The 108,470-nt window shown below is 48.0% G+C and overlaps 1 protein-coding gene and 1 non-coding gene across 2 annotated transcripts; one reads left to right on the plus strand and one right to left on the minus strand.

The window, feature by feature from the left end:
• Nucleotides 1–35,474: 35,474 nt before the first annotated feature.
• Nucleotides 35,475–95,826, plus strand: LOC144160044 (calcium-activated chloride channel regulator 3A-1-like). The gene is made up of 14 exons (XM_077691664.1): nt 35,475–35,628; nt 46,250–46,463; nt 49,500–49,793; nt 54,451–54,567; nt 56,487–56,654; nt 59,597–59,724; nt 65,373–65,487; nt 65,894–66,121; nt 68,029–68,328; nt 68,879–69,091; nt 76,383–76,656; nt 77,883–78,056; nt 87,482–87,784; nt 93,475–95,826. The coding sequence occupies exons 1-14, from the start codon at nt 35,519–35,521 to the stop codon at nt 94,545–94,547; spliced, it is 3,711 nt and encodes a 1,236-aa protein (XP_077547790.1). The 5' UTR covers nt 35,475–35,518; the 3' UTR covers nt 94,548–95,826.
• Trnat-agu (transfer RNA threonine (anticodon AGU)) lies at nt 88,271–88,351 on the minus strand. Its single transcript has one exon. It is a non-coding gene; the product is annotated as a tRNA-Thr (tRNA).
• Nucleotides 95,827–108,470: the final 12,644 nt, after the last annotated feature.

Genomic DNA, 108,470 nt, shown 5'->3' on the forward strand with positions numbered 1-108,470 from the left:
AACGCAGGCGATGAGGCGCGCCGTAGTGGAGTGCTCCGGATTAATTTTGACCACCTGGAGATCTTTATCGTGCGCCGAAATCTCGTACACACGGGCGTTTTTGCTTTTCGCCTCCATCAGAAAAGCGGCCGCCGCGGCCGAGAATCGAACCCGCGACCTCGTGCTCAACAACGAATCGTAATGACTGAGAACAACTTTTACTTTGCTCCTGGTGAGCGAAGTGATCAGTGATTTCTGCGAGTGATTTTTTTGGCAGCAGTGCACGCCAGGAGAGTAATTTTTGTTGGAATTGCGGTCCTCATTAAAGGAGCCATGAAGAGAAAACACAAGTTTGGTTCATTCAAAAGATTGCCTGGTTAGAATCATACTGGCACCACTTTTAAAGTAAACTTCGCCCAAATAAGCTACATAATTAGGAAAAAAGGGAATGGCCATGCGACCCACCAGCTCATTTCCCGCAACAGAACCTATGATGTCATTCGAGCCAGCTCTGCGATTGGCGGAGGCCGGCAGAAGCAGACGCAAATTAGGTAGAGCTTACAAACTAGCCGAACGAGAGAGTTGCGCTTAAATTTAGGGCACATTCTTTACAAAGCAATAAGAATGATGGGACAAACAGTGGAAGTTACGAAAGCACATGTAAACATAGAAGTACTGATGCGTACTGCTGTTCGTACTGCGCACAGCATGCTTGGTTTAGCTGCACAGCACTACGGGGCTTGGGGTTGTCGCAGACGACACTGGCCGATTGACGCAAGCAACTGTGTCTTACGTGACCACATTTGTCGAGCGAGCACTGTTTCAGGGAACGAATATTTCCTCCGAGAACAAAAACAAGCCAGGTTTACATACGGGCAAAGACAAACCAAACGCTTGCCACGGTATGGTGGCGCCATCTAGGTTCGGGTAACGTAAAGAAACAAACGCGGGATTAAACCAACACCGCTGTACAGGTCGGAGACAACCTTTGAACGGTCTTGTTCCGCCGCAATTGGGCCAACGTTCTCAACGCGTTGTTCTTTTCGTTTCCCACGAGACCTAGCAACGCGAAACAGACAATATGATTCAAACTGCTTCAGTAAACCGCGTTACGGCGATAATTTTAGCGCGGTTTTTACACAATGACATGCTTCGGCGGCGAGCGAGCGACCCAAAATGGCGGCGCCAGCGTATACGTGTCTCTACCCTGTACAGCGGATGCGTGAATGAAGGTATTCTAGGCTGCAGAGCGGTCGGTTCCTGTGATGTCATTGCAGACCCCGAAAACAAACGATTTAGCGGGAAAATCAAAATTTTAACTTGAATTGTTTAATTTCTCAGTGAATAAAGCATCGTTTGTATCCGGACAAGCGCTGGGGGCCCTATATTTCACGAAATCTTTCGAATAAAACCCACTTGCATTTTTCTTCATGGCTCCTTTAATCACATTGACGTTGTTGATCAGCTTATTGGAGCGACACCTCAAAGTCAAGTCACGGTACGTCGTTTTATTAAATGCAGAGCATCTCAGTAACTCACGATGTCACCCGCGTTGACGTCCGTAGTCGTAGTCCGCACCCCTCCCCCTACACTATATAAAAAAAATACTATCCGGCGCCTGGTTTCGATCCCTCGACCCTGCGGGCGGAACGAAATGTACATGGTGCTCTACCCACTGCGCCACAAAGCCGACACGGAATGGGAGGCTACGGACGCGCCTTATATCCTTGACTCATTCAAATTACTGCTGACGAACGCACTCTCGTCAACAGTTGCCACAAGTGCAACAACATTAACGTAACGCAAACTACTTAACGTCGTGCGCCCCCGGAAATGCTCTGCATTTGATCGTGCCCCTCGCGAGGGGGATGTTTCTTTAGTTTTATTTTGTTGTTGTTTGCTCGGACTGCCGTTTTTTTCAAACAAATTTTCTTGGGGGTTCCCCACGTTAAAAGTGGTCATAGAGCACTTAAAAGTGCCTGGGGGCCCGTACAGGCGGCAAGACATCTCAAATTACAGAGATGTCTTACAAATTACAGTGACATAAAAGGAATGTCGATCAATTTGCAGAAAAGATCTAGCGATGCTCATGTATAGGTGAAAACATTTACATATATAGTAACACATTCTCGGTAAGTTTCTCTGGAACAATAAAACATTGCCTGTCATACACTTCTGCAAGTTACAGCCACTTCTGCTATAGGAAATGCACAAGTTAGATAGTACTGCAACGGGAAATTGGCAGAGAACAGGAAATCTTCTTCACACTTGCATCGATGGCGTGTCATGCGTCGACAACAAAAAGATACCAGTATCAACAAAGGGTGCACTATGCAGCAAAATTTGTAACAGATACTACGAGTTGTCAATGTAATAATCGCGCAATTGTCTTATAAAAAGCGAGTTAGCGCGAATGCCTCTCTCTTCCAAGCTATTCAAAATGAAAAGCAATCGGTGTGTCAAAGATTGTACAAGATAATTCATGCACCGGCGTAGAACAACCCACATGTCAGGAGTGCGGGTGCACAGATCACTCTTTTTAACTCAGATTAGTCAGAGGTCTTAAGAAACCTCACAAATTTTTATTTGAAAAATGTAAATATGAAGTAATATGAAATCAAAAACATATTTTGCACTTATAATCTGATATTTCGGAAAGAGTTGAGCGGTTGTGTGTGAGTACGCAACGTTTGCTATGGAACGCAGTGCTTTTTTCTGTAGCGAATTAGTAGGTTAAGTTTGCAATAGTTGGGGGTTGCTTCAAACAAGGACCCGCCGTGGTAGCTCACTGGCTAAGGCGTTGCATTGCTGAGCACGAGGTCGCAGGTTCGTTTCCCGGCCGCGGCGGCCGTTTTTCTGATGGAGGCGAAAAGCAAAAAACGCCCGTGTGTGCGAGATTTCGGCGCACGTTAAATATCCCCAGGTGGTCAAAATTAATCCGGAGCCCTCCACTACGGCGTGCCTCATCGCCTGCGTTGCGTCGGCGCGTTAAACCCTACAATCAATCAATCAATGCTTCAAACAAGGGTGCAGTAGTTTAAGTTGGATGCAAATAAAGCATGGTAGATTTGTGGTTTAACTTTTATCGGGAAGAAATTTCGACAGCGCGATAATACATCTACCGCCGCTTGCAATGACTTGCTGAGAGATTCAACATGGCAAGACCAGGACAAGGTAGCAGAAAAAGTCACCCCAAAAAGTTTATGCCAGTGGACAACTTCGATGGGCAAGTTGCCTATTTTAAGGTCAGTATGGATGTGCGCATTCTTATTTTTAGCTTGAAACAAAATGGCCTTCTACTTACTCGCATTAATTTTTAAAGCGTAACCATCGGACCACTTGGCAAGCTCCTTAAGAACGTCTTCTAATTTCAGGGTTACGTCATGAGTCTAAGGGAAGGAAAAAAGCATCGTTATGTCATCGGCTTAGAGGAGAAAGTTTGCATTTTTGTCTCTTTCAATAATTGAAAAGAAACGGTCCTATTACGCTTCCTTGAGGTACACCGGTGCAGTTAAACAGAAACGAGGAAACACTGTCCCCTAAAGCGACACACTGTTTTCTATCGCTTAGTAGGACTGAAGTTGCGAGAAGGCTACTCTACGAAAACCGTAGGAATGAAGTTTTTCAAGCAACATGTCGCGGCTAAGGTAGTCGAATGTCTTGCAGAAATCTATAAGTATAGCCAGTGTGAGCTCATTGGATTCGAAATTTTGAATCATCGCCGTTGGTACAAGCTAGCGATACAGGTAGCGGCATCTGGCGGCGGACGTGGGAAGTTCACGGATGTGAGCACCCCGGGCCACTGCCAGTTGGCGCCACCGGCTGCGTTTTCTACAGAGGTTGCATTTTTCATTTTCTATGGCAAAAATCAAGCATCTATGTATTATTTGACAGGGGAACACTGAAAATATCCCATTTGTATTGATGTGTTGCCTTTTGCTCAACAATGTTGACAAGTTGAACATTGCCACGGGTACAGAAATGACTTCGGGTATATAAACGTAGCGCTCAATATTTCTGCTAACTTTGGCCGTACGCCTGAATTTGAGGGACGGACAGACCAACATTTTCGCATTGAATTAGCCCAAGAAAGGCTAACGTTTTTAAAATAACAGCATGCCTTAAGAGGCAGTGGCTTCCAGGTCACTGCGGAGTCATCGGCAACGTACGGGCGGACGAAGCTATCCGTTCCGGCCACAAGAGCGAGCGCACAAGTCTGCTTCCGCACTCAAGAACCGACACCGCGAGGGTGCTTTGTTCCTTTGGACGTAGGATTGCCCGCTCTTAGCCGATTGGACAACGGACCATTTACAGTAGAGACTATCTTAGGTCATCCGTGCCTACTATTGACTTCGCAGAAGGCGACAAAAGCCCTTCTACGTTTAATGAGCGACATGAGTTTACACGAACGACTTTGTGCCTAAAACAGGACTAGAGTGGACCTTGTACCTCCTATCTCTTACTTTTCCTCTGCCGTGTCTTTTGTCCCCTGAATTCAATATTAACGTGCTCTACATATTTAGATGACGGACAGGGATAGGGAAGAAAAAAACCAAACTGTGCTGTGCAATCTTTGTCTTTTTATCTTTTTCACTGTCCATGTCGCTCCTCCAAATATGCAGCGCACGTTAATATTGATTTCTAGATTATACCAAATAACCTCTAAACAAGCCTTTGTTAACTTCATTTTATTCCCTGAAACCCAAGACCCCAGTTCAGGTTAGCGGACCGGACTTGACACCTGGTCAACCTCTCGGCGTTTCCGTCTATTTTCTGCTCCTCCTTAACTGTGTATTCGCTTGAAAATTTTTCATTTCTTTCTATATCGAGCACAAACATTTGAGGGCTTATATTGTCGTGTTCTTTCATGCGTTTTTTGTGTTTGTTGTGTCCCTATATGAGCGTGCAGGAGAGTAGTTTTTGCAGTTCCTTCCAGGGCCGTTGCGGTTATGTTAAGGTGACACCAACGGCAGTTATTCGTGAAGTCTTCTTGCTCATTTTCCCCTCGTATGCGCTCCGAAGTAAGGAAGGAGGCAGTGTATGCAAAATGGCTGCCATTGGTATACCTCTGTATGGCTTGTGCGGGTCCTCGTTATTTTTGCCGTATTTAGGTGCGAGTGTTTTCGACTGAATAGACACTTGAGAGTTGGCGCTTGTCCCTTGTGTTTTGTAAGTCTTCATCCAACTTTAGGGCTGTTATGTGTTCTGTAGCTGAGTCCAACATCATATTCATCATCAGCCTACTCAGGTCCACTACAGGAAGAGGGCATCTCCCATTGACCTCCAGCCACTCCTGCCCTGCGCTGCTCCAGTCCACAGTTTACCCCGAATTTCCTTGTTTCATCCCTCCAACACATTTCTCGCCTTTCTTTTCTAAACCCATCTCTTGGTATCATACTGTGCCTTCGACCGAGAACCGGTCGAAGGCACAGCATGATTGACCAAGTGCCGTCCAAGCAAGGGACCGAACTCCACGCGCGTCCCTCTCAGCGTCTTCTTACTCTGCATTTTACTAGCGAAAAATAGACACGGACGAAGAAGTACAGGACACTAGCGAGTGTCCTGTGTACTTCTTCTTCGTCCGTGTCTATTTTTCGCTAGTAAAATGCAGTCAGATAACCAACTAGCCCAACCTTATGCCTTATCTGTCTGCTTCCTCTGTTGATGAGGATGTCTCGTAACAATATAAAAAATCGTGCCATTAAAGATGTCATGCTCGTTTTGGTCAGTCTTGACCCCGAGCCCTGCTGCCGAGCTTTTCGTGCCCTGACAACCCCGGTCCCCCCTACCTTGTTTCTTATTCAGAGTTTTGAAGAAGTTTCTTTGAGGACCGTTGTTTTCATATTGCGAAGAAATCAAGACAGTCCGGGAACCCAGATCAAACTAGAGGTTTCTTCATTCTGGGTAAACTCAGCGGCGAAAAAGCGAATGTAGCGCATTGGGTTAATGGTAGACTGCACTGAGAATTAAGCAGTTTTGTTTCTGGATCTGTTCGCTTTTTGTCCATTTAGATGGATTACTGGACGTCTGTCTTTGTTTGTTGGATCCTATAATAATAAGAATGTGTAAAACAATATTCATGTTTTTTTTTGCAAATTTCCTCTTCAATTAGAAGAAAGGATTACACCAAATAAGTTTACAAACTTGTTAAAGGTGCTATCGAAAAGAACCCCCCCTTCCCCCTTCATCAATTTCGTTTAGACGGAAGGCCGGAACCGAGCCGGGGAATTTTAGGGAAAATAAGACTCTCCAGACCGGAAATATTCCCATTGATTACAAACACCGGGAAGTACTTCGCCGGTTACGGAGCAATTGTCATGCAATTTTGGAAAAACGTTTGGGGAAATAATTACGCCTTGTGACTGTATTGTCTTGGGAATTTAATTTTTTTAGCGCCAAAACTTAAATCAGTAGGTTAAGCAGGCTCTCGCCTTCATAATTGAAGGCTCTCCCACGTGCGAACTGTTGAATGATAGCTTATTAAGCTGTACTTCTATAAACAGTACCCCCTTAAAGTTAGTTTCACTTCTGAATATGAGCGCATTGCTTGGAAGAGATGTTTTAGAGTCAATAGACGTGCCTTGTGCAATTATACTAAAACCTAAAGCTAAGGCGTTGGGCTGCTGACCACGAGGTCGCGGTTTCGATTGATTTGATTGCAGGGATTAACGCGCCAACGCAACGCAGGCGATGAGGCGCGCCGTAGTGGGGGGCTCCGGATTAATTTTGACCACCTGGGGATCTTAAACGTGCGCCGAAATCTCGTGCACACGAGCGTTTTTGCTTTTCGCCTCCATCAGAAAAGCGGCCGCCGCGGCCGCGAATCGAACCCATGACCTCGTGCTCAGCATCGCGGTTCCGATTCCCGGCCGCGGCGGCCGCTTTTCTGATGGAGGCGGAAAGCAAAAACGCCCGTGTGTACGAGATTTCGGCGCACGTAATGATCCTCAGATGTCGAAATTAATCCGGAGCTCTCTACTACGGCGCGCCTCATCACAAGCGCTGCTTCGGCGCATTATACCCTACAATCAATCAATCTAAATACCTAAAAAAACGCCGTGTATCCCTAAGGAGCGCTGTACACCGAGTGCCTTTAACTCCAGGTTCACCGCTGCACAAGAAAGCATGCCTATGAAGACATTTTTACGTACAATAGCAGAAGTTATATGCGAAAGTATGATGGCCCCAGGGCCTCATATCAAAAACCTTCCCAAGACTCCATGTATCATTACGGAGGGCTATCCAGTCTTTCAAATGACTACAGTCAAACCCGACTATAACAAACTCAGATAGGGCGAATTATGCTATATATCGAACAAAAATAAATCAGTTACGGAAATACACGCGAAACGTATTCTTTATAACGAAGTTCACATCCGATATATCGAACTCGGCGTGCCTAGAATGGTCGCCAAAATGCATGGTCTGGGAGCGGCGATTGAGATGTCGATTGGCCGCGACCACTGAGCAAGGGCCGCGACTGAGACATCGCGTCTCGTATGGAGGGACATGACGCCCGACACTTCCCGTAACTGTTTCCGGCGCGCGGAACTCACGACGGAATCCGCCCAGTTAGTGAGGCCGGACCAAGACAGCTCGCCAACCTTCCCGATGCTGTGCCGAAAGGAGTGTCGTTCGAAGATTTAATGAGTGTTGACGACGACGTTGCCGTCACTTTTAGCCCATCGGACGCGGACACCGTCAGCAGCACTCTCGTAATGCTTCGTTTCGTCGTTTCGGTGAGATGGGGCCCATCCCAGAGCGCCCTTCTGCAGTTATACCGTACTCTTTTTTGGGTTACCTTCGTTATAGCCTGCTAGTCATCCCCAGCTTTCCTCCTTCATCCCTAAGCACATTAGAAGGCAAGCAAGCACAATCCCTATGGGTCTTCTTGAGTCTACCGCGATGTACTACTCTGAGTACTATTGCCGAGGCACGTGTCTATCCGATGGATGCGCTCCTTTCGTGCGAACCCCTCCGCGTCTACCTCCGATGTCTGACGAGGCATCAACGCCACCCATTGTCGGTTCTTCCCGCCCAGTGCTACAGAAGCAGTTTTGCGGCAGCAGTTTCGCGTCACCAACGCATAATTCCCTCTGGTTACGCCCCAATGGTGGTTTCACAGAATCCTCTGTGGGTGCTATCAAGACCGTCAATCCGCCTTTCCATCCCGAGACTTTTCAAGAAGTCTTGTTTGCCCTCAGTGGCTCTCAAACAGTTGACTTTAGCGTTGTTGAAAAGCACATATGCCAGAACTATACATGCCTACACCGATGGTTCTGTGACTGAGTCCAAATAACCGCGGCTGGGGTGATTCCAAGCCTGGGTGTAACCCAACGTTCCACACTGCACCACAAGACAACCACTACTGCTATAGAATTTCTAGCCATCCGGGAGGCGATTCGATTAGTTTCTTGTGAACCACCTCAAGACTGGACCCTGTTCTGTGACTCCAAGCCAGAGTTCCAGGTCCTGAATGGTGTTATGAGGCAAGGATCGTATTATGCACTTGCTGTAGCAGTGGGAGAGCTATGCTGTTTTGCAGTGCAGCAAGGCCATGTTTTGACGATTCAGTGGGTTCCAGGCAACTCTGGGTTGGCGGGCAATGAATTCGCTGACGCGGAGGCGAAAAAGGCTTCAGCAGGCGCAGTAGTCGTGCGCCTTCCCTTCGCAAGACCAGACGTGAACGCTCTTCTCACCGCTGTTCTCCGCGACGCCACGATGAATTACTGGGGCAACCCTGACCACCGGCACAGAAGGCTCGATCGACTGGATCCTAATTGCAGGTTTCGGATGCCCCCAGGGACTCGGCGAAGCTACTCGTCGCTGTTCCATCGACTGCGGCTCGGCGTAGCTTTCACTGATCGCTACCCACACCTCATCGGTGGTTCGAGTGACCCTGACTGTGAATCATGTCACATAGCGAAGACTACTGAACATGGGCTGTGCAACTGTCCCTGCTACGCGCATTACCGTGGAAAGTTAGCCACGTCGTTGGCCCGGTTAGACATTATCTGAGGACGTCCTGCTGGGACCCTAGCCAGACCCGCAGTATTCAAACAAAGCCTTCAAAGCAGTGCCGGCATTCTTGAAAAGCAGCGGTTTGGCAGCTAGATTGAAGCTCCATCCCGTTGTGGTAAACTATTGAACATGTACTGTACATAGCATAGATATTTAGTATATACTTATACTATCACGTCTATGTCCGTCATCATACCTGTCACCCTCTCTATTTACGCTCTTTCCCCCCTCCACGACCACCCCACAGAGTAGAGGTCCGAGGCTACACGACCCGGCCAACCTCTCAGTGTTTTCCTCTTATTCAATAAATTACTCTCTTTTTCTACTCTGCTCCATGCGAATAAGGGCGTGCGGGTGCATCTGCGTCCTTGAAAAAGGCGTTTACCGTATCTGAAACTTCATACAGTTGAATCTCCTTATAACGAACACTGGTATAGCGAATTATCGGCCATAGCGAGCTGAATAACTTTGGTTGGTCACGGTTCATTTCAATAATACTTATTCTTTTATAACGAAAGGGAAACTGTGCGAGCCGCGCGCACTATCGGATAAAAGGAAAAAATACTTCGCCAGTAGGCTGAGGAGCTACTAGGAAAAACTTCCGGCGTCCGAAGTAGAAAAGGCCGCTTCATTCGTGGACACTTGAAAAATTCATCGTGCTCAGTGCTGTGGGTAGCCATTAGAGAAAGATCACTTCTTTCATCCCAAAAATATGAATGCAGGCCTGTATAATGAAACTAACTTTGTTCTGTTGTAATTTTTCTTTTCATGCTCGGGTTCATTGAGTTTGAAATGCTTCAAGGCGAAAGATAAGGGATATTATGTTTTAGTATATGTTCGAAGATTACGATAATGCGTTTTTGTATCAAAGATTGTTAGGGAGCCAGATTACCGATTTGTTTCAACTGATTTTTAGCGCTACTGTTACAACGAATATCGGATATAACGAACTAAATTATTGCCCAGTACTACTTTGTTATAACAATGCTCGACTGTATATGCCGGGTAGCAAAAACGGCTTCTGCCAGGAAGGAAAAACCAGACCAGGGGAATTCAGAAATTGTCGTGTTTGGCAAGGGGTTGAAGAAACAGTACGGCACTACTCTATTGAATGGAAGTGCCATGGCCACCTTGAATTGATTGATTGTAGGGTTTCACCCGCCGACGCAACGTAGGCGATGAGGCGCGCCGTAGTAAAGGGCTCCGGATTAATTTTGACCGCCTGAGGGTCTTTCACGAGCGCCGATATCTCGTGCACACGGCCGTTTTTTCTTTTCGCCTCCATCAGAAAAGCGGCCACCGCAGCCGGGAATCGAACCCGCGACCTCCTGCACAGCAGCGCAACGCCTTAGCCACTGAGCCACCGTGGCGGGTACCTTCAATTTTCTACCTCACAACCCTTACCAATAAGTCTCCCCATTGACATGTCGCATTGTTCTTCCTGACATCTTATTTTTCGTAAGTGTTTTCCTAGAACTCAGAACCAGGTAGCTGTATCAGACAAGGGACTGATACAGCTACCGATAAGCAATGATGTCCTCGTCAGAATGTCGAGTGTGAGTGCCGCCTGATGCCAGTTGACCCACGTTGGATAAAAGCAACGCCATTGTTTCGCTACCGTCTGGATTTTACAAATCTATCATTTTTACAGCCGGCTTCCGTTCTATTCAATTTGTTGCGGGGTTGAACACACAGTTCAACATCCATGAAGACGTGATTGATTGTCGGGTTTAATGCGCCGACGCAACGCAGGCGATGAGGCGCGCCTTAGTGGAGGGCTCCGGATTAATTTTAACCACCTGGGGAGCTTTAACGGCGCCGAAAACATCCATGAACACATCACATTACCAGGTTTTCTGGGTGGGCATCATCATCAGCGTTTGTGCTGCTAACGTGAACCTTATTGCGAAGAAAAGGAAATTAAAAAAGGGAACATATTACCAAAAAAAAAATACCAGAAGTACACAAGCCTGAATAAACTGATTAAAAATAAAATTCAAAACTAGGAGGACGGAATACAATTCGAGCCCTTAGTTCGGGCTGTGGGGCCCGTTGAGAGTGACCCTTACTTTACTGGGGCCTATATGACGTCCAGTCCGTGTGCCTTATAGATTAAAGGAAGCTGCATCGTCAGCGTGGAGGAAAGAAAAATTATAGGAGGGAGCGTGACGTCAGCCAACCTCCTTTGATGCCGCATTCTCTTCTCCTCGGGATCCTCCGGCGCATTGCATCCTGGGAATTTCTACATCCGCGCAGGATCGTGCTGGAATTTAGTGGTCTGGCTGCCTGCCGGTGAAGAAAGAGCGGATGCGCCGAAGTCGCCGTACGAGATTTTTCGCAAGCGTTGCGCTCTTAGTCTCGGGTCATGGAAGTGCGGCCGCTGTCGCTGTTGATAGAGAGGCGAGATGTAGATCGCATGAGCAGGAAGCCCCCTCACGAGCTGCCAGCCGAGTTTTACTTCTGAAGTTGGATCGCTCGAACCCCGACCGGCTTTGCTCGAACGCGCGGCCGTGAACATTGACAAGCACGGAGCGGCCTACGGCTGCGTGGTGTTTGCCACGTTTTCTCCGACGATTTCGTTGGGCATTTTGCTTGGTGTTATCGCGCCGCCTTCCTTTTACATCATAGCGGTGTAACGAGGGTCCTATCAGCTGAGAGGCGGTGCGGAAAGCTTTGGTTTTGCTCACGTGCGTATTTGCATACGTTCGCCTTATCTGTGCTCCGGCGTGGTGGCACGTTGTTTGTGCCACATTGTCGTGAAGATGTTTGCGGGACGTTTTTGTGTCCTTCAGTGCATTGGAGCAGAAAGGTGCAGGGCCAGTGATTTTAGCTGCGGGCGCGGGAAGAAGGGATAGTTCTGTGCTTCACGTAGCAGGTGGTACGCGGAATGGTTGTCCGAGGACTTCTCGATCTGTTGTATAGGTATATATGTGAAAAGTGAAGGCGAGAGTAGGCCTGGGAGGGACCGTGGTTAGTTCTCGACTGACTGCAGCCTTTACCATAAACGGTTGATTGCCTATAATAGGGCCTGAGCGGCAATTTGAAAAGAGATAATTTGTGAAATAAAATGAATAGCGCGGATGTCGTACTCTGTCATCTGACTTTTACACGGCGGCACACAGCACTTCGGTACGGGCGCAGCGCGATAAACGTCGGCTGCTCCGTCCGATTACATAGACCTCTCGATCGGCCAGCGGCGCGCGTCGGGGGTTGCGATTCGATGCAGCGTGACGCCTGATAGGCCGGGAACCGAACAGACGAACGCACGCAGCGGGGGCAGGCGACCATGTGAGACACCGTACATACTCGGGAACAGGTTAAGAACGGCAATAGCTCATGTACGGTATTACTCCGCCTAAGCGACGGTCCCGGATGTCAACACGCGCGCGTTTTGAAAGGACATTGCAATGAATGCGTGATATCGTCTGCCTTTTCTCACGTAGTTAGTTTGTCGTTGCTGCAGTAGTTTATAAGCATATTAAGTGCAAAAAATCCCGGAGACGGCTCATTCCATGTTCAAATATTTCCAGTAACGCACTACTTGCGGCGCGCGGAGTACCAGCCGGCTGCGGTGATAAGGCACAGAGGCAAATACTTTAAGAACTCACGTGGAGCAACTTAAGGGTAAGGGAAATCGAAACGCAGTTATAACGAAGCATATAGTTCTTGGGGGGTATAACAAACATTAAGTAGTGAGAGGAATGTGGCAAGGAGCAATGGTTCCGGGTCTCACATTTGCAAATGCATTGCTGTGCTTAAGACCAGACGTTCTGGCAGGCCTTGAAGTGAACCAGAGAACGGTAGGCCGTTTGGCATTAGGAGCGCATGGAAAAACAACTAAAGAAGCAGTGCAGAGATATATGGGCTGGGCGTCGTTTGAAGTTCGAGAAGTGCAGAGTAAAATATGTTTTGAGAGGAGGCTGAGAGCAATGGATCAACGTAGGTGGACAGCCAAGGTTTTTAGGAACCTATACTTGAAAAGCGTGAACACGCAGTGGTTAAGAAAGACTAGAAGGCTAATGACGAAATACGGAAAGAACAGTGGAGAATCTAAAACAGCCAAGAAATTAAAAAAAGAGGGAAGGCCGATAGAAACGAATAAATGGAGAGAAAGAATGGAAGCTAAAACGTCGTTAGAGATGTACACGGCTGAGAAATCGGACATCAGAAAGGAAAATGTCTACGATAATTCCCAAGGCCGTGCTTTGCTTTTTGAGGCTCAAGCAGGTTGCCTACGAGCTAAGAGCATTTGGGGAAGTAGTCACAAAATGATGGGGTATGCGCGGTCTGCGAAAAAGAAACAGAAACAATACGGCACATAGTGTTAGTATGCGAGGGTATACATCCAAATTTACACGAGGGAAATATTAGGCTCTCAGAAGCCGAGGAATTTAAGGGTAGCAGAGAGGGAGTAAACTTCAAGGCTGTCGACACGAAGAAAAAAAGATTCGAATGCCGGTGTACGAAAAGCAGAGAAAAAAAGGTGTTTTGTGCGTAATAAGTTCTTTTGTGCCTGCCCTGGGAATAGCGCTAGTAATAAACGAAAAGTATAAGGCATACGTATATTAGTTTTTTTTTTGGTAAGATGACACGTCATCACCCCGCTACAAAGGGGATACCCATAGAAATCGTCAGCAATCATCATCGTTGCCGTTCTTAAGTTGTACACGAGTATAAGAGCCACCGTTTGCTGGTGTTTACCTTGAGTTTTTTTTTATTTCTTATGACTAGGCTCACCATTGTCCCGGGACGCTCCCTCCGAAAATTTTTTTCGTCAATGATCGTCACCGAGGGGCTTGGTGTCAAGGTCTTCCCTTAAGAACGGTGGGGGAGAGGAGAGGGGTGGACAGGCTGGGTTGAAATCCCGCCTCCCCATTACGGGGCGTAGGGATCTTGGTTTTTCTCCGAGTTTGCCTCCAGCAATTTGCTGCTTCCCGAGCATGTGTAGACCGCGCGGTTGGTGGAAATAACGTAATTCAATGTAGCAAGGAGCTGTCGGTCGGTCCGTGAAAGGTCGTGATTGACGTGACGGCAGCGCCGGTTTTTGGAGTCGATAGTGCTGGTATTTTGCGCTGAAAAAGGACCAGGATGGTGAATTTTCAGTTCGTTTATCTGCTTTAGGCAAGTGTGGTTTGTATTTTACAGCAAGGAGTGTGCGTCTTTCTGTTGCCGAAATTTTCATTAATGGTGGAATTTAACGCGCCGAAGGTACACCTGGGCTATTAGGCGCGCTGTAGCGGAGAGCTGGCCTCCTGGGGGGATCTTCAACGTACGCCGAAATCTCGACACACGGGCGTTTTCGCTTTTCGCCTCCATTGGAAAAGCAGCCACCTAAGCCGGAATTGAAGGCGCGCTCTGGGGCTCAGCAGCACAACGCCTTGGCCACTAAGCCACCACGGCGGGTGTTGCCGTAGTCAAATCTATTTATGTTGCACCGTATGGCATGAATGGGGCAACTGGAATTGTCAGTTGTAACTTAAAAGCAAAGACGGCAAACAATACAGTAACTACAGAGCCAACCACTGTAATTACAAAAAAGTGTCCGGTGTTGACAATGGCATTTAAATTGATTAAAAATGCCATTAGCTGTATTGACATGCAGTGCACGTGGTGTCGACGTGGACTCCATAGACTCCATAAGCGGCTACTGAACCGAGGAAAGTGAAATGACCAACGGGCTCATCAATAATCCTTACGATGGCAAATATAAAGCATATTTTACACGCGGGCCCAAAATGATTGTAGCAAGTTCACATTATCTCCAAATGTATTTATCACGGAGCATATGCTATGTACTTTTGGCTAGATAAAATTTCTACATAATCAGAGGTGCAATATATGCAACGGAAATGTGCTTAAATAGTACCCAAAATATGTTACATTACTTATTATGTCCGCTCGTTCGGTTAGAGGGTGTCGCTGATGCTTTAATATTTAGCGGGATTTGTTCCAAGTTTCGTTCCAAACTTCCAATCGGTAGCGAAGGTATTTTTCAAACGCAACCGGAGTGCTAATAGCACTGATGGAACAAACTTTTATTACGACAGGCACACGCAATTCAATTGGGTAAGGTAATCTTTCGCGGCGGGGAATCGAACTCGCGACCTCGTGCTGAGCAGCCCAACGCCTTAGCCACTGAGCACACTCCTGTAATAGCTGGTCGAATATTTAATTCACGCTTTTTTTAGAAACCTCTGCGGCCGAAGCGATTACGAAGGGTAGCTTTAGGAAACTGTAGCGCCTAAAGGGCGTGCCAATTATGAACACCTTTGAAGTAGCTTGATACAGGAGAATTTGATGAAAGGCCGAGTATGCTTCGGGGCGAGAAAAAAACTTCGCACCGGCAAACTCAGCCTCAATTTCTTCGCTTTTTGGTATTTTATGCTGTTCGCTTTTAAAACACTCGTTAATGCGCCTGCGGTCAATGAAGACCCGTAGTTTGCCATCCTATCCTTTGTCCTCGTTGCGACATTAGGGCTCACCCAATCTCTCGGTTCGCTGAATTTTGCCAGGATGCCTCCACGTTACCTGCGGTCCAGTCCCTCTCGCAAGGGCTGGAGCAGTGCCATGGGCACCTGTGGTACTGGCTAGACCACCGGTATGGCCATGCAGTACCATGCAGTACCGACGGGATGGGGAGCCGATGCCTTGAAGCCCCTCGGGAAACTCTGCCGTCACTTAAACAGCCGGTCTAGTGCTTACAACGTCCACAGGACGCGAGACGTTTCTTAAAGCTCCCCTTGCACACGTTCGAAGGATGGCCTGGTTTTTCTTCTTAAAGACCAAAGTCGAAAAAGCGGCTCTGCTTCTTCGCGAACACTTGTAGCGTAGTCCCGCGAGTGTGGTTGATGGCGTCGTCATTGTATGCGCTCAGAACAGAGGGGTTCTCTCTTAATTCTGACTTCGCTTTCAACTTGTGGTGCGAAACGTAAGGCAACATTTGGCCAGCGAGCCTGTGTCTACGCTTAGGAACACTTGCTGGGAAGCCACTCGTGCACTGATCAGCGAATCAGCTTTGCCATGAACACTGACCTCGAGGACGTCAACATCGTCCTGCTCGCAGCGTACTGCTCCTACTTAAGGCTCTTTTTTTGCAGTAAACAGAAAAGTGGTTACCGCCACGGCACAAGAAACAAGTTTGTCGAATCCTGGACATCTACTACGTTCATGTCAAGGATTGCACCTGGGTAAGTTGAATGGTCTGCGTGCGTTAACGTGCCAACTTCAGCCTTGGATTCCTCAGCGCATTCGGCACATTGTTCACACGCTGCCCATTTTGTTTGCCTGTGCATTTTGATATGTGCTACCTGCTCAGTTGTATGCAGCAATAATTTACTCAGCCAATACTTCTTCCACCTCCTTGCAGATATCTTGTGCAAATATCTTCCGAAGTACTCAGATGAAGACTGGTCCTCCAGTCGAAACGTCAGTAAACCACTGTTTTTGTTTTTAATCTTCAGTCAACCACTTTATCGATATTTATTCTGGCTCCTCTAGAAGTTTCTTCTACCGCTTATATATATATATATATATATATATATATATATATATATATATATATATATATATATATATATATGGTGGGATGGTGGGGCTGCCTTCTGTAATTGCGCAGCGCTCCCTTCGAACTGTCGTCGTCATAAACAAACTCGACGAGAGACGTCCATAAAAAGACTGGGTGGTGATATCCCGCGTGAAAGGAAGTACCCAGTCGAAGTACGTCGTTCGACGGATGTGTTCGGGGAGCTTGTGGACGGTGCGATCTCGGAAAATGGCGTAAGAATCGCAGTCCCAAAACAAATATGCCGCAGTTGCAGGCACAGAACAGGGAGGATTGTAGAGAAGCAAAGGTCTAGCTTTGTCTTCGGTACCGAAAAATCCAACCGACAGTGTCGCGAAGTACCGATAAAAACGTTTAAGGGCGCTGTAAACCGTGTTTGTGAAGGTGGCGGAAGCTTTTTTTTGCAGTGCGCATTAGAGCTCTTTTTCAATACGGCAGAACCTTTCAACGTTGGCTGGACGGGCTGGGGTGCCCGCTGGTTATGCTGATAACCTTACGGGAAGGATGCTACTGCAGCCCTATCTAGTCGCGTTAGAAGCATACAGTACCAGGAGACATCGACGCCTCGACTGGTATTGAGGTCGTTTCAATCGTTACGCTCCTTATACTGCAGTGGTTGCGATGCTTCGGAGCATATAGTCGAAAAAGGGAACCGCCATCCTTGACGGGTCTTGTCGCAGGCACACCGCAGGCGAAGTTCTTGTGCCGGGTAATCTCTATAGTATTTGTGGCGTACCGGCCGAAGGCAACAAAAAGCAACAAGAAGAGCGTTTATTCGAGATAGCGTGCATATATTGTAGCCTGAGGCGGCTGTATTATCACGGCCATACGGCACGGGAACGGCGATAACAAAGGACCGATAAAAAGGGCGCATGCGCAATTCACACGATACGCAGAATAAAACCTGTTTTGAAGGCGCTTGTGAGAAAGAAAGCCAAGGTTATTTCCGCGTTTGACAGTTTTATCAAGCGTTTTCGTGACACTTGGAAATACCTTTTGATTAAGGGCGCTCGAACGACAGATATTACGCACTGATACGTAGCTGTGGCCGTACAACACACTCAGGCAGAGAACGGCAGTGGTCACGAGACAATTGTTCCCTTGATAGGGCTCGAATGTATTGTGATCACTCTACTCACGTACACTGTTCCGGACTATCACGGAGGGAGTCAAAATCGGCGCCAAGACCGAGGACAATACGCACTACGGGATACGTTCAAGGTGAAACCTGTTTGCCTAAGATCGTTGCCTAAGAGTTGCCTAAGAATGTCACACTCATCACCAGTATTTCTTGTGGGCTATGCGTGATTATATATCTATGCGTGAAGTCTTTTTAATAGACCGAAGTTGTACAGATCAAAGGTCAGAAATAAGCGCCATAAGAGAAGTAGGGTGGACTACAGAGGGAAAAGGGGAGAGGCAAAAAAAAGTGAACATAAAGCTTTGTGTAGATGACTTAAAGGGACACCAAAGTGATTTGTAAACATGGCGGGATTACTAGCGCAAATTGTAGTCTGGAGTCCCTAGGCCATGTTTCGGCGACTCTCGCTGCGTTTACGCGACTTTATTAAGTAGCGAAATAAATTTTAAAATACTGTCCTCCTCTCTGCATCCACCTTGCCCATTTCGTATGGCGTTTTGAATGACGTCAAAACGAGATGGCTTGGCTATACTACGCTACCGCATGGCTCGCCCACCCTTGGACAGAATCAGTCGGCCCAGCGTTTACTCTGCCGGCGGCCGGCGGGTCGTCGCTGTTCGTTCGCTCAGTTCAAACTAAGCCAGGGTACGTGTGTGCCGGAAAGAATGTGCGTTTAATTTGTTAGTTTGTAGACTGTATCAATCTCGAAGTCCAAGTCGCTCCCCACAAACGCACATGCGACGCTTCGCTGACTGGTACGCTAGTAGAAAAACCTAAGGCGAATTGAAGGTGAGAAGAGAGAGAGAGAGAAAACATCTTTATTTGTCCTGCAAACGCAACGCGGCCTCACGTCGTGTCAGCCGGCCACTCGGCTTCCGTCACCTACTCATGCCTACCCCCCGGGTGAGGGTGACACTTTCGGGCGTTGAAGCTCGAGGGCGTCGGACACTTGCTGGACGGCCATGTGTTGTATGACGTAGTCTTTGCACGCCGCCGCACTGACAAGGTACGGCGGGAACGTCTCTGCTGCACTGGCCTCGCTCGGGTGTCTTCTGCAGTCCCACAGGATGTGGGCCGCCGTGGCCCTGTCCTTCTTGCACATCACACACACATCACTGGGGTACACCTCCGGGCATATGTGTTTAGCTATTACTGGAGTCATCAGCGCACGTGTCTGCAGCTGCCTATACACCACTGCTTCGCGTCGCGTCAGCTTAGGGTGGGGGGGGGGTAGCGTCCGGCGGTTAGTCCGGTACCACTCCAGGGTGTCCTTGTAGGTGGTGAGTGGCACCACCTCGTCGTCTTCCTCCGCCGCAAGTTGGGGGCTCGGGCTCGCGCCGCGGCTGGTGAACGCCCGTGCCGCCCGGTCCGCCTCCTGGTTGCGGTTCTCGCCCGTGCTCAACGGGCCGGCGTGCGCCGGGAACCACTTAATAGTTACCGATGATCGTCTGGGGAGTAGGGCCCCGCACACCGTCACAACACTGAGGGAGACACTATTCGTAGCGTAGTGCGAGATCGCCTGTCTAGCGTCACTGATGACTGTGTTGCAAGTTAATATTGGTACTAAGGAATTAAAATCAACTGAAATGTTTATTGTGCAGCATAACAGCAGGGTGCGGGAGGCACGTTTTCAGCTGGGTGAACTAGCACAGTGGTCAGCATCATGACCCCACTTCTGCGGACGCTTTCTAGTCTGAGGAAGGCAGTCGCTAGATATGGTATATTGTAGGAATGTGGGGGACACTTACTGCAACAGCGCTATGCAAGGAATAGTAATCTAACCTGCTTGAATGCTAAAACTAAATAAAAATGTCAACACGGCTGTATTTTATATACTATGTATTTCCGCCACCGGCGTCGCTGGCTTATGGCCGAGCAGCCTTGAGCACTAGGTATATTGTTTTGCAAGTCGTAACTTGGAATCCTGGATAGTGCATGTTGATGTATTTTTGGCGGGAAGTGTTTTTTATACTGAATTCACATTTTTTTGCGCTGTAACGTTCATTGCTCCACGATCGAGTTCGCAGAACGCGTGCGAACTGACATTGAGGCGCTGGCGAGTTCTCGTTGGCGTGGTGTTGCAATAGGCACCGACTACTTGCGGGACCAGTCTCCAATCAGCCGACCCTTGGCCTGGTGCGAACACGCCTCTGAAAATACAAGCACGAGCCAGGCAAGCTGCAAAGGTGTAGGAAAAGCACATCGCATTTGAGCGCCTGCGGTGACGCGGAGGGCGTTCATCCACTGCGTGCGGCTCGGCTAGTTAATGTTACGCTACCAAGCAGTGCTGGTAGGGGTATCTGACACATTTTACAGCCGACAACATGGCAGAAGCGTGGTATGCCGATTACTGAGATATGCCCATCCAAAGATAACGTCGTACGCAAAACATGTTGTTCCACAAAACCGAAACCGAAGATGGTTTGAATTCCAATCGTGGACATCGTCCAAATACATACCACCTAGTTAGTCAGTGCGGCCGCCGTAATATACGGCCGTAATATACGGCCGCCGTGATTACTTTTTCTTCTTTCATGTTTTGTAATATAAATACCGCCTTATCGCCCGGATGAACGATGAAAAGTGCGTTTATTTGAGGTAGTCTATGCAGTGCAAGCAAAAAGTGGGGCTTGACAAATTCTCTTCAGTGTCCCTTTACAGTCTAGATGTCTCTGCTTTTACCTAATAAAGATCTCTGTCTCTCTTGCTCTCTCTCTCTCGGTCTCTCACACACACAGGTCCGACTTCAGCATAGCAAGGTTCTAACTTTACTTTGCTGTTTGCTCAGTAGAGTTTTGACGCTTTCCGTCAGGACGTTTTTGTTGATGTTGATGAATAGATTACTCTTTGTATTGGGGTTGTGTTGTACAGCATCTTTTCTAATGGCGCCACTCAACCTCACGTATCCTTTTCTTCAAACAGTTGCGTATACATTCTCGTAAGTCTAGTCTCAAGCGATCTTGGATTTAAGTTTTCCTCCTAATTTCATCTCTGATTTTTTCTCTGTAGCAATGTACGAGCATTCTTTTACAAAATTTGGTGGCTTTTGAGTCGAATTCTTTACTAACTTGAACCCTAGAGCTTTTGCCTAAGCTAGACGTGTTCCTCATTCAGGTCAGGCTTGATAATTCTGCATTCATATACAGTACGTCGCGTGGTTTCAGGTTCTATTCTGCAACCTACGCAGAATTTTTCTTGCTATATGTGCGTGATAGCGATCAGAGCGCTTGTTATCAGGGCGCCTGAAATAGCCTCAAAAACAGTGCCATCTTTTTAGAACTGCGATAGACAGTTTTCCCAGTAATCCCTCCCTTCCAGATTACGTAGACATTGGAGCGCACGTAGAAAAAGAACATTAGGTATATTTGACGTAAGACATCAACACGTAGGTGGCAATTAAAATAATATTCTAATTAAGAATACACGGCTGCTTTCTTTTTCCGACAGGAGAAAGAAAAATACACCTCGAAGTTTTTTTACCTCAAAATACAAAAAGCGCTTACGGTGACCACTAATGCCACTAGCGCCTCCTAGAGGCTTTGAAAAAAAAATACTTTTTGACATGCCGCCGGCAGGAATTACCACCGCAGCAAAATAAGACCCGGCACCAGCGGGGCCACATCTGATACGGCGCTTTTTGGATAAACAGTGCGCGGTGCATCAATGGAGAGAGTCGCGGCCGGCCGCCTTCTCTCCACGGCCGCGGCGGGGAGATACGAAACTGAAACTAAAGCGTGGCAAACTGTTCGCATGGCGACGCAGTGAAACATCCCCCTCGCGAGGGGCACGATCAAATTCAGAGCATTTCCGGGGGCGCACGACGTTAAGTAGTTTGCGTTACGTTAATGTTGTTGCACTTGTGGCAACTGCTGACGAGAGAGAGCTCGTCAGCAGTAAAGTCAAGGATATAAGGCGCGTTCGTAGCCTCCCATTCTGTGTCGGCTTTGTGGCGCAGTGGGTAGAACACCATGAACATTGCCTTCCGTTATCCGCTTACTGCTACTACCCATCACGCTTTTCGCCTCCCTGTCTCACTTCCCTCTTGATGAATTGAACGGAGGTTTGTCCAAAGCAGTTCAAATTTCCCGCTTTCGCAGTGCTAGCGCGCCCCCTGCCTGGAACAAACAGCGCGAGTGGTTCTCGCACGTGCCGACACCTTACTGCGCAGTCCAGAACGCGTTGTTTTTGGCGGTTCCATCTTCCCGCGAGGGGGGCTCGAGTAAATGCGTCGCATAGGGGGTGGGTATATTGCGTTAACGTTTAGTGTTTGGGGAGTTGGTGGTAGTGAATGCGTTGTATCAGCAGCTTCTTGACGTAGTTTGAATGAGTCAAGGATATAAGGCGCGTTCGTAGCCTCCCATTCTGTGTCGGCTCTGTGGCGCAGTGGGTAGAGCACCATGTACATTGCGTTTCGCCCGCAGGGTCGAGGGATCGAAACCATGCGCCGGATAGTATTTTTTTTATATAGTGTAGGGGGAGGGGTGCGGACAACGACGGTGCGGACTACGACGGACGTCAACGCGGGTGACATCGTGATTTACTGAAATGCTCTGCATTTAAAAACTTTCACAGTGACTTCATTATGACCCCTTCGGGCTCTTATTGGCTACGGCTGCACGATGGTCGCAACGACCGTACTATTGCATCTTGCCTGGCCAGTCGCACGTCGTGAGCCTCCTCTGAAAAGCGTACGACGCCAAAACAGGTTTTAACAATCAGTGGTAACGATCAGTCGCATGCCAATCGCATGCTCTAGTCGTGCATGTGTCTCGTGTTTAACATGAGCGTTCGCGGCGTTGAGTCAGTGAAGCTGGGCGATTATTTTTGCTGCGTATCTTGACGTAAATTACTCTGACAGGCAGACTGGCCGCCCTTAAAGCCTGTCCTCCGCGTGAACACGTTTTACTCATGTGCAGCCACGTGCACCTGTCACGGGGTACGCGTCAGGGTAATTGTTTCTTTAATCCTGTAAAGTTGGCGGACTAGTACTGCGGTTAGCGCACTTGGTTGGCGCTCGGGCGACCCTGATTGTAATCCCACACGAGCCGAATTCATTTTCGCCGCCCGGGCTGATAGACACCGGGCGCCACTTTCTGGGTTATCAGCCCGTCCTTGCATTAGCCCAACCCGAGAAATAATCCCCAGAAGGTACAGTGACATCCTGTTCCACTATTGCTTGCGACGAAGAGCCTTTCCGCCTGCACATCTCAACAAGTCTAGCGATGACAGGGTCATGTACAGACAGCTCCAGACAAACTTATTTCCACATGGTACATTACTACACTCGATACATCCGACATTGTACACATGCACTTGTAAATTGTGCATAGAGCTACGCACTCTTTGTGCTGCCACACGCCTCTCCTTGCCCCAAATCCAAATCCCTCATTTGAGCAGTGGGAGGGTCGGGTGACCGGCTCCAACCCGGATCACCGACAACATCTGGAAGACCGGGCGAGACACGGCGGCATGACCCAGGGCTTAAGGAGGTCCCCCACCTGGCGGTCAACTCAACAACATTGACTGCTCAAATAAATGTTTATTCCTCCTCTCCTATAGGTCGCATATCTCCCGCAGCCCTAAAAATTCGGCAAAGTGTGCGCCAGCTCCTGGAAATGCATATAATTTGGACCTCCCGACACTTGTCCTTCGAGGCAAACGAGGCGGCACACGCCGCTGCCTGCCTATATACCCACGGGGCCGTTTCTCAAGAAGGAGAAGACACGCAGCCCCTTCCCTCTCCCAAGCTTATTCATGCTTCATCGAGCGCAGAAATCCTAGTGCAGTACTATCACGAACGCCTGTAGTTCCCCGCACCCCATCTCCATTTACTCAGAGCCGAGGCGACCGTTTTTCGCTTACTTCATGCGAACTCCTATCCCCACGGCCCTCTCCTCCGTGCCATGTACACTATCATTTACTACGCTACCTGTAATTTCTGTCCCCATCCTGGTACCTTATACCACATAGTATGGGAGTGTCAGAAAACCCCATCCCTTGCCCCCATTCCTCACCCAACGTACGAGCAGTGGGCGGGCCTGCTGGCCAGCACTGACCTCTGAATCCAGCGTAGCCTGATGGAAAGGACGAGGGCAGCCAGCGCAGACCACGGGTTCACAGACAAAGGAGGCCCCCCACCGGGCGGGCGCCCAACCGTCAGCGCTTGAAGCTCGTCTCATTAAGGTTTTAACTCACTCAATCTTCACGGTGACGGCCATATTGGTACCATTCGTACTGACGACGATTACGACTGCGGCCACTTTTCGTATTTGATGAGACATGGGACGGTTCCTCTTTAAAAGCAAACCAAAAGGCCAGGAGGTTAGCCAGGTGTAGTTTTTTTTATGCTGGGGAATCGACTTCCTCCTTTTTTGAGATCAGACGAATGGCAGTGTGCCCTGCGGCTAAGAATGAAAATGCAACGTGCGCGTCGGCCGTCCTTGCAGGGGCGGGGGGCTTTCTTCCGTTCCTTTGCTGCGATGGGAACGTGGATCCACATCTGGGCCCTCGGGTGGGTCCAGCAACCGAGGTTCCGGAGACACAGAGTTTTGTCGCTGTCTCTCGCAATGATTCGCTCGTGCCGTACTTTTTCGCTGTACTTTTTGGAGGGAAAACTAAAACTGACTGATTGATTGATTGATCGTGCCGCATCAGCGAGATCGATCCACGAAGACTCACCTGCAGCCCTATACGAGGACGTGCCGGCTCATTGTTTGGACGCTGCAGAAGTTTGAGCTAACGCCGATATGCCACCTATGCCAACCGACTAATGAAAGGGCATTTGGTGCGCCGGTCTTAAAAATGCCATTGTTCAGAATCCTCCCCATAGCGAAAGAAAGTGCCAGAAAGAATGCCAAGCCAGCAAGAGCTCGTCTCCGTTGATAGGCAATGCTGAATCAGCGAATGCCGGGAGATCAAGAAAGAGGAGACAGAGTATTCTTTGCGAGGCAACGGCTTTGTGCTCTGCCGCTTGCTTGGCTTTTTCGGCGCTCTGCTGTGGGACGCCTGTGACAGCTGCGAAAGTCGCGTTCGTCTGCTGCTTGTTAAAGTGGCCCTGAAGACAAAACACAAGTTTCGTTGATTAAAAAGGCTGCCTGGGCCCGAAGACAGTGATACCACTTTTGTCCCAAACTTCAAACAAATAATATAGATATTAAGGGCAAACCGCTGACGCAGTAGCGACTCCCCCGACACTTTCAGGAGATCTCTCTATGACGTCACAAAACCTCGTTCGTGTGATTTGCGGACGACGACCAAAGCCACGCCAAGAAACACGGCTGTACGATTGCAGCGGGGCCTTTAGTTCCGTTTGATCGTATCACTTCAATGCTAACGTGCGTTCGCTTCTCCTGCCCGTACTGCAGAACGCAGCACAAAATTTGCAAGTTTTTCATGACACAGTGGCGCACTGCGCCCATATTCTAAAGCAAAGCTTTACTACTTTAGTCCATCGGTTTCGCTGCGAATACACGATTTCACCTTTTGACCGGAAACACACCCCTCCAATCACATCGCGTGAATCGCCGGGCCCACTTTCGGTACAGCGCTTAGGGGCCCGTTTTCAGCCGTTCTGCTCAGCACCAGCGCGGTTGCGGCTGATCAGCTAATTGGCAGCCAATTCCCCCCCCCCCCCCCCCGCATCCTCTCATGCAAGCGGCGCTAGGTCGTCTCAGGATACGCGACTCCTCTCGCGCCCGGCGAAGGAGAACGGCGCGTTCACCGTGAATGAACGCCGTGTTCGCCATGAATGAACGCCGCGTTCGCCGGGCCTCCTTCTGTGAGCGTTGCACGGAGCCGAACGGCTTTGAGCCGTGGTCGGGAATACAGCTACATCAAAGGTTAACCAACCAGACTCAACCAGACTTAGCCAAGGTTTTGTTTGACCCGCCGCGGTGGCTCAGTGGCTAAGGCGTTGCGCTGCTGAGCACGAGGTCGCGGGTTCAATTCCCGGGTGCGGCGGCCGCTTTTCTGATGGAGGCGAAAAGCAAAAACGTCCGTGTGCACGAGATTTCGGCGCACGTTAAAGATCCCCAGGTGGTCAAAATTAAACCGGAGCCCTCCACTACTGCGCGCCTCATCGCCTGCGTTGCGTCGGCGCGTTAAACCCTACAATCAATCAATCAATCAAGGTTTTGTTTGCATATCCAAGGTTAGCTGAGCTAAGCCGCATCCATTTTGTTGCTGTTCTCGTTGTCTTCCGTGGCTAGAAAAACGTTTAATGAGTTACCAAAGGTTAGTTCATTCAAACTGAATAAAGTTTCATTTTTATGGCAAGTCCATGTCGGCTGTTGGGTCACAAGCCGCGGCAACGTCTGCGTTCCTATGGTTATTTTCAGCAGGCGTTTATAAGGTTCGTGCTAGACGCTGTAAACTCAGTTGCATCCATGGGCTGGCCCGGTCCATCAAAATGTGATCCTGCGGTAGAAAGCCGCGCTAGAACAGCAGCCCAGCATCGTAAATGGTGGCAGAAACAACGTGAATCCATCGATTCCACCGTTGTAACAACGCAGAAGTGGATGCTTGTTTACACTTGCGAAACGCGCCCATAATCTTGCTTAGCCTTGCAATAGCCTTGCCCAACCACACTAAACCGGTGGCAACCAGGAGAATATTCACAGCTCCTTCGCTACGATAGCACTCCTCGTTGAAAGTGCGCTCAAATTTTATCTTATCTCAAATTTAATCTCGGTCGCTTTGATATCGCTGCCGTTATGGGCCGGGGCACACATATTTTGAACCCTGACTACGCAACGTCGCTATGCGAACGCAATAGGGTTGACTGTCAAGAAAAGAACGCCAAAACTAAATGCGAAAAACAATTATGTAGTAATTTCACTCCGTGAAGGGGAACGACCAGCAAAGCCTGAATCCGGACAATTCCTGACGTTGCCGTTGCAACGACAGAAGCGAAATTCAAAACGTAGAACAGCAAGTTGTCTTGGCGACGGAATGACCACGCTGAGGAGCCGGATAAAACTCGGCAGGCAAGCGTTTGGAACGGCGACAACCAGAGGGCAGTGCGAACGTGGATATGGCGAGGCGGGGCAACAGCGGCACATATTAGGGAAACCTTTACTATCTGAGAGGCTAGCGATCTTATAAAATGATATCAATTGATAAAGATTCGACTGAAGATGTGTGCCCAAATGCAAAGACGTGTAAGCTCTTGTACAAAGGGAACGATGTTGCATTGAATTATGGACCTGAGTTTTCGTACACGCGCAAAAAAGTTCTCGAAAGTCCAGCCACAATGAGCTTCGCTGCAAAAATTACGCGAAACAGAAAACAAGTACATCAGGAAAAAACCGGAATAGAAACATCGTTAGGCAAATATACCGACAGAGAAGTGCGATATCAGAAAAAAATGTCTATCGGGGTGTGTTTCGGAGTCAGAACACCCCCTAAATGTTCTGAGACCTGCATTCTCTGCCTCTTTTCAGGGTTTTTTCTCGAATGCTACGTACAGACCGAATTGATAAATTAACGTGTAAAAAATGGCTAACGATGACTATACTCCTAATTGGAAATTTGTGCGCAGCGCGAACTGCCTTCTTCTCGGCCATGGCGCATAGGTGCTGCGTCTCAGGAAATGATCGCGTGATGAGCGAACGCATGGCGGCGCGCGCTACTCTGACATTATGTCCCAGCGCGTCGCTGCCACCGAGCATGTTGTTGTAAATTGTGTTTGAACCTCCCGAGCAAACGTCAGCGATGGTAAGCCTCTGCGAGGGCGGCGCGAACTGCGTCTCAGGGAGTGATCGCAATTTGCGTCTCAGGAAGTGAACGTACGATTGTCGACCGCACGACGGCACGCGCTGCTATGGCGTTGACTCGTGTCCCGTCGCCACCGCCCAGCTTGCCTCGGGCGGGCTTGGCATACCGCCCTCTCCCTCACACTTTCGGCGAATTTCCTCCTCCGTTTTCCTTCTGTCTTCGGTGTTTCCTTCGTTCGCTTGGTTGCGAGTCCGGGAAGGATGCCAAACCACAGTAGTGGACGCTTAAGGGATGCGAACTAAAATTAAATAATAGCAGCGTTGGTTTCTTAACAAAAATTGTTTGCCAGAATTCTGTGAGTGAGGGAGACACTTTAATTAAGGAGAGGCCATGAGGCCCTGGGGTGAGCAACGATAAGGGGAAAAGGGGAAGGTCACAGCTCGCACAATACTCACAGTTGAAGTCTTGGGGTGATAATCACAAAAATAACACATAATTGTCAGTCAATGGAACCAAAAAGCACAGTTCACACTTAAATGTACAGTTCACACTTTAGACAAATTGGTGCACACTTAAAGTGCACGCTGCAGACAGTCCACATTGCAGACAATGGGGAAGTCGACCAGGCCGTTACACCTATTCGTAGAGACCGTTCTCAAGGGCGTACTCTGTGATTGCTTCTAGTGTGGTGGGATTCTCACGAACCGGAGTAACATGTTCCTGTTCAGCCGCAGGGGTGGGACCTTGAGTTAAAAGGTGGTGGCGATTACGGTCGAATAATGGACAGCGCCTAATTGAGCGGTAAAGATTTGGTGTGCCTTGACGACTACAGTGGGGACATCGACACTTTTCGGATCCTGCTGGAGCTGTTCATTTTTAAATAATCTGCGTACGTTTGAATTTTAGTAGACGTTACAATGAGCAAGACAGCTCACCATTACCTTTAATAAAGCATAAAAATGGTACCCACCGCGGTGGCTCAGTGGCTAAGGCGTTGCGCTGCTGAGCACGAGGTCGCGGGTTCGATTCCCGGCCGCGGCGGCCGCTTTTCTGATGGAGGCGAAAAGCAAAAACGCCCGTGTGTACGAGATTTCGGCGCACGTTAAAGATCCCCAGGTGGTCATAATTAATCCGGAGCCCTCCACTACGGCGCACCTCATCGCCTGCGTTGCGTCGGCGCGTTAAACCCTACAATCGATCGATCGATAAAAATGGTCACGATATTGTTTGGGTGAAGGATTTTTCTTTATTTTTACCGGTGGCGCATAACACCTTCCGACAAGGGAGTGCACTAAAAATGATTGGTCGTTTGCGGTCGGTACACAGAAAACGACAAAGCAACGGAGGCCACTTAAAGAATATTGGAATGTTGGTGTAGGAAAGAAGATAGGAAATAGAGGGAAGCAGAAACTGCTGGTTACAAATAAAGTCTCGCTCTTTATAGCAGCTGGATATTAATGCAGATACAACAGATATTTTGGTGAGACGTCACATCTTGTCACCCAGAAACAACGGGGCTGTTAAAAAGGATCAATAACCCAAAACATGATGCACACCAGCCAGATTATCAGCGTGACTCAGAAGGGAAGCCTCTAGACGTCGTTATCGCGAACAACTTCCCTGCAAACACGCAGCGGGAAATGCAATCGCGGAGCAAGCATCTGCCTATCGCATCCCGGCTGATATTGAATGGAAATTGTAGACGGGAAGTACACATTGACGCAGGAATGAAGGAACGTCACCCAGGTCATTTAACTGTTCCTTTAGCCACTTTTGCTGACTCTACGTTCCAACCCTAAGGTCCTCCACTCAACTCTCTCTCCTTTCTCTCTCTCACTTCCCCTTGCTTTTTTTTTTGCCGTAAGGTGGCAAACCTTAACCGCTATATTTTGTGACCGTCGTGGCAAAAAAACAAAGCAAAACAAGTGTGGTTTGCAGGGAAGCTGCCTCTCTCCTGCTGGAGCGAGTACAAGCATCTCTTTCACTCTCCCTGTTCTGTCGTAAGGGTTTCATTCTAAATTATGACATCAGTCATGAAAGCGAACAATTTTAACGCTGGAGCACCCCTCAACCATTACATGGCTTGTTTGGGGAGATCTGCGTAGCTTCAGTTCCTCGGCATAATTCTTCGTCGCCCCACGTAATAAAAAAAAATAGCGTAGCTGGAACTAGTGGTGTAAGTTTGGGGAAACGGCAGAGCTGGCGGCCCCTCTCCCTTTGTCGGAGACCCGGCTGTTGCACCTCCCATGGATTTACGAACTTGCCGCTGAAAGTTCTCCATGATTGGCAGGCCCGGATCGTTTTGTTGGCAGCCTTTCACATCTGTCCCAAGTGGACCGCGTGAGCGCGGGCTAGAACCCACGGCAACCGGCTTCGCGGTGCTTCCTACCGCTGCTTCCCACTGGTTGAGGGAGGTGATGAGAGGGAAGAGGCCAGATTTAAAGGACCACATGTGATGATGTAATGCGGCCCGTTCTGCGCAGTGCTGGAAGGGTGTTGTGGTATACAGTGAGGGGTGACTGTGATAAGGTATGGCTACACAGCGGAGGGACTTCGTTTGAAGGTTCCTCTTCCACTGATGATGGTTCGGCAGGAGGAAAGTTGCGGCGGGAGAGGCGGTAATAATCCGTGACATCTCTGTGCGTCAGTAAACTATCAAGGGGTGATCTGGCTCTATGGGAGGCAGTGCTGGCATCGCAGGCCCGGGAGACGACAGCTGGGGTTTGCGGATTGTGCAACTTCATTTCCTCCAATACCCGTGGAAGCTGGAAGCCAGTTCAGTTATACAGGATCAGTAGATGGTTTTTGGCTAAGAATTTCATGGGCGTGAGGAGAGATCTCGCCTCAGCTTAGAATGGCTGTTTTCGAGTCTGAGAATATGAATCGGTGGGTTGGCCTGTGTGTCGGTGCAAGTGCTATCGCCGCCGCTTCCGCCACGTGAGGGTGACGGGTTCGGATGGTGAGGGCTGTGAGTGGGTTAGGGCACGGGGGAAAATATTTGAGGAGAGGAATCAGCTGGGCTGAAACAGCGCGGGCGGGCGGCGCGCTCATGTCATTGTCTGGCGAGGAGGAAATACAGCTTGCGGAGCAGCACAACCGATAACGCGTCAAGCGAGTTGCCATAGTTTCTATGTTCTTCTAGAAGGCGACGCAGAAAATTCGTAATATCATCGAATATATTGTACACGTTGCAAGATTTAATTCTGTAAAATAAGTAAACGGAACTGCTGGACATGTTAGCAGCATTTATAAATAAGTACTACCCTAGTTAAATGCCCTACCTTCCTTGAAAAGAAGCATTAGCAGTTTGAGAAGGAATACATGAGCAGACGACGTCTGCCTACGCCGCCTCCTCGCCACGACTGATTCACTCTCGCCGCTCTCGCCGGCTTCTCAGATTTGCGCTTTTTTTCATTGCCCGAAGGCTAGTCTTTTCCATCCGTGCTTCCTGAGGATGGGGCGGAATAGTGTCGCGCCGAACTGCAACAATGGCTACGCATCCTGCGAAGAAAAGGCAATTACCTTCAACCCCTCCAGTGACCCGGTAGGGTTGGAAGTGTGGGTTCGTGCTATTCCCCAAAAATAGGGATCTTACGTATCTTGACTACGTTTGCTTAAAGCACTTCTCGAAGAGGGACTTAGAGAGGCGGCGGTATTACGGCGAGGTTCGAGGCGAAGTCGTTCTAGACACACATAAACGGCCTGTCGTGTTACTAGACGCCGTGCCGCCAGTATTTCCGAGCTGTTCTAGCTGCTTGCCTTCTGTTCACAAAAAGGAGAAAGCCGGCAGAGCCGGCAGCCTCCTATGCACTGACTGACCTTGAACCGGCGAGCGTTTTGGGAAATCGCGCCGCGCGAGTTTCCCCCTTGGCGCCTCGCGACAGAGGGCGCGTCGGTGCCGTGCTCGGCGCCGTGACTTAATCGCGCTGCCGGAGCAAGCTCTGTTGCGGGGCCTCAATAATTCTTGCTCCGTGGGTTAGGGTGAGTGAATGACTGCCAAGGCAAAAGCGTCTATGTGACGATACTCGACTGCGTCAATATACAGCGTGCCTGAGTCAATTTGTATGTTGCTGTTAATTAGCGAGCTCGTTGCGCCTTTCTTTGGGAATGATATTGCGGGCGCATATTTTCAGGAAGGGCCAAATAATGATGTTCACTCTCACCACAGTTTCGGGGAGTAATTTTGGTTCGGGCTCTTGTAGGTAGCCAATGCGTAGGTTGTGTAGGAGGGCTCTGGCGACTGCACTGCGCCTCAGTCGGCCAAGCTGCTCCGTGCGATATTCATCGATAAGCTTTGCTGCGGCCGTATTGTACACACCTGTGCTCTCTAGTCTGGCAGTGGAAACTTCATGGGGTCTTTTGAGAGCGGCTCGAGATAAGCCTTCTGAATTAGGCAATCCACAGTCCGAGTTTCCGTTTCCGCAAGGTTAAGATATCAAAGGGAGGGAGGACTCGGGTACGCAATAGCCTGCCGTTCTGCCTGGTGTTATGCTTTGAGGCGAAACGTCGCCAACATTTAAGCGCAACTTCACGTGTAACTTTTGTCACGTTGCCTCGTGCGTGTTTAGGCTTCTAAACTCTAAAACTGAATATAGGCCTAACAATGACGATTGGCAAGGGTTCTTGTTAATGGGGACAAGACGAAAAAACGCGAAGAACGAGGTGTGCAGGGAAAAGGGGATGGTAAAAAGGTGTAAATCTGGTGGATTTTTCGTGTGGCGCGTTGTGCCACGCCATGCACTCAGTAACACTGAACTCAGCTGTACGAAAAACCATGACAGTAGACAGGTATAGCAGAGCGAAATACTGATCCCGGCACGTCACCTGGTAGGCGACCGGTGCCACTGCGCATAACCAGGGGCGACGAAACTCATTGTGCGCTAGCGCAGGTCACTCACACTGAACTCGGCGGCATACCGGGACCGGTTTCGGTCTTTGCAATCTCATCTACGTAAATCGCAGGCGTACGTAAGCGAAACGTAATGCTCACGCATTCTCACACCACAAGAGCAAGCTTGATCTCCCAGTAATTTTTATTGGCATTTGTTTGCAATATATATTGGCATATATTCCGGAGTGTGCAGTAGAAATCGGGGGCACGATGGCTAGACAGGACAATGGTAAACTTTCCCAGAAGACGAAAGATTTAATAAGGAAACGGCAAAGCATGACAATCTCCACCCCCGCTGACAGAGTAGAACTAGCGGAGCTTTCGAAGTTAATTAGTAAGCGTAAGACAGCTGATATAACGAAGTTTGATATGCAGAGGATCGAGCATGCTCGAAAGAACAGAGGTAGCCTGAAAGCATTGAAGAGACGTCTAGCAATGGAGATAAATCAGATGTATGCACCTAATGACAATGTAGGCAATGTCACCTCATCACAAATAGGGATAAAGTAGTTACAGCAGCCGAGGAATTCTATAGAGACCTGTACAGTAGCCGGGACATCCAGGATTATACCGAAAGAGAAAGTAGTTCAGAGGCGATAGACATCCCACAAGTAACGACCGAAGAAGTAAGGAAGGCTTTGAAAGAAATGCAAGAGGGCAAAGCACCTGGTGAAGATCAGATAACAGCAGACCTTTTACAGGATGGCGGAAAAATTGTACTATCAAAACTGGCAAACCTGTATACGCTAAGCATAATCACCGCTGGTGTACTGGAATCTTGGAAGAAGGCGAACGTTATCCTAGTCCATTAGAAAGGTGATTCGAAAGACTTGAAAAATTACAGGTCCACCAGCTTACTGTCAGTCGTGCACAAGTATTTACCAAGGTATTAGCTAGCAGACTTTCTGCCGCGTTAGATTTCAGTCTGCCTAAATAACAAGCAGGGTTTCGTAAATGCTATTCAACAATGAACCATATGCACACCATCATTCAGGTGATAGAGAAGTGCGCGGAGTATACTCAACCCCTGTATATAGCCTGCATAGAATATGAGAAAACATTTGACTCGGTCGAGACCTGAGTAGTCATTGACGCATTACAGAACCAGTGTGTAGACGAGCGTTATGTAAGAATACTAGAGGATATCTACAATGGATCCACAGCTACCATCGTCCTTCATAAGGAGAGCCGTAAAATACATATTAGGAAGGGCGTCAGACAAGGAGACAGAATCTCTCCAATATTATTCACAGCCTGTTTACAAGAAGTATTCAGAACACTAGATTTAAAACAGGTGGGAGTAAGGGTTAATGACGAATACCTCAGTAACCTCAGATTTGCTGATGACGTTGCTTTGGTAAGTAACTCCAGGGACTAATTGGAAAACATGCTTATCGCACTGGACAAACACAGTAGAACTGTGTGCCTGAAAATTAATATGCAGAAAACTAAAATAATGATCAATTACCCCGGGAGAGGACAGCGGTTTGAGATCGGTGGCGAGGCAGTGGCCAAGTTGTAACCCCCCGATCCCAACCATGAGGCAGAGGTAGCTAGAAGGATAAGAATGGGGTGGATTGCATTCGGCAGACATTCTCAGGTAATGAATGGTAGTCTACCATTGTCCCTGAAGAAGAAAGTGTATGATTGCTGCATCTTACCGGTACTTACCTACGGGGCAGAAACTTGGAGGTTCACTAAGGGGGTTCAACTAAAATTAAGGACGACTCAGCGAGCAATGAAAAGGAAGATGATAGGTGTAACATTAAGGGACAAGAAAAGGGCGGAGTGGGTGAGGGAACGAACACGTGTTGAGGTCATATTAGTAGAAATTAAGAAGAAGAAATGGACGCGGCCAGGGCATGTAATGCGAAGGCAAGATAACCGTTGACAAGTCACTAAACTGGGCACTCATAATAGAAGTACTTAACAAAAAGTTGCCGTTTGGTTGCTGCACATTAATTCAAGCACGGAAACACTTTGACAGTAAAACACTACCATTACTTTACTACGGTATTTTCCACTCTCGCCTTGCGTGCTGTATAGTGTCTTGAGGATTCACATATACGTCATATAGTGACAGTATTGCGAAACTCCAAAAAAGAGCGATTAGAATATTGACATACGTACCCACCACTGCGCCATCATCCCCGATTTTTTTTTTTTAGATCTTAAAATTATGCCATTTATTGTATCAAAAATTAAGGGCCATCAAGACAACATTACTAGCCCAAAAATTGCTAAAACACCTAACCGATCATTCAATTTATTACAACCTAAATTAGATACCAGACACGCCCATCAATGGAACTTAAATTTACCAAAAACACACAATGTATATTGTCGCCGCACTATTTCCTGCTTGGGAGCCAAACTAATAAATCGTACCACTCGAATTAAAACGAAGCAGACATATCACATATTCGGTAAAAAAGCTTTATGCTTCAGCTTTACGCTTAACCGTGTTAAATTTGCAGAATAGATTTTTCTCGTGCACATTGTATTTTATCTTTGTATTATTGTGTTGGACTGTTTTTTGTGAATATTATGTTATGGATCCATCACTAGCCATGTTGGCTATGGGACCAGATGACTTTTCATTTATATTTGTATCTGATTATCTTCATGAAATAAAGATTTCTGATTCTGACTCTGAACCGTTGGTCATTAATGGTAACTCAGTCGATCCCTGCATAAGGCGAGCAGGGCAGGGGGCGGCAGAATGTTAGATGGGCCGATGAGATCAAGAAGTTTGCGGGGATGGTCGCAGTGAGCCTAGGGCCGGGATAATTAGAGATTAATGGGAGAGGCCTTTGCGCTGCAGTGGGCGTAGATAGGCTGGGTATGATGATGATGATGATATTTCTAAACACGGCGGCATTGGGAAAGTTACGACGCTGCAACAATTGCTGGCGAAGGCCAAGGCTTGAGATAAAACAACGCCGTTAACTTACCTCCGATCCCGACGAAGGGGAAGGAGATAGATACAAAATACGGGAGAATACAACACTTGGGTCGCTGCCCGTTTGTTCTCTGATAGCGGGGTGGAATGAAATACCTTCGGGGCCGGCAGCGCAATCATGTGGAGCCTGTCGGACGCCACAAATGTGTTCCGCAATCACAAAACTTCCGCGTCGCTGCCATTGATAAGGCATAAAAGGCTTAAAATGACGAAGCGGCGTCAGTGGCCCCTAAAGTGGCCTGCTTGCTCATGGCGGGGCACCTGTCGAGTGCCGAGCTCATAACTTTCCCGTCCGTCACTGACAAGCAGCACGTAAAACACGAGCTTCACGCCGCAGAGTCGGTGCACCGGACAAACCGGTAAGTGATTTGTTCGCATTCCCTTGCAAAGAGTGAAACTTACGATATAAATGGCTTAATTTTTTGCTGCGACGAGCCTAGGCATTGGAATATTGCTTGCGATTGCTCGCCTCCTCCTTTAAAACCGAATGTATACGTAGCATGCTTCGTCCTTGCAAAACGGGACAGTCTTTTTCAGGTCGTTCCGTTGCATCTGCCCTGTGTTGACTGTAATAAAATAAACAAAACCCTGGTTTGATTTGGTCATATGTCAAATTAATCTCAGCATAGTTGTAGATAACGTTTAGATTAGCTATGGCTAGGTTATATAGGTTAGGGTACGTTAAAACTGCCTTCTGAGGTGTGTGATTAGACGGAGTGGCATGCAAACGGACTCTTCGTTGCAAAGCTACATCAAAATCAGGATATTACCAGGCCTACTTGAGTGGATACATCGTTATATCAGCGCATTTGTCCAAAGCAGGACGTAGGCCTATGCAGTAGACTTTCATCCACGCCTATCCTGCGATGTTCGAATCCATTATTGGCCCGAAATTCTCCCATTTCTTTCCTCCGCCGAGTAATTCGTCTTTCCCTGCGTCTACTCTTGGCTATTGGTGGCTACTACACTCTAAGGAAGTGCCGCAGCTGGGCGTCCGAACAAAGCCCCAAAGCGACCGAATCAGTGTGGCTACATGTGTGAATTTGGCGAAGGACGAGGCCAAGCTCGCGATTAGAGCAAGAAATAGAATCTGTGCTGGGACAAACGCGCACGTGCACGCCTTGCGCTGTTGTCTCATTCCAGATTCTATTTTAACAGCGGAACGGTTCTAGCGCTGGTCCCGACGGCAGTATTTGCTGGTATCATGCCACGCTCTCTGCGGAGCAAGGTTCTCCGCCGTTAAAAATCCGTTTCGCCGTGTAGACCTTGGTTGTTCTCTATCTCTCTCACCATGTGGGAAAAAAAGTCATCAAAACAAAAAAGGTCCGAAGCCGGGCAGATTTGGATACAAGTTTGCGTATATTGCACCTGAAAAACTGTCTTCACACCACGTATTTGTAGTTAGAGGTGGAGCTAGAAAGTATTCGACCTCAGTTCCCTCCATAGTCCAAGGCGCACGTTTCCTATTTCTAAAGGTTACTCCTACCACGCGCTTTCGATGGCTGATAGGGGGGTCTGTTGTCCGTAATTCGTAACCGGGAATTTGCGTTGTTGCTGTACCATTCTTTGAAAGGCCAAAGGTGATCCCCTGTTGGTCAGGTTAAAGTGTTTGCCGAATGTCTTGTAAATAATAGCACTGAAGTTGGCCTCAAAGTGAAACGTTCGGGTGGACCGCCTGGTATTAAGTGCGAATAGTAGTGCCACATTGATCGATTAACGTGGCTATTAATCGATTAATGGTTTCTTCAAGATTCTATTTTTACACCGCTTAATCGGTTCAAGTCGTATGAGCAAAATTAAAAAAGGGCGCTCGCGCGTGTAGAAGAGAACATGCGTTTCAAGTAACCACCCAAGACCGACGGAAAAATGGCAACTCTCGATGCAAATGTACACGACGCACACAAACTAATAACGACGGGCACTAACGACGTTTTGCAGCTGTATTAACTAACTATGGCATAAGTAAACGACGATTAATCAGCGCTCCCTGCAATTACGGTGAGTGAATCTGCTCCTGATTCTAAAAATAGTGCGCGTGACGAATTCGGTGATACCTGCGCCGCCCGCATCAGTGAAATGAGGATGATCTGCTTACTTCATCTGGAATGACCTCCCTACCTTAATCCATCGCCTGCCACAGGCCTATCCGTTCCATAAAGGCAAGTGCGCGACGAACACAAGGCCGAGGAGCATATTGTTATTACTTTTTAGTATATTAATATTATAATTAGCATTTACGTATTTTATAATATGTCTGCCTAAACCAACGCAATCGATTATTCAATCAATGCACCGATGATAGCCTGCCGATTAATCGGAGAGAGAGAGAGAGAGAGAGAGAGAGAGAGAGAGAGAGAGAGAGAGAGAGAGAGAGAGAGAGAGAGAGAGAGAGAGAGAGAGAGAGAGAGAGAAAACGTTTATTGAAAAGCAGGGACGGGGTAGGGGAGAAAAAGAGTTAGTTAAAATTTTTACCCGATGCCCAGCCGTAGTAAATAATGATGCAAAATGATTCTGGCTTCCGAAGTACAGTTCACTTAAAGAGCAGCAATAAAAACACCACGATAAAAAATAGGATGCAAATGAATTATTTGATCCTTATTTGATTGTAAGGTTTAACGCGCCGACGCAACGCAGGCGATGAGGGGCGACACAGTGGAGGACTCCGGATTAATTTTGACCACCTGGGGATCTTTAACGTGCACCGAAATCCTGTACGCAGGGGCGTTTTTGCTATTATTCAATGCTAATAGTTGGAGCTCTCAATTGACTTGAAAGCCATTCTCATCGAGGTCGCAGCCGCTAGGTTAGCTTACTTCTTGTTGCAATTATTGGTGCATCGTTTATTAAGCAAATGAACCCTACTTAACTACCAGATCGGGTGGTCCATTCCACTTTCTCTTCAAGCTTGGGGACTGCCTGCTCATGCCCGTATCCCATAAAAGAAGTTCCCCTGATGACCATATTACATTGTGCGGTTACCTGTATTACCTCTAATCTCTGCTGTGCAACTATCAAAGTGTCCATCGATAGCTTTGTCAAACATGTCGCTAGGTAGTGCACTGAAAAGGGTCGATTGGCCCCGTTCCTCTGAATGCCACGCAATGTTTGTCTCAGTTATACAGATAAGTTCTGCAAAAAGGGGTGTTCAGGTGTTTGCGCAGTATGCTTTTTCTGGGCTGAAGTGCCGGGTCTTATTGGAGCAGGTTCCTGAGGGTATCCTATCCACGAGCGTGCTATTTCGCGCCGTTGGTGTAGGCAGCTTCTAACCTGAAGTTTCAAGTTTCATTATTCAAGTTTTAATATTTCCAAAAAGAAGTAGCTAAAAAATCCAGCGTATACAGACGAGGGTCCCAGAGCCAATGACTTTATGGGACATGCCACGCAATGTTTGTCTCAGTTATACAGATAAGTTCTGCGAAAAAAGATGTATAGGTGTTTGCGCAGTACGCTTTTCCTGGGCTGTAGTGCAGGGTGTTTTTAGAGCAGGTTGCTGCGGGTATCCTATCCATGAGCGTGCTATTTCGTGTCGTTGGTGTACGCAGCTTCTAACCTCAAGTTTCAAGCTTCAAGATTCAAGTTTTATTATTTTCAAAAAGAAGTAGGTACAAAATCCAGGGTATACAGTGCGAGGGTCACAGAGCCAAAGACTTTATGGGACCCTCGGTTCGTAGATACAATTTGACGGTAAAATTTATGCACAGCAACTGAAACATTATTCCTAACATTACTCCGGAACATTAATCCTAAAAAATCCAACAGTTCACCAACCCACAAAGTGGGACACTTAACGCTGATGTGAATCTGTCGAAGATGTGAATGTGAATCTGAACGTGAATGTGAACGCTGATGTGAATCTGTCTGGGACAACGAAGAGAAAATACAACTTTGGCGCCTTAATAAGACCACTTTTTTCGGTAGCAATGATGCCAATTTTATTGCAAACATCGAACAACTAATCGAGATATTAAAGAAATCAGATGAAGAAGTGGCGATTCACCAGTTTTCGGTGAACCAGCAAGAAACATCTCCGGGCGGTTGTTGTGGGCCTCCATTTCCGTTCAGTCGTATTGCTGTAAAGCGAGAATTCAGTTAAAACACTGATAAACATGATTTAAAACCGTTTCTTGGGATACCTAGACGCGAAAATTTTGGCTTGTCTGTTGTATGTATGTATTTATGTATGTATGTATGTATGTATGTATGTATGTATGTATGTATGTATGTATGTATGTATGTATGTATGTATGTATGTATGTATGTATGTATGCATGCATGTATGTATGTATGCATGTATGTATGTATGTATGTATGTATGTATGTATGTATGTATGTATGTATGTATGTATGTATGTATGTATGTATGTATGCATGCATGTATGTATGTATGTATGTATGTATGCATGTTGGTGCGTATGTTGTTCGGTATAGCCGTCCGGACAAAAGTTAAATTTTTGAATAAGACTTTCATATGGGAAAACTTTTTTAATCAAGAAGTCTAGAAAGATACTCGATATTTATCATTGTTAAGAAAAACAGACAATAGTAGGCTTATTTGGGGAAGAACGTCAATACTTAACTGTTTGTTGTAGTGTTTTTTTAAATAAAAGTGGGTGTATGCTACATTTTTACAAAAACCGAATTTAAAACCACTCTGAAAACGATGTTTTAACCACACACTATACACAATTATGGCTTCCGCCCCAGCCTCGCGTTCGTGGCTCGAGCGACAAGTCCCAACAGTCCCGACACGCAGCGTAACAGTGCGAACGCAGCGAAATTGAACTTCGCCAACCATCATGGGGTGGACCAAGACAGGAAGGGAACTGCGTGAGACGTGGTCAAGTGAGACAGAAGATTAAGTTACGTGGCAGAGGCCGCAAAAGTCTATAGTCGTTCGACGACATTTGCCGCCACGCAAGCAAATTCGGGGCCATTTCCTTGATGGTGGCCCATATTGCGTCACTCCCGTCCTTCTTGTGTCACACCTGCCCAAAAAGTTGGGTTTTAAGGGCGAAGCCCTTTAGGACCTCGCAATGTCTGTGCCGATGTCTGGAGTTGTCCGTCCACAAGGGGCTTAGCGTGCGCACACCATTTTACGCCATCTATCGAGAGCGGCGCACACTGTAGTACCATCCGAGCGCCATCTGGGGAGAGCACCGGTAACTGCAGGAGCAAAGAGCGCGAATTTGAAAGGGTACAAAACGCAAAAATAAGGCAAAAACCCCAAACTATCTAACGATAATTCGCGGAAAAAGACGCCGTAAACGATGCCGAGGGTGCGAAGTACTGGGACGAGGATTGTCTTTCGTGTGACGCTTGTCATTTTCAGTGCATTTACTGCATCTCGAAATCATTTAAACCTCAGAGTGCATCAGCACGCACGGACGATGACACTCATCACACAGGCAATACACAACTTGCGTCCCAGTTCTTCGCACCCTCGGCATCGTTCACGGCGTGGAGATGTGTGATTTTGTAATATTGATATCTGTTGGGTTTTTTCTTTAAAAAAAGCGTCGCTCGATCATGCCTGCATTTCAGCTTTGCAAGTTACCAAAGCTTAGTTCTTTCCAATTGACCAAACTGTATTTTGTCTTCATGGCGCCTTTGACTCATTTAACACTTTATTTTAACCTTTAGTGGAGGCCCAGCGCTAAGTGCGGGCGCCTCACGTCATTAATGAAAACTGCCCAGCAACTTGATATCATTTGCCGGTTTTGCCGTGCTTACCGCATTGTGTTTGTTTTCACGCCGGCCGGGCTGACGTAGGCACGAGGGGGCGAAGAAATTCCGCGAAAGCCTCTTTTCGTTCGCCACGACTTCGTATTCGCTGGACGAGCAGGCTCGGCGAAAGCAAATACAAATGCGCCTGTCACCCCAAGGTCTTCAGAACCGATATTAGCTTCCGAAGAAGGCTTCCCATTGCCCGTTTTGTGAAACCGGCGGAGTGCGACCGTTGATTCTTTAACAACCGTGATTACCGCCATTTGGATGCCGCGGCGGACGGAAGCTGCGAGGTCATTGAAGGGTTAAAAGGTATGAAGGGGATGCTATAGCTCATCCCAAAAGCTACGTGCAGCACTGCGGAGGCTACATTGTTGCCAACAGTCCGCCCACTGAGGGCGCATAACTCACCGTGAGTGATGCGACAAAAGGCGCTTGAGCCTTGCGGTTCCACCTGTCCAGTGGCGACAAGGAAATGCCCTTTCAAGGCTCCTTTCACGGCGACTTAGGTGCCCTCGGTGGGCAGACTGTTGGCAACAATGTAGCCTCCGCAGTGCTGCACGTAGCTTTTGGAATGAGCTATAGACGTTCTGTCTATAGACACCGTGGTTATACTGCTCAAAGCTACTGGGCGAAGTTCCCATTCCTCCCGTGTCTGATCTTCGCGACTGAGTCGCCTGGATACCTCAGTGGGTAGGCGACGAGGCTTTCTAATGCACTCGACGTGATGACAAAGCAAGAAATGTTTGGCAATGCGGAGCGAAGTCTTTAGTGTGTGCACGGTATGGACACTACTTTAAAACTGGCCGTGCTAGAGCGGCGTCGAGAGCGACTGCGGGCATTCGAGCTGTTTTTTTATGTGTGTTATATTGGCGTTTTGCGGAACACCTTAGTTTTTCCGTGTGAGATTCAGAGGCAGGTCACGTGACCATTTTGTACCCACCTAGGTTGGTTTGTCACTGTGGCCAATGAGTGACCTAGTGCTTGTTAATCGATAGGCCATCCTCATTCTCAAATTTCGACGTACCCTTAGTGGGACTGGTTTGGTAGTAAAACCGAGAAGTTTGATGTTTTAAGCAGAGGGGGGAACTTTGCTCGATGCGGTTCTTGCCGGACCTGTTTTCTATGATATTGGGTATGAAAAAGACGTTGTAAATGCTAAGTGTAAATATAGTGCACACATTTATGCATCTTGCTTATTGGAGTCGCCCTTCGTTTGCTTCGTGCCGTTGACCACGCGCCACAGCCATCTCTTGTATCATCGATCATCGGCGAAGAATTCCTTATCGGGTCACATCGAATTTAACTCCTACGGTATCAGGTTCTCTATAGTAAGCAGCGGAGCAGAAAACACGGAGTGTAGTTGGCGTTCCGTCGGCCAACTTCCGAAATGACGTCACTCTTGTTAGCAATGTGTCTGCGTCCAATCGTCCGATCTCGTAGCTGGAAACTTCATTACTGTGTCATGGTTATCAGTGAAATGTTTTTGTTCACTTACACCTTGTGAAGGTTAAAGTGCAAGCAACACGCTAATTTTAGCTCAGCGGACTCACCAGCCATATTTTTAAACGCTTTGTTGCCCCGACGTTTATTACAATAGAGCTATACATACCAATATAGCGAGCACCCAAATGAACTTAACTGCTAATTGCCGAAGCTGGGTCACGGTATCCCATTCTTCGCTTAGGGTTCGAAAACCTGATAAGGATGTTGGGAGGCGACGTTTTGTTCCACAAGTCGAACACTTCCGGGGTGACATGAAACGTTGACTAAACATATCGATATGCCTCACCCCCCCTCCGAAGCTGCTCCGAAAATACTAAACTCCACTTATTTACAAAAGGTGCGCGCAGAAAGGAGCTTAAATAACATTTTAAAATAAAAAATCACGCGCTTAGGTAAAAAAAATGCGCTTTACTGGGGCTCGAACCAGAGGTGTACGGTCCAACATCCACAATGATACCCCAACGCTACTGAGGCTTTTTAATGAAGAACACTAGGGACTTTTTGGCAGTTGCATTAAAATATACAAGGGGTGTTTCAAGATTGATTGATCGATTGATTGATTGTAGGGTTTAACGCGCCGACGCAACGCAGGCGATCAGGCGCGCCGTAGTGGAGGGCTCCGGATTAATTTTGCCATTTGGAGATCTTGACGTGCGCCGAAATCTTTTTGCTTTTCGCCACCATCAGACAAACGGCCGCCGCGGCCGGGAATCGAACCCGCGTCCTCGTTCTCAGCAGCACAACGCCTTAGCCACTGAGCCACCGGGGTTTTTTTTTTTTTTTTATTACCGCTGAGCCACCGGGGCGGGTAGGGGTGTTCCCAGAGAAACTGTAGTTGGCATGGGTGTGCAGAGGAAACGCCGGGCTTGTACCCACAAGTGAACAAAATCTAGCTGTAGCGAGATGTGCCGACTTGATATCGATCAGCACAGCGGCTGCATGCTGTGAATTCTGCTGGATATTTAGTAAATGCTATGAAATATACAATGTCTGAGCCTGGATTTCCGATTCTGCGCATTCCTAACAGAAATCTTTACCTGCGCTTTCACATTCTCTGCCACAGTGAAAGAAAGTGTGGCCATAGTGCACCATTTACTGTTCGTCTGGAAGTTCTCATGAAATCGTCGGGAGGGAAACAACACGATGATTTTACAACTTCATCGAAGAACACGGGGTCTAACCAGAGCCGTGACTCCCGTAGTTGTGTCCGAGAGTAACTGTGGAAATGAACAAGCATGAAACTGTTCCGTATACCTGTTAGAGGGACGGACAACCAATTTTTGCATAATAGATATCCTATAGCTCATATGAAAGCCGGCGTTTTATTTACTATAGTAACCCCAAGGAACTTCTAAATACACAGGCGCAAATAATTTTAATTTGGCACTAAAAAGTCTGGAGTCGGAATCGTGGCGCCATGTGGTGCCTGAATGTGACACTACCGTACATGTCCAAACAACTCCATCAGTTTCAACGCGTGATTCAGGAAGTACATAAAGGGAATAGGAAAGTTTGCTCATTGTTTTTGTTTTAGGTGGGAATAACTTTTAAAATACCTCATTTAATCTCACGTCTAGCCAACATTCTTTTTGGCGGGCCACATATGGCTGGTTGATCTAAAAACTCCGATTTCAGAAGTTCTAGGGCGCTATAAAAAATCAGTTTCAGGTTAAGATGGTGGAAGTGACACCATTTCATTTAAGATACGAAAAATATACTCGAAAAAAAATGGTTGTCGGTTTCCCTTTATTAAGAAGCGACAGCTAGTCTTAATAAGGGAGAACCACTTTCCCCCCTAATCCACAAATGACGCAGATATATACAGGTTTTTTGAGCGAATTAATACTCTGTGGGGGTTTTGAAGCTAACGTTTCAGTTTGGTCTAGTTGGTTCATCATAAAACGGTAAAAAGCCGTTAATTGAAGACAGTAAAAGAACTGCACAGACACGCGTGCTGGCTATCAACTCAGCACTCTTTATTTCTCCCCGCAATATAAAGGGGCAAATATAATGACGTCACACGTCGCCCGTAAAGAAGGGTTCCAGGGGGTTTCTAGGTTATACATAATTAAAAACAGACAAGAAATATGCTGCACAACCACACATATTACTCCTGAAATCTTGCGCGAGTATTCCTTTAGTTTCTTGTTTAAAGTATGTTCGTTACTGTAGCGCAAAAAGTATTTTATTTAAATCAGCTGTAACCAAGAAACGTTGGCGTGGTGTCACGGCTTTTAACAAAAGCAGTCAGTTTATTCCACTCACTGCATTCACAAATACTTTCCGGTCGATCTGTTAAACGTCTCATTGACACTCATTTGCAGAGCATGTAATTTCTGAGCATCCTTGTTCTGGTTGGTTGTTATGGTTGATGTTTCAATTAGTTTCGCGCAACTCTCTTTTGATAGTTTTCCGTAACTTTCACCACATTTCTGCTGTACAAATCGCAGATTTTCGAAGATTTATTTCTTCACTTGCATTCAGCTTAGCAGTGGTCCAAGTATGACAGGAGAAAAGTAAAGTGTGCGAAGAAACGTTGCGTTTCAAGCTGTGAATTCACTGAGGAAGCACTCATGCAGGAGTGACAAGAAATACTTTCTTCCAGATTTGTACCAACGTGCTGGATTACCTGTAATCAATTACACTTTGCTACAATTTTGTAGCGCTTCAATTATCGACCATTCAACTTCAACAAATGTTTTTCGTAATGTATTACAAAGTTGCCCATTCCAATATTCGTCCACTAGTTTTACACGAGTGAGGTTATGTGTGCTGGAGTCACTCAGCTTTGGGCAAAAACTTTCAATGCTTTTATTTTTTAAACCCCTAAACCAATTTGAAGCCGAAGTTTCCGACTCAATTTACCGACGACCTAAATGTCTACCTATGTGTATGCTACCGCAAAAAAAGTTTTACAAAAGCTATGGTGATCAGTAATCGATTTTCGCTCCTCGATTACTTTTCGAGGCTGCAGTTTAATAAAATGTGGTTACTTTTTACAGGAGAGCAATTTAATTGCAACGGGTTAGTTCGTAAAGCGAAATCCTTAATTACCTCGGTCTACGAAGCGTCGTTGTTGATTTTGTGTTTGTAGTTGTATGGTAAAGGAAATATCCACCACTGTCAATAAAAAGAACTTGTTTCATTCGATCGGATTTGAAGCCGGGTTTCCGCAGTAGCAGTCCAGTGCTCTACCAACTGTGCTATCAAAGTTCGAAACCTCCGTTTTTTGGTAAAAAAAAAGACTGTTATTTCGGCACGTTGCAAGCGTTCAACAAAAGGTTGCCGTTGGTGTTGTTATTATCTTTATGTCACATATTCACTTGGGGATTTACCAGGATTGGGGAGCTTTGAGGGGCTCTGGGCCCGCTTCACAAAGCTATCAATCAAAACACGTCAAAGCAGTGGAATACTTCGTGCCGCCTAATACTTGAACGTGACGAGAGGTTATTGGAAAAGGTGCGCACGAGCAGCGCCGAAAACCTGATTTCAGGGAAGCTGTGGCGAACAAACGAAACCGAAGACATGCAAATACCGTGTAGGAGTAAACAGGTTGTTAAATATCGCTAGGCTTTCGCCCTGAAAGCACTAAGCAGACTTAGGTGTTCTAAGACTGTTTTTCAGTAACGTGTGCAGGTCTGCTTTCACAGTAACTCATTAAATCAGCAAACCAATAGAAAGATTGACTCAAGTCAAGTGTGAAAGGAGAAACGATGTTTTTTTTTTCATGTGCGTTTTTTGCAATTGCAGTTCTTCACGCCACTGCAGCGCACCAACTGAGAGATTCCGGTCCGCCTCCTGCGACACGGCAGTAGGCGAAATGCTGCGTTTCGCCGTCGCAGCACTTTGTCTAAGCGCTGCCGCATCCATTCGAATCGACACCGCCGACGGAGGCTACGAAGATATCAAGGTGTCCATCAGCAAGGATGTGCCCTACAATGAGTCCATTGTCGATAACGTGAAGGTAATCGGAACTATCTCACCGACAGGCGCTCCCTCCAGTCCGATCTATACAATCGAGCGAGAACAAGAAATTTCAAGTGCATTGCTTTTGTGGAAGCACAAAAGTGTAAGCGAAGTGCGCCTTGTGAAATTGCGCTAGGAGTATTGGATAAAAAAAACGCACTTGCAGTTATCTTTGCAGCGCACGTGATCCCAGGTTTAACGGGTACGTGCTTCAGCGCCACCACGGTAATGGTGGATGGATGAATTGACGGAAGAAAGAATAAAAAAACCAAGAAAAGAAGGAAAGAAAAAAAATAAATAAAGAAGGAAAAAAAGAAAGATAAAGTAGGAACATCGACATCGTAGTTTGTAATCGGCAGTGCATTTTGTCATATACAGATTGGCGTTATAAATGCAGCCATGGGGGCTAGTTTGCACTGCTAGGCAGAGGGTAGTACGCCTAATTTTTGCGTGTAGACGCGGACATAAAGAATAAAAATGCACGTAAAGAGCGCACTATCTCTCGCATTGCATTGTCAAGCAAAGTTTAAGCGTCATGTAGCCCGTACAATGTACGCAGTTTTTGTAAACAAGAAATATGTTTAACCGACCATTCCGTATTCTCACTTGATGTCCTTGGCAGTGGGATGGTGTGATTCCACACTAAAAATATTTAAATATAATGAAATCTCACTGCTGCACTTTACAAACAACAACTACGGTGAGTATAGGGGCAGCCCTATAAGATTTGTAAAGAGCCGTTATGCTTTGTGTTTTTGTTTCAGCAGTAATGTTGTCAACGCCTACATCGGGGCGCGTTTATAAGTGTCGGTTTATGCACATTGTTTTCTCGTTGGGTTTGCCGAGAGTCAGCATCCTAATTGGCATTTATTTTTAGAATTTAGAGGCAAGGGGGAGCTTGGGGCTCCCGTGTAAGCGATGAGTCTGATGGCTAACTAAATGTATAACCTAAAGAGTCATAAACACTTCTTCGACGAAGACTAGGTCAATTAAACAGGTATGAAAGAGGCAGGATTGCTAACCAGGCTGTATTCAAGCTTGCTATCCTGAACTTGGAGAAGGAAAGGAGAAAAGTCAGGGGGGGGGGGGGGGAAGAAAGGGGAAGACAAAAGCTTAAAGTAGCCATGAGGACAAAATACAAGTTTCTTTTATTCAAAAAAAGTTTGTGTTTTATAGCGTCCGCAGCGCTCTTCCGGATGCAAACGACGTTTTATTCACTGAGAAATTTTTCAATTTAGGTTAAATTTGAATTTTCCCTCTAAAGCGTATGTTTTCGTGGTCTGCAATGACATCGTGGGGACCGACCGCTCTGCAGTCGATTGGAAAGCCTGGTTTCCCGTATTGAACCTAGATGGCGCCACAATACCGTGGCAAGCCTCTGGTTTACTTTTGACCGTAATTCTATCTGGCTTGTTTTTGGTCAGGGAGAAAATACTCCTTTCGTGAAGCATAGTGCTCACTCGACAAATATGGTCAGGTAAGACACCGTTGCTTGTGTAAATAGACCAGTGCCGTCTGAGACTACCCCAAATCTCCGCAGTCCTGTGACGCTAAACCAAGCATAGTGCGCGCAGTACCAACAGCAGTATGTATCGGTACTTCTATGCTTACGTGTGCTTTCGTAACTTCCACTGTTTGTCCCACCATTCTTATTGCTTTAAAAAGAATGTGCCCTAAATTTAAGCGCTAACAGCTCGTTCGGTAAGGTTATAAGCTCTGCCTAATTTGCGTTTGCTTTTGCTGCCAATTGCAAAGCGGGCTGGTATGACATCATAGGTTCTGTTGCGGGAAATGGGCGAGTTGGTCGCATGGCGATTCCTTTTTTCCCTAGTTATATTTCTTATTTCAGCGAAGTTTACGTTAAGAGTGGTGTCTGTATGATTATAAAGGGGAAATTATTTGAATGAATCAAACTTGTGTTTTGATTTCATGGCTCCTTTAAAATATAAAGAAAAGAAATGGGCGTAGTACCAAGATATGAGGCATTCAAATGAGGTGATCATGTAACACTTCGCGCAGGTTTATCGAGGAAGGGAAGCGTGTCAGCGCCTATGTCGCTTAGCGCGCCGATGACAGCGAAGGCCAATGACCGATGGTATGGTTCCGACAGAACAGCCGCAGATAGTACGAGTGGCTGGCATTTGACGAGAAATGCTTGTTTTGCCGTGTTTCACGGAAATGCAGGCATCTCTCGTCAGATGACCGCAAATGTCAAATGTCACGAGGGAGCCTACTCAAATTCCGACCTGCGGAGATGACATAGCGTGGTCGTTTGTATCACGTCGCGGGATACCGGTTGTAAGGGAACGCTACACGTGTAGGACGGGGCTGATTCGAGCTCGTGTAAATTCCTGTGTACTTTGCCTATGCAGCGAATAATTTATAAAGACCTTAGACATCTCGTGTATACCCGCCGCGGTGGCTCAGTGGCTAAGACGTTGCGCTGCTGAGCACGAGGTCGCGGGTTCGATTCCCGGCCGCGGCGGCCGCTTTTCTGATGGCCTGCGTTGCGTCGGCGCGTTAAACCCTACAATTAATTAATTAGATATCTATTGTAACACTTCTTTGGAACTACATGCATTGAAATATTTTTGTACCACGTTTACCGTTAAACAGTCCATGAGCGTGCTAAATAAAAGCGCAGAAAAACGCGAAACAAAGAGAAGAACTACACAGGACGAGCGCTTACTAAAAAACTTACGAGCTATACTCAGTTGTTAGGAAGCGCTCGTCCTGTGTAGTTCTTCTCTTTGTCCCGCGTTTTTCTGCGCTTTTATTTAGCATGTCTCCACACCAACTTGCCCACTTGTCGGTGCTCCTAAAAGTCCGTGAGCGATCAAAGTTCCTTTCCTCCCCAACAGAGCACATTCTACGCACTTTTGTATCGTTTGGTGGGCCCGAACTGGTCAACGCAAGTTAAGACCATCGGGACATATGTAAACTGGCTACATACGAACCCAGGAAAGCACGTGCAAATTTCATCACCTCTTAAACAGAGCTCTGCGCAGTTCTTTATTATCTCTGACTCACACAGGCACTGTTCCAGTCTTCCTCCAAATTTTTACACCGGGCAACAAATGGCCGTGTTTTCTTGAAACACGTGACCATTGAACTTCCAATCACGTGGCCCAAGAGGGACGGCGCCCGGGCCCTGTCGTCCAGCTTGTTCGAACGGAGTGATGTGCGCATTGGACTACCCACGAAGACTTATGGCGACGCACCATTCACGCAGCAGCTAAGGCCTTGCGGCACATCCGGCGACTTCATTCAACTCACGCCCGGATTCCTCGCGAAAACCCAAAACGCGACGAAGCAAGGCAAGTCGATTTACACCTCGATTTGAAGGGGCGATGAAAGCCGAGTTCATTAAGACGACTTGTTTGTACTCATAATAATGGCACCAGCTTCATCGCAAGCTTCATACAAATGACCTAGATCACTATACCGAAAGAGATGAAGCAGTAACAGCCCCCCGGCCACTTTCTGGCGAGGTCTCTGCAACGTCACAAAATCCTCTTTGTGCAATCAAAGGCAGCCAAACAAAGCCATCGCGGAGAAACATGACTTGGGTATTGTGTTGGGTCCCCAGTTTTGTTTGACCATACCACCTCAATGTTACTGTGTAGTTAATCCCATACTGATAGCTATATTTTTCGTGTTCCGTCTAAGGTGTCATTGTTGACGTCATTTACGCGAGATTAGAAATGTTTTTGATGTTATGGCATTTTTCAGGTAAAAAAAAACGCTTTGTGGCTGGAATAGTGCTAGTATGTTAGCAAAAACTGGCCCTTTAAAATTAAGCAAATTTGTCTTTTGTCTTTATGGTCCCTTTTTTAGGCAGAGCGGTTTCTCAGCCTAACGGGACTGAATTCACACGGAAGAAAGCCAGCGCAGCGCCACTTTGTTGAGAACGCACCAGATGCGCTGCTTTAATCCCATTCTACAGTGTGAAAGTAGACGCTTACACTTTTTCTGCTGAGGTGGTTGAAAATAAGGGCTGGCGTTAAATGATAAAGTCTTCGCAACCAGAGACTGGAGCCTAATTGAACACCACCCAAAACAAATGATTTTAAGAGCCTGAGTACGGACATTGTGTTCGATTTGCGCGGGAGGCGTCATGTCGCAGTAACACCCTTACTTCATCGGAAAGTGCAAAGAGGCCAATGTCTCAATAGTTTATATAGTGAAATTTATGGAGGGCAGCCGAAATTAGTGTTGTTTTTTTGATATGACAAGAATTTTAAAGACGATAGTTTTTCTTGGGCTACTTAACCCGAAAAAGTTAGCATGTCTGTCTCTCTGACCCTCAGTTCTGGCGTCCGGCAAAACGTTAAAGGAATTCTTGATCCAGACATTTATATAGACAAAGCATTTCAAGACTACTAAATCTGTTGGCAGTGTTCATACTTGACAACTTTGTTTAGCAAAAGAAAGCATTGGGCACAGTTGAGGAGAAAAATATACACCACAACTGAGTTCACAGTGTTTTAAAAGTAAATACTTTTAAAATCCAGTTTAAAGAAACCAGAATTAACGAATGTCCCAATTTAACGCCGATATCCAATCCCCTCTTAGAATCCGATAAAGCCCAATGCTTTGACTTATTCGAAATAAAGGAACCAATATCACGATCTGTCCCTGTTTAACGAACCTCTTCACCGAAAATACAGCTCTAAAAGTGTTAATGTTTGGTTCGTTTTGAAGAGAACGCCTCAAAACCGAGTTAGGGCGCGCCAACGATAACATCGCGGAGCACCTTTGTTCCGCTTTTGCGAAAGCGCTCGGCGCTAAACCACAGTTGTAATTTTCAGTTGAATTCACCAGATGGCGGCAGCGGTGAAAAAAAAAAAGTTTCGTTCCCCCGTCATAGATTGCACTGGCGCTGTTCCAATTCGGTACCGACTTCGGCAGTGGGATTTTTCATTTGTGTCGTTCGTTCGCCATCGTTGTGAGAGTAGTTACCGTGCTTTCGCGCTTCTTTTACATCGTTCTCTGTTAGAACTCATGTTGTTTTAACGGCGAAGCTGTGTGGAAAATCTTAATTTTTCGTGTCCGCAGTTAAAAATACCAGGAAATCGCCGAACGCGCGCACGTCAGCTCGCGCAGGTGAGCACGGGGTTCGCGGCGATTGCCCGCCAGTTAACAAAACCAAGAAAATGCCCAGCGCTCGTGTGTACGTGCCTCGCGACGACCACCCAGCGTTCCCTGTGCACCCTTGTCAAGCCAAGTATGCCCACGTAGGGAGATTGACCAAGATTGGCCAAAAATAACTCCAGTGTTCGCAGTAATCGTGGCAACACTTGTTCGCAACGAGAAAGACTCCAGCGTTCGCTATATCGAGGGAACCCTCGCTCGGAACGAGAAAGACTCCAGCGTTCGCCGTAATCATGGCAACACTTGCTCGGAACGAGAAAGACACGTCATAGCGTACGCCCCTCCAAGGTTATGTCCCATCCTTATCACTTCCAAAAAAATTAGGGAAGCTCACACTTATTGCAACAATGATGGAGTGAAGGTCGTTGCGGCGGCGAAGAAGCAAATGGGATGCAATCGTGGACTTAAACCTTGGCGATGGTTGTGAAGATTCCGTTCAGCTCCGCTGCCTTTAAGTCTTAGGCGTTCATGTGGGCTTCCTTCATGTTTCTTTTTGTGAAGTTGAAGTTGTTTAGCCTACAGTCCTTATAGCATTGGCGCGGATGTGGTGTGTGGAAGCAAACGCACCGCTAAACCTTGTGACGAGCGTGTCTGACGTGGAGCCCGCCAAGAAAAAAAAAAAAAACGGAAGCGTCTTAGCTCCGCTAACCTTGAATATGCAAACCAAAAGCTTGGATTAGTCTGGTAAGGTCTTGGTTTCGCTTGGTTAACCTTTGGTGTAGGTATATTTCCGACCACGGCTCAAAGCCGTTTGGTCCCGTGCAACGTCACAGAAGGAGGCCCGGCCTCACTTTCATTCTCGGCAAACGCGGCGTTTCTCTTTCACGGCGAACACGGCGCAAGATGAGTCACATCGCCCGAGACGCTCCAACGGCGCATGCGTCGGAGGCTTCGGATTTGATCGGCTGTCGATCAGCTGAGTGGCCGCTCCGTGGCCACCGCGACGGGATCGGCCGTGACTTGAGCATAACGACTTAAATTGTGGCCCTGTGCGCAGCGCCGGCAGTGGGCCCTCGGGTCAAAAGGTTAACTTGCCCATTCTCCGCGAAACCGGTGGACGGAAGTAGTAAAGCTTTGCTTTAAAAGGCCAACTTTAGACGAGAAAGCTGACATACTTTGTGCAGTATGGACAAAAGAAATGTGTCGTGGCTGCAGCACATGTCATTCCAGCAGGTACCCTTTCTACGCACTACAAACACCGAAATCCGTGCGGCCGTTGTTTACACAGCGCACGCAAACAATGATCCCCGACTTCCTTGGTGAGAAATAAATTTGTAGTCCCCCGAAGTGCCGCTCCTGCTCAGGTAACTATTTTCGTGGTCTCTTTTCATTAGCGCAGTCTGCAATTTTATTTTTGGACCGTTTACGTTTCGAAAATACCATGCCGGATATATAGCTGGCTGGATGCCGCTGCAGTATATAATAGAATGTACGAAACTAAGTGACGAAGAAATGCCTAACCCCATTTGCGAATTTCTCGATTTAACGAAAGAACTCGGGCCTCCCCTCAACTTCGTTAAATCGAGTATTGACTGTAAAAAGTACGCGTTGAAAACTAATATTTTGACACAAAAATACAAGATCTCGCGCGAGCCTGGAGCTTGCGGCAGTGTTGCGAGTTCAACCGTAACAAAATGTTTCAGTAGATGGCGCCAAGAGATGGAACGCGGGAAAATTGAATGAACTTTAGCAAACCTCCTCCATGTTTATTGTGGGAGGAACGAAAGGGAGGGAAGGAGCATGAGAGGTTGGCCGGGAAGAGAAGAGAGGCGCCAGAGGCAGAAGACTATCGTCTTTTGACGACGTTTGCAGCGCAGCTAGCACATACGCGAACAATTCTTTTTGCCAGCAGTGTTCTTTGTGTGTCTTGAATGTGATAGCAGAGCTTCCATTCGTTAGAGCGGCAAATAACCCCTTTTAACACATTTTAAGGGCGAAGCCCTTTAGGACCGCGCAATGTCCGTGCCGATGTCTGGAGTTGTTCGTGCGCAAGGGGCTTTACGTGCGCAGAGCATTGTACGCCATCTATCGAGAGCGGCGCATACTGTAGTACCATCTGAGCGCCATCTGGGGAGAGCGCCGGTAACTGCAGTGCGAATTTCAAAGGCTACAAAACGCAAAAATAAAGCAAAAAATTCCCCCGCATTTCCCCGAGGGGGAGAATGTGAAAGTGCGAAAGCACGGTTGTCGGCCCGCTTGCGGCGCTTGCGCTCGGCCCCCGCAGCCCACCGCCTCGCCGCCTTCTCTTCCATCTCTTCCATCGGGTTTGTAGTATCACGTGTACACCACGCAGTTATCAAGCCGCTATAACGGCGCTGAGTCGCCAACGCACGCCGCTGACAACGTAGTTTGAATGCGTTAAAGATATAAGGCGCGTCACTAACACTGATATCAGCGTCGCCTCCGTGGCTTGGTCGGTAGAGCGTCGCGCTGCGGCCGCAAAGTCCTCGGATCGAAACCTGGCGCCGGATGCTGTTTCTTTTTTAAATATAGAGGAGCACTGCGGACGCCGACGCCGCCGCCGCCGCCGCCGCCGGCGGTGGATGGTTTGGGGTCGCTTATAAAGTGCATTCGCACTCAAAACTCCAAACTATCTAACGATAGTTCGCGGAAAAAGACGCCGTGAACGATTCCGAGAGTGCGAAGTACAGGGACGCGAACTGTCTTTCGTGTGGCGCTTGTCATTTACAGTGAATAGTGCATCAGCACGCACGGACGATGACGCTCATCACACGGGCAATACACAACTTGCGTCCTAGTGCTGCGCACCCTCGGCATCGTTCACGGCGTGGAGATGTGTGATTGTTTTTTGACACTGTGGGTGCCTGTATATTCCAGCGTACACGTTTGTGCACGAGTGGGCCCACTTCAGATACGGCGTGTTCGACGAATACGGAACCCCTGGTGACGCAAAGTACCCGCTTCTTTACTGTACGCAAAAAGGCAATGTAAGTATCGGGACAGTCAAACGGAGTGCAAAAAACCAATTTTACGTTGCTGATTTCCTCCCTTGCACGGCTGATGTGCACGAATGCTAACTGCCTCTCGCTCGACCTTTTTGGAGTTCCCCAAGACGTAGAACACAGCTCAGGCGTCTAGAATACCTAACTAGAAGCCTGATAAGAAAGCATAGCGCTCAGTTGTTCTATACGCAGGTATTTGGGATGGATTCAAGCAATTGTACTACTTTAGAATAGTCTCAAATCGGGAACTAGTCCAACCGCTAACAAGAAAACAGCTGTATTGAAATCGAACTAGGTACCGGTTTACAAATTGTTGAGCTAATGCTGAGCATTCAAATCGGTATATGTGTTCCTGTAACAAACCTAAAAAAAAAACATGCCATTTCATCTAATAGTACATATTCTGATAACCATCATACAGCTTTTTGTGTATGTGTAGAAACGTAGTAAACCGCAAATTAACCTTGGATTGGTAAGGTTGTACAAAATAAGGCGACCACGTCATTTGCTTCATAACAACAGCATTGTGCTTGTTGACTAGGAATGACGTTTCGTTAAGGCCCGGAAGGCCCGGTAGTTTCGGCCTTCAGGTAATATGTTTAAATATACAGTAGAATCTCGCTAAACGGAACTTGCTTAAACGGAACTGACACTTAAATTGAACACTAGCCCGTAAGGTGGTTGGTTTTGTATTCAGATAACGTAAAAACACTTTCGGTAATCCAAACTAAAGTTTCCGCGTCACCCTTTAAACAGAACTTGAAATGAAACTTCTTGTCAGACCGATTGCCATGACCAACAGTTTATCCAGTTCCGTCTGTTTCGTTTTTGTTTTTTGTCGTTTTTGTCGTTGGCCTCGTAAGCGTCGTCTCGTTCGTAGTGAGCCGTTTTAGCGCTACGAATGGGATATCGCAGTTGTTGTGCCAATCGTTCTTTCTCGATTCAAGACTCCGAGGTTTCAGGGCTCAGTTCTTGCCACCTCCTTCGTCCCCATAGTAATAATATGCGGGCTTCATTACCGCGTTGCCGTCTTCTAAATACCATAGTCGCAACAAATGTGATAACCGCTAATGATACACTATTTGCCGGGACGATGTCCACACGTCACCGCTATCCCCAAGTTCTCACAGGCCCGCGCAGTCGATAAATAAAGTTACGTTATAAATAAAACCCAAATAAATAAAACGTCGCCGATATATAGAACCACGTTAGTTGCTTAAATTGATGGAATGGCTTTCTCATGCTTACCAACCGTGATTTCGGGAACCTTATGTTGCCCTTATATTGTCTCCCACCAAAGAATTTGTGTGTAGCAGTGAAATATAAACCTGACTTTAAAGGAGATTGGTATTAGTGTTCTTAGGGGTACATGGGGTATAATGCAGATATTTCATAATGGTACTCACTCACTCACTCACTCACTCACTCACTCACTCACTCACTCACTCACTCACTCACTCACTCACTCACTCACTCACTCACTCACTCACTCACTCACTCACTCACTCACTCAAAGACAAACAGGAAATGTGGAAGTCGACCTTGAAACTAAGTATATTTTTTTTGAGACTTGTGTTTCTCTAGTGCGATTAGCATTGTTACTGATCATACCTGCCATGTTCATGCTAGTGAGCGTTAAATGTCGTGTTCTCCGAATCAGCGAAAGTGTTATGATTTGTATCAGAAAGTACAAGTTGCTTGTTTTCGAAGTTACATTTTGTGTCTAACCTATTTCACGACGTTGAAAGCCCACGTGCCTGCTGCTTGTTTCAACCAATGTTGCCTGATACTAGACGCCATGCCCAATGCACAAAATTTCTGGTCCCGAGTGATTTGAAATGAAAGTAAATGCTGCATTGCTGCATTCACGTCTTCTTTTTCCCCGTTTAAATATTTTCCCCTAGCTGGTGCTGAACGCCTGCTCGAGACGTATCACCGTTAAAGTCAGTCTTCCGGACAAAAAATATTGTCCTATCGAGAACTGTAAGGTTCCCGACAACTGCACAGTCACAATACCAAAGCAGAAAGCGTCTGTCGATTCATCTATCATGTTCATGCCCTACATGGAAAACGTAAGTGGCCTCTCTATCCATTCATTAAAACAAGACTATGTGTGTAAGTCAGCTTCTAAAGCAACCCGCCGCGGTGGCTCAGTGGCTAAGGGGTTACGCTACTGAGCACGAGGTCGCGGGTTCGATTCCCGGCCGTGGCGGCCGCTTTTCTGATGGAGGCGAAAAGCAAAAACGCCCGTGTGTACGAGATTTCGGCGCACGATAAAGAACCCCAGGTGGTCAAAATTAATCCGGAGCCCTCCACTACGGCGCGCCTCATCGTCTGCGTTGCGTCGGCGCGTTAAACCCTGCAATCAATCAATCAGCTTCTAAAGCACGTAAGACCTTTTGCACGTACTTCCAGAAATACTTGGTGAAAGCGCTTCTCGATTCACGCGTCCGCCGTACAAAGTGGAGACCCGTAACGCTGGCGCCGCCATTTTGGGTCCCTGCCTCGCCGCCGAAGCAAGTCATTGTATCAAAACTGCGCTGAAATTATCGCCGCAACGCGGTTTACTGGTGAAGTTTGAATAATCTTATCTGCTTCGCGTTGCTGGGTCTAGTGGGAAACGAAAAGAACAACGCGTGAGCACGTTGACCGAATTGCGGTGGCACGGAACCGTTCAAAGGGTGTCTCCACCCTGTACGGCGCCCCTGGCATGGACGCACCCTAGGCACGGAAAAAACCTTTCCGGAACCTTCTAAAAACCAGAGTCATCCTGCAGGGAGGCCAATCGGAAGAAGACTGGTCACGTGCTCCTCCATCAAGGAAAGAGAAAGCAGGCTTCTGTAAAGAAGTCACATATGGCGGCCCATATCCGACACGGTTAGAATTCCTGTATATCGCTCCCCGGGGGGAGCAGAGTTGCGCGTCCATCTGCCATCTAGAGTTCCAGGTCGTGTGGGAAAGCCACCCGTCTCGCATGTCGTTTCGCGCGCAATTCTATTGAGCTTCTGATAAAGGGAAACCACCGTTCGCCCTCTCTGGCATCGAGGTGGCATTCTGGATACTTACTATACGAGCTGCCGCCGGGCCGCCGCGATAGCGGAAGCGGCGAGGAGGAGTGGCGAGGAGAGGCGCGGACAAAAGCTGGCGCACGATTGTCGGCTGCTTATCAGATTAGCGGCCGCCGCTGCCGCAACCGCCGATGCTCAGTGGAGTAGAACTGACTGAATACGGGATCTTGTGCGCAGCGCTGTAAGCGGGCTTTTCTGTCTAACTGGAACCCGCGGCATGTGGCAACCAGACGCGCAACGCTTGCGCTACGCGATATCAAAGTCTTTCAATGCATTTATTGAAGGACTTCGGCGATATACAGGAACTCTTGGCACGGTTATTTCGCTCTTCGCCAACGGCTACGAGGCTCCACAAAGGAGAGACGCGGCGAGGCGATCACGAAGAGAAACAAGAACGCCAGTTTGCTAGAGAAACGAAAGCGTAATCACGCTGAATAAATCAAAGAGCGGCTCAAGAAGATCGAAGAACAAAAGGGCGTAAAAATTTAGTGTTATATGTGGATTCAACATCTTAAATAACGGAAGTTCTTCAAAGGGTTCTCTTTCGGTAGGTTTATCTAGAAAAAAGGCAAAAGAATTTTCATTTGGACAAAAATGAATGTCGCGCGTGACCAGATTATATGTTGTATTTTGGAGACTCCTGAGAAGGTTTCCTTGCTTAGTGTACTACGCGTACAGTGAAGAATATGCTGCTTACCCGCCGTGAGTGCCAACAAACAAAAACCTGTTTACTTTGGTATTTTCCGGTTAAAAATATTCTGTTTGCTAAACTTTTCTATTGATGTCGCGGTCTGTACCTTCTCGGAAGTATATATCTGTTATCATTACTCTGCTTTGTTGTGCTTTGTCATTGTTTTATACAACCAACAACTGCGTTGACATATTTTGCCTAAGTTGCCATTTGTTTTGTTTCATGTTTGTAATTTAATTCAATGGTTCTTGACTGTCCTTTGCTGGTGCTTCTGCCGCTGTGCTGCATCAGAGACGGGGCCTGGTGAGGCTGCTCGATCGGGCTCGCTCAATCGGGCTCAAACGCGTTTGCCCTGTTTACGTCGACAGAAGATCGAAACCTGAAATGTTCTGAGCGATGTACTTGTACTCCGCATCAATCAATCAATCAATCAATCAATCAATCAATCAATCAATCAATCAATCAATCAATCAATCAATCAATCAATCAATCAATCAATCAATCAATCAATCAATCAATCAATCAATCAATCAATAAAAAAATAAACCCTTACGTGCTTAACACGGTTTTCCCCTATGCCCGAGGAAGACATAATCAGAGATTGCGACATTTTCGTGCAGACACTGCTTCTAAAAAGACCGATTATCTTGCTTCTTGGAGTTTTCAACAGGATCTACGCTCTCAGACGACGTTTGGGCCGGATAGCGTCCTGCTTTGATAACGCTGTACAAATCTCTGTTGAGCTTCCCCACCAAAACAAATTTACTTGTTGTAAAGTTTGTGTGCACTCCACACCTTTTGTATATATAGCGTACAACGCTGCAGGTCGTACTTGCTGAAGCGAAGAAGCCAAATACAGCTCGTACGTCTAAATTCTGCTGGGGGCTCAGTGCGAAAACACCATGACTTACTATGCACGTACACTGGTGTGCAAAGCCCGCATGTTCTGTGTCGCTGCGTAAGATTGTATTTTCGATCTCATAATCCCCCCTTCCCCCGAAAACTTTCTAGGCACTTTGTACATATCGTGTTAATTTGTTTGCTTGGAAGGTAGGGCCCTTGTTCTAGGGCTCTAGCGCACTTTTTCGCAGCCATTGAAGGTAACTGGTCTTCAGAAGAGCGACGCTTATAGAGTAAAGAAGAATGCGTATTTTTGCACCGGTGTAACTCGTCGCGACAGAAATTGCCCTTCATATGTGTTTCGTGGCTCGCAGCTGAACATAGTTTCCCCCTACTTTCCGCATAAACTCGGCAGGTGAACCAGTTCTGTGATGACCAAAAGGGATCCCGTCAACACAACCCAGACGCCCCCAATAAGCAAAATATACTCTGCAAACAAAGATCGACTTGGGAAGTAATCAGCCGACACGCCGACTTCCAGAAGTGAGTGTTCTGTTATGTGCCGATCGTGTCGCCATTAGTGTTTCTGTTTATCTCGTGGCAGGACGATTTTAACCGGCACGCTAATCATCACAGTCGGTAAGTAGTAGGAGAATAATTGATTAAATATAACGACGCGAGGTATGTTGGGAAAGAAGAGGTTGGAAGGGGTCAAGTGTAGCTATTGAACGCCTTTTTACGACTTGAGTAAAGAATAACAATATTACCAGAAAAATTAATCGATGGAGTAGTAGTATCACTGTGGTGGTTTAAGTGGCCTGGCCGTAAGAAACAAATCTTGCCCCCCTCCGTCTAACGACGACGATGGTTGAAGGCGAGGCTTTCCCGTGATGGATTCTTCGGTTGGCCAATCCCACACTGCCAGTGTGTGCTACTCTGGAGGTACGCTCCTCTTTCCTGCAATACCCACAGCCACTGTCGCGTGCGCACTCCGTAGGCCTAACGTTTGGGTTTGGGGTGTACACAGCGCGAATCGGTACCTGCTGCTTGGCGTTCGCTTCCACAATGTCGAAATAGAGCAATCAGATAGACGCCGGCGTTGATTGTTTCGTTTTTTCTTGCACTTCACCCACGATCATTCATCATCATCGTCAGGGAATACTGGCTGCCTTGCAGAGCGTATTGGCGTACAACAGCATGAGTGAGGACACGAAAGCTTCACTTTAAAATTATTCGGGACGTTGTGATACAGTTATGTGGCCCTCTCCTTCTTAAAGCTAAATTCTGGGCCCACTTGTTCGAAGCACAATAAGGCGAGCTTATTTGGAGTCTAATCTTCTTTGGAGACTAATTCGGGGTCTAATCATCCCTGGGCTACTGGACGCTTTCCGGAAACTTTTAAGGCAGCGATTGGGACTCTAAATAAATTGCGATAAGACTTCGAACTAGGCCCCTCCAAGCAGTCTAGTTCACACACTTATGCTGAATTGGTCGGCCATTTTATCGAAAAGGCCGACTTCCATGCAGTGGAAAACCAGCGAAGAAGCGGCCATGAAGTGGCCAACGACGGCCAATGGCGGCCGCTTGGCCAGTGGCTTCGAACAAACGAATGCTCAGCGGTGATCTGCTCGCTTGGGAGGCTGGGGGGAGAGAAAGTATAGATGGAGCGAAAAGGCCACCATGGAAGCCGCCAGGCATACCTACGTTGAGGCTGGAGCCCATGACTTGAAACACGATTTTTATAGACCGTTTTCAGCGAGCAGTTAGCATAGCAAGATGGAGCTAACGCCACACTCGCCCCTACTGCCCTTTTCCAGTTTCGGTTTCACCGTGACTGCAATTGTCGCTTTGAAGTGCGTCGTTAGCAAAACGGGTTAGGCACAAAGAAAAAACTCCCACCTCTCCTCGCGGGAACCCCTGTGTAGATGCGTCGCATAGGGGGTTCACGGCAAGTTTCCATTGAAGGCAGCGTAGGACAGCGGAGGAATGGCGCTGGAACGATGGAGCGGAGCGGCGCAGGCACCGCGTTTTATAGCGCGCATAACGGTGAGGGGACGCGCCGGCGCCAGTGCGTCTGCCGCGGCTATGACGCAACACAATCCAACACAATCCACTTTAATCCAATCCAATCCAATCCAGGCCAAGCCAAACCAAGCCAATCCAATCCAATCCAATCCAATACCCCTCGTAAAAATTGATCGCTATCGGAGAGGAGAGGGGGTGAGCGGCGGAGAGCGAACCTGGCGCGGCGAGGAGAATGGGGGAGGGGTGGACGCCGACAACGACGACGACGCCGACGCCGGATGCAGGGTCAAGGCGGGTGAATGAGATGCCTTCGCATCTAAAAGTCTAATTAAATATTGCGGACGCAGTTGGACCTGATGTTGGTCGTCCCAAAATGGGAGAGAAGGTTCGCGGAAGCGCTCCAACGTACGAAAACATGTGAAGCCTCCGGCGTGCCACCAACAAGCGTGATTCTGTCATTCGCTTCCTACAGTTCAGGCTCCCTCCATACGCCCGATGTGTCGCGTCTATTAAGACAGGTGGATAAAACCAAGTGTGGAAAAGCAGGGAAAGACGTTTGCATTAATCATTTACGACTGTGGCTGTGAACGTATTCTCAGTTTGCACTATGGTTTGCGCCCTCAGTGACTATCACGTGTTTGGCGCACTCGCAAGGACACCAGCATCTGTGAAATGTGGAGCGATGCATTTTGTGTCGCAAGTCTTGTTAACGTTGCATCCGATTATTCTAACAGTACCTTTACCACGTTTTCCAATGCAGAGCCACAACTGTAAGTTCGCCACTTCAACTCTCAGTAATTAAACCCTATATATACGGTTCAAATCGCCGGAATGCGTGGTTACGGCCGTTTACGCCAGCAATAAATAATGCTTTCTGCAAAAAATGTCAAAAATAATACAGGAATAGATAATGAAAAGTAAACATAAGGAAACCCAAAACATTGTCATGTCGTTTACGCTGCCAAACCAATTCTGTAATGCAGGAAATAAAAATGCAAAACATTTTCACGCCAACCGCGTTATGTGCCAGCATGGGAAAAAATTTCATGTTCCGTCAAAGCTTAATCCATGAATTTCAGCGCTTAGAAAGCTCAGTGTACGCGCTAAATATTATTTCGGGACTTGTCCACGAGCGCGCTTCACATTATTTGCCACACCTGTGATTTTTTTCGTCCACTGTATTAGCCGCATGGCAGTTGCAACATGTGCATTTAAGGGGGCACTGACACAAAAATGTTGCATCTTGTTTTTCTTTAGCTAATGATCCACTTATCACGTATGCGAACCTCATTTGCTTAAGCGCACGGCGGTTGTTTAATTAGAGACGTTTTTAATGCGGCCAGTAGCAGTTTCGGTTTCAGCGGGTGCCGCCAAACGTGGGATTTTGTATAAACAAAGCTGCCCACGTGACCGTCGGACGGATATCACAGAGCAGAGCTCCCCTAGCACTCTCCATTCCGCGTCGCCGGCAGTTTCTGGAAGTGTCCCTACGTACTGACGTCGTCAGCCTCTTAATTACAAGCGACCGTGGACGTGGCCCACGCAGGCGCTGCTAGTGCAAATCGATGCCGCAGCTAGCGAACGACGCGCTACGCTCGAGACAGTGGGTGGGGACACGCGCGGTGGGAGCAGCCGGCCGATCGGCCTACAGGTCCGCCTACAGATGCGCAATAGTCTTGACACTGCGGCGGATTTTCGATTGCCGCTCTCGTAAGCGGTGCAGATGGCGATTTTTGATGCAATCCGCAATCGCATCATTAACTCCTTTCTCGTATAGGCAGCCTGGTTTGAAACTTGAGTCCCATTGTGTGCAGCGGCAACAACTTTTCGCTCGAGCTACCTGCGCCAATTCGCGGCCGTGGCCGCCGCCAGCGCAGTGACGGCCATGCGGCTCGCTCAGTGCACTTTTCGTGTCCCCGGCGCGTTTTCGTGTCCAGTGTAATAAAAAGCAACAAAAATAAAGTCCCTGGAAGCGCTCTAGGACTTAGGTTGCAGCCAGATTCCCGATGAGCCAACGAAATCCCGGCGTGACCGCCGGCAACGATCGGATCGTTCGTTGCTCTAGAGCGGAAGTTCAAGCCGGCGAGAAACGTCGGCAGTGCGGAAGCGGCAAGCACAAACTCGTGACGTGTTTGGATGTTGTTTATTTACTCAACATCCATGGAATGTCGATTGCGCGAGGTCCTCCGCTGGCTGCTCGGGTTCGTTTCGTACACTTTAAATTTGATTTTAAATATGTTCTAGGCTGTATTTGCCGCTGATATTTTGCAGATGATCTATGTGTGTTTACACCAGTCTGTCTCCGAAGTTATCTCGCCTTTAAAATTTTGTGTCAGTACCCCTTTCATAGCAGAGGGTTAGCACACACCAAAAAAAGCAACAACTGATAGCGCGCGCTGAGACAACACAGCGCTGCAACTTTTATACTGCACATCGAACCATGAAGAAGTGTTCAACGAAAAACTAAGTTCCACACCTATTCAAGGTTATTTCATTCGCTCATATTCATAAGAATCATGCATCAACAGCCAATCATTTTAGCGTACGCTGGAAAGGAACGCTTCCGAAAAAATGCTTTAGATACATAGATACATACGCCATTGTATCATAGAATTCCATGCATTGCCTCTGTAACAGAGTACCGAGAAAAAGACAACAAAAGCTAAAGCCATGGGACAGCTTCATGTTGGACGAAACGCGGGAACAGAAAACTAGGTCAATCAAAACAGCGCTCAAATAACGTTTGTGTGGGTTTCCACACGGCATGAAGAAAAAGCTACCTTTCTTGTGTTGATTTTGCTTTCGAGACAAAAGAGAAGCCTAATGGCTAGCTAAGCCAGGTAGGCCAGGAATGTCACTCGGGCCCGTGATTGCCACGCCATGTTTCCCTGTGTATATTACCCTATGCCCGATGCTGCTGCCGCCTAGCAGGGCGTACCCATGGGTTTTAGCTTACACCAGATAACACTGGCATCCGCGTATCGCACCACGCCGGTCTGGTAAGCGACAGGCGAAGTCGAAGCCCGGCCGAAGCCCTATTCATGCGTGTATGAAATTATCTGAGCTTACAGTTGGTGCCATGTGAACTGTGCGTTGGCCAACAGCAAGGGCGCATTTTCTGCGCAATGTATGCCTGTTTGAAAACGTGAGGCAAGGCAATAACCGCGTGGCGATCATGAAAGACGACGAACATTGTGAGCACTATGTCCAGAACAAACAAGTGGAACAACTCATGAAGATTAAGCGGCTAAGGCACGCGCGCCATTTAGGGGCCACCGGGAACATCGTCAAGGTGTCGGTCGAGGTCCTAGTCCTAGTCATAGTCATAGTCATAGTCATAGTTTTATTTGCACAGAAGAGCGCGCCTACCCGGTGTTGTGGACGTCTACACAGAAACGTGGCTACCCTCATGTTAGTGCGACTGCTAACCCGCCACTGAATAGGCGGAGGAAGCGTGGCCACCCCCTAAATTAACTACAGGTGTGGAAAAAAGAAACCGACCAACAAGTTGGGACACTTCCGCGGGACCTTTTCGGGGACGAGAAAATTACGTCCACCGTAAAGACATGCAAGTGATGGTGTCAGTGCGCAAGCACAAGTGTGAACTCCGCTTAACGTCGATTGCTACCAGTGCGTGGATACACCAATATTTTCATTTAATGGCGATTCGCGCTTTCCATTTATCGTTCCTAGGTCGCTAATTATTCCGATGAGGCAGCAGTACCCAATCACCGAATGAGTTGAATGACTGGAGGGGGCTTTTTTTACAGGAAAGAATAGTCAAATTTACGAACAGCAAAGAGTTGCAATGTAGGGAAGTTACAGCTGCGTCCTCTTCGTTTTTTCATTTATGCGCATGTTTTCTAAAAGAAATTAGCTCGTTAAGCCTGAGATTCCAATCTACCTGGGCTAAGCCCAAGCCGTCACTGCAATGTTCACTCGCACGTATTTGCTGGCCAAGCCGTTTCAGCACACACAGGTATGTTATGTAGTTGAATGCGACAAATTGTGATTGATAGGAGAACAAACAGGCCTCCGGGAACTCATTTAAAAGACAAGCAAAGACTTAGAAACGATATTTTGGCGTATTTGGCGAGTCACTGCTTCCGCCACATGGTAATTTTGCTGCAGTAAACATTCAGACCCATTCATTTTCGCCAATCCAGTCTTCCAATGCCGGATCCGTCAAAGACCATTCAAGTTACCTTCGAAGAGGTGCAGCAGAAAGACGACCTCGCCCAGCGCGTGGTTCTTGTCCTGGATGTTTCGACTAGCATGAATGTGAGTATTTCGTCAGTACTGCAACATGTGTAGACATCATTTTGATATCGAACGTGTTTGGCATGTTATATTTCCGCCAGCAGAACGGTTAGCCAGTCATCGGTGCGAATCCCTACACTGGGAGGACTTTGTAGAAGATTTGTTATTATCGGTTTGTCGGCAGCCTCATAAAACTGTGCAGAGATAACGTTTAATTTTCAGATCACAGGCCAGCAACTGTACTGTTTCTTGCTTCTCCATTCACTCACTCACTCACTCACTCACTCACTCACTCACTCACTCACTCACTCACTCACTCACTCACTCACTCACTCACTCACTCACTCACTCACTCACTCACTCACTCACTCACTCACTCACTCACTCACTCACTCACTCACTCACTCACTCACTCATTTTGTTACAGATAAACAACCGGTTGGAATTCCTGAAAGAGGCTGCAACGCGCTACGTCCAGGGCATAGAAGATAACTCCAGGCGGCTTGCTATCGTGGCCTTCAGCACGAACTCAACTGTTGTGCATCCACTGATGCTGGTGAATAATAGCACGCGGCGGGGATACCTGGACGAAATTGAGAAACTGAAATGGGACGGATTCACCTGCATTGGATGTGGCCTCAAAAGTGCCCTTGAGGTAAGCACAAGTCTTGCTGCCTACATGCTTCTGGTAATAGAAGACGCGGTGGGCAAGGAGCCTGAGACATTGTATTTAAGCGTGCTGAACTTTTGAAATCAAATGCTTTAAACATATTTTCACCGCATGAGTGCTGGAGCTATTCCTCACGAATGAGAATAAGTGTGGGTTAGGTAACATAAGTGTTTTGTTTAGTATGCAGCAATGTGATTTATGTTGTAAAGATAACTATTTCCCTTGTTCAGCTGCCGTTGTAGTAAAGCCTTTTTTGCCCCGGAAAGCTGTGGTGGTTCCACTGCGCAGTAATAACTGTGCGCAGTCAATAGACTGCGCACTCCTCACGTTTTGGGGCTCAGTGTCTTCAACCCAACGGGATAGGAGCTCATCCACAAGGGGAGCTGGGCAGGATATGTTAGGCTCATATTATGGGACCATGACAGCGTATGAAAAATGGGGTGAGTGTTGGTACGACATGTATGGCTGCCTGTGCATGACCAAGAGATGTGGTGAATTGAGAACTCTTCAATCGAGCAGAAGGGGCAAGAGTCCCTTATCCCTCAAGGTGTATGATGGTCATGATGAGACGGCTAGCGGGAGATAAGAGCGTTCACACCTGCATGAGTTGAACTGAATCCCTGCTGCTAAACAGTTGATGGGGTGGTGGACGGTAGGAAGTAGCCATACACGGAAGGCAGGGAGGTGGGGATACGGGAAATGTAATTGAAAGAAATGCCCGTGGCACATATTAAAAGAGAAAAGAAAATGTAGAAAAGTAGAAAAACTCAAGATGTGGCCTTGAAGAGTACAACGGCACCATGAAGCACGCACACAAAACAGGCAAACGCACTAAATTAAGCGCTACACTGATAAAATAGAGGAACTAATGGTGCTGCACTGTATTAATGTCCCTACAACCGTTCAGATATGCCCGTGGACTTGAAAAATCGAAGTAAGGTATTTGTTCCCTTTTCGGCCTGTGACGGACAACGCCTATGACACAAAGTTGCCTGTGCTGTAAAAGGGTGGTCGTCGATCGAGTCGGCGTAGTGTGGCGGATAGCTGTTGCTACGGCGTTGTGCATCGGTCGCAATGGCACAGAAGGTGTTCAATCGAGTTTTCGGCGGCGCACACATCACAAGAAGGGCTGTTGGCCTTCCCAGATGGTGAAGCAGTAAGCACTGGTGAAGACAACTACCCACAGGCGAGAAAGTAAGGTGATTTCCGATCGTGGCACGTTAGTGGGTAGGTGGCGCTGCAAATGAAGGTCGAGCGAGTAAAGTCGAGCCTTACAATCCTGGCAGGAATGGTCCAGGTTATTCGCCGAAAACGGGGAGACGCCCTTACAAAAAAAAAGTTTGTGGGTTTCTCTGAGGGTTCCCATAAGGTTTTCGGCCCACCTATTTCGAGCACTCTAGGGCCTTCTCGTTTTTGATTACGCCAGACCGAGAAAGTAACTGGCATAAATTATTTTCAACCAGCGTCCCTCCATAGTACGGCGCACACCCACTGGCGATTCCGAGGAATCCCTTTTTTAAGCACTTTTGGTTGTGCATTCGTCTGCAAACATTTGTGTATTTACAAAACATTCGCTTTTTTGTTACGTTGCTCTGCCGTAAAACGTTTAGTTTGAAGATACATCACTGCCCTACTGTACATAAACAGCGAACCTCATCGGTTCGTTGTACCAACATGTGACCAACTGGTGTAGTAAAGGCTCCTCTTCCCTCGGAAGTCGTATTAGCACTACTGTATTTGCTACCACGGGTTATGTTGGAACACGAATGACCGTTGAGTTTATGTCTCACGTGAAGGGGTAAAAAGCAGTGACCAAGCGTAAGCCGGGACAGTGCGCGAAGTGCTAGATAGAGTCACTACCAATGGCTTAACCATCATTTTTGCGTTTCAAGCAACTCACTTCCTCGAACGAGACGGCAGAAGGTGGCTTGGTCGTGCTCATGAGCGATGGTGAAGAAAATAAGGACCCCAGAATCAAGACCATGCTCCCTAAGGTGGCTGAAGCGAAAGTTGTGGTCAGCACAGTGGCATTGGGATCGACGGCGGACAAGAAGCTCGAGGAGCTGGCATTACTGGCTGGTGGCAAGGCGTTCAGCTTCCAAGACCTTCAAGGGAACCTGGGTCTCGATATGGAGGCAGCCTTTGTGGAGGCTACAACGACACAGGGCGGCAGCATTCATCAGTCACAAACGGTAAGCCTTTCAGTGGTGGTAGACGTCACTTTATCGTTGGAATTTTTGTTCAAGAGCACTGCTATTGGACAAATGCAGATGGGAATATATAATTACTCATAAAAGTATGTGTCGAACTAAAATCATCCCTTCTTTAGTTTGAACAGAGTTGAAACCACAGAACATCACCTGAATAGAAGGAAGACAGGTCTTATAAGATCTTTCTTTATTCTCTGTGCACTGTTCTTAACACTACCACGAATAGCTATTTCCTTTTGGCTTTCTTTCAGCGTGTCAAAAGTATTTTTTTTTGCGACATGTGGCAGCGGGTAGGGTTTATTCGCGTGAAGTGTTCGAAAGGGAACTGCTAAAAGACTGCAAAAGATTTTGTCAAATGCATAGTTTATACACACACATGTATATATATATATATATATATATATATATATATATATATAATTATTCACTTACATAAAGCATATGCTGACTGGCAAGCTTCAGTTATTTAACCAACAATGCACCGCAAGTATTCTGCCACTTGTGTTTTCGTCTGGTTTTGTTCCCACAACAGTTGATGAAGAGTGAGGATATTTTCACCAAAACGTTTGAGAAGACGTTCTACATCGACAGTGAGGTCGGCAACAACACAGAGGTGTATGTGAACAAGAACCATTCTGGTGCCATTGAGGCCTGGCTTGTCGGCCCCAGCGGTCACCGCTGCAACGACTGCGACATGACCCAAGGTGAAAACTACGTACGCATCCTCATACCCACGACAGCGGAGGTAAGAAGACCTTCTCTGTCGTTTTGCTGCTCATCCGCTGTGATGATGCCTGTGCAGAAAACAGTCGGTGTGTAGTGGCTATGAACCTTAAAGCGGTAGTTCAGACAAAACACGTTGGTTTTATTCCAAAACAATTAGTGTTTTATAGTGCCCTCAGCGCTTGTCCTCAGGAAACGATGCTGTATTCACTCAGAAATTGAACATTTTAGGCCCAAATTTAAATTTTCCCGCTAAATCGCGTTTTCGTGACGTCGACAATGACGTATTTAGACCAGGCCCTTAAAACTAAAGATAGCTTGCTGACCAGGGCTGCTACCATCTCACAAACGGCTGTTTAGTTGTATTGTATATCGCCCACTTTCATAGATGGCGCTGCAATACCGCTGAAGTGCCAGTGTTAGCACTTTGCTTCTGGCCGTACTTCTATACCTGCCGTAATTTTATCAGGGTTCATAGTAGTGGTTTCCTAAAACGTAAGGTATAACTCGACAAACATGTTCATGTAAGTGACCGCGCCGCTTATGTCAGTCGATCAGTGTTTTGTCAGAAAAGTCCAAGGCGTCCCAGAGCTGTATTAGGCAGTGACAGCCGGCAGAGTTCCGCCCTGTCTGCTTCGGTGTTTATATGTTCGTTCGTAACTTTAATGGTTCGCCCAAGAATTCTTACTATTATAAAAAGAATATGCCCTAAATTTAAGAGCCAATAGCTTGTCCGGCAAGCTTATAAGCCCTGCGTAATTTGGGTTTTCTTTTGCCGGCTTCAGTCAATGGCACATTTGGCATATGACATCATAGGTTCCACTGCAAGAAATGGGCTAGTGGGCCGCACGGCAATTTCCTGTTTTTTTTCTAATGATAAAGCTTATGTGAGAGAATGACGTTATAAGTGGTGTCAGTACGATTCTAACGAAGCAATCTTTCCAATGAACCAAACCCTTCTTTTGTCTGCGTGACCCCTTTAAAGAATACTATGGCTGTAATACGTGCCTACCCCGACAGCCTGAAAAACGGGAGGATGTAGTGTGGCAGTTTAGGGAATGTTGAGGGAATTTGAAGCTTTTTAAGCAGCTGTAAGTGTTCCGTTAATTTACGCTTCACGAAGCCGAAAGGTATGCAAAACGCATGCCATAAAATGTTCAAAAGAAAATGGCAGCATCTCCACTCTGTGGATGATGGCGTGGGTACGGAGTACGGGGACTCGAAATGACATCCAAGTTGCGCCCCGACCGTCATTCTATTTGAGCCGTAAGTTGCACCTTGATTCCATAAATGAAACTGTAACTCACGGCTCAAATTGAATTTCTCTTGATTTTCGCTCGATGGTGGTGTGCGCACGGATGAACGCGGACGGACATTGAGAGGTCCTAAGGTACTCCGCGAAAAATGCAGGAAAATATGCCAGAAAACTCTGAACACGACCTCCGCATACGAATCTTTGATGTCGTAAGGCAATGAGGCAATATTAAGAGCTCCATTTAGTGTCCTGGTAAAAAAAGCATTTTCCCATTTGAAATCAACTGGCAGCCATGTCGATGTGCTACGACTTTCGGCGTTCCCAAAATTTTCACAGATAAATTCGTGCCTTTACACGCCAGTTGAACCTGTGGACGCCGAGTAGGGTGAATCATAGACCGGGGTAATCACAAGTCCTTTTGTGTGTCCATCCATGGCCCTGTGTTCATCGGGGCGATCGTGGCGATTAAGACTATCTTATCAGGTCGTGAATGGGGTTACTATGGTGGAGTTCTCGCTATCCCATAGCCAGTGCATCGCCTCTTTTAAAAAGGTGCCTGTCACACCAGCGGCCACCGTCCTGCCAAATCATCTCCCGTTTCTCTCTCTTTTTTGGCGAAAACTCCCGCCACAGGCGCTGACGTTTGACACTGTCTACCACGCCAGCCCACGCCCGGTCTTAGCGGCCGCGTTGCTGTCTGTCACTTAAAAAGTTCTCCTTCTGTCTTGTTTGAGCTAGTTTTAGCTACGTTGTTCATCTTACGGTGGTAGCTACTGGTATGTGTAAGGTGTCCAGCCATGTGGTACTCTTGTGTGCCAGTTCGCACGCAAAGCTTAAAAAAGGAGCCAGGTGTCTTCTTTCACAAGATACCCGCCGACATTGACGCACGCGAACGATGGTTGAAGGCAATTTCCAGGGAGGATTGGACGCCCAACTGCACTTCGAACTACTTCGTTGTGAGCAGATTGCACTTTCAAGTATCTGATTTCAAAGAAAATTGCAAGAACCAACAGCTGGAGCCCGGTGCTGTGCATATATTATCCTTGCCGGCTACCCATCGTACATGACAAAGACCCCGGCCATCACGTGAAATGAATACAGCCTACGAAAACGTAAGCGCGAACCCTCATCCATGGCCTCAGCAGACGCTGTTTCGCTAAGCGGATGCACACTGGACAACGGGGAGGCCGTCACGCCAAGCAAATGTGCGAGAGAACCTGATACTGCCGATGCATACTGCAAAGGAGGCGATAATACTGACAAGGGGGCGATGGTCAGGGGTGATACTTAGTGAAGGGTCACCTCTAATATAGCTTTTATTTCTCTCCCATCGATCCGTCAGACGTGCGTCCACCGTGGTCAGTTTTGTATACTCAAGACGGCCTTCGTGAGAGCGCGCAGATATACAGTAAGCCCTCGTTAACTCGAACTCGGATGAGACATCGGGTAAGTCGAAACTATTTTCCGCCGGGGGGCGTGTACCTCGCATAGGCGCCATATATTTGCCCACATTTATCTCGAAACATTTTTTTCGGAGGACCACGGATATCTCGAAATGTTGAGAGAAAGGACACAAGGCCAACTCCGCGACAAACAGATGACAAGGTCTCCGTTCTAACGCTTAGCTACTACTGCGCGCCGAACGTGGTCGTGAACGGTAAATACACGCTTTATGAGGCCGATGTTCCCGTTACCGGAATTCTGTACGACGATTACGTCGTTGAGACAGTTGTGGACGATGCAGCTGACTATGAAGACGAAGTGGAGCCTCGAGAAGTGTCTACAGCGACAGAAACAACAAAGATGCTGCGCCTTCGTCCCAACAAGGTTGAATGTAGCGGTGGCGACCAACAATTGATGCGATGCACTGAACATCTTGAGAACGTTTTTGTGGGACCGGATGCTAACGCGAAACAGGCGAGCCTCACGCAGTTCTTTCATCCGCAACAATAAAAAGAATGGGCCCATCTGCCCGCGAGGGGGACTCGAGTAAATGCGTCGCATAGGGGGTGGGTGTATTGCGTTAACGTTTAGTGTTTGGGGGGTTGGTGCTATCACGTGTACACCACGCCGCTAGCACGCCGCTGAGTCGCCAACGCACGCCGCTGACGACGTAGTTTGAATGGGTCAAGGATATAAGGCGCGTTCGTAGCCTTTGATTCTGTGTCGGTTTTGTGGCGCCGTGGGAAGAGCACCATGTACCTCGCGTTCCGCGCACAGGTAGTGAATGCGTTGCATCAGCAGCTTTTTGACGTATTTTGAATGAGTTAAGGATATAAGGCGCGTTCGTAGCCTTTGATTCTGTGTCGCTTTTGTGGCGCAGTGGGTAGAGCACCATGTACCTTGCGCTCCGCCCGCAGGGTCGTGGGATCGAAACCAGGCGCCGGTAACTGTTATTTCCTTTTATAGTGTAGGGGGAGGCTGGCTGCTGCGGGCGCCGACGCACGGGTGACATCGTGAGTTATACAAATGCTCTGCATTTAAAAATGTCTGCGACTTAGCTCATGTAACCATGAATATGCAAGCAAAAGCTTGGCTTAGCCTAGTTGAGTCTTGATTTCATTGGTTTACCTTTGATGTAGCCGTGTTGCCGACCACGGCGCAAAGCCGTTCGGTCCCATGCAACGCCCATAGGAGGAGGCCCGGCCTCGCCTTCATTCGCGGTGAACGCAGCCCGACACGCAACCACCGCCGGTCACTTGAGCAGAACTGACTTACAACGGTGGCTTATGCGCAGCACTAAAAGGGGCTTCGCTGTCGTAAGGTGGAACTGCGGCATGCGGCAATCAGACGCGCAACTCTTGGGATACGCGATATACAGGAACTCTAGCTGCCGACTAGCTGAGCGCCCGCAACCGCGGCGGCCGCCGCTGCAAGTTGAGCAGAACGACTGAAAACGGGGTCTTGCAAGCAGTGCCGAAAGCGGGCCCGGCGAATCACGAGATGCTCTCCGAGGGGTGGGTGTGTCTGCAGTCAACATGTGAACTTGCGCATCCGCGGCGAAACTGCTGGACGAAAGTAGTGCAGCTTTGCTTTAAAATTCGTTTCCCTGCCAAGTTTGCTTTATTGCAAAAGCTCCCCGGTGCAGAGGAGCTTTTGTCACCAGCATAGCTGTTATTTCCGTGACCTGGCAACATATTTTCGGCTTTCGCTTAACTCAAAACCCTGCTTTTCTCGAAATTTTCAGCGCATTTTACAACTTCGAGTTAACGAGAGATTACTGTATGTTCACGTCGGCACCTTATAGCAGATCCTCGAATGTTATGCGCCTGTTATACCGATTACTTAGTTTATGTTCACGTTTGTTTCACCTATTAAAATAAATCGATTGGTGTGAAAAAAAGGGTACTATGCAGTTCGTAAGGGAGTCGAACCCCTGTCTACACATTAAGAGCCTATGAGTGTTACCACATAGAAAACAAGCGCAGTATTAAACAGAGAACGAGGCGTGGACAGGACAAGCGCTAATTTTCAACAAATCAGGCGACTGCTAGGGATCAATGCGTCAGCATGCGTCAGCAGTCCGTCTGTGGCCGCATTGAAACATCTTGTCATAGGCGGCGCGTCAGTGTTTTTCTTCTTTCACCCATCGTTTTGGTGTTTTCCTTTCCTTCCTCCTCTCTTCATGCTTTACAAGGTGTGCCGGTAAGGCAATAAATAAATTGTTTAAAGTTAGCGCGTGTCTGGTCCACGCCTCTTTCTTTGTTTATTACTGCGCTTCTTTTCTGTGTGGCTATGAAACAGCTCTCCCAAACCTTTTCCCTTCTGAAGGGTGTTACCACTACTCGACATCACAACAGTGGCAGCGTGGAGTGCGTCTAGTGCGGTTGCGCAGATCTCATGGTGAGACACCTGAACGTGACTGCACGTGAGTAGAAAAGGGGAACATCCGCCACGGAGAAATTCAGTTCTGGGAAAGCTGGGGCGTGAAGTGTCGCCAGCCTGCGTGTCGATGTAATTCGCGTTAAAAAAACGAAGAAACGAAATCGCAGAAAGAGATGCCTATGCGAAGTTTTATCACCGCAGCGCTGGATGGGCTACTTGTGAAGTTCTCGTGCTACAACACGGGGAATACCTTCGACCTCGTAGTCGCTGATCCTGCCAATTTGTGCCGGAAATACACGTAAAAAATTGGCGCAGCTTCCACTGGTGGTGCAATGCTGGAGAAATCTGAGCTTGGGGTCGACCTCACTTTTTCCAGCATTGCTAAGTTTTTCTAGGCTTTGGTAAGCTTTGTTGGGTTTTGCGATGTTCCTGCTAGGCTAGGCTGAGTGTTGAGGGGTGACGCCAAGTTTAGCAGGATTTTACAAGAGCGGTTAGGGGCGGCGGTTTCGGAACGATACTCGGGTTTTCAGTATAGCCGTCTCATATGTTCCCTAGCAGCGACACCAACGGCGTTCGCACTGAGCTGCTTCTTCCTCGGGAGTTACGTACTTCTTCGGCCGACCCATGTTTTTGGCAGTCTAAAGGATGTGGTCGGCGCGGAGTCCCGAGGCACTGTTTGTGACGTCATGGCGAGGCGAGGATTGACTCCGCCTACGCAGCTGCGCAGTTATGTGAGGCTCTTCCCGGCGTTCGGGCCGGGCGGCTCGCGCCGGAGGAGTCTTTTTCTTGGTATTTTTTTTACTAACACCACCGGACCCAGCTCAAGCTTAAACGGCTCCATTTTTAAAGCAGTATAAAAAGAGTACACGAATACATTTCACCCGCAGCACTGTTAAGAATATCGGATTCTTACCCCTAAATGAGCCCAAACGGGTCAGCCTAATTTTCTTTAACTTAGCGACTCTTATTAGTAGGAGGGCTTTCGAAAGGCGACCTGACAAACAGGGTACCTGTTATCTAGGGTGTTTTGGTTGTGGTCGCTCTAATAAATGCATGGTGGTCCGAGTGGCGTCGTTACCGGTGGTGCTCGGTCCTGCCCTTCACATGCTTGCTCATTCGCAATATCCGTTTGGACATTACTTGACCCGGATCGCTATTTATTACAGCGATCGATTGGGGCGGCCTCCATACCACAAGCGGATTATCTAAGAATTTCGGACCTCACCCTTACACGCAATGGATCTGCTGCTCCTCTACTACAAATCCTCCACTCCCACATCTCTCAGGTCTCTCAACTCCTCAAGCGCGTTTCTAACCGCACACAAGGCCTCAAAGAGCGTCACCTTCTCCGGTGGACTTTTTCGCGACATCTCGCGTCCTGTACACTGTGCCCTACCTCCGCCTCTCACTTGCCCAGACAAACCGCCTTGGAGGAGCCCTCCGTGCCCTGCACCGTTTGGCACTGGGGATACCTCATTATGCCGCCAGTCAAGGCATCTTAGCCCTAGGCATCCACAACATCGTCGAGGAACGGATCGCATCTCACCTCCAGGCCTAGCTCCAGCGCTTACAGCTCTCGGCTTCAGGTCGGACGATTCTCACCCTCTTAAACTACCCAAGAGACAGTCTTCCCCCAATCCCTCCGGAACCTCCTCCCTGGTCCTGCTTCCCGAACCTAGTAATTGAGCGTACTCATCGCCCCATGTACCCAGCTCACAACGTGTTTCGCAGGCAACAACGCACAAAAGCATGAACATGCGCATTTATAGAATAAAGATTTTTTTCCAACACGTCAGAAACAACCCCCAAATTTTACTGAAAATTACAGAATTCGGTCTCAAAACAGGTCTCTATAAAGTAGTATGATGGCGGATCGTTCACCCTCTCTCTAGATGTACCCCCAAACACACCCCTTGTGGCTCCTGAACGGCTCCTTTTGGATACCCCAGTCATGGTCGTATTAGAGTGCCCTCGTCACAACTTCACCTGTGCATATCGTGCTAAGTGAACGCTCACAGTGCAGTGCAGACTTTATTAGAACAATCTTCCCCTCCCCTTTTCCCCGTGTCCCACACCAGGGCCTATTGGCCTCCTCCTGTAATAAAGTCATCCATTCCATTCCATTCTCTCTCTTTCTCTGGGTAAAATCTATCAAGGGTTTTGTGTTCATGTTTAACGCAGTCGGACAGGCTCCAAACCTTGAAATATTTATTTGAGCACGTACTTTCCTCAGGTCGGAGACTGGACGCTGCACCTGTCAAGTAACACCTCCGACCCAATAGCCGTCAGCATGCAAGTGAGGTCCAAAGCGAGAACGGAGAATGAAGAGCCGATTCGTGTCAGCTGCGAGTTGGGAAGCTTGCTCGTAGGCCGGTCGGACGAAGCTGTTGTCTACGCCAAGGTCACGAAAGGCAGCAGAGTGCTCCTGGACGCTGTCGTGTACGCCATGGTGACCGGACCGAACCAGCCGTACAAGACAACGTTTCGCCTGTACGACAATGGTGAAGGTAAGTACGTTGTCGTTGTGTGCCCTCCCCCTCCCTTTCACGGAAGGCAGCTTGACGATTACCCATTCTATATACGCTTCCCTCAATGTGTAATGGGTTATGTCAAAAAATGGTTTCCCTGTTTTTTTTTCTTTTGCACGCACGGTTGGCTCGGTGTAATTTATAAACAGATTGTCTTTTCGCTTACTATTTCTCTGATCGATATTGCATTACCTGCATTCATGAATAACATCCGCCTTTCAACACAAGCAAGCTGTAATTCGGTTTAATTCGATAGGACCCAACATAACCTATGTCATCCCGAATTTTATGTTACCTCTACACTTAGCGGAACTGCACTCAAATTTCACCTTGTCCAAATGTATTTTCAGCGTAGAGTACGTGTAATTAGACTAACTTGGGCGTGATTGGTAGCCCCGGGAAAGGCGTTGATTTTTAGGAACGTTTAAAATAGCTCCGTCGCAGGCGACGCTGCAGCTGCCAGCAGATCACTTAAACAGCCATGAAGCGCAAGTGACATTTCGGTCGGCCGGATGCAAGGTCCTCCGGCCAGCCAGGAAACCCGTTCGCGTTCAGGTGGGCGCGTGTCTCCTAGGGCTGCCGTGAGGGCGAAGCGTTGGCGCAGGGGGGCTGGCCGCTCGTCCACTGCCTGCAATTTCGTTCAGCTGGGCCATAATTAATTACCGCGCTCTTCTCAATCTAGGTTTAAAATTTGCCAATTTTCGATGGTCATTTCTGTCGTGGATACACGTAGTTCAGCGGTCATATCTTGCAGACTTTTTAAGCAGGGTAAACGGAAAGAAATTTTTAAGAAGTCGAAATTTCAGAGCATTTGACCTTTAGCGACACCCGTTTATAAAATGCAGTTATGAACTTCTGAACTATGTGCCAGTACTGACTGACCTGAGAGAGTAAGAATACAAGGTGACAAGGAATAGTTAGTAGAGTCCATTGCGGGAATTTCTCAAAGAACGTTTTTCACAACCACCTGGATAAAGTCTAAAGAACCTCCCAAGGTAAGCTGGAATAAACAAAGAGAAGACAGTTATTGCCATGAACTACACTTCGCTCATTGCAAAAAGGTATCCGATCAAGTAAACTTGATTTTCCAACCATCATTTTTCCTTACGCCATGCTTTCCTGCCATTTTTACGTTAATTTGTGAACTTCATGAGCCAAATATTGCCAGCGATCTTTTTACAAATGCGGCTTAAACCATTTTCTAGTTCCTGACAACCAAGCGGATGATGGAACGTACAGCGGATACTTTAGCAACTTCACCGGAAAGGGGAGGTACACTGTCACGGCTCAAGTGACAAACCAGAACACGACCCGACTTGGAGATCCGGCGGCAGGCTCGGGAAGCTTTTTCACTGAAGCCATGTTTGCACCGCCCACGAGTGAGTACAGTGTATACAGAAAATCGTTAAATGCTCACAAAGAAAAAAAATTGAAGCGTATCTGCTGCTTTCATTGCAAATGTCGACCAAAGACGGTAGTCTTTATTGACATTTACGAAGTAAATGCCTCCCTTCCCTTTACCGATCACCTCTCATGTTGTTCCTCTTGCGCCACGCTCCTCCCAAGGTAAAGACGCCAAAGGTTTGCTTAAATCAATTTTAATTTATCGCGTTCCACTGCTCCAGGCCGGGTGTCTCGATGCCAGCGTGGCCGTACGGCGGAGACGCTCGTAAATCGAGGGGTCCTACTTCAACGTTTATAGAGCCACGCTAGACACACTAACCACATTGCGTACTCCTGGTTCGCTCCAAGGATTACGTGAAGCCTATCTTGTGGAACCTTTCGTAACTGTTGCCGGTTAATTTCTTAAAATGCCGCCAGAAGCTATAGTGGCGCGGGCGACAGCAGGCGACGGCGGAGGGATTTTTTTTTTGCAGTGGATGAAGTATTTTATTTCGCAAAAATCAAGCATCGGTGAATTTTTATAGAAGAACACTGCAAATATCGCTTATGTATTAATTCGTTGTCTTGTGTTTGCGTAATGCCTTGTTGTTCTTCAACAATGTTGACAAGTATGAACATTACACCGGACTTAGACGGGTAGATTTGGCGGTGACTATATAAGACTATTGCGCAGGTCTTCTTTTACTTTGGCCGGTTGGCTGAATCGAGTCAGAGACAGACAGAAAGACAGACAGACAGAAATGTCTGCGTATAAGTAGCCCAACAAAGGTTATCGTATTGTACTGCCGTCCAACCCTGTGAAGAAAAATGGCCGCCGAAGCTGGGCGCAGTCCGCGAATGTTGGCGCTGCTTCTCCCGCATTGCTGCCGCCCCTGCCCCACCTTTCAACAGCAGAGCTGCTTAAGCTCTTGGTTGCGCCGTCAATACTAAGAAAATGCCGAGTGTACGTACCAACGATGGGGATTGGCCAGACATCTGGCGTAAGGAGGGCTGATGCGCCCGCAACAAAAAATTGTAAATTGAAAACTTGAGCATTTGAATCGCGAAAGAGCATTAAACACTAGCAAGAATAGGTAAAATTCGGGCGCGAAGGTTGGAACGAAAGAATGAGCTTTCTGAAAATGAAAAAAATAAGAGCTACCAGGCCAAGCCGCTAGTATCAGATACGTACCCAGGCTTGCACGTAGGCTTGCCCCAAGTGAGGGGCTGAGCGGTGCCGTGCCCGCCAATTGGACTGCGATTGAGGTGCTAGGCCTAGCGGCCGGTGAGCGGGATCCGAAGCAGAGGACGTCCCCGAGGGGTCATCCTCTTGCTTGCCGACTGTCCGTGGAGGGGCCAGAGACGTTGCAGCGTGGATCAAAAGGCAGAAGAGGGGATAAACCAGCTGGTAATTACGAATTCAGGCGAAAACAACGAGCATGGAAGATGTCAGCGCAACTGGCGGTGACCCTTGCTGCTGCAGAAGCGACTACGCACCCGACGCTAGAGGATTTCCCACCAATGGAGGTAACGCCACCGTTCCCGCTACCTCCGGCTGAGACCTCCAGTTTATCTAAGCGTCCGTCTGACCAGGGGGCACCCCAAGTCACTACTGAAGACTCAACTTCACCTGCGGCCAAGCGGGCGTGTTCCTCGGATACAAACAAGCCACTTCAGCGGTCGGATGAGCGCAGTTCACCACCGGCAGCCGCTTCACCCCGTGCAGCGACCGCCGCTCCCCAGGGCTTTACAGCGACGGCCAGCTCCTCCACGTACAAGGTCGCCATCAAACCTCGAGAGCGCTTCAACATCCTGTCTCTTCCAACGAAGGTACTTCAACAGACTCTCGACAGCTGCCTGCAAACCTCTGGATTTACTGGATACGCCTACCACAGTCGCACCAACACTATATCTGTGTGGGTGCCGTCTCTAGAGGCTGTCCAGCGGCTATGCTCCCTACACCGTATTCCACTCGCGGCTGAAAAGCAGCTTACTGTACAAGTGTACCTGCTGTCGGGAAGTGACATCCGGCGATATGTCGTTTCTGGGGTAGATCCCGGCGAGGATCCCGAAGTCCTTCGTGCCAGCCTCCGGTGTGCCTCTCACCAGGTGCTTCTTGCCCGCTACATGGGCTCTGGCCGCACGTGCCTGGTTACTCTGCGTGGCCCACTAGAGCCACCAGAACGACTTTTGTACAATGGCTGCGTACTTCGGCCCCGCCTGTTCAAGGCCGGAGTGGTGCACTGTTACCGATGCTTTCGTCAGGGGCACATGAGCACTTCGTGCCCATCCTCTGCCCCAGAACCACTCGCTACTTCTGAATCGGAACCGCCAGCTAACCCGTCGGCCACGCCGCCAAAGGTCACGTTTCGATGCGGTCTGTGTCGTAGCGATGACCATGACATTACGGACAAGAAATGTCCTACGAAATGCAAAGCTGCACTTGCTAAACGACGAGCGTGGCGACGCCGGTCTGAGCCCAAGGCAATCCATACGTCCAATCGCTTCGAGTGTTTGGCGGAGGATAACGAAGACGCTATGGAGGAAGTCGCTGCAGAGCCGGCAGAGTACATGCAGCCCTCGTACCGCGATGTGCTCCGTCGCTCCTCACGCCGACAGAATAAGCACAAGTTCACTGGAAATGCATCTCCGGTTACAGACGAGCTAGCAGAGGTGGACCAACAGTTGGCTGTGCTGCAAGCTGAGGTCACCAAGCTCAGCCAGCGCCGTGCTCGGCTAATTCGTCGGTCGCAGCGTCAGCCGCCAGAACAACCAAGCCAATCGAGTCAGCCCAGTCTCTCACAACCGAGCCTGCACCAGCAAAAGCCAGTCCCTTCCATCCGCACCCAGCAAGAGCTCCTTCAGTTTGTGGTGCAGCAGCTACAGAATTTGGTGTCTGTGTTAGCAGCCCAACTTCGCTAGACCTCTTATTACTATGCCTGACCCACAATATGTAGTACAGTGGAACTGCCGGGGGCTCACAACGAAGATGGGTGAGCTTCGTGAACGTCTCCGCCTAGGCAAACTTCGAGCTTGGGCGTTCCTGCTCCAAGAGACAAACGGGTTACCTCGCCTCCCCAATTTTAGAGCCTATGCTACGCCTTCCATACCTGATGGGCGCTGTGGCTCCACCACGTCTCCACCAGGCAAAGCCGCAATTTATGTGCACACGGCGTATGCACAAACTCCAATTCCATTAGAAGCATGGTGTACGGCTTGGCAGGAAGTGGTTGCGGTAAAGGTGCAACTGCCCAGGTGTGCAATAATTCTTGTCTCGTGCTATGTGCGACCACACAGCGGACGTGCACCCCGGCTGCGATTGGGGTGGCTAACATCTCTGCGCCGTTCGAACGCTGGCTGTCCCATACTCGTAACGGGTGACTTCAATGCGCCCCATTGCAATTGGGGATACCCTACATCAAGTGAACGCGGATGTACGTTACTTGAACATTTCAACGATGCCCACTTCGCACTTCTAAATGATATATCATGTCCTACGCGTCGATGCACTCATCCCCGGATGCCGCCTTACTCACCCGACTTAACCTGGTGGCTTGGTAGTGCAGTGGTATCTTGGCAGCGAGAGGCCGACTGCTGGGGCAGTGATCATCACCCTATCAGGCTTGGCATTGCCCCGAACTCGACGCGTCGGCTTCGGCGGAGCTACACTATAGTGAACTGGGATGAGTTCCGGTGCAACATCAACGCAACCATGACGGCCCCCAGCACCGACCCCACCACTGTGATTAAAGAGGCTCTGAGCAGTGCCAGTCGGATGACGTGGGTAGAGGAGTCCCGGCCAAAGCCTGACCTCCGACTTTTGCAGCTGTGGGCCCAGCGCAAACAGGCTGAAGTGGCTGCCTCGCGGGATCCCTCGTGTGCGCCGGCTCGAATGCGTTTGCAACGGTTGACCGCTGCGGCCAGACGACACGAGAAACGTCTTTCGCGGCAACGATGGCTTAGCTGGTGTGAGTCGCTCGGCCCTTCGTCCACCACATCGTCTATTTGGCGCACTTTTCGGGCAATGGAATCAGGCGACCGCACCCCGGATGCAGCAGCTAGTGCATGCCTGGCATCAGGCAAGAACCCGGACCAGTTTGCCATCGATGTGGTTCGCGCCTTGTACCCTGCATTTGACATCCTCCCGGCTAGCAACCCGTGCCCGTTTCCTCTACCGAGCCACGTAGGAGCCTCTCCTTCTGATGCCGCGGTCCGTGGAATGCAATCGGCTTTCACCATGGCAGAGTTCCTGGCTGCGATAGACCAGGCGAAAATTCGGTCATCTCCCGGCCCAGACGGCGTTACGTACGAGGTTTATAAGAACCTCGACGATCCGGCCCTGAGCCGTCTCCTCGATTCCATCAATGAGGTGTGGCTCTCGGGCCAAATACCAGAGTCATGGCTCCGGGCAGATATCGTCGCTATACCGAAGCCAGGCAAACCACCCGAGCATCTCCCCAATTTGCGCCCAATCGCATTAATGTGCACCTTGTGGAAACTGTTGGAGCGAATGCTGGCTACGCGACTTCAGTGGTGGATGGACACTTACCGGTGGTACCACCCGGCACAGATTGGGTTCAGACCTCGTCTGGGGACAGAGGATGGACTTGAGCATTTATCATCAATGGTGCTACTGGGCGGCCGGTCTCGCAAAGTGCGGACGTTGCTTGCCATGGACATTCACAAGGCATATGACAACGTCAGCCACAATGCTATCCTGGAAGTTCTCCAAAGCTTACTTGTGCCGGAAAAGGTCCGATCTTTTATCCGGACCTTCTTGACTAAAAGATCATTTTCAGTACGGATTGGTGGAACTAGTTATGGCCATTTTATGCCCGTCCGTGGAGTGCCTCAGGGATCAGTGATTTCACCCTTCCTATTTAACGTAGTTATGCTGCCACTTGCCTGGCATCTTGGCTCCATGCCAGACATACACCTTTTGGTGTACGCGGACGATATTACAGTATGGACTGTCCACCCAGACCTGTCTCAACAAGCCGCGAGCTTGCAACAAGCTTTAATCGACACACAGAAGTGGTGTGAATACGCTGGGCTCTCGCTTTCAGTCGAGAAGACTGCCCTTCTGTCCGTTGCCAATGCTTGGGGCCGTCGTAGATTGGAGATATCCCCGATCGCGCTACAACTATCCGGCCAGCCTGTGCGCACTGCTACCTCTCTTCGCGTGCTGGGATTGGAAATTTCGTCGTCAGGGTCAGCTGCCTTGTGGCTTCGATCTGCCCGCCAACAAGCAGGTCAAATGCTACACCTTATCCGACGCATGTCACAAAAGGCTGGGGGCTCCTGCTTCAAAATAGCCCGACTCTTGGTGCGGGCAATACTTCAGCCTCGACTTATCTATCAGGCTCAATTCCAGCATATGACCCAAGCAGAGTGGGCCCGACTTGAATCAATTAATAGAGCTGCAATGCGGACAATCACCTGCCTCCCTCAAATGACGCCCATACCATCTCTTCAGGCAGAAGCTCAACTGAACACCCTGGATGAGCTTGTACATCAGCGCCGCTCCGCCCGCCAGCACAAACTTAATTTTGTTGCGGAGGCAGCGGCATTGGCAATTTACATGGGCCGTCCTCTACCCGCCTTTCCAGCCCACCCTGTAACTAGGCCGCCCTGGCTATATCATCAAGTGACCGACAACAGGCCGCTAACTAGACTCCACAGTCGGTCGACCGGGAACGCAGACGCGCAGACCGCGGGCGCACCATTACGAGCGGCTGCGAACCAGCCCCAGGTTGTAGAGGCATTTGTGGACGCTGGGGCCCAAGACGGCGTTTTAACTACGGCGATCCAATGTCCCTCTCATTCAGAAGCGAACCAAAACTGCGCTTATGAATCACTTCGCACTTGGCCTTCTATGCTAGCAGAGCTCACAGCCATCCGGGACGGACTGCAAGCGCTACTACCAGCACTTCAAGCCCCTGGAAGTTTTACTGTACAAATGTACACGGACTCAACGGCGGCCATACGGGATTTGCGCCGTGTATCCTCCAACTCGTCCGTTTCAAGAGAGATTCATAAACTGCTGGACACATACCCCTGCCCTCTCCGACTGTCGTGGATCCGGCGTAATACTATCACCGCGCATATTGCGGCGGATACTTCCTGTCACCTCTCCTCGGTTCCACGACCGCTGCCCTTGCTGACAACGGACCCACATGAAAAATTTGTCCAACTAAAGGAAGATCTGCGTCGCGCCACACGCGCTCTCATCCCACCGTGTGGAACAGACCTCCCCAGTGGGCTCGCTCGCTGGGAGGAGGTCCTGCTGCGTAGACTTCGAGTTGGGGTGGCCCTATCTCCTGCGGTAACCCGGGCGTGGCCACCACGATACCATGCCCCGTTTACCAACACCTGCCCTTTCTGTACGGTTCCTGCCGAAGACGCCGACACCAACCACCTACTATGGACGTGCCCTTCCCTTAGTGCAGCGAGATCCAGACACCTTCGCGGCACAGGCCTGCATCCTGGGAGACCTCCTGATCTGCACCGATGGCTGTGGGGGCCCCACCACCGCTGTCTTCTGGATTTCCTCCGGGAAACGGGTGCCAACTTGTACCTATAAGACTTTATGCCAAAGGGCATACTATCGCAAAAAAAAAAAAAAAAAAAAAAAAAAAAAAAAAAAAAAAGTGAGGGGCTCGTAAAAATAAAAGTAAAAAATAAAGAGCGCACGTGAAAGAAAAGCAGTCCCCGGCAAAATGACTGTCGTCTGCTCCTCACGTAAACCTCTTGGCGCTGCTAGGGGCAGCCACCTGCGCGCATTAAAACTCGGATCCGCCACGGCCGCGGCGGCAGAACTTTCTCGGACTCTATGCCGCGCTTCGGGGATGGGGCTTCCAAAGAAGATCCGGACTTCCATAGAAGAGGCGGCTTATCAGGAAGCCCGCCGCGCTGCCAGGCGAGAATGCAATCGCCCAGAAGAACAAGAAGAAGAAGTAATTAAAGCCGCTATTCCACCACGAGAGAGCGCTCCACGAAGACTTTGGGGCGGCGGGCGATGAAGTATTGGAAGACTGATATGAAAACTGTACAAATAAAGCACCTGTGTACTTCTCTTGCATTTTACTTGCCCTTCTGCTGACAAGAGCGATATTAATACCTAGGGTAAATGGTTCTCAGTGACTTCAGTTGCGCTCGTCGAGTTTAACTTAGTGATATAAACAGAGCTTCGCAGTAACATCAGACTTACACCCTTGTGCAAGCTGGCTTTGACATTTTTTTTGTTTCAGGCGTGCTTCATGGAGTTAGCTCTCTGCATGGGCGCTCTGCAGCGGGATAGATTCTTTCTTGCTGCCCCCGATGCTCCGTACCCTCTTATCAGTGATCGGCAAATGCGAGAGTGTAGCTACGTCACATATAGACGCCGCTAATCTTTTCCCTCGTACTTCTAGCTCCTTTCCAACCTGTTTTTTTCTCGCGTGTGCGTGGGATTCTGGCGGAGGAGTTTCCTGCGTACACGGGACCCGCAGATTGTCGTTTCGCATAGCCATACCAAGCTTGGTGATGGCTTTGTTTGGTGGCTCTGACTACAACCCTCAAGCGTCAGAGATAGTTGTTCTATAGGAAAATCTCGATATAACGAATCACGCGGGAGCGCCCAAAATCGTTCGTTATTTTGAACTACAACTTGGTAGTGGCGCTAGCAGTTGGCACTAAACATGGTGATGATGACTGCTATTCCGCTTGGGGGAACACACAGAAATGACGGTTTCTGTTTCACGCGAGGGTTGCGGCGCTTTTACTTTACCCGAATTCGTAATACTGATGTGGTGCGACTATAACGGAGAAAATAAACTGCGTGTGTTATTCGGAAATATGTTCTATGCAGAATTTCGAAGGTGTGAAATATTTCGAAGCTCTGAAACACTTTTAGATTGTACATATAGGCAATCCGGCGGGGATTTTGAAAATGTTCGTAACTGTGAGAAGTTCGTAAATGTGGGGTTCGTAGTAACACGATTTCATTGCAAATATAAACCTCCCAGGCAGTAACGGACAGCACACTCGCCGAGACAGCCGAATTGTTAAGACATCCGAAATCTGATCGGAAGGTGCAGGTTAGGTCCCCACTCTGGAGGCGTGTTTTTCTTCACTTTCTTTCCTATATAGATTTGAAAAAGTTTACTTCACAAATCGTATTAAGCATGCATACTAGCTTGCACAACGGTGAAAACCTGATGTCACAGCAGAGCTATGTTCGTCTCATTAAGCTAAAGTAGACAAGCGCCATATGTCACTATGAAACTCGTAAGCAGCAGACCAAATCAAACGTAAAGTATAAAAGTGCTTCATTTATATAGCGCCCTCTTCACTCCTCGTATACTTCATCGCCCGCCGCCGCAAAGTCTTCGTCGAGCGCTGCCTCGCCATTGAAGACCGGCACTACTCCTTTTTAAAGGAGCCATAAGGACAAAATACAAGTTTGTTTTATTCGAAAGATTTAGTGTTTTCTAGTGCTCCTACCGCTTGTCCGGCAGCGAACGATGCCGTATTCACTGAGAAGTTAATGAATTTAGGTTAAAATTTTGATTCTCCCGCCAAATCTTGGGTTTTCGGGACGTCAGGATAAAAGTCATCAACGAACTTGCACTACAAGTTTCGGCTTCAGCGCCGCTTGCCGTCAGTCTTCCCAGGTGGCGCTACTATACTCATGCACGGACCATTGTTTGCCGTTACTATGTTTTTTGATCGTATTTGCACCTGGCTTGTTTTTGTTACTGTAGAAAGTATTCGTTTCATGAAACATGGCATATCCTGGACAAACAGGGTCACGTAAGACAATGTCGCTCACGACAATCGGCCAGTGTCGTGTAAGACAACTGGAAAGCTGCAGACTGCTGGGCAGCTAAAACAAACATAGTGCGCGCAGTACCAATGACAGTACGCATCGGTACTTCTACGTTTACTTGTGCTTTCGTCACTTCCACTGTTTATCTCCTATTCTTGTTTATGTAAAAAGACTGTGCCTTATTTAAGCCCTAATAGCTCGTTCGGCAAGCTTATAAGCTCTGCTTAATATCCGTTTGCTCTTGCCGGCCTCAGCCAATCGGAGAGCTGGTGCCTATGACATCATAGGTATTGTTCCGGGAAATGAGCTAGTTGTCCGCATGGCCATTCCTTTCTTTCATAATTATATGCCTTGTTTGAGTGAAGTTTATGTTAGGAATGGTGTCAGTGTGATTCTAGCGAGGCAATATTTCGAATAGAGCAAACTTATGTTTTGTTTGCATGGCCCCTTTAAGTTAAAAATGTATGCGATTATTGGTTTCTATCCAGGTTCAGTTTAAAAAGGCCACCCGTCATTTCGGGATATCTTGCAACTAGACGGTGTAGGTCCTTGCAATATACTTCCTCTACGACATGCTCTGACTTTGTAAAACGAAGCATATTTATTGAACAGGTCTGGCGCCAAGTCTGTACGCGGCCTCCGAGGACCCTCTGGAGGACGACGACTCAATCGTGTTGTACCCGAACGCACTCGCCAGCCGCGTTACCACGACCGCTGCTGCGGAGCCTGTGGGCCCATTCCAGAGGGTTGTGTCCGGCGGGTCCTTCCAAGTGACGGAGGACATTCGGGTGACGCAGGTGCCTCCAAAGGAAATCTCGGACCTCGCTGTAGCTGACGTCCGACCTGGCCCGAACGGCACGCTACTGGTGCAACTCACATGGACGTGGCCTGGAGCCCATTTGAACTCAGGGACTGGTGAGCTTTGAATGCGCTTGTCTGGAGCGGGTGTTTCCTTCTGGATGGGTAGTCGGTAAGGTAGGGCGTGAAAAGAATTTTAACAGTCGAGCATTGCGAGTGATGCCAGGGCACCAGCGCGGTGGAGGGCATTTCCTGCATCGGCAACACGCATCTGACAAGGCCGATTGCAATATATATATATATATATATATCTATATATATATATATATATATATATATATATATATATATCTATATATATATATATATATATATATATATATATATATATATATATATATATATATATATATATATATATATATATATATATATATATATATATATATATATATATATATATATATATATATATATATATATATATAGACAGAAAACAAGGGTTGGCAGTCAAGAAAACCTCGGAAAGCAAAGGGGAGGTTGTGGTGGGTAATAGGAAGAGATGAAGAATTTTTTGAGTCGAAAAGAAAGTGGTGAAAAATGCCCGCCGGGTGGGATCCGAAGTTCCGAACCCACGACCTCCAGAATACTGGTCTGGTGCGATAACCACTACGCTACCGGCGGGGCTGTTTCCCCAGCACTTTCTCGGGTATTTATGTTAAGGTATTTTTGTTTCTTGCACTTGGGGGTGGTAGCCAGCGCCACTCGGACTACTCGGGGTGAAGGGGACCTTCTTTTTAACCCCCGGGCCGTGGCTCGAGTGTCTACGACATGTCGAGAGTGGTCGACCAGCGTTGAACCCTCTTAAGCTTTAAGCTCCCTTTGGCACCGAGACTGCCAGAACAGAGGCCCTCGCTAAGCATGTAGCGAATCAGAAAATGGGAAATGAGGGGCTCTGTGAAATAATATATATATATATATATATATATATATATATATATATATATATATATATATATATATATATATATATATATATATATATATATATATATATATATATATATATATTTGTCAAAACTTAGGTGCACACACTTGGAAAACACTGAACAAGGGTTTTATTGTTCCCAACAGTTGCGAAAGGAGAACCTTTCTTCTTCAGGGGTTATTTTAGAATAGACAGAAAAACGCTTATACACACTTTGCCTCCGAGGGCTTCACTTTCTCCTCACCCTCGTCAATGAGAGCTCTCGGGGAGAGTTGCCTTTTCCCATCTTCTGTAGTATAGTTACGACATCTTATTCTTACTCTCCCCCTTTTTTACTCTCCCCGAGAGCTCTCATTGACGAGGGTGAGGAGAAAGTTAAGCCCTCGGAGGCAAAGTCTGTATAAGCGTTCTTCTTTCTCTATTCTAAAATAACCCCTGAAGAAGAAAGGTTCTCCTTTCGCAGCTGTTGGGAACAATAAAACCCTTGTTCAGTGTTTTCCAAGTGTGTGCACCTAAATTTTGACATATTTCTACGGTAGTGCGGAACTTCTTACCTGCTATATATATATATATATATATATATATATATATATATATATATATATATATATATATATATATATATATATATATATATATATATATATATATGTATATAAGGGTTGACAGTCAAGAATGCATCAGAAAGCAAAGGGGTGCATGCGGTAGATAGGTAGGTCGTTGAAACAGATGAACAATTTTGAAATACAGGAATTAGAGAAAAATGTCCGCCGGGGGGATCCGATCCCACCTATATGTGGCTTCGGATCCCACCCCGCGGGCATTTTTTGTGCGGCGAGTGATTCAAGAACAGGTCGCCGAAGCGCTTCCCTCAGCCTACGAACCGCGACATGTGCCTGTATCCATGGCTTCACCCTCGACCTCACCCTTATCGTCACCAGTGGTACCGCCCTTTTCAACTACTGCCGCAGCGCCTCTCGCTCCCCCCGTAGCACTGCCCCTAACAATACCCATGGCAGCGCCACTCGCTTCACCGGCTGTGGTGACTTACGCTTCAGTCGTACGACGACTGGAGCCAGACGCCTTCCAACCACATCAGTACACGGCATTCCAGTGGGCGACACCGTATCATCGACCGGCACCCCAACAGCTGAATCTTTGGCGCACACCAGACAACCACCCATCTGTTACGCATGCTGTATGCCCGGGCACGTGGCGTGGATGTGCCGTCGGCGGCCACCACGTACTAGTGATGTCTACCCTGTATCGGCCTTCGGATCTAAGCTGTCTTTCGCCCACGGTGATTCAGGACCGACACGGAGCTCTTGCACTAGTGAGCGACGACCATTTTCTAGCCGTCGCCCTTCGTCCCCGCCTCGCCGCTCCGTGTCGCACATGCGCCCCCGACAAAATCTGACCGCTGAAGGAAACTGACGGATGCAGTTCCCGAGGCAAGAACTGCAGCTACGTCAAAATGCCGAAGTCTTCTTATCTCACCAGCTAACGTTATAGATGTGACTGTGGAAGGTGTAGGCGCACTCGCGATTCTTGATACGGGAGCCGCAGTGTCAGTGTTAGGTGAACGTATCTGCCGGTCTTTGCGTAAAGTCACAACACGTCTCGGTGGACTTACTCTTCTGGCTGCAAGTGCGCAAGACGTTAAGCCGCAAGCCATGTGCACCGCTCGTGTCCTCATCTAAGGCATCACGTACGTCATCAAGTTCGTTGTGCTCCCGTCATGTTCTCACGATATCATTCTTGGGAGAGACTTCCTATCCCGTCATCATGCCATAATCGATTGCTCTCGTGCGCAAGTTTAACTTCTACCGTTGTGAGAGCCGCCGCAGAACGAACTGTCGATCAAGTCATTGGTTTCCGAAGATACCGATATTCCCCCGAGCTGCTCCGTGATTGTGCCTGTTTCTTGCAATGTCGCTGCGGGCACAACAGTAATTTTCACACCGTCGAGTTTCTTTCTTTTGCGCAAGTTGCTCCCCTTACCTTCCGCTGTTTTAGATGTTTGCTCAGGTTCAAGCTTATAGGCGATCTACAACACATCCTCTTGCCCGACAACACTGTTGCACGGGAAATGTCTGAGATTCGTGGAGGCTGTTGATTCCTCGCGTGTAAAGGCCGTGCCCGACGAACCGTTGTTCTTCCCTCTGAGTGCACTTAGTCCCGCGTGTGCAGCACGTCCACACGTACTCCTACAGTCTATCAACAAAGACCTCATTTCGGCCCAACGCGACAAGCTTGAACCTTCTACAACGTTCTTGCGAATCGTTCGATTGCCAGCAGGCCACCTTGGGACACATGTGGAATGTCGCCCATGAAATTGACACCGGCTCCCACGCCCAACTACGGGAACGACCGTATCGCGTGTCACCTGCGGAGCGCTGCGTGATCGACGAGCAAGTAGCAGATATGGTTGCGCGCAACGTAATTCGGCCCTCTACCATCCCGTGGGCCTCACCCGTGGTACTGGTAACAAAGAAAGACGGGTCGATCCGGTTCTGCGTAGATTACCGTCGCCTGAACAAGATTACACGCAAGGATGTCTACCCGCTACCTCGTATCGGCGATGCTCTGGACTGCTTACCGGGGCCGAGTTCTTCCCCTCACTACGTTTGCGGTCCGTCTATGGCAAGTGCCCATGGCCGATGCCGATCGTTGAAAAACGGCGTTCATTACGCCCGACAAGCTTTACGAATTCAATGTGATGACTTCCGGGCTTTGTAATGCACCAGCTACCTTCGAGCGAATGATGAGCAATGTTTTACGGCGCCTGAATTGGAAAACCTGTCTGTGTTATCTCGATGACATTTTCGTGTTTTCGCCAGATTTGAACACGCACCCTGAGCGCCTTGAACAAGTGTTGACGTGCCTTACTTCGGCTGGCTTGCAACTAAACTTGAAAAAGCATCGCTTTGCTGCTCAGAGGCTAACAATCTTGGGACACGTTGTTTCTAAAGACGGCATTCTTCCGGACCCGGAAACCTTCGTACAGTGACAGAGTTTCCGAAACCGACCACTCTGAAAGACCCTAGAAGCTTTATTCGCCTGTGTTGCTATTTTCAGCAATTCGTCCGAATCTTTGCAACCTTTATCACCGCTTTAACGCAGCTCGTCAACGGAGGCGCAGAAATTACCGACTGGTCTCCTGCTTGTGAAAAGGCATTTGTGGCAATGCGAAGCCTGCTGACGCCGCCGCCAGTACTGCGCCATTTTGACCCGCTAGTACCTATCGAAGTGCACACTGACGCCAGTGGTGTCTGTCTCGGTGCCGTTCTCGCTCAGCGCAAAGCAGGGTTCCGTGAATACGTTTTTGCGTACGTCACTCGCACCACGACGAAGGCGGAGGAGAACTATTCCGTCACCGAGAATGAATGTTTGGCTATTGTTCGGGCTATCACCGAATTTCATCCTTATCTCTACGGTCGTCCATTCAGCGTTGTCACGGATGACCACGCTCTGTACTGGCTGTCCTCACTGAAAGACCCTTCCGGTGAAAGAAAGGTGAAAGAGAGGTGAAAGAAACATTCTTGCAGAAGGGCCTCGATAGGAGGGCTCTGAGGCCGAAAGTGTAGAGACAGGCTACCCGTCACAGGGTAAAATGCAGGGAGGATTGCCCATAGGAGTTCACGGACATGCAACTGTGCGGTGAAGTTGGGAGAGGGAAACAAGGCAGCAGATTTGTAGAGAGAAGTACTGGAGAAAAATAAAAATGGAATAAATAACAAAAGTTAAATATGTTCCTGTTCGGGGTATTGAGCGAAATGCTGACTGCGCTAAGGGGCGGCTACAAAGTCGTAGCGACGCCAATATCCTCGAAGTACTCAAAACAATAAATAAATAAATAAATAAATAAATAAATAAATAAATAAATAAATAAATAAATAAATAGTCAGTTATATTTTGATACAAGCACGCCGGTCTAAAGTTTGCGAAGAACTTTCTGGGGCTCTTTGAAGCAAAAGCAAGAGATATTGTGCCTTAAAAGCACGTGGCTGTGCACCCACAAGCAATGCGCCACGCCACAGGCTCTTCCTCGGTGATCAGGATAGCTCCTTCTGGAGGAAGGCTTACTTAGGACAATTTCCTTGGCAGTGTGTTCCCCACTCATTCATAGAAAGGGCCGTTGAATGTCTTATGGCCACAGCACACGCACCGCGCGTACTTTTACAGCCTCCGCTATGATTGCCAGAATGACCTCGTCTCTGGTGAACACTTAAGCCAATATTCGCAACAAAGGCGACGACTATGTGGACACCTAATTCCTCTTTATGGTGTAGTCGCAGGAACGTGGGAAACATCGGAGTTTTGTAGCTATACGTAATTATAGGTCCCTTATCTTCCTGGACACCGTAGGTGCGCGGACGTAAATGCCTCTGTATCCTAGGTTCTCACCGAGTGTTTTATTTTTATACCAATAGTTTCTCCGCAAATATGAATTCCATCTCTACGCAGCACAGCTTCGGCGCTAGATTTTTCTGAGTGCTACAACCATCTTTTTTCGTACTGTAAATTATAACTCATGGGTAAATTACCAGACCAACTTTATAAAATCCTGAGCGGGTTTGGAGCGGAAGTTTGGTCATGTTAATTTTTTGGCACTGCATGTTTATTACCATGTTTAATTTCGCTCGGAATTGCACAGCAGTGCTTACCTCATTGGAAGCTCAATTCCTCAGCATGACTGAAATACTGCTTTGTCTGAGGGATAATCTTCTTAGTAAAAGCAACCATACTGCACGTTTCCAACAAGGTTTCATATGAAAACGTGCGTCTTCCTACCTAAATTAATTTTTTTTTCTGGCAGCTTCTTCTGTGGAGATTCGAGCCAGCAAGGAGCGCGCCATGCTGAAATCAAGCTTCGAGAGTGGAACTCCAATCACGGAGAGCAACGTTCTGGAAGGGAACTTCAACCCGCTCCCACCTGGCACCAAACACGTAGTGACCTTAAGCCTACCAGAGGAATTTTCCTCTCCACAAAGTAACGGTGACTCGAACTGGAACGTGTATTTTGCCGGTCGCGTCTCAAACAGTGACGGTCTGAAATCTACTTCGAACATTGCTTACGCGTCGTTTATTCCTGAACTTGTACCCACCACAGTGTACGACATCACAGAGACTACCACGATCGAAGCTAGCACAACCGAAGCTTCAACCATGGAAGTCTCCCGAAACGAAACTGCAACTACTGAAGGTCCTACCAGCTTAGTCTTTACAGCGGAGGTAACGACAGTAAAAGCTGCTGTCACAGATGCAGCGGTTACCGGCGCTAGCGCAATCGAAGTTACCCCTTCAACGACTGGAAAAACCGAAGCTGGCAAAATTAGCACTGCTAGCATAGGGAGCAGCATAACTGAAGTTACCACCACAGTGGTAAGTTCAAACGAAAGCAATTCGGCTGCAACGGATGGTACTGCAACAGTCGCTAAAACCGAAGAAGTCACTAAAACGACCCAAGTTACTATCGCAAACAGCATCCTAACCGAAGCCACTAGCGCTGACACTGCAGCCATCACTTCTACGACAACCGAAACCACTGACAGAAGTGAGATTAAAATCCAGACCAGCACCAGCGCAGATTTTGCGACCAAAGACATCAGAAGTGGATCAATTACCACAGAAGTCGCGACAGCCCAGGCAAACAAAACCTCCGCTACAACGGAGACAACATCCATCACAATATCTACTGTGGGAGAAAAACCAAAGAGAAATTCAGATAGCGTGGTTTTGTCCGTGCCTGCGCTGCTTATGATTGTAGGCGCTCTCGCCTTCTTTGTTGCAATCTCGGCGGCCTTTGTAATCACACACTGCGCGAAAAAACGCTCGAGCAACCTCTTGCACGTGGAAATGGCACAGCTAAGGCAAGCCACCAGTGCATAGTACCCCACCCACTCCACCGCGAAAAATAGCGGGGATGAATCGAGTATTTTGTTTGATCAAACGGGTATTTTCTTGATTGTCAATGTATTTTAAACATGTATGGACTTCAGTGCTGTTGACCTGTCTTGCTAAAAATATTTTTAGGAGTGTACGTCTCCGTAGTGGAGTTAAGTTGTAGATGCTGCAAAGATAGGAAGGTGTTCAGCACTTTGAATTTTCTGACTCACCTTTCTTTAAAGAGATGAAAAAGTAAAATGTCACTGCAATATGTAGGGTACTAGGTGTTAAGCATCCTAAGCCTAAAAATAAAGCATTCTATCTAGTTTGAAAGCTACAACCTAGGGACTGTATTTTGCATTTCGTCTCAGAGAACTACAAGAGTCAGGCACATGTCAACCTACTGGACATGTGTTATAAATTTTTATTTATCTTGAAATAAAGTTGTTTTTTATACCGCTGTTGTGAGATATCATTTTTAAAGGTAATGCTGGCAGGCTTAATCACATAGCAAGGAAATTACCCAGGTTTGACAATGCCCACAAACGCAAGACAACGCAAAGTGTGCGCGCTGACATTGTGACGTGTTTTTTTACAATGCGCACTTATCTTGAATTGTGCGTGTCCTTGTAAGCACTCCAAATTTAGCAAAAAGGAACCCATCAGATTCTGATAGGTTAACCGCGTACCAAGAACCGTCCTGTACGTTATATTTGAGGGAGCGCATAGAAAGCAGCTGTACATAAAGCTTAGTATCTGAAAACGTAATTTCACCACCTCGCTCTAAATAGCGGACAAGTGAAATGTCATATTTCTTAACGTTAACAGCTGACAGTCCTTTGTGCATACACGTGGCAGGTTGTTTTAATTTAATGCCATAGACCAAGCCCTCTTTCTGCTATGTGTGCTTCTTATTTTAGTGCTGTGGCTCTTATGGGGTGTCTATGTACATTTCTCAACGCTCTCTTGTTGGAAAGGTGTTGAAATCATAGAGCAGCTTTATAATGTCATCACCTCGGGATTATCACAGGACGTACCGTGACCTGCACATGCAGTAACTCCGGGGAAGCATGCAGTAACTCCGGGTTCGTGGTGTAGCACGTGGTTTCGAAACCACCGTGTGCATGTTGTGTTATTGAATGTTTTTTGCACCTAATATATGTTATTTTATTCCTCTCGTTGTTATGTATTTATTTTTATTCCGAAGGCGCTATGGTGCACCCCGCAACAATTGTGTTGTCCCAAAACTAAAAACGTAATAAAATATTGAACCTCATCGACATGGTACTCGATGGCTCTCTGCTTTGTTGGCCTAAACCTTTGTTTCTCGTGGGAAACAGAGGTTACTTTTGCAGTAGCCAATCTCAGTGTTTTCTGGCAACTGCAATTACACCGTTATATTCTGTTCCATAGAGAAAGAGCAGTTCTTCTTAAGGACCAACTCTTGATCTAGAGCCACGAGCGCATTATACCCACCAAAGGTGGCAGGACTGGAATCAGTTTTACCATGTAGGCTCCAGCTTGCGACAGCCACACAACGGCTACTTAGAGCAAACCAACGCACAAAGATTAACCATGGCAGCAAGGCGTGAATCAAAACAGCTATCGGCGTACTAATAACTCAAATGTGTAATGGCGAGAAACCACGGAGGTTCATTTAAAACGGAACCAAAATTAATCATAAAAAAGTACATGCGCTCTGACAATGTACAAGGAAAAAGAGAAATTGAACTCTTCCCAAATAAGTATTTTAAGTGCAGCCACAGCCAGGCTCCTACATCCGCAATCTGTGTATCATGTTCCGTTATATACACACTTATTTACGTGCCCGAAATTGAAGAGTTTGACGGAAAAAAGTTTGTTTTTCCTTATGTTCATTGCCTGGCGTACGTACGAAGAAAAATGGTTCCACACTTTGTTTCAAACGTGGCTATCCGCCGCACCAAGTTGAGGAACGCCTGCCCGGAAATAAACGTTTAGAACTCAAATATTCCAGCATCAAAAGCCGCATTTTTTTACAATATGTGGAATCCTAAGTGCCATGTGATGTTGGCATTGCACACAATTTTTGCTGCCTTGCGGTTGATAAAACATATAGGACAGGCAGGGAGCCGTGTGAATGGGTGCTTGAGAGAGAATTTGAATTCATTAATTAAAATGTTTACCCAATTTTAGTGCGTCCAAATTTGACCACCGTGCCAAGGTTTGGAGCACTGCTGTAGGGATTAGACGGAATGCTTTCCTATGCCCTCTTGTGCGATTTTGGCTCGTTGCTTTCTTTTTTATTTCAATTCAACGAGCCCGTCATTCCCTGATGAGATAAACTGAAACCCTCGCAGGACCCTCGAGTCAGGATATCTCGGTGACACAGTTAGTAGGGGGTTTCGTCCCCATTACGGCTCCAGAGGAGACGTACTAGATGTTTGAGTCATGGTCGGGCGGAAATGAAAATGTCCCCTTCACTCTGGAGTTGCAGAGCGGCCCTGCCTGGCATGCCATCAAGACACATTCACGTACACATAAAGTATCAGAAAAACGAAAGAAAAAAAGCCACTCATATAACTCTATTGATAGAGCTTCGGATTTCACCCCGAACTCGTATCGCTCCACCTTTTGTGTCTTGCCTTCCACCCCAAATTTTTTGTTTTAATACGAAAAGTTTGAGGTGCCACAAATTGATGTCCAGTGAAGCGCTTGAAAACAACTAGAAGTGCTCATTGCGGAATCAAATGCTTTATTGCAATAGAATATTTACAGTAACAATTACCGTATTTGCACAAACCAAAATCTCCTTAAAAGCGGTCAGCAGAATTTGCATCTACACGAACGCCTCCAAAAATACAACTAAATTCAATCAAAGAAACTTTTGTGTTAAATATTTTCTGAGTAAACTTTACTGCGCTTTACAATGAGGGCACATAAGAATCGTGCAAATAGGGTGCACTGCGGTCGCAATTACATTGTGGTCACCGTGGTGGTCTCTGCGAAGAATCCGGCCACATTCTTGGTCAGCACAAAATCCGAACATGATAGGTACCGCGTGATTCATGGTTAAGGTCGTTGTAGGGCGTCTGTCCAAACTTGTATCTCGCGAAGGCCAAGACGTGTCCTGCTTGTCGAGTTTCTCAATAACCACTGTTGTGTCATTTCCTAGTCTGTGCAATAAAAAAAAAAACTTTCCAGTAAATAAGGAATGTGTGTTTTTAGAATTGCGTCCTTGGTCGCACGGTGTAAATTTTAACGCCCACAGGTTCAGAATATTTGCCAGGAAAGCGTTGGCCTAGAGATGTCTCCAGGTATGTGCTCTTGTGGAAACATGTAGCGCCATGTGAGTTTTAGCATCCGCGCGCAATGTAAAAATCCGGGGGCATTCCCTGCCGTGGGTATGCTTAGCAGTTCGGGTTGTGTTGTGTAACAACGTGTGAGTATTCGGACTCGGTCGAAACAAATCAAAGAGATACCTTTTAGTCTGGGAAGAGGGAAGTCTCGCGATAGTTGTGGTCCGGCTGGATTTGCTGTGTTGGAATTAAGCTACGTTGCTATATTGAGGATTTCCTACATTTAAATACTGGCACAGGTCTTTGTCCTCACTCTCTCCACAGGGTCATTCTCCCTGCCCGGGTATGTGCCCACTGTCGGTACGTTGGGGACGAGAGGAATTGAAAGTTCAAAAGCTGGCACGGGAGCTCTTGTTCGTTCTCACCGCAACCTTGCTCCTTGCCAGCAAATACGTTTTCTTTGCCTTTTACCTGTGACAATATAAGAACAGTGGCCTGACCTCTATGTCACAGAGGTAGGACCCACACGATTGGTGGGCGGAGACAATGACGTTTTATTATAGCGCTGCTGCGCCAATCACGTGGTGGCATCGTGCAATGGCAGGCGGAAATAGGCGCCGCGCCTGGCGAGCGGCAGCGGTGGGGAAGAAGAAGAAGAAGAATCAACTTTTATTGAGCCCATTAAAATGGTTACTGCTCGCAGGCACCAGACGGGGTGGGACCTTCTTCGCGCGTACAATATGCGTCCAGCAGCTCCTGGTCCCTGACGGCCAACGCGAGCTGGGTCGTTACGTGTGGGCTGGACAACAAGGTCTCCCATGGCTCTGGGAGGGTTGGGGTTTGGGAAGTTGGGGTGAGCTGCGGTTCGGTGCGGTGGGGTGTGTGTGTGTTTGTGCGTGCGTGTGTGCGTGCGCGTGCATTCGTGCGCTGCGGGTGTGCGTATGCGCGTGTGTGCGTGTGTGTGCGTGCGTGTGTGTGCGTGTGCGCGTGGGTGCGCATGTGCATGTGTGCGTGTGCATGTGCATGTGTGCGTGTGCGCGTGTGCGCGTGCCTGCGCGTGCGTGCGTGTGTGTGCGTGTGTGTGTGTGTGCGTGCGTGCGTGTGTGTGTGTGTGCGTGTGAATGTTCGTGCGCGTGCGTGCGCGTGGGCGTGTGTGTGCGTGCGTGGGCGTGGGTGCGTGCGTGCGTGCGTGCGTGTGTGTGTGTGTGTGTGTGTGTGTGTGTTGTCTTTCGGGGCTGTTATTCTGGGATTGAGCTTTTTGGGCCTTTCTGTTGGCTCGGACATCGGAGGCCGCTCCTTGCGCTGCGGTGCAGGCAGGAGCGGCAAGGCATCCATCTCCTCGTCAGATGTCAGGGCTGCCCTTCGCTTGAGCCGCCACCGCCGACGGCGTCAGGAGCGCCACAGGTGGCACGGGCTGTGCGCAAGGGGTGGGAGCCGATGCGGCGCTCCCGGTGCCCGTCCCCTCGCCACCCTCCAACGTACTGGAAGACGGGGAGCAGGGGCGGGAGCGGCATCGGTGCCGACGGAGGCGGTTGGCACCACAACCGCTGCTTCCTCATTATGAGGTGTGGTAACGGGTTGGGCTGCCGGAGGCAACCCAGTGGGGGGTGGGGGGGGGGGAGATCGGGTTGGACTCGCTGATCTATGTCCCTGTGGAAACCCGATGCCGCTCCGCCCCCCGGCGAGCTGCATCGGCGTACCTCCACAGGGGCAAAGAGGCGAACCTCTTCCGCGCCTCTGGGAAGGTGATATTTCTGAGTTACCTTAACATTAATTTTTAATCAGTGATCTTAACATTAATCTTCTCATAGGGTGATAAAACATCCGTAGGAAAATACCGGCCCATTTATATTCTTCCATTTTTCAGCAAAGTGCTTGAAAAGTTGATAGAACAACGTCTTTCGAACTACATATGCAAGTTCAACGTACGAACTCCAAGGCAGTTTGGCTTTCAGAGCGGTTATTCCTCTAATCAAGCGTTGGTCGCTCTGAGAACATTAAACATGAAACTGATAAGGGGAAATTTGTTGGCGCTGTTTTTTATTGATTTTACGAAAGCTTGATATTCAATTAATCATAATATTCTTTTTCAAAAAATCTAATCTCATGGTAATAATGGCCCTGCCCTGCAGTTAATACGCAATTATTTATTAAATCGGGAAGAAACAGTCAATATATCTGGCGTATCATCTGCCACTAAAACAATTAACGTAGGTGTTTCCCGGTGTTCCATTCGTGGTCCACTTCTATTTTTGCTTTATATCAGTGATCTTCCCAATTGTCTTACGCCAGCATCTGATTGTGTTTTATATGCGGAAGACACCACCACATATTCGTCGCATATGTGCAAAGATGATCTAACCGACAATCTTAATCGTGACCTCACCAATATTAACACGTGGTGCCGCAAAAACCAACTACTTATAAATTTAAGCAAAACTAAATTCATGGTTTTTGGCTCGTGTAGCAAAAAACGAAGTAATATTTCTCCTTTGCGGATTAATTCCCATGCAATATTCCCAGCAGAAGAATGTTCGTTCCTCGGTATTAAACTTGACCCATTCTTGAAATTCAATGTTCATATTATTTCCCTCAGAAAAAAAAACGGCGTTTGGAATTAGAGTGCTTATAAATCACGGCGATATTTTCCTATTTCCACACTCCTCGCACTATTGGCCACGAGGACATACGTGGCGCAACCTACGAGTGACGTCACTTGTAGTACGCCGGGATGAGTACGTGAGACCGGTTGAGCGGATGGCTTCGCCGCACAGGCTTAAAAGTGGTTGTGCGATCTGCACTTAGGCTTAAGCAGTGCCTATTTCCCCTCCAATGTTTTTTTTTATATTTATGTTCAGATTTGGTTAACGATTACTAGTACTCTGTACTGCTGATAAATTTACTTTTCGCGACAACTTGTCCGCAATGCGCGGATGGTATTAACTCGAGTTTTTAACGCCTTCCAGCGGGCTTAGACGTGGCTGTGTTTATTTTTAATTAAGACCTCTGCAACATGGGCTTTTGTCTGCTTACAATGGTCCTGCGCCTTTCTCTAGCATCAAGTTCGAGAACTCACGACTGCTCACAGAAGGCGCGGTTGCGTACGAGGCGAAACACGTCGTGGGAAAAATGGGGAGTTTAAGAATAGGGGAACCAAGCGTTGGAGGTCCCCAACAAGTTAGCAGAGTTACTTGATATAGGAGTTTCGAAACTCCCCATAGACCTCATGCATCAAAAAGTGGCCCTACGACTGGTCCACGGTTTTGGATCCTCTTTTACAGTGGCGCCATCTGTTGGTGACAAACTATACAACACGCTTCCCCGCTCGACGACCTGGGCAAAAAATGGTATTTGAGTGCTTATGTAAGCTTGTTATGTCAAAGGAACCCAATGTGTTCAACAAGTGTTTTCTATACGTATGAAGCAAGGGTAGCGACAAGAAATTCCACCGTGGGGTGAACCATCGCTTGCGCACTGCCTGCTGCACGTCATGGGTCTTCTGGCGGCAAAAATAAATAAAAGTCGCTTCGACGGCTTTAAGCAATCTGAAAAGGATTATTTAGAGCCGCTTTATCAGCTACTGGAGTACTGGAGTAGTAGTCAGCGCCTGCTAACCACACGCAACGGGGCTGCCCGTCGCCTGCGGTCAGTACAGAGGTTCCCTAGCCGGCTCAGCTCGCACATGGGAGCACTGCTCCCTATCTTCGAGGGGGACACCGGGATGCCGAACCGACTACGCCTGGAGCCGCCGCCACTAGACACCGGGGAGGCCCTGAGGATCACCACGACCCTCGGCGGGGTCCGCAACAAGCTGACAACACCACCCCAGGCCATCAGCCACGAGGCGGGCCGCCCTGCAACAGGATGGGCTGAGTGGCTACCGGCATCTCTTCACGGACGGCTCCGCATTCTTTACAGGGGCGGAGCTGGCCGGGCTGAACCCGGAGGCCGACCTCCTCCGAGAGAGGGGACCTAGGGCCACCCCGGGGAGGTCATCTTCAGGGACTCCAGGCCTGCCCTGCTGCGGCTGCACGCGGCCGATCAGCCCACCAACAGCAGCGGCTACCCGGAGCGCTACCTTGCAGCCAAGCTATGCAATGCGGCCTCCCGAGGCTGCGACCTGCGGCTACGCTGGCTGCCGGGCAACAGTTTCATACATGGCAACGAGGACGCCCGGGACAGAGAGGCCCACCAGGAGGGCATCGTAGTTTTTTGGGACGTCAACGCCTTCGACGAGGCCCGCACTGTTCTGGCACGCATGGTGCAGATGATGCACCCCGACCCTTGGGTTGTGAGTTGCCTGGTGCCCCGGCCGCTGTCTGCACGCATAACCACGGACTCCCACTGCCTGCTGCTCCGCATGCAGCTCAGCTGCTGCAACATGGTGGAGCACCTGGACCGACACGGGCGCAAGGGCTCCTCTACACGTGCAGACTGTTAGGAACTAGAGACGCTGGAGCACCTACTCTGCTTCTGCCCCCACCACGCGGTACGGAGAGCAGAGCTCCACCGAAGGCTCCAGCGTCAAGGCCTTCCCAGCGCCGGCATGGAGGACCTTTTGTTCCCAAAAAGGCCTTGGGAAACCTCACGACAAGCCTTCGCCAATCTGGTCCATTACCTGGAAATGACGGGCCTCCATATGTAACCAGGACAGCAGTCTTAGTGACTGATGTGCCCGGACTGACAGCCCTATCTGTTATTTCTTCTCCTCTCTTTATATCTTTCTATATCTCTCTAACAATATACTTTATCTTTTCCCTTTCCCTATACTTCCCTTACCCCGCACTGGTTTGTATGCAGGGGAGCTCCCTGCCGAGCTCAAAATTATCTTCAGTGTACTTCCTCTCCTTTTCCTTTACGACAAACCAGAGACAACAATGCGTGACCTCATTTCTTCCTCATTCAACCTCATTTCTGAGGCTGACCACGTGTCCCGACATCCAGCCGATGCATACTATGACGTTGTGTTCGTTTTTAGCGCTATGCACTCCCTCTTAATGAGGTGGCACATTGAACCATCGATGCTTGATCCTCGGAGCCGTTTTATGGAATTTGTTTTGTAGCACATTATGAGGATTTTTTGACGTGTCGGCCAGAGTGTGCGCGCCGTCGGTGCGTACTATGAGTGTTGCCATCCACAAGGCATAAAACTCTAGTTGTGTGCTCGTAGGCTTGCGATATTTGTAGGCCTGTGACCCTCTGTACGATCCAAAGTATGTGACCACTACGAAGGTGGCCTCCTGTACCTCCTCGTTCAAAGCGCGTCCATGTAAACAGTAGTTGCCTGAAGCTTGGGGTCATTGGTGCTGCGCGCATGATCCTCCAGGTCATTCGTGGGGCGCACCTTGTTGTGTCTCCTTGGCAGTGGTTTAGGTCGAGTAAAGAGCGTGTCCATTCATGGTGTTGTCATAATTGGTGGTGGGGGTAGCTCGGGAGTGACCAATTCATCAGCAAGGCGTAAACACGCCTGACTGCATGGATTGTTCGCTGCGAGGCGTTGCTGTCTCTTGGGACAGCAAGCCTGGATTCCAACGAGGACCGTCGAGCGTAGCTATGTAGGTCTTCAACCTTTGCGTGGCGTGGGTGGCCGGTGACCACACGAAGGGAGTCTCGGTGCAAGACTTCTAGCTTGAGCATTTGTGCCTTGGTCCGGTCAATGACCATGGCTCTGATGAACGTCTTACCTGTGAGGACCAAGGTCACTAGCAATCGCAGCACTTCGGCGCAAGCCCCGCTGAAGTGCCTATTGATCCTCTGTACTACTTGCTGTATCGACTCCCGCGATATTCGGAACTACGATAGCTATCGTCGTAGAAGGCAAGGCGCAGTGTTCGCGCCAGCTATCCATGGGCTGCGACATTGCGTCTTCATTAAGCGTAAAATTGACCCGGGTACGCTCAGCTTCAGAGCCTCGAATTTCCAACTGCGTATTGGTTGGAGACACTTGCAGGTTTAAAATATTCTGTGAGCGTGCCGAGGCCCCAATGGACAGCTGTCCCGGTGGTTTCAGTGGTGGTACACTGCTGTGGAATGACCCAGATGGTAATACCCTTCGAGTAGGCAGTCGAGCCGAGGCTCTGTTTATTTCCTGAGTGCTCGGGTGGTGTTAGCCATCGCGGTGGTGAATGTGGTAGGCGATATGATGGCTCCCTGAGGTACTCCCACACCGGCAGCACGAGATACCTTGGGCGAGGTGACGCCTGTTGTTGAGGGAGCAAACTCCAGGATTAGACGTCGGAAGAAAGCTCGAACAAAGTTTAGATACGAGGGCTTGCATTCGCCTCAGCCACAGCCTAAAGCAGGTAGTTGTGTCTGACCGTATAGAAAGCTCTGTACAGGTCGACATCCGCCTAGAGCTCGGGAACGTGGCAGATCCGCCCGTGTCTACGCATCAGAGCCGACGTAATCAGGTGTATGCCGTCATAGGTGCAAAGCCACCTTCCGAAACTCTAGCCAGGATCGAAGTCGGGTTTCCCGTACTCCAAATGGTGGTTGAGTCTGGCGAGCACCATTCTTTCTAGCAGTGTGAAGTGAAGGATTGGCCAACCAAAGAATACATCACAAGAAAGCTTCGCGTTCAACCACCGTCGTCGTTAGACGGAGGGATGCATGATGTTTAAATGCAGAGCACTTTAGGGGCTCACCTTGTCGTCGTAGCTCGCTCACTGGACCCAAGTTGAGCTGCACGGCGTTCCATCGTAGCGGCTATCGTCGCGGCGTAACCCAGATGAATCGAAAGCCAAGCGGTTTATTTATACTTAAGGGTTCGAAACTCGTGAACCACTGGCACTTGTCATACATCTTCCCGTTGTTTAGAACAATGAAAACTACAGGTACATTTGAGGCAAAATATGCACAACTAACCGGCAGCGCCCGCGTTCATTTAGTTAGGAATGCTCGTTGGGTAGGTTTTTACGATAGTGAGTAAAAAAAAGTTGCAGTGCAACGCCGGCACGTGCGGGAGGAAAAGCAAGCACAAAAAGAACAGAACTACCGCTGGCGCTGTTTCAGGCAGGGGGCGCGCGAGCACTGCGAAGGCGGCAAATTCGAAATACGTTGGAGAAATCTGCGGTGAATTCATCAGGAGAGGAATGAGACAGGGTGGCGAAGAGCGCAGTGGGTGGTAAGCGTGAGCGGGTAACGGCGCCACAGCCCATTATGGTGAATCGCTGCTGTGCACTTCCGGCAGCTTTCGCATTGAGTGGAACGGCTTTAATTTCTTTCCCTTAATTTGAGCTAGGATGTCTTCCACCCGAATTTGCCTCGGAATCCAAGACGTTCGCTTCCTACCTCCAAGTGTTACTCCTATCAACCTTCTTTCCACGGCTCGTTTGGCCGACGCAAGTTTGCTTTCACGATTATTCGCAAGTCATCACGTTTCTGAGCCAAACGTCATCACAGAGAGTGGAATTGGTTCTATTCTTTTCGTGTGGTTACAGAGGTAGTTTACCGTTCATTACGTAGAGTGTTTGCCGAATTATCTCTAGCCCGCAGCGGGCTAGAGATTATTCGGCAAACACTCTACGTAATGAACGGTAAACTACCTCTGTAACCACACGAAAAGAAAAGAACCAATTCCACTCCCCTCCCATCACATTCTTCACCGCATCTATCGGCGCCCTGGTCATCCTTCCTGTCCCCCCTGTTCTTCCTACCCATCCATCCCTCATTCTTATTGGGACTGCACCCCGCCATCACTTGACCCATCCCTCGCCTCCATCACCTCCTGGGAGCTCTGGTTGTCTCCCCCGCCGACAGTAAACATCCAGGCTGCCCAGGAAGCTCTCTACAAACACGTGCACCGGATCCGCACGGACATTCTGGAGTACTACGTGGATCCGGTGAATTGAACTTTGAAATTAGGACCTGGACTTAGGTCCTGCGGAAATAAAGTTTGTTCTCTCTCTCTCTCTAGCCCAGTAATTCTACGTGTGGTTTTTCTGTCATGGTATAAATACAAGTTTCTAAGACAGTTATATTCACTCACCTCTTCTCGTATTTGATTGCCATGACCTAAAGGGGCGTTCTGTGTATATGCATTACATCTTTCGTGACCTAAACACGAACCACGCATATATACGCGCACTTACATGCGAGTACACTACTCATCAGTGGCCCATTTACGTTTACAGCAATAAGATGAAACAAAATTTAGCGGTGGTTTTCGAATGCAACGCATCAACAGCCCTGAGGAAATTGCTTTCGTTAAAGGGCCTTGCCAAAAGGAGACCCTAAGGTTAACTGGCTATAACCGAGTTGCAATAACGCCGAATGCTTCAACCCCTACCGTTATTTCGAGGATCTATGACCGCAGGCACGGTTAACAAAAGCAGCTGAAAGAAATCTACGTGGACATTTGCCATTTCCAAGCACATTGACTGATTGTAGGAGGCAACTCCTCCGCGATAATTTCGACCTTATGGGGATCTTAAATGACAAGGCAGATATGTTCATCCTCGGTGACCTGAGATATGTACTTCCGCACCCAACCAAAGAAAGCCACCAAAAATGCGTGCTCTCTCTTACTTTCTCCATGACAGCAACCGGCAAGAATCAGCAGCATCAGGACAGAAAAAAGCCAAGCTGCCTTAATTTCATCCTGGAGCATGTATGTACGGCCGACCTGTGCTCCAGAAAAGCGTGCTAGGATTGCAGACTAATCTCCGCTCCTCTGCTTGGATTGTCCCCTCTTTAAGTACAGTTATTAAAGACGATAGTATTCCTTGGGATACTTAAACGGAGAAATTTCGGTCTGCCTGTATGTCTGTGACTCGATTCAGCCAGCCGGCAAAAGTAAATCAGCAGCTGCGCGATAGGTTTATATACCCACATCCAAATGTAAACGTCTAAGTCCAGTGGCAATGTTCATACTTGTCGACATTGTTGAACAAGAACAAGACGTTACGCAAATATAAGACAGAACAACAACACATGAGCGATATTTGCAGTGTTCATTTATTAAAAAACATAGATGCTTGATTTTTGCGACATGAAATGCTGCATATCCACTGCAGGAAAAAATCACGACGTCGCATGCTGTCCCCCGCGCCACTATAGCTTCTGGCGGTATTTTAAGAAATCAAGCGGCAGCAGTTACGAAAGGTTCCACTAGATAGGTTCCACGTTCCGCTTAGAACGCACGTGGAGAAGCGCAACGTAGCTCTATAAATGTTGAAGTAAAGTGCCTTAATTCACGCGCGTCTCCGCCGTGCGGAGGAGAAACCTTTATTTAACAGTAAAATCAAGATGGTTAGTGGGCCGGGTGCACAGTCCAGGACAAGAGAGTAAGACTAACTTTCTTCAATTTATACAACGCCATCCCGAATAGTCCAAGATTTGTTCTTTACGACGGGAAGGGTTGGAAAACAATACAGAACTGCTTGGAAATACTCATCTGTTCAAATTTCCTGTAATATATGCGCGTATACTATTTATTGCGTTCGTTAGCGAGTATATCAAGCCTTCAACACCGCAATCACGTCATAATTGTTCATGTTGAGAGTCAGTTCGTTATGATAACGATGGTTACGATAGAAATTCGGAGCACAAATGCCGCCTGTGAGAACTCTGGACAACGGTGTCTGCGGCGCGATCGCGGTGGCGTAGCACAAACCTTCTCGTTGTATTTGCATGTGAATATACAACGCACACTTTGGATATGCACCTTCTTGCACGCAGCCATAACGAAAACTAATTTGTGAAGAAGGAATGTGTGCCATACAGCCTGAAGAAAATCTCCACACGATTTTGTGAGCCTTTACATAACCAAACCTCCCAATAAGGCGTTTGTGACAGTGCAGAAAAATTAATGAGTTGGGCACAAAAAAACATTCATCTGATACACGTCAACAACAACTAAAGAAGTAGAAAACAGCTGCTCTATTTCCTGCTGTGTGATGCCCACTGCTTGGTGCGTAAAATTACATGGTTGAGTCTTCATAAGAGCATCTGAAAAATACTCTAGGAAAGCCTACGCATTTTTAATGCTTTTCGAGGAGCTCTGAGGACTGAACTTCACGAATAAGCTAGAAAGGACGAGTTACACACGAACGTATGACCGAGGCTCTGCAGAAAGTTTTCTCTCTCCTCGTGCATTGCAAACTTGTGGGCGATACAGCTTGAAATTATTCAGATGCGTCAGAAGATGGCAAAGATGACTGAAATACTAGAAATACGCTTTTTAATGGACTAAAGCATCAAAGCGGGCGATTTATAGAACAGGCACTGCTGCCCCTCACAAGCGGTGGGTAGCAGACGAATGCGGCGCCAGTCAATAAGGAGACGTCAGAGGCAGGGGGCGCCAGTAAAACATCTCACCGCCAACAGCTTCGCATTTCAACCATCCCGTTTCAACCACTATAGTTCTTTCGACGGGATATTTCAAGTCGTGTCAATCGGCAGCTGCATCAGAGGAAATATGCGAGTTTTGCTGCGTCGCTTCTGTATTCACATGGGGTTTCTACATGGCATAATAAGCCTTCCCGAAACTAGGGGTCTTGTGTTCCCTTTTCTTGAATTTTACATAAAAAAGGACGGCATTTAGCAATCACCCTTTTTGTTAAGCTGTAGTTATTTCGCCCCGACATTTCAATTCGTGTCAGTTGAAAGTTGTGTCAGAGCGAAGTTGCGATTATGGCTGTGTCGTAAC

The sequence above is a fragment of the Haemaphysalis longicornis genome, unplaced genomic scaffold (assembly GCF_048455015.1).
Source record: "Haemaphysalis longicornis isolate Haplotype H1 unplaced genomic scaffold, Haemaphysalis longicornis Haplotype H1 scaffold_10, whole genome shotgun sequence".
Classification (NCBI taxonomy): Eukaryota; Metazoa; Arthropoda; class Arachnida; order Ixodida; family Ixodidae; genus Haemaphysalis; species Haemaphysalis longicornis.

What these genes read in the sequence shown, in the direction of transcription:
- LOC144160044 (XM_077691664.1), top strand. Translation starts at nt 35,519, where the DNA reads ATGGCGGGGCACCTGTCGAGTGCCGAGCTCATAACTTTCCCGTCCGTC. An exon ending in GCCTCAAAAGTGCCCTTGAG is followed by an intron (nt 66,122 to 68,028) that starts GTAAGCACAAGT and finishes TTGCGTTTCAAG; the next exon opens with CAACTCACTTCCTCGAACGA. An exon ending in CCTGTACGACAATGGTGAAG is followed by an intron (nt 76,657 to 77,882) that starts GTAAGTACGTTG and finishes ACCATTTTCTAG; the next exon opens with TTCCTGACAACCAAGCGGAT.